The following is a 144179-nucleotide window of genomic DNA, read 5'->3' as shown; positions in this document are numbered from 1 at the left end:
TTCACTTGGTTCGCATGCAAAGGTGTCCTCACATACTGTGGGCACTGCAGCTGGATTATTAAGCATGTTTAAATTAAAGTCCCCACTGACGATAAGGTTGTTGGAATTTTCAGTTTCCAATAGTTTTGTTAATTCTTCCTTCAGTTGCTGTGCTCCCTTATTTTTCTCCTTGGGGTTTAAATAGAGGTTTGTTAGGAGTATATTTTCATTTTTTTGTTCACGGATTGTCAGAAGCAAAGTCAGTATTGCATTTGGAGGAAGTAAGTTGTATGTCAGGGGTTCTGCTGCAAAGAAGGTCTTGAGCGAGCAGTATGTTGCAAGACCTCCCTTCTTGTGGCCGAACGGTGAGCTCTGTGTGTCGGGCAGGAAGTTTAGATTATATCCCAGAATGGTCGGAGGCGAGTCTGTCCATGTTTCTTGTAATATGATGATATCGAATTTGTGCAAGTATGTTATTAGTTCTGCATCCAGGAATTTGTCACCTATGCCGTTAATGTTCCAGGAACATAGGTTGAGGTTGTCGTGTTTGTTCCCCTCTATCGCATTATTGTGTCATTGGTTTTTAACATTAAGGGATTTGGAAAGCCAGCTCCAATTTTGTAAAGTTGGGCTGTTAGGAAAGGTTTGTTTTTTATTGGGCTGGCCTTGGTAATTTGAGTTCTCGGGGGTTTTACTCCGAGCTCCTCGAAGTACTGAGATCGTCAAGGGGTATTCGTTAGTTTTGTTTTGTAAGCTGTCAAGGATCAGGGGGTCCGGATATTTTGGTTTAGGGAGTTGTCAGAGTTTTATGCCTCACGAGTTGAACTTTACTTCTTCTTTTAACAATCTTTCGGGAAATTTGGCCGTTGCTCAAACTGTTTTTGTTGCTTCTACCCCTGGAGTTTCTAATGATTCTATGAACTCAACTGACTCCAAATTGCTGGAGCGAATGTCTTTTAATCTGTTAATGGTTTTAAGTAAACGGAGAATATTTCCCCTGTTTAAGATGTCAGTTGTGCCCCTTGATTTGTACTCCGGGTAGAAGACTAACGTGGAGCTGCCTGTTGCCCCATCCACTTCAGGTGGGTTATTGTGCTGGAGGTTTGGTTCATCCGCAGAGCCGTCGATTTCTTCCTTTTCTTCAGCTGGTGTAAGAGTGGTCATTTCTGTATTTCTCTTTTTTCTCTTTGTTGCTAGTCCTGTGGGGCTAGGTGTTTTTATTATGGTTCGGGTGCTTTGGGTACCCCCTCGGTAGTTTGTTTTTGTTTCTTTCTCTGTCGGGGGGGGGGGTTCTTGAGGGGTCTCTTTCTGGAGGTTCTTTTCTATCGTGTTTTTTCCCTCCATCCATGTTGCCCCTTTCTTGGGGGTTGTGTACCTCTTCAGATTCTTCTTCCAGTTTGATCTGGATGGCTTGCAGTGTGAGAGGTGAAGATTTCGTACTGTTATTGCCCTTTCCCCAGGGTAGTGCGATTGTTTTCTTTTTTTGGTTTCTACCTTTTCTTTTCTGCTTCCTCCCATGTTTCCCGGATAGAGTGTCCTCCGTAGCGGATTCTTCTTGTGGGTTTTTTTCTGGCGGAAAAGGTGTTAGAGTTAAGAGTGGATGAGCTCCCTGGTTTTGATGGCTTCTGTTTGGCGCTTTATTTTTTCGTCCATGCATGGATCAGAGTCGTGGGGCAGTTTTTTGTTTTCGTTTGTTAGGTACTGGGGTTCCGGTAACGAAGGGATATGTACTTCTGCTCCCTTATTTGTCAAAATATCTGGACAGTTGTTTTTTACAACCAGCCTAATGTCTGAGAGAAGATGATCCATAGCCGTTGGAAGTGTTGCCAATTTGTCTACTATTGTTGCACAGGGGCAGTTCAGTTGTGTATATTGGGTCTCGGTTTGAGCCCTTTTGACAAGGTTGTTTAGTTCAGCTAACTTGCCGTCAATGTTAGATACGAATATTGACAATGAATTAAGGACAGAGAGTTGAAGGTCCATTTTGTCTGACTGATATTGAATGGCATTTACAGACAGTTGCATTGTGTGTAAAAGTGAGGACCAAATGTTTTCTTTTGTTTCGGTTATTTCCCTTCTGGGGGTTCCCATATTGGAGGGATTGACCCCTCTTGACAGGTCCTCCTGCTTAGGGGCCGAGTATGAGACTACAAGCTCTTCCCACTCCTCAGGGGTGAGGTATGAGGTTTCTGGCCCACTGTTCAGTGTTGATTTTGCCGGTGTACTAATTGAGGGACGCGGACTGGAGGGGACTGAGTTGGTGTCTGTTAGAACCGGCGGTCTCTCGTTGGCAGAGGTATACACTTCTGACAAATAGGGACCAACCAACTCTAGTCAGGGCAAGGGGATTACACACTCAGATAACCCCTGCTACCCCCTTGGTAGCTTGGCAGAGCAGACAGGCTTATCTCAGAGGCAGTGTGTTAAGCATTTATGACCACATACAGTAATAAAGTGAATACACTACAGATGGACACGACACCGAAGTTATTATAAAAATAGTATTTTTATATAAGGCTTAGCACAAGACCAAATAACGACAAAAATATACCACAGTCTTAATAAATACTCTTTGGAAGGAAAAATAATAGTTCAAGTAAGGTTTCTTCTTGGCAAATAGTTCTTTAGCAAAGTATTCTTCTGAGCACAGTTCTTTGGCAACAATGTAACCCCCACGGGAGTCACATGACGTTGAGTCTACCAGATTCTCAAGGTTCGGCGTCGACCGCGAGGAGCGCTACGTCGAGCCTGGAGTTGCAACAGACCCCACAAGTACAGTACCTTGAGAAACGAAGAAAACGATGATCCACGGCGTCGAGATGTCGGCGTCGATCGTGCCTCGGAGTCGGGTCAATCCGCAGCGGCGTCGAGGGATGTCGGGCCGGAGCAGCGCTCACGGCGTCGAGAAGGGCGTCGAGTCGATGCGATCAGCAGCGGCGTCAGGACGGGGTCGCTTGGAGGTGGAGCCGATACTCACTCCTCACTGGCGTCGATACCGGAATCGAGACGGGGTCACTTGGAGCCGGGGCCGATACCCACTGCTCACTGGCGTTGCTGCTGGCGTCGATCGGACCCGGCGGCCGGCGTCGAAGGCTCGGGACACTGGAGCCGTTACTCACGATGTCGAGCTGGATTCGGCGGCGTCGGCGGCGTCGAGACTGCAGATTTTCCCTTGTGTACTGGAAACAACACTTTCCAGCAATTCAGCAAATGGTGAAGTCCTTTGGCCCTGTGACTTCAGCAGGAGACTGGCACTCTTCCAGCCCTTGGAGATTTCCTAGCAAGTGTTCAGAGAGTACACACCAAGTTCCTCTCTCCTTGTTCCTTGGCAAAAATAAAGAAGCAGCTTTCAGGTTCCTCCACAGTAAAACAGCACTCTGGCAGAAAGGGGAGGCAATCCCTTAGATCAGCAGGCTTCTTGTCCTTGGTACAGGTTTCCTTGTCAGAAGTGATCTGAGTTCTTGGTTCAGGGGTCCTTCTCTTATACCCCATTTCTCCTTTGTTCCCTTTGTCCAACAGGGAAATTCCCACCATCTCAGGTTTGTTGTGGGTGTTGCCAGGCAGAGGCACCTGGCCTATTCACTGAGCAGGGCAGAGTCCTCAGCCACCCAGCAGGAGGCGGAGCCAGTATTGTCACTGGCAGGAGCAGGGCTATCAGTCGCCCAGCAGGAGGCGGAGCCAGTATTGTGTCAGGCAGGGCAGGCTACTCTTCCCTCACTCTATGTGTAAACGCCCCATTCACCCCACACTGACTCATTCAGACCTCTGGAGCCACCCAGCCCCTGACACACACACCAAACCAGCAGAGACCGGTAGATAGTTGGACAAGAAAATAGCCACTTTCTAAAAGTGCTATTTTCAAACATAGAATTTAAAAACCATCCATCCTAAAGGGTGTGTTATTAAATTCTGAGTTCAGGGATACTAAACTCGACTTGCTACCATGCTCCCTGAGTCAGATAGATTATAATGGAGTTAATAATCAGTCTGCCCAGTCTGGCCTATTGAAGGCAGGTAGCCCTTCAATAGTGAAAAACGAAAATGGCTGTAATTCACAATTAGGTCATGCCACACACATCAGGGCATGACCTACCTTTTACCAACAATGCACCCTGCCCTAGGGCCTACCATAGAGGTGTCTGAAATGTGGCAAAGTGAAGGTTTAGAGACTGGTAAGTGGGTTTCCTTACCAAGTCGACATGGCAGTCAGGGACTGCACGCAGGTGCTGCGGTGGCAGGCCTGAGACACATTTTACACACTGCTTCTGTGGGTGGCACAACCAGTGCTGCAAGCCCACCAGCAGCAGTTAACTTACACGCCCTTGGCACACGCAGTGCACTAGACTAGGGTCTGAACAGTAAGTAACAATTTAACATAGGGAGCACTTGCACTGTGGCACTGATCAGCAGTGGCACAGTGCCCAAAGCAATAATCCAGCAAAAACATCGTAAACAGAGGAGGCAAACAGAAAAAAAATGGAGGAGAGACTCATGCCAATGATGCCAGGTCTAACACGTGTCCCCTGCAGCTGAAATGTGGGGAGAACTACCCTTCACCCAGGGAGTCCTCATCACTAAGGCGGAAAAATCTGGACAGACCATCAGCATTGGCGTGATCTGTACCAGGGCGGTGTTCCACCGTAAAGTCCATCCCCTGTAGGGAAATGGACCACCTCAACAGTTTTGGGTTCTCACCCCTCATCTGCATTAACCATCTGAGGGGCCTGTGGTCTGTCTGAACCCGGAAGTGAGTCCCAAACAGGTAGGGTCTTAGCTTCTTCAGCGCCCAGACCACAGCAAATGCCTCACGCTCTATCGCACTCCACCTTTGTTCCCTGGGAAGTAACCTCCGGCTGATGAAGGCTACAGGTAAGTCTCGGCCCTCCTCATTCATCTGTGCTAGAACAGCCCCCACACCATGCTCTGAAGCGTCTGTCTGGACAATGAATTCTTTTGAAAAGTCGGGTGCCTGGAGGACCGGTGCTGTACACATTGCAGTTTTCAGGGTGTCAAAGGCGTTCTGACAGGCGTCAGTCCAGATCACAAGTCTCGGCTGCTTCCTGGAAGTCAGCGAGGTCAAGGGGTGCACAATGTTGCCATACCCCTTGACAAACCTCCTGTAGTAACCCGTGAGACCCAAGAAGGCTCTCACCTGAGTTTGGGTTTTGGGCGGTTCCCAAGCCAGGATGGTATCTATCTTGGGTTGCAGGGGGGCCACCTTGCCACTCCCTACTTGGTGCCCCAAGTACACCACTGAACCCTGCCCAATCTGGCACTTACTAGCCTTGATTGTGAGGCCTGCTCTGCGCAGGGCCAACAACACTTCCTGGAGGTGGCGCAAGTGTTCCTCCCAGCTGGCGCTGAACACTGCTATATCGTCCAGGTAGGCGGCGCTGAAATCTTCCAGCCCGGCCAATACCTGGTTAACCAACCTCTGGAATGTGGCAGGGGCATTCTTCATCCCAAAGGGCATCACACGGAACTGGTAGTGCCCATCTGGTGTGGAGAATGCAGACCTCTCTTTTGCCCCATCAGTCAAGGCGATCTGCCAGTACCCAGACGTTAGATCAAACGTACTAAGGTACCGGGCAGCCCCCAACCGATCGATGAGCTCATCAGCTCTGGGGATGGGGTGCGCGTCAGTCTTGGTGACAGAACTGAGTCCTCGGTAATCCACACAGAACCGAAGTTCTGGTGAAGCACCAGGCGCTGCAGCCTTTGGGACCAAGACCACTGGGCTGGCCCAAGGACTGCTAGAGGACTCAACCACCCCTAAGGCAAACATCTTGGAGACCTCCTCCTTGATATATGCTCTGACCTTTTCAGTCACCCTGTAGGCCTTGTGCCTCACAGGAGTGCTGTCCCCAGTGTCCACATCATGGACACACCACTGAGTGACACCAGGGATTAAGGAGAACAGATCAGGGAATTGTACCAACAGATGGCGACAATCTTGCTGCTGCTCAGGGGTCAGTGTGTCAGAGAGGACAACACCATCCACTGACCCATCTTTTTCTTTTGCACACAGGAGGTCAGGAAGAGGCTCACTCTCCTCCTCCATCCCAGCATCTGTGGCAAGGAGCATGCCCACTTCGGACCTTTCTAAGTGGGGCTTTAACCGGTTGACATGCAGGACCCTTAAGGGGTTCCTGGGAGACTTCAAGTCCACCAAGTAGGTGACATCGCTCTTTTTCTCCACAACCTCAAATGGTCCGGTCCACCTGTCCTTGAGCGCACAAGGTTCCACAGGGGCCATGACCCAAACTTTCTGACCAGGTTGAAGCTCAACCAGAGTGGCATTCTGATCGTACCACCGCTTCATCTCTTCCTGGCTGGCCTCCAGATTTGCCTGAGCAAGATCTCTGAAGCGCCGAGTCTGGTTCCTAAAGGCCAGCATGTAACTATATACATCCTGGGGAGGTTTCCTGGGAGATTGCTCCCAGCCTTCTTTGACCAGACTCAAAGGTCCTCTTACCGGGTGACCATACAAAAGCTCAAAGGGGCTGAACCCTAGAGACTTTTGTGGCACCTCACGGTAAGCAAACAGCAGGCATGGCAAGAGGACGTCCCATTTACGCCTCATTGGTTCTTCAAGACCCATGATCATGCTTTTTAGGGTCCGGTTGAATCTCTCAACCAGCCCATTACCTTGAGGGTGGTAAGGAGTGGTAAACTTGTAGGTTACCCCACACTCCTTCCACAGAGACTTCATATAATTCGAAATGAAGTTGGTGCCCCGGTCTGACACCACCTCTCTGGGGAACCCAATGCGGGAGAAAACACCCATCAGTGCCCGTCCCACCACGGGGGCCGTCACTGTGCGGAGAGGGATGGCTTCCGGGTACCGGGTGGCATGGTCCACCAAGACCAGGATAAACCTGTTGCCCATGGCTGTCTTGGGGTCCAGTGGCCCCACAATGTCAATTCCCACTCGCTCAAAGGGGGTACTGACGACGGGAAAAGGTTGGAGGGGAGCCTTCTGCTTCCGCCCACTTTTCCCACTTGCCTGGCAAGTTTGACAGGTCCTACAATGGATATCTGAATCCCTTCTCATCTGGGGCCAATAAAAATGGGTGACAAGCCTGTCATAGGTCTTGTCCTGCCCCAGATGTCCAGCTAACGGAACGTCATGAGCCAACCCCAGTAGGAAGGCTCGGAAGCGCTGGGGTACCACCAGCACACGGGCTGACCCAGGTTCAGCAGCCTTAGGCTCGCTATACAGGAGGTCGTTCTCCCAGTAGACCCAATGTGATCCTGACTGATCACCTGTCGTTTGGGCTGAGGCCTGCTGCCTCATACCCACAAGAGAAGGGCACACTTTCTGCTCAGCACAAAATTCCTCCCTGGAGGGACCACCATCCTGCTGCCAATGGGTCAGCTCGGGCAGGTCTCCCAGTTCGGCCACTTGTTCTCCTGTCGGTTCCAGGGCATCCCCCTCAGGGTCTGCTCCCTCCTGGACCGCGGGAACGATGGGGGACGGTTTCCCGCGCCCCCTGCCCCTTCTCTTCACGGTTGGGACCTGGGCCATACTTTCAGGCTCCAGGGCCCCATCAACACCCTTACTGACTGACATGGACCGGGTGGTCGCACACACCCACTCAGGCAGACCCAACATTTCCAGATGCGATTTTCTCTCCACCTTAGCCCAAGGGGAGTCCTCCAAATCATTGCCCAAGAGACAATCAACAGGCATGGCGGGCCTCACAGCAACCTGAAGAGTACCTGAGACCCCCCCCCACTCAAACGGAACTTGAGCTACCTCACACTGACTCTGTGAGTTGTCAGCAGCTACAACGGGGTAGAATGCATGAGGGACCACCTGCTCTCTGGACACCAAGTGACACTTGACAGCTGTCACACTCGCTCCGGTGTCTCTGAGAGCTTCCACCCTATGGCCATTAATGGTCACCCACTGCCTATATTTCTTAGTGTTACTAGGCAGAGGGGTTGGAGGGACCATTTCCACGTCTCCTAAAGAGACCAGGGACATTTCTGCGGGACCCCACCCACCGGGGGCACCCATCTCATCCCCTCCCAGGGCTACACTCGCTACCTGACGAGGGGGTGCACGCGGCGGTGCATTCGAATCCTTCATGGGACACTGGGGATCATAATAACGGTGTCCCACCTGCTTACAGGCATAGCAGGTCATGGGGCCCCTGTGAACAGGTTTACCTTTCGGGGCCTCTGGCTTCTTTACAGGGGGAGGCTGGGAACCCTTCCCTTGGTTCCCTTGGGGACTACTTTGGGGCCCTTTCTGAAACTCCCTCTGTTTACCCCTGTCCCCCCCACTCTTCTGCTGGGGACCCTGCCCACCTTTGGCTGAGTCTCCCACTGGACCCTTGTGGACCCTGGTACTGACCCAGCGGTCCGCCTCCTCAGCAAGTTTTCTAGGGTTAGATATCTTGCTATCAACAAGGTGCTGGCGTAGCTCTGGAAAACAGTTATTAGACAAGTGCTCCCAAGCAAACAAATCATAAAGAGCATCATTACTATCAACCTTGCTACCCTTTATCCAACCATCCATGGTTCTGCAGAAAAAAGACACATATTCAACCCACGTAGTACCAGGCAACTTCTCACATTCTCTAAAGGTTTGTCTGTACTTTTCTGGAGTTAAGCCATATCTCAGCATTAAAGCATCTTTCATATGAGTATAAGACATCCTATCCTCAGCAGGAAGGCTCAACAAGGTATCTCTCCCTTCATTTGTAAAGCGGCTCCACAACCCCGTTCCCCAATCTTTCTCAGGGACCCGGTGGGCCAATAACGCTAACTCATATGCTTTAAACCATTGGCTAATATCTTCATTCTTACTGTAATCTTTGATCACATCTTTAGGAAAATAAAACCTACTTTCTGCAGGCACAGATGGAGTGCTGCCACCAGAGGGATTCAACTCTAAACTCTTAGTTTTAAGCTCCATCTCCCTCACCATCTTCTCACATTCAAACGCTAATTTCTCTCTCTCAAAATCTAATCTTTTGCTCTCCATTTCAGCTTCTCTCTTGCTTCTTGCATTCTCTAATTCCAACTGCCCTCCTAATTTAAGTTTTGCCATTTCCAACTTGTACCCCCTCTCCTTCTCCCTGTCTTCTAATTCTTCGGGGGAAAGGCTCCTAGAGGACGCACTACTGCCTGGAGATGACACTGGCCCACCTGTGGGCTCTTCCTCTTCCTCTTCTTCTTCCTCTTCCGGTACCACCACCGGATCAGAGGGATTTCTGGCCTCTAACCAGGCCTTCAGCGCTTTGAGGAAGCCCGCTTTCTTTGAGACACCTGTGGTAGGAACTTTAAACTGCTTGCAAAATCCTTTTAGATCTTTTAGCGTGTAGGAATCTATCTTCTCCTTATCAAATTCCCCCACAACATTCTCCACAGGTGTAGCAGCTCCGGCATTCTCCATGGTCAAAACTGGCAGTGTTTAAGAAAATAAGCTCCAGGAAAGCGGAGAACAAAAATAGAATATCCTACCAAAAACAGATTGTGGCTGCGTTATGGTCTGCTTTCACTATGTAGCGTACACTAATCACTGCACATGAGTCATAAATGCAAAGTTCAATCCTCACCTCTGTCCACCAATGTTAGAACCGGCGGTCTCTCGTTGGCAGAGGTATACACTTCTGACAAATAGGGACCAACCAACTCTAGTCAGGGCAAGGGGATTACACACTCAGATAACCCCTGCTACCCCCTTGGTAGCTTGGCAGAGCAGACAGGCTTATCTCAGAGGCAGTGTGTTAAGCATTTATGACCACATACAGTAATAAAGTGAATACACTACAGATGGACACGACACCGAAGTTATTATAAAAATAGTATTTTTATATAAGGCTTAGCACAAGACCAAATAACGACAAAAATATACCACAGTCTTAATAAATACTCTTTGGAAGGAAAAATAATAGTTCAAGTAAGGTTTCTTCTTGGCAAATAGTTATTTAGCAAAGTATTCTTCTGAGCACAGTTCTTTGGCAACAATGTAACCCCCACGGGAGTCACACGACGTCGAGTCGACCAGATTCTCAAGGTTCGGCGTCGACCGCGAGGAGCGCTACGTCGAGCCTGGAGTTGCAACAGACCCCACAAGTACAGTACCTTGAGAAACGAAGAAAACGATGATCCACGGCGTCGAGATGTCGGCGTCGATCGTGCCTCGGAGTCGGGTCAATCTGCAGCGGCGTCGAGGGATGTCGGGCCGGAGCAGCGCTCACGGCATCGAGAAGGGCGTCGAGTCGATGCGATCAGCAGCGGCGTCGGGACGGGGTTGCTTGGAGGTGGAGCCGATACTCACTCCTCACTGGCGTCGATACCGGCGTCGAGACGGGGTCACTTGGAGCCGGGGCCGATACCCACTGCTCACTGGCGTTGCTGCTGGCGTCGATCGGGCCTGGCGGCCGGCGTCGAAGGCTCGGGACACTGGAGCCGTTACTCACGATGTCGAGCTGGATTCAGCGGCGTCGGCGGCGTCGAGACTGCAGATTTTCCCTTGTGTACTGGAAACAACACTTTCCAGCAATTCAGCAAATGGTGAAGTCCTTTGGCCCTGTGACTTCAGCAGGAGACTGGCACTCTTCCAGCCCTTGGAGATTTCCTAGCAAGTGTTCAGAGAGTACACACCAAGTTCCTCTCTCCTTGTTCCTTGGCAAAAATAAAGAAGCAGCTTTCAGGTTCCTCCACAGCAAAACAGCACTCTGGCAGAAAGGGGAGGCAAGTCCTTAGATCAGCAGGCTTCTTGTCCTTGGTACAGGTTTCCTTGTCAGAAGTGATCTGAGTTCTTGGTTCAGGGGTCCTTCTCTTATACCCCATTTCTCCTTTGTTCCCTTTGTCCAACAGGGAAATTCCCACCATCTCAGGTTTGTTGTGGGTGTTGCCAGGCAGAGGCACCTGGCCTATTCACTGAGCAGGGCAGAGTCCTCAGCCACCCAGCAGGAGGCGGAGCCAGTATTGTCACTGGCAGGAGCAGGGCTATCAGTCGCCCAGCAGGAGGCGGAGCCAGTATTGTGTCAGGCAGGGCAGGCTACTCTTCCCTCACTCTATGTGTAAACGCCCCATTCACCCCACACTGACTCATTCAGACCTCTGGAGCCACCCAGCCCCTGACACACACACCAAACCAGCAGAGACCGGTAGATAGTTGGACAAGAAAATAGCCACTTTCTAAAAGTGCTATTTTCAAACATAGAATTTAAAAACCATCCATCCTAAAGGGTGTGTTATTAAATTCTGAGTTCAGGGATACTAAACTCGACTTGCTACCATGCTCCCTGAGTCAGATAGATTATAATGGAGTTAATAATCAGTCTGCCCAGTCTGGCCTATTGGAGGCAGGTAGCCCTTCAATAGTGAAAAACGAAAATGGCTGTAATTCACTATTAGGTCATGCCACACACATCAGGGCATGACCTACCTTTTACCAACAATGCACCCTGCCCTAGGGCCTACCATAGAGGTGTCTGAAATGTGGCAAAGTGAAGGTTTAGAGACTGGTAAGTGGGTTTCCTTACCAAGTCGACATGGCAGTCAGGGACTGCACGCAGGTGCTGCGGTGGCAGGCCTGAGACACATTTTACATGCTGCTTCTGTGGGTGGCACAACCAGTGCTGCAAGCCCACCAGCAGCAGTTAACTTACACGCCCTTGGCACACGCAGTGCACTAGACTAGGGTCTGAACAGTAAGTCAACCAAGCCAATCATGGTAACACCAATCAATGTAACAATTTAACATAGGGAGCACTTGCACTGTGGCACTGATCAGCAGTGGCACTGTGCCCAAAGCAATAATCCAGCAAAAACATCGTAAACAGAGGAGGCAAACAGAAAAAAAAATGGAGGAGAGACTCATGCCAATGATGCCAGGTCTAACAGTGTCATTTTGGTTTCTTCGCACTGCTTTTTCCTCAAGCCAGTGGACATCTGTATTAGTTGTTTTCTCTCCCCACCCGTTGTCATCTTGGTTGGGTGAGAGGTTTGGGTACTTCGAGTCTACATTTTCTGTTTGTTTTTCCGGTTATTCCTGGACTCTTCAGTCTCCTTAGTTCTGGTGACCCTAGCAAAAACTCCTCTATCGTTAATGAGATTTGACAGGCGGCTGATTCTATTTGCGTTGATGGATCTTCGCAGTGCAGGTGTTCACCATTGAACATGTTACCCTTGTTCTTGCCTTTAATGTTGCCTTTGCACTTTTGAGAGTGGTGCCGAGGTGGAGTTGTCGTGTTGCCCTCCGTTCTTTCATACCTTTTTAGGACTCTGTTTACTTTTTGGCCACACTCTGCAGTTCCACAGAGATCGGAGAATTCAGCGTCGGAGGAATCTTTGTCTATATTTATATGATGTCCATTCAAGGACTTCTTCGAGATTTTTGACGTTATACTGAGATTTTGAGTTTTTGTCACTTCATGGACCACCGCTCTGTTCTCCTCTGGGTTTTTGGGGTCTCCCCCTTGTGGTTTGGTGTTCTGGCTTGCGGGTGGGTTCTTCTGACTGCAACCTTGTTCCTGGGCTGAACCCGTAGCCTGCGTGTTTTGATTCGCAAAGCCCCTCCTTCCAGGGCCCTTACTCGAGTCTTCTCTCCTAGCAGCTTTACTTTCTGCTTCGCTGTTCCGCTCTTTACTTGTGAGAGTTGCTTCTTCTCTCCTGGCAACATTACTTTCCGCCGCGCTTTTCCGCTCTTTACTTGTGAGAGTTGCGTCATCGCCTGATCCCTCTCATGAAGGTTGTAACAAGAGAACATCCATACTTGCCTTACTTGGTTGTAATGGAGCTGGTAAATCGCTCATACTGGAGCTTTTAAGGCAAAGAATGGATCCGGGATCTTTAATAAATGAGAATTTCGTATAGATTTTAGGCTGGAGGCTGGGTTTGGTCGCAGAAAGTGTGCTTGTGGCTCCTCTTCTCTTGGAGTTTGGTGAGCTTATGGGGCTTGTGATCAGGGGTGATATCAACGAGAACTACCCCTCTACTACGTTCCTCCTCCCCTCTGGTGTCACATCTCCCTCGCCGCCCACCTTCATTAGGTCACCCTTTTGATTTTTCTTCCCTTTTCTTGTTCTCCTCGGCGGTCGGCAGGTGCTGTGTAACTCCGTATATTCCCAGATCTCATTTTTGTTTTTATTTTGATGGGTTTATTTTTGACGGAGGTATGAGATAGAGAGAACAGGCAGGGTAGGGGGGGGCTTTTCCGGTAGCACCCCGAGCCCCAGTTGCTAGGGCTCCCTGGCTTTGGCTTTGTCCTGGGTAAGTACTCACAGTAGGGAATGACAGTGAGCGTGCAGATGAGGTCCGTGCTTTCCGAGTTTTTTAAGACACTCTTATGGGTCCTCCGTACGGCCGTACGGCCCAAAGCAGACCCGAACCAGGGCAGACCAATATCAAGTTCAAGCCCGGGACAAGGGCTTCCCTCCTGGACTCCTAGTTCCCGGTTCCTGGCTCCTGTGTGCGCGTGTTGCCTCTGGATGCCTTTAGATGCCAAGGGGGGTTGGGCGCAGGGGGCTCTCCCTTTTTCGTTTTGCAGGCTGGCCCAGCTGCTTGGCTGCTCGGGTGGACCACTACCTGCTGCCAGCAGCCCTTGCCGGGCTAAGCTGATCCGGCCCTCTCCGGAAAACAGCCAGGATGTTAGTGCCCTTAGGAGGGAGCAGCGAAGAGTCACGAGCAGAGGGGAGTAAGGCTAGCAAGCAGGAGGCAGCAGGAAAGCAGGACAGGAGGGCTGGACGACCAGGGCCGCAGGCGAGGGCTGAGCGCAGAGGGGGAGGCTATTTTTTGGGGAGGTGAGCGACCAAGGAAAGCGAGCGGAAAGTGGGGTTTTTCCGGTGAAAAACCTATTGTCGACCCCCTGTCACCGTCTCGCCAAGCTCTCATCTTACTCTCGCCACACCTCGCCTCGCTCGTTGTTTCCCAGCTCCTCGTCTGGCCCCCGTCTAGCCCCCGCGATCTCCGGATCTGTCACAGCCAACGTTCCGCCTTTCCTCGTTCCGCACAACACCTCACAGCTGCTCGGACTGAAGAGACTGATCAGACGGACCGCACACAGTTCCGCTTTATCCAGTGTGTGAGGGTGATGTTCCAGTGCATTCTTTTTGGCACATGCACAGTGTGCGTAGGTGGATATTAGTTGTAGTGGATGGTAGTCCTCTTCAAGTAATAATGGCACTATTCCTTACCAGGTCCAGCTAGGTCACAATATTTGAAACCAGAGCCCACACCTTGCTAACTGTAGCACAGAGCAGACAGGTTAAACTTAGGAGAAATATGCAAGGAGCCCTTCCATCCGTCGGAGGTGGAGTAATGCCTACAATGGTGGCATTATGATGTTCCTTTCCGCTGGCCCTTTCATTGTATTGAACCCTCCATGAAAAGGCAGGTGGACAGGCTTATTGGGGGCCCAGAGCGTGCCCCCCTTACCTCCCAGGGCCTCAGTTTTGGGTTTGTGCACCCTACATATCCCTGCACTATGTGGCAGTCAGAGCATGGTGCCTGCCACATAGGGCAGGGATATGTTTCCGGCATATTTTATGAACTGCAGTGGGTGCTGCAGCCCACAGCACCCACCACAATACACCAAATAGACCTTGCGACCACCATTGTGGCGGCCGTATCCTAATTCGGACAGTGGGAACACGGATTTGTAGTCAGGCGGTCCTTTTTCCGGCAAAAGTCCGACCACCATCCTAATGAGGCCCTCTGTTGGGCCATCGGAGGGATTTAATCACGTCAGAGACGGAGCACTCTCTGCCGTGATTAAACCTAAGGTCCGGCAGCATTTAAAATGGGCAGATAGACCACAGTCTTGGTGGTATGGAATTTCCGTTGCACGCAAAACTTTCAGGAGGTCAGGATGCCAGCTGGGTCTGAAGGAGGGCTTGTCATTGTCATCTGTCTGGAGTGCAGGGCCTCAATGGGAGCCTCAGTTCTGGCAGAAAGTTCTAGGCTTGTGGCAATGATGGCAGGAAAATTCAAAGCGGTGCATCCTTAAATCTGTACCTGGAAAGGTCTTGTTAGTGTTCAGTTACTCCTTGACATTGGACTCAGTGGAACCCTTCTACATTCAGGCTTAGAACTTCTTCTGGTAGTCAAAGTTCCTTCAGTGGGGCAAACTAACAAGTTGAGACCAACTAGTGATGCAGCTTTGGTAGCTGCAGCTCAACATAGCTGTTGCACCAGCCAAGGGCCAGGGCCTTTGAGCACCACTTGGGGGGTTAGGATTCAATGTCCCAGAGGCCACCAGCAGGGTCCAAAGCAAATTGGAAGTTGGAAGTTGTAACTAATCAGCTGGGCTCAGCATAGTGTTTGGCTTTCAGCAGCTTTTGTGCTCCTGGAGATTAACAAGAGGTTAGACAACAAGCCCTTGGAGCCGACTCATCTGTCATGGGAACAAGGAGCAAGTCCAGCCATTGAGGGTTTTCACCACACTTTACAATAAGTGCAGTCCTCTTTCTAAGGAGCAGGTGCAATCCGTCTTCTGTTTTTTACAGGGTGTTCAGAAGAAGGTATCCAGGGTGCATCTTTTACACCTGACACCAGCTTGCGGTGGGGATGACTGCCTGACCAATAGGGAAAAGTTCCCAGGGACAGCCCAATCCATTGTGACATCATTTCATTGGGTTTTGGTCCTGAACAATACAACAGTACCCTGCTCTACCAGACTCCAACATGGCAAAATATTTCTTCCCTTGGACAGAGCTCTTGGCACACCTCTGAGGTGTATATAGGGAAATAGGCAATACCCTCTGCAAAACCAGTTCTAGGGCAGACTTCGCACCCCCTCCCCCCACAACTGGAACTGGTGCTACTCTGGCTGCCCGAGCAATGGCATGGGCAGGTCTATCTGCCTATTAGAGGGCAGTCCATTTGAAGATTCTACAGTTGGTGGACACACCCACGAGGCTATCCTGTCTGGAGGAAGTCAAATCTACTCCCAACCAATGCCCTTGTGTTATATTTCCTGAGAGCAATTTACCCATCTCAGCAGGTTGCCAGGTGATAGCTACAGATTTGATATCAAGACAGGAGACTAGTATTATGTATAATCTTTTCTTAACTCCTGAGCAGCAACCCACAACTTAAAAGTTCCCAGAATGGAACTTTAAAACATCACAATTAAAAGAATGTTCAATCCATATAAAGGCTCTGTATTCTCCATCTTCTTCCTCTTTTGTTCCTGCTTCTGAGAAAGATAAGTACACTCTAGGTTGAATTGTTCATCATTTTGTGAGTTTGGGAGAGTGAGCCTTGTTTACACAATTTATGGGTTTATGTTTGTTTGGAATGATCAAATTTATTGTTATTTAACTCCTTCAGTGCCCATGACGAGATGGTCTCGTCATGGAGCGCGGTTGCGCTGTGCCCATGACGAGACTATCTCGTCATGAACCCCGCCCGCTAATGCAACGCCCGGCACAGGGCGGGGAAAGGGCGGGGCACTGAAGGGGTTAAAGGTTTTTGTAGTTCATTATAAGATTTATTTAGAAATCCGGTTTCAAGTTTTGTATTTAATAGGTAACCAAGATATAATAAGAAGTATGAGATGATAAATGAAATTGTAATTTGCTTGAAAAAAAAAGGTACATTGAAAAAAATGGGCTATTCAAAAGGATTTAAACTGACCTTGAACAGGTGTGAAGAGAGAGAGCAGGTTTGCACATGAACAGGCGATCGCACTGTATAAAATGGAAATGCCCTCATATGAGAATGGACAGACCACATCGTTATGTCTGTTACATTCAATTTTTAAGAAAATTAGTGATTGGTGCATAACATTCTGGCCTGTTTTTACAGGCGGGTGGAAGGGCATTAGTATCCAGGCAACAGAGCGTTCAATTACCTCAGACGCTTGTTGACGGTTAGGAAAACAATCGTTTTTACCCAGTGAGGAAGAGTTTGCTCTTTCAAGTGAGCAGAGATTTTGGGATTTATGGGCAAGAAAGCCTAAATTAATTCAAGTGAGAAGACTATTAAAAAGGTGAAATTTGGCATATTTACATTTATCAAGAAATGGAAAATATTAAGGTAAGTGAGGAAGAAATAGAGGAAAGGTTAAGAAAATGGATGAACGAGGAGGTTCAGGCAGCAGTTAAAGAAACAATAAAACAGGTTTTGTGGAAAAGAGAAAGGATGACTATAGAGAAAGAGGAACATTTTACAGTATCAGGCAATGAGTCTGAAAATAGAGGTCCTTTGGGTAAGTGTCTGAAAAAGAAAAAAGCATTTGGAGGATAAAAGAGGAGATAAAGGAGGCCCAAGCGCCTTGCATAGCTCAGGTGTCCTTGGCCACACACGAATTCAGCAAAACGCTGAATTAGAGGAAACTCATGTCGATGAGTTTAGGTTTCAAAGTGGAAGATCCAATGAAAATCTGGATGAATATATCCTGGATCTAGAATATAAGGATGAATATGAGAATGAAGAGTTGGGCACTAGATCTGGCCGTAAGGATGTTTCTACTGTTAAGAATCCCTTCGGGGAGAAACTATTTGATCCTAGTGAAATAAGGCACCCAAGAGGTAAGGACTGGTCCCCATGGAGCATGTGTTTCAATATATTAAATCAAGATTGCGGCAACCATTGCAGAGAGAGGAGCATAATCTTATGCAAGCTGAATGATCAGGACCAGTGATTGAAGTGAAGGTGACTCAGACACCTAATATGGATCCTGATCTGATCCCCTACATGTTCAAATTGGGAAAGGATCCCAGAAAGGGATTGGAAAAATCATAAAAAATTTGTCAAGACAAGTTACTTGACATATTGGGACCGTTAGCTGGGATTTTTGACTAGGGGTGGGCGGAATTTGCGTAATCGCAATACGCAAATCTCCGCGAAACAGTAAAAAATCTCCGCGAACATGCAGAAATTCCGCGAACACGCGGAATTGCTTGTTCGCGATGCTTTTTTCCTGTTCACAGTTGCTGTTTGCGTGCTCGGGGAGAAATATCTCGCAAACACGCATTTTGAGAACGCGAACAAGAAAAAATTTCGCAAAGTTGCGGAAAGCTGAATTTTGGACAATTTCGCGTTCTCCGCGGAACGCGAAATTACCGAAATTCCGCGAGCGGAACGGAATTTGCCGCCCAGGCCTATTTTTGACCCGGTTGAAAAGGCTTTTTTGAAAGGTTCAGAGGTAGATTTGTTACTATGGAGAGGTTGGTGGCAGAGGGCAATTTGTTTCATGGGTAATGCGAATGCAGGATTGTTGTCTGAGAGACGTATGATTTTAATAATGAGAATAAATCCAAAATTGAGTGATTTGGCTGTAAAGGAGTCATTGGATGATGCAAAAGATTTAGGGGCATATTTACAATAACTGGCGCATCCCTGCATATCAGCAGGGATGCGCCAGTTATTGTGCGCCACAGCTCCGCCGACATGGATGCTCCACATTTACAATGCGGCGCACCATGGGGCAAAAACGGCACAGATGCGTGACGCATCTGTGCCGTAAAAGTGACACATTGCTGGAGTAGCGTCGCAAGCGTGACGCAGCTCCAGCAATGCTCTGGGGGGCCCTATCTTGTTAATGCTGTGTCAATCCTTACGCCTGCTTCATGCAGGCGCAGGGTTTTGACGCAGCATGGGCCTAAAAGTGACTGAGTGAAATCTTGTAGATTTCACTCAGCCACATTTAGGAGGCGTTCCTGTGCCGGAACGCCACCCCCTGCACAGAAACGCCTACATGTGGCGCAGGGCTTTACAACGTGACGCATCTCCCAGATGCGTCACGTTGTAAGTACCCCACACCATGGCGCAGGATTTGCGCCGCCACTGCGTCACAAAAGTGACGCAACGGCGGCGTAAATGAGGCGCAAGGGGCTTGTAAATCTGCCCCTCATTGTTTGAGGAAGGATTGGTAAACTCTTTATCTAAATATGTGAAGACTTTTACAAGTTTTAATAAGGCACAATTCTCAATGTAAAGGGTTTTTCATAGTAATATTTTTTATAGTAGGGCTGGTAGGAGAGAACAAACTGCTGGCAGAGCAGGATTTAGGGCCCAATATCAAAATTCAACATTCCAAGGATATAGTGGTTACAGAGGACAACCAGGAAATGGTCAGTTCTATCCACACAGAGGAAGGAATCAGGGAAGGCGTGGAACACGTTCGAGAGGACAAGGCTATGGTCGGGGGCAAGGACAAGGGGAGTACAAGCAAAACTTTTGGTTTTACCCCTGCAAAGATAGGAGGAAGGTTGAAATTATTTTGACAAAAATGGGAAGAAATAACATCAGATGCTTGGGCACTACAATCTATAACAGGATATTTGATAGAGTTTGAATCAGTTCCATTTCAAAAAGAGGAACCAAAAGTTGGTATTTCAAAATGATTTGCAGGAAGTGATCCAATAGGAAGTAAATCAGATGTTGGAGAAGAATGCTATTATTCAGGTGGAAGAACAAGAGAAAATGTTTGTGAGCACCATGTTTGTGGTAGAAAAGAATGACAAGGGTTGGAGACTGGTGATAAATCTCTGGAATTTTAATTTATATGTATTGACATTTCAAAATGGAGGGAATTCACTCCTTGTGGGATTTACTGCAGGATTTAGATTGGATGGTGTAGATCTATTTGAAGGATGCTTATTTCACCATTCCTCTGGCAAAAGAGAGTCAAAGGTTTTTCCAGTTCAGAAGGAGGAATCAATTGTTTCAATTTCAGTGCCTACCATTCGGTTTATCAGCAGCGCCATGGTGTTTCACAAAGGCGATGCGTCCAGTAGTGGGTTATTTGAGAGAAAGTGGAATAAGTTTGATAATTTATCTGGACGATATATTACTGATGAACCAGGATGGGAATATACTATTGAAGGAATTGGAAGTGGTGAAGATTTTTTTAAGTGGTCTGGGTTTTGTGACGAATATGGAGAAGTCTTTGTTGTTACCTTCGCAGAGCCTGGAATTTCTTGGGTTTGTGGTGGTCACAAAGGAGAGTTGTTTACGCTTGCCAGTAAAGAAGGTAAAGAAAATCAAGCAAGAGGTTACCTCTATGTCAAAGAAGGAATCGGTAAAATTAAGAGAGATAGCAAGAGTGATTGGTCTTTTGTCGTTATCAATTCAGGCGGTATTTCTAGGACCACTACATTACAGGTCACTTCAGCAGTAGAAGGCCAGGAGGTTAGCAGAGGGTTTTTTGTACGGAGATGTTGTTCTTTTGAACGAAGAAGCAAAGGAGAAGCTGGTTTGGTGGAGAAAGAATTTAGAATCATGGAATGGGAAGGCAATTTTCGGCACTCAACCAGACTTTGTATTGGAGACCGCTGCAAGCAGTCTAGGTTGGGGGGCATCTTGCTTAACAAGGAAGACAGGTGGAGTTTGGTCCCTGATTTAGAAGGCAGTCCATTTGAAGCTTCTACAGTTGGTGGGCACACCCACCGTGCTGTCCTGTCTGGAGGAAGTCAAATCATTTCTCAACCAATGCCCTTGTGTTCCATTTCCTGAGAGCAATTCATACATCTCAGCAGGTTGCAAGGTGATAGCTATAGATTCTCTCTGGAAGGGCTACAAGAGGCTTTAACAAGGAAAATGACAACCTTTTAAAAGTGGAATTTTATAAAATAGTAATTTGAAATCTGACTTAAATTCTTTTTTTTTTTTACAGTTTTATATAGCGCAAACATGACCCAAATCGGGTATCAGAGCACTTTACATAGCACCAGTTGCATTACATGAGGTCACATTCATTTTTTTAGTAGGCACGGGGAGTTTAAATAATTTGCTCAGAACCACTGAATGTTAAGCGTCATTGCCGAGACTCGAATCCAGTTCCCCAGATTCGAGGTCGACTGCCCTAGCAGTTAGGCCAACTCCTCTACCCTTACATTAGATTGGACTTTAAATTCCTTTGAACTTGAGTATTTGAATTATGGTTCTAGCTATAATCTGAAGTGATAAATTATAAGGTGTTATGATGAAACTGTGTTTTTCCAAGGGGCAGCTAGCCTTGCAACAGTGAAAAACACTAATTTCAACATTTCCTACTTTTCAAATACCGTGTACCTTGCCCTATGGGAAATTAAGACCTACCTTAGTGTTGACTTATTGGTATTAAAAAAGATGGTTTAGCCCTGGCAAAGGGTTTATTTTGTCACATTGAATTTGCTGTTTCACAAGTACATACTCAGGCTGCAGGGACAGGCCTGAAGACATGCTTTGCATTGTCACTTTAGTGGTGGCCCAATAGGTGCTGCAGTCCAATAGTGACATTTAACTTACAGACCATGGATACACAGAGTACCCTGTACTAAGGACTAGTACTTATACATAACTATGCCAATCAGAGATTAGCCAATTCCACATGTTTTAGGGGGTCAGAGCACATACACTGGGCGCTGAAAGGTGGTACCCCAGTGTTCCAATGTCTATACACCACCAGCCTCAGTTCAAAAATTTGGGGTGGGGTAAACATGCAAAAAACAATAACCTTTCCTTACATGCAGTATACAGATTCTGCCTGGTGGCGAACCATCTGTTCTCATCATGCTCTATGTACCACACATGCACCTCATGCATGAAAGTCAATTTAATGAACAAGTGTTGTGGGTGCACACATGAAGAGGAACTTTAGCAGATTGAGAATTGGTGCATTAGTGTTAGGATCAATAGAAACTGCTCCATAACTGTTTATGTGATGACTGAGGAAGAGTTCAAGAGCAGATGTTGAGTGTCTACAAGCACTAAGAATTTCAGGAGCAGGCTGAGAATCTGTTCACCTGTATTATTTGTTTTTGGCAGTGACTCTAAACACAACTAGTTGTGTGCATGACATGAAGATCAGTGATCTGTACGTGGTATGGGGTGGGTCAAAGCGCACTGCCTGTGGTCAAAAGCAAATAGACATGGTGGATCAAACCAGTGACAGCATCTTCACACCCATCACAGACCAGCAGTCACTTCCGACTGGACTCACCCTCATACTCCTCTCAGACTAGCACTCACACACTACTGACAGCTCTCTCACACACTAACAGTCACACACCTCTCACAAGCTATCAGAAAAGCCAACAGACATTACTGATATCTGAAATTGGCTATTCATTGTTGAGTTTGTTTGTTTTTTTATTTTTTTATTTTGAGGCTGGGCAGCAGATTGAGTGCAAGACTGAGTCAATGAATGGATGAATAGATGGTTGAGTGAAAGTCTAAGAGACTAAATGCATGGATGATGAATGACTGAGTTTTGAACAGATGCATGAATAAATACTTGAATGGAAGTGTGAAAACAGTCCCAGTTCTAAAACAGACCTCTTAGCTTTGCCAGTGCTTGTTTACTTAAGATTCATTCATACTTTCAGCTCAGATCACGTGTGTAATTCAATCTTAACGTATGTTTTTAACAGGTGGTGATTATATAGTCCTGTTACCAGATTATTCACACGGAAAAATAGGGGTTTTCATTGAATGTGGATTTAAACCTCAGGCTCAATTGTCTTTCTTGTGGGTCAAATCATAACGTGCAATTATTTTACAATGTTTCCTGGGGCCCTAATTGAGGGAGGGGGTATAGGGCGAGGTGTTTTCCACTTTATCCCTGGATGAAATAGTTACTGCATGTAATTAATAGGTCCTTTCTGAGTTTTCTTTTGAAATTGAGGCATAACATGCAAAATCAATCCTTAACTCTTCAAGGGGCATATTATCAAGCACCGGGTTACAATTATCGCCGCTTTAGCGGCAGAAAACTGCCGCTAAAGCGGCGATAATGGGCTTGATCATATGACGCAGAGAATTCCCATAGAAGCCCATGTTCACACCAGAACATGGGCTTCTATGGGAATTCTCAAGGGCATATTATCAAGCCCATTATCGCCGTTTCTTGATAATATGCCCCTTAATTCTGCATGTTTTGGCTTTCTTCTAGTCTCTACACTCCCTATACATTTTGGCAGGTTTGTCCTACCAAAATCTGTAAGGGGAGGATGCACCAAACCTATGTTTCCACAGTATTCAGGATTCACTGCCAAGGGGGGGGGGGGGTATCAATATGGGCTTTTCTAGCACAGTGGAGAGCAGAGTTCCTGTTTTATGATCCTGCTGGGATTTTATTTACCTCAATATTATTCAGGATTGGTGCTTTATTTTCAGACAGCGCAGCTCACAAAGAGGCAAACCTTGCTCACTGTTTATCACCTGTGCATAAGGGACTATCTCAGAGAACTATTGGGGCATTTTATCAAGAAACGGCGTTAAAATTATCGCCGCTTTAGCGGCAGAAAACTACCGCTAAAGCGGCGATAATTGGCTTGATAATAGGCCTTTGAGAATTCCCATAGAAGCCCGTGTTCTGGTGTCAACATGGGCTTCTATTGGAACTCTCTGCGGCATATTATCAAGCCCAAAGCGGCGATAATGTTAATGCCGTGCTTGATAATATGCCCCTATTGTGTTGACTGAATGCACGTGGTGACCTGCAGGCACATAAAACAGGCGCCCAGCTCTGCACTGCCCCTGGAAAGCCCATGATCACGCGGCCCCAGGTTGTAATCAGCGTCTGAGGGCCTTATTTAGAATTCGGCGGAAGGGTAAACCTGTAACAAACGGGTCATCTGCCGTATTTCAAGTGCCATTGGACATACTGCACTTGTAATGCAGCTGTCACATTTGTGAAAGAGTAACCTGCCGCCACCTCTAAATCAGGACCTAAGTGTTTGAGTAAGAGCTCAAATAGCATTGTTATAAATGTGTCTTTTATTTCATGGTTCAGCAATTACGCATGTTTAACAGTGAATGGTAAATCATTTGTTTGATTACAGTGTCAACAAAAGAAAACATAAGACATAAGAAAATGCTTCAGATTTGCGTTCCAAGATAATTGCAGTGCCCTTGTATGCTCGTGTCCTTGGAAAAGTAATCAAGCTTTTTTTATTTTCCTTTTCAAATGTGTCTGGGAGGCTTCAAATTAATTACAGAAATTATTCATTGTTGAATCAACTGGGTTCTATCAACAGGGCATGTCCTGCGAACTTAATTTGACATTATTGTTGCAATTCTCTGTACACGTGGGTGATAAACGGCATTCTAAGGTGTTCAATAAAGAATTAGAATTAAATTCAGACGCAAAGCCTGTGTTGAGCTTTACACCTATCACATGTGGATCATCATCTGACTGAAAAATGGCAAATTCTGTTTGAACGTTATATCTATTTATTTGAAAACACTGTAACATAATCGCCCAAAATAGCGGTTACATTAATGTCGTATTATTGGTTAAGTTTGAAACATCTCCTTTGAAAATATCAAAGCATGGTAACGTGTATTTCATGAATAATTAAAATAGAAGCGTACTAGCTAATGGAGAAAATAAACATGGACAGCATAGGAGGTTTCAATGTATAATACCTGTGTATATGACATTGGCACAGGTTTTATGACTTTGAACTCCCCGAACCAGTGGTGCTCCTCTATCCACCTCTATGTTGTGTACGAAGGAATAACCTACAACCCAAAGTTATAGAACTTCCACCCCTGTGAGTAGTTACCTACAATAAGTATATTCTGTTACTGCTCAACATTAATAAGGTACAATTGGGGCCTGATGCCATTGTCTCATAGAGCCAACAGACAGGGTGAAAGTCCACTAATTACTGCTGTAGTTTAAACAATAAACACCAGAAAAAAATCCTATCAGCAGAAAGGAGATATTTATGGCAAAATGTGTATTCTTTGTACAATATGGGTCATTATAAGAAAGTCAGATTTTCTCTGTATGTTTCTTCACATTCCGAGCTACATTCTATAACATTTTTAACTTGGCTTACATTAACCTTTGACAGTCTTGTCAGCCAGTGTGCCAATCCCTCCCACTTTGATTACTTGCAGCATGCTCCTGCCCATTAGGGGAGCTTGTGATTTGGGTTCTGGAACCTGGGATTAGCACTGGGAGTGGGCAGAACTCACTGAGTTTTACTCTCTGGAATTCCACAGAGTTACATAAAACTCAGAGCAATTCCGCGGAGTTCCACGAGCGGGTGGAATTCGACACGTCGCCCTGAGTTTTAACACCCGTAACTTGTTCCATGCTATAAAATCAGAGCAAAGGGGGAGCGGCTTCTTTCTGATGCTTGAGTAGATTTTCTACTTGATTGGCAGCTTTTTCAACGCAAACAGTCGCAACTTGCTGTGACCGCTGTTGTTGAGAAATCTCACTGGGAGATGTTCTAGCCCCCAAAAATCACAATGGGAGGCGAATCCTCGCTCGCGCTCACCAACTTAATGTTGGCGGGCAGCACACAAGAAAAAACCACCATGTGGCAGTTTGCGAAGTTTTCCCGAAACACTGCGAACTCCTCCGGCGGAGCAGTATTTTCAACCACCCATAATAAGCAACTGGGAAGTGTACTTGAACTCATCCATAAAAAACAGAGCAGACAGTTATGCCTCCCCCACTCCCACCCCCACCTGGCAAGACATACATTTTGATACATTTGTAAATATGAAACAAGTACAATGCTACAAAGCACTGGGCTGCACTTGAACATGCAAGCCGCCATTTATTTACAATGATTAATGATTGTTCATAATTACTACCATCATGCATTTGATAGAAATTTGGACAGTCTTGCCAACCTGGATGCAACCCTGTCTATTTTGATTAACTGCAGAAGTCGGTTGCTCATTACTATTTGTGATTTTGTTTCCAGAGCCTGTGTTTAGCCCTTGGGAGCATTGCTGGCTCTTATTTATGAATAATACAGCAGAAAGATATGGACCCCATCAAGACTTACCCGTCTGATAAATATAAAATTATTAAAAAAAAATATCAGGGGTTACTATGTACTGGTCTACACTTCCACATGCAAGTAACCTCTTATATACAGTGGGGCTGATTTACAAGCCCCTTTCGCCACTTTTACATCACTTTTCCCATGTTAAAAATGACGCAAATGACGCACAAGGGGCTTGTAAATCTGCCTCAGTGAGTAAAAACCGTGACTACATTTACCATAATGCAATTGGTGAGAACTAGGATAGTCTTGGCAGCAAGTCTGCAATTCTGCTTACTTTGTTTAATTGTAGCAGACTCCTACTCATTGGGGGAGCTTGTGATTTGGTTTACGGAGCCTCGGGGTTTGTACCTTGGAGCTTTTCTGGTACATATCCATGAATAATACAGCAGCAAGACATGCACCCCCCACTACTTACCCATCTGATGAATATAGACATTTAAAAACGTGTGTGAAGGGTTACTAAGCACATGGCTGTGCTTGAATATTCAATCTGCCACTTACCTACAGTGAGTAAAGACTGCATTGTGACTATGTGTTCCACAATGCATTAGGCAATAACTGGGTCAGCATTGCCACTCAGTACCTCACCACTTTGAATAATTGAATTAAACTGATTCTAATATCTTTCAGTAATAAAACACTAACAGTCATTTGGTGTGTATAATTTTAAACAACAGATTCATGTCTGCAACAATATTTTCTGTGTCATATGAAAGAGCAAGGCACCAAGGATTTGAATTTCTTGTGGGAAGAGTGATGACGTGACCATATATTATAAGAAATAAAGTACCCCTTATTGTTCATTATTTCTTTAACAAGTTTATTTCATTTTTAAAATGAGTACAACATAATCATTTAAGGTAAATTTGGATAAACAAACTATTCCAGTACACAGCTAATGTCCTGTTTATGGACTAAGGGGCATATTATCAAGCCAGGCGATAAAATTATCGCCCCTTTAGCGGCAGAAAACTGCCGCTAAAACGGCGATAATGGGCTTGATAATATGCTCTATGGAATTCCAATTGAAACCCATGTTAGATGTGAAGGACATTTAACATGTGCTTCAATTGGAATTCCATAGAGCATATTATCAAGCCCATTATCGCCGATTTAGCGGCAGTTTTCTGCCGCTAAAGCGGCGATAATTTTATCGCCGTTCTTGATAATATGCCCCCATGGAGGAGAACAGCGAATAACTTAGGCTCTCTGTTTAGCTCCAGTGTATCTAGAGTCCTGGGAGAGAACCAGAAGGGAGAAGGGTGGCCAATAAGGGGCTGGGTTATTGGCTTGGGGTCACTGGTAATCTGGATAGCAATGGGGAGAGCCCTTGCAGTTGTCACTCAGCATTTATGGATAGGGTGGGTGAAAGGAGGTCCGATAGGGGGGGGGGAGTGTGACCAGGACTTCCAGACATGAGAGACTGTCCTCACAGGGCCTGGAGAGAGTCTAAGATTCTGTGGCTGTGGAGTCCAGGGAGTCCGGGGGAGCATCAATCAGTCAGGAAAAGAGTATATCTGATCCCTGAGCCATTGGATGCTGACGTAGGCCTCTGGCCTTCTCATGGTATAGGCCACTGCCTAGGTTCTCATCCATTGGTAAATGTATCCCACCGGAGTCCCAAACTGGGGTGTGCTAGAAGCTTCCAGTGTGTTGTGACTGGTTTCTTTGCTATGATGAGCGCCAGATCTAGACAACATGTGGCTGTTTTGCGTTTGCATGAGTGTACATACATTCCCGGAGCCTCTGCCTTTCACAAAGGAATGCTCATGACCCCTGTGACATGGGCAATGTGGGATAGGATCATGCTTCAGTAAGTTTCTGTGGTGGTCCCATAGCATATGTCTAAGATCTGACACAGGGGTGTTGCATCTGGTACAAGTGTCAGCGGCTGTACGGAATATGCAGGCTAATTGTTCCTGGGATATCTATGGTCTATGTAAAATATAATTTTTGATTCGCTTTAGCCTGGCATTTTAGGAGACCCTTCGTGGGTATGCCAGGGCTCTGTTCCATTCTTATCGAATTCTGTCTCCCAGGTGTCTTTCAAGTGATGCAATGATGTCAGTGTGTGTGCAATCAAAGCTTTATTAAGCTAACTGATCACCTGCGACCATCGCCCATTGCATGCAATGTTTGCAGAAGTTGGTGTGTGTTCGGTGTGGTCATTTGTGCAGCCCAAACATCCCCTAGAGCCCCCCTTCAGGCCAGCAAAGAGGAGGAGCTGGCCTCCGGGAGAGCGTATTGATCAGTGCGGGTCTGAATCAACATTAATTGTTCATTCTGAAATAAACACCCTATGCTAGACATCCAAGTCTCCTCCCATATTTGCAGGTGCTGGCTGATGAGGTGGCCCCCCCATGTCAGGAATCCGAGCAGTGGAACCGTAGGGGCCTAGGATATTTCAGGGTCAGTCAGATCAAATGCTTTCATTGGGCAAGAGATGGCCACCCACGGGAAGATAGGAGCATCTCCAAGGGTCAGGGATGGGGTGTAAGAGTCTTAAAAGAGCCTTGTAGGTCAATGGATGCCCAGCTGCACCTGTCTCCTCCAAAAATCTGCCTGGTAATCAGTATGTAAGCTATTGCATCTGGGCAGCCAAAAAACAATAATCAAAATTAGGAGCCCCAGTCCTCCCCGATACGGTGGGAGCTGAAACTGAGTAGTGCGACTCATCTCCGTGAATCATGCAAAAGAAGTTCTCCCAGGAGGATGTGTAGTGCCTGGAAAAAAGTTTTGGGGGAGAATTACCAGGAGGTTCCCCGCAATAATAAAGGAGATGGGGAAGCATCACCAATCTGGCTTTTGCTAAGCAGCGCGCCACCGACAGGTGAAGAGAGCTCCAGTGTAACCTAACTGCGATAATCCATTCCCCAAGGTTACTGTAACGGACATCCGGTAGAGTATGGAACATCTGAATCCTCAGGTATTGGACCGAGGATGGTTCCCGGGTAATAGGGCCTCCCCCCAGGTCAACTCTCCATGAGGCTACCTTGTTTAGTAATAGCAGCAGGCATGTTTTATCCCAGCTGACAATAAGTCCCAACACTGAGCCCAACTCAGTCAGGAGAGAGGCCATGGGTGTAAGGTCAGAAGGATTGCCCCTTAAGTATATGAGAACATCATTTGCATAAAATTAAATGGAATGGAGGCCGTCTGGTAGGGGAATTCCTCACCCCTCTCCCTCAACCTGTGCCTTAGTGACTCCATCATCAGGGCAAAGAGGATGGGTAAAATATGGCACCCACCAAAGCGGGTTTGTGTAGTGGGGGAGGCATTCAATAAGCGGATTCATTTGGCAATGTAGGAGCCAAAGCTGATCTTTGTCAGAACTGCAAATAGATAGCCCCAGTTAAGAGAATCAAAGGCTTTATGAATGTCGAGCACCAGTGCAGTATCATGGGGCATGTGGTCAGCACCGCCTCCATTGTTTGGTACAGGTGTCTGATGCACACTAAAGTGTTCCTCTCTGGGATGAACCCATTTCAATCTTTGTGAATTAGTTTTGGCAATATCTGTTGTATGATCTAGGCCAAGATAGTGCTTAGAATTTTGTAGACAATATTTACTATTGCAAGTGGATGATAGAAAGCAATATCTAGTTTTTTTTCTCCTGGGGTTTAGTAGGGACACCCTAGAGGACTCCCTCAGTGTGGTGGGGGGTTCCCCAATAACAGCGCAGTTTCATACAATGTGAGCAGCCTGGGAGCCAGCACCCCTTGAAAGGCTTTATAGAATTCTCCTGTCTCTAGTGATTTGCCTGTAGATAATGTGGTTATTGATGGTTTCATTACTTGGACCGTGAGGAGAACCTCAAGGTCTTCCTGGTCTATCAGGTAGATTCTGAAAAGGGGTATCAGCTCTAAGAATGTATCCAGGGCAGGGGATGAAATCTTTGTTGAGGGGCCTGTGAAGTTCTGGATAGTAGGTGGTAAAGGCCTCATGTATTTCCTGTTGCATGTCAAGAAGACCCCCACCCTAGCAGTCTGGTGTCCTTAGCAGCCAAGTAGCTAGTAGCCTGCCAGTGCGGTCCCCATCAGAGTTTATTCTAGCTGAATTGGCTGCATAGTCCAGGCTGCAGAGGTGCTCTAAGAGTTGCACCTTCTTTTCTCCGAGTGGACTCAAAGAGGGGAGCAGTTGGAGAGGTATGTAGCCGCTCGCCTTCCTATTTCTATGTACTCCCACTCGGCTACTTCTAGCTCTTGAAGGAGTGTGGTTTTAAATCTGACCAGCGTTTGTATGTACTCTCCCTTGATCACCACCTTAAAGCCCTTCCCCTTAACCTTTGGAGGGGATGCTGTGACTTCATTGCATTCCAAAAAATCCTGCCTCGTACAGGCTAGGGTGTCCCTCTGATCCTGCTCAGTAGCAAAAATATGATGGGGCAGGATGCAGGAGATGGACAGAGACATGATGGACAGATACATTAAGAAAACAATATAGCAGAACACCAAAAGTAGAGGAAAAGGAAGGTTAAGACAGAGATGAATTAGAAAGAAATGTGAGTTAGGGGGAGAAGTAATGTAAATGGAGAAAGGTGAAGCAGCCAGAAGAAAAGTTAAAGAGAGATAGAGAGAGGAAGATGTTGGTTTGAGTTTGAGTTTGAGTTTAAAAATTCTTATATAGCGCTCTTACACCAGCGGTTTCATGGCGCTGTAACTGGCAGATCTCCTCAATAGGCAAGGAAGGGAGGTCGGGTAACAGAGGATTAAATGAAAATTTTGCTGAAGAAGTAGGCTTTAAGTTTCTTTCGAAACTGGGAATATGGGGTTAGGGATCTGAGATCAAGGGGTAATGAGTTCCAAAGGGTTGGGGCAAGGGTCGCAAATTTTGAGCCCCCCCACTTTTTCCGGCGAAACCGGGGAACTATCAGGAGGGATTGGGAAGAAGATCGGAGCTCCCTAGTTGGCAAGTAGGGGATAATCTCCGAAGAAATGAATGCAGGGGCCGTACCCAATCGAGCCTGGTAAGTGATAGATGCAAGCTTGAATTGGATACGTTCCCGAACCGGAAGCCAATGTAAAAGTTTCAGAAGGGGGGTGACATGTGAGGGTTTAGGAAGGTTAAAGACCAGCCGAGCCGCCTGGTTTTGGATCATCTGCAACCGCCTGAGACTATATGCAGGTATACCTGCATATAGGGCGTTGCCATAATCCAGGCGGGAGATGACCATTGCAAGGACGATCAACTTCAAGGCCTCAAAGGTGAAAAATCGAGAGACCCTGCGGATGGTGCGAAGAGACAGAAAAGAGGAAGAAACCACAAAACTAACCTGGGAGTGAAGGGTAAGGTGAGAGTTGAGTTTAATACCAAGGGTTTTGACCGAAGTAGAGGGGACCGGAGAGGGACCAAGGGAAGGGGGCCAAAAGAGTGAAGACCAGGGACTGGAACAACCACCCGTCAACACCAACTCGGTCTTATCAGGGTTGAGTTTCAGGTGGTTGAAATCCATCCAGTCCCTGATGAAAATCATAGTGGACTGGAAATTAGAGATAGAGGCAGAAGAAGAGGACAGATTAAAGACAAGTTGGAGGTCATCCGCATAGTTGTATACGGAGACCTCCATTTGTTGTAAAGAAAAAATGAGGGGAGAAATGTAAAGATTAAACAGAAGAGGTGAAAGGGAGGAGCCTTGGGGGACCCCGCCCAGAACTTTCCGAAAGTCCGCAGTGAAGTCACCCAGGCGAACTGCCTGGGTGCGGTCCCTCAGGAAGGAGGACAACCAAACCAGGGCCGTACCCCCGATCCCCGCCGCCGCGACACGGGAAAGTAAGATGGTATGATCCACCGTGTCGAAGGCGGCAGAGAGATCGAGGAGGACCAGTGCCTGGAATTGATTGGTGTCCCTCCCCTCCCTGAGGTTGTCAAGGACCGAAAGAACTACGGACTCCGTAGAGTGTGCGGGGCGAAAACCAGCCTGGCGGGCAGCCAATACCCCATTTTCTTCCACAAAGGTGCTCAGAGACCTGGTGACATGGCGCTCGAGCACCTTAGCCAAAAATGGTAGGAGAGAAATGGGGCGAAAGTTGGCTGGGATCGAGGGGTCTGCGCCAGGTTTTTTTAAAATGGGTAAAATGATAGCTGATTTCAAGGGGTTGGGAACAACCCCCTGAGAGAGTGAACTGTTTAGTAAGTGAAGGGGAGGATCAGGGCAAGAAATGTAAATGTGACGAAGTATTTGAGCGGGACAGGTGTCAAGGGGAGAGCCAGATTTTACAAGGGGGATTAAGGATGTGAAGGATTCCTTGGTCAGAAGAGGGAGAGAGTTTAATTGTCCTTGGGAAGGAGGGCACTGAGGATCAACAAAAGACGGGGAAGGTGCAGGGATATTAGCTTTAATGGCAGCAATTTTATCAATGAAAAAGCTGTTCAGAGAGTGACAAAGGGCAAGGGAAGGAGAGGGCTTAAGAGAGGTACGATCTGAAAAGGCTAGGTTCTGAACAATCGAGAAAATTTCCCTAGATTGGTTCTCGGCTGTGAGGATCTTGGAGGAGAAATAGGCCGTTTTAGCGGCCAAGATGGCATTCTTATATTGAGCTAAAAGGGTGGTAAAATCAGCTCTTAAGATGGGACAATAGTTTCTCCTCCAGGCCCTCTCAGCACGGCGTACCGATAATTTGATGGTTTTCAATTCATCGGTAAACCACAGGTTGGCATCTTTCTCTCGCTTGGAAGTCAGACGTTTCAAGGGGGCAATGGACTCACTGGCTGAGGAGAGCCATTGTTCAATGCTATTAACCTGAGCCGAGGTGGAAAGCCCGTGTAAGACGGGATAGGAAGCACTTAAAAGAGCTGATAAGTTCGCCGGGTCAACTCTACTCCACGAGCGGACCCAGACATTATTAGGAAGGGGGGCCCTAACTGGAGAACTGATAGAAAGAACAAAAGAAATCAGGTGATGATCAGACCAAGTGCAAGGAGAGATAAGAAGGGAGTCGACAGGGCAGTTCAAGGACCAAATCTGGTCCAAGATATGCCCCTTGACGTGAGTTGGGGAAGATACGTGAGAAACAAAATTAAGAGATAAAAGTGTGTCTGAAAACTCTCTAGAAGATGAACACTCTGCTGGGTCGGAGGGCCAGAAATTAAAATCAATCAGTAATAACACTGAAGAGTTATTGACAGAGAGGGTGGCTAACACCTCCTGGAAATCAGGGAGAAATCGTAGAGGCGACTGGGGAGGTCGATAAATGAGAAGACAGGTGAGAGGGGGGGATGTGGACGTGGTTCGAATAGCAAGATACTCTGTGGTGGCAATATCGGGGAGAGAGAGCAGTTGAAATGGAAGATCAGAACGGGCAATGACCGCGACGCCACCCCCCGTTCTGCCGGATGAACGATCGGCCCGAAGTGCATAGTAGGGGGCGGGCAATGTAGCTAGCAAGGTGGGTAGGGAGTCATCACAGAACCATGTCTCGGTTAAAAGGAGAAGATCTGGTGCATGATGATCTAACAACACTGATAGTTCATGTGAATGAGCCACCGCCGATCTGGTATTCAGATAATACGCCTTAAGGGTCTTAACTGGGGCAGTATTGACGGCTTCTGTGGAAGGGGGGACCGGGATAGGAGAAGTGAATGAACAGGAACAGTGAGAAGGAGGGGATAAATCTAGCTGGGAAATCCGTGAGTGTGTGGAGGCAGATAGAACCCACGGACCCTGTAGCCTGTGAAGCTGGGAAGGAGTGTAAGAAATGATTTGGGCAGGGTATTGTGCCCCTGGCCCCGGTCGGCCGCGGTGAGGGGAAGTGATTATATAGGGACACATGTGGGGGGAGTTTTGAGTGGGGCGTGGCAGGGGGTGGAGGAGCCAGAGTAGTGCACGCCCAGCCCAGACCCGCCCAAGGTGTACTGGCCGCCCGTCCCACTCCCCACGCGAGGCAAGGAGGGGGCGATCAGCGGGGGCGGTCTGGCTGTCTGGATCGTGAAAGCAAGCGAAGGGGCAGTCAGGAAGTTGCTGGCGCTGGTTCCTGAGCGCTGAGCGAAATGCGCAGGTAGGCACAAGTCAATTAAAACAAGACGTCAGGGAAGTAAAAGAAACACCGTTGCCCCCGGCGAAGCCTCGGGAGATCTGCAATCACTGCAGGTAGCCCACTGTCAGCCTTTTGAGCCGTTAGCCAGGGGGGAGGAGCCAGAGTAGTGCACGCCCAGCCCAGACCCGCCCAAGGTGTACTGGCCGCCCGTCCCACTCCCCACGCGAGGCAAGGAGGGGGCGATCAGCGGAGGCGGTCTGGCTGTCTGGGTCGTGAAAGCAGGCGAAGGGGCAGTCAGGAAGTTGCTGGCGCTGGTTCCTGAGCGCTGAGCGAAATGCGCAGGTAGGCACAAGTCAATTAAAACAAGACGTCAGGGAAGTAAAAGAAACACCGTTGCTCCCGGCGAAGCCTCGGGAGATCTGCAATCACTGCAGGTAGCCCACTGTCAGCCTTTTGAGCCATTAGCCAGGGGGGGAGGAGCCAGAGTAGTGCACGCCCAGCCCAGACCCGCCCAAGGTGTACTGGCCGCCCGTCCCACTCCCCACGCGAGGCAAGGAGGGGGCGATCAGCGGAGGCGGTCTGGCTGTCTGGGTCGTGAAAGCAGGCGAAGGGGCAGTCAGGAAGTTGCTGGCGCTGGTTCCTGAGCGCTGAGCGAAATGCGCAGGTAGGCACAGGTTAAGAAAGAGAGGTGGAAAAATAGGTAAGGTTTTGGAGTTTGATTGATAGAGACAGATATAGGAAGAGGGAAATGCAGAGAAAGGCAGAAAAGTATGGTACTACAAGGGGAGCGGTAGAGAGAGAGATAAAAAGAGATGAATTAGAGAGATGCAAAGGTAGCAAGAGTTAGAGGTAAACAGAGAGACTTCACAGAAAATAGAGACAGTAAAATTAGAAGCGGTGTAGACATATAGAAAACATGTCAGGCAACAGGAGTACTGGGAAATAGATAAAAATACAGAGAGAGGTAAAGTTTATAAGAGAAAGGTAGTGTAGAACGAAAATAAGCTAAACACCAAATGTGGAATAGAGATAGAGAGATGAGGTTAATGCAGAGGTAGGGAGTTTTGATATGGATATAGAAAAAAATAAAGAGATGGTGAGGTAATGAGATGTATAAAGAAAGAGGTTAGAAAGCTAGTTTGGTGAAAGGGATGAGTATCAACAAGGCGTTCCAAAGACAGATGTTTTTGTGCAATGTGAGAGAGAGAGAGATAGGAAGAAGGAGAGAGAGAAAAAATGTGAGAGAGAGCGAGAGAGAGAGGAGAGACTTGTGCCTTAAGTTAACTATAACTTGTGCCCCCACCATGTACAGTTTTCCCATCAATAATTTAATTGCAGATGTTGCAGCAATATTATCAATGATGTAATAGAAGGTGTAATGAGTGACGTAGAAAAAAAGAAATGGTGAGGTGATGCGATCTTTAAAGAAAGAGGTTAGAAAGCTAGTTGAGTTAGAAGGGGTGAGTGTCAAGAAGGCGCTCTAGAGACAGATGTTTTAATGAATGTGAGAGAGATAAGAAGAGAGAGAGAGCCAGAGAGAGAGAGAGAGAGAGAGAAGAGAGAGGAATGACCTGAGCCTTAAAATAACTATAACATATGCCACCACCATGCTAAGTTTTCTCATCAATAATCTCATTACAAATGTTGCAGCAATATTATCAATGATGATTAAGCGCGGAGATACCCTCTCGGGGGTTGAGTTCCTGCGCTATACAAGAATATAAATAAATAAATAAATAACAGATAATGTTAGGAGTGATGTCATATATGGGGTAATTTGCAGTGCCTGGTGAGGGCGAGTTATAGTTACCGTAGGGCATGAATTATAGATTCTCGAGATAACTGGAAATATAACTGGCTAATTCCTGTGGTTTGTAGAGTTTAAAATGTTACATTTTTACGGAACATTTCACCTAACTATAGCGTTACTTTAACCTTAGGATTTTTAAGTACATTTCTAGTTTTTTTTTAACATAAAGTAACATTTCATTGCCATACAAAAAGCACACATCCCTGTGGGCAGGCCTTGGTGCCCCCTCCGAATATATGACGTTACTACGAATGCAATTACAGCCCATGCTTTTACAACGCAGTCTTTACATCGCAACTACCATTACATTGCAAGATTTTACTATGCATGCCATTACAACGCATTCCATTACAACGCATACCATTACAACGCATAATACTTTTAGGGCAACAGTAGGGTGAGTGTTGGATAGTGTAGGGGTAAAAATTACTATTCCCACTCCAGTGAGTGCAACAGTAGGGTAGGTGTTGGATAGTGTAGGGGTAAAAATTACTTAGTGTTGGATATTGTAGGGTTAAACATTACTATTCCTGCTCCAGTGAGTGCAACAGTAGGGAAAGTGTTGGATAGTGTAGGGGTAAAAATTACTACTCCCATGTACCCCAAAACCCATACCCATTCTAATGTTAAAAAAAAATCTCCATTAGTTACCTATTAATGCGTTGTAATGGTATGCATTGTAATGGTATGCGTTGTAATGGCATGCGATGTAAAGGCAGTTGCATTGTAACAGCTGCATTATAAAGGTAGGTTGTTGTAATGACTGCGTTGTAATAAATGTTTTCCACCCCCTCCCTTAGCCTTCTTGGTCCCCAGGGGCTCCGTCCCCCAGGGTCAAATTCTAAGGTGAAAGGATGTGCAGCCTCTCTCCCTGTGACTCATCACCCACCGGGGAAACCATCTCCTAGGGCTCCATTAAATTAAAAAGAAAAGGGGGGCCCACATGCCATGCCCTCTCCGTGCCTTATTAGGCCTCGGGGACCCCATCCCCTAGGGCCAAATGTAATAAAAAATGGGGAGGGGGTGCGGCCACCCTCTCTGAGTCTCATTGGATTTTGAAAAAGCAGGGAGCACCTAGTTTGGGCTCCTTGATGCAGCCGTAGCTACCTTCTGGGGTCCTTTGGTCTGCCAACTTGAACTTGGCTCTTATACCACGTACTAAAAGATCAAAATGGGGAGATTGCTCCTTTTGAGCAATTGCACTCATCCTATAGAATAATCTGCCTCTACAGTTAAGGAAGACCAAAAATCACTTGAGATTTAGAAATCAGCCGAAGACTTGGCAGTTTGCAGCATAGGTCACCTGTGCTGTTCTATGCTGTGCTAACCTGGTATGTTCTATGTTGTGCAGATGTGATAGTAGGCTATCTCTAAGAAGCCCCGCTGCAGTGCAGATACGGGCTTTAAAAATCCCCTGTACATGACATAACATTATGCATGCTCCCTCAGGGTGGGAGCAATATCTGTTGTGCTTCTCTGCCCGCATCAATGTGGGCATGGAAACACAACACAAGTGTGATCCCAGCCAATTGGAGCATTTTTAAATCTCCTACTGGCTGGGAGCAGACTTAGGGCCTGATTACGAGTTTGGTGGTCCCCTCACTGATGTTGCATTGGTGTTGAATTTACAGCCGCCAACTAGGCGGTCTAACCGCTCTATTACGATGCATGCAGTTTTATAGAAGAAAGACCTCTGTGTCCCCAACAGAGCCAACAGGAATACTCGACCACGGTGGAATAGGGCCAGTGACTCTGTCAGAGGGCGGACCCCCAGTGTTACCGCTGCCCCAAGTATAATGTGCCTTTCTGAAGGCGTGACTGTGGCAGTCTAAGCACCACATCTGAGCAGGCGCAAAGGGAGGGATATAAGGCTGAAACTCACCTGTACTTAGCTTCCTACCTCATGTGCCCCTATGGAGCCAATCCTACACATAGTGCTGCTGATGCTCCTAGATGATGATGTCCAAAACCGACACCGTAGTGGACACAACTCACAGTAAACTATACTCATACCTGTTTCCATAGACTGCCCAGCAAATAGATGACCCGCCATGGACCTGTCAAGGGTTTTGGTATCTCTGGGCCAAACACATTTTGTGGGTTCCAATTTAGAATTGATCACAATGCATGATCCAATTAAAGCTTAATAATGCCTTCTCTGGCCAGGTCACTGACACTGCACAGGCACACTCTACCAAAATCAACACGTGTTTACATCTCATAATCAGGATAGTGTTGTGTGCATTAAATTGTGTCACACAACAGCACCTCAATATAGCACATACTGATCTATATGACACTCTCACATTGCTCACATGCTAGATCCTGTTGTGATATGAATTATACATTTCTACGCATGTATCTTGAGACTCAAACATACCTTCTCCCATAAAACTCTATAATGAACTCTCACATATCACCCATATTAAAAGCTAATGCAAATAATTGGGATTCAAAATAACCAGAGTGAGAAGCATTCAAATTGCACAATGTAAAGACTCTCTGCAGAATAGATATGCCGTTTCTAGGGGGACTCCTGAAAGGCTGGGGCCCTGGGCCACAGTCCACTTTGCACATTCCTCAAAGCCTCTGTGTGCACAGGACCTGTGACTTAAAGTATATTATGGACAATGAAGAGCATAACCAAGTGCCATGCATATATGTGCGCTGTTTAAGTGCAAGTCAGGAAAGCAAACACAGCAGTAACAGTATTTGTCACACATTTACATGAAATAGGTGTGGTACACATATGCAATTTGACACAAGTCCATAAAATTATCCACAAATGTATGACAAGTTAACACCCACCATTTGTAAATAAACAAATATCTAACTAGCACACATCAAACACATATTAAACCTACATCACAGACAGAAGTGCAAGTTAAATGATGTTGACAGTGGCTAAGCTAATCTGAAATACTTACCATACATAATATTACACCCAATGCAATGCCCCAATTGGAATTCATCCCGCATACCCATCCATTAACCATTCCCCTTTGTCCTGTGTGACTCCAGCACTGGTTCCAAGGTCAGATCATAATAACCACTTCAAATGAATCAGCAATCCGGTTGAAACAACCACAACTTAAGCCACACAAATAGAAAAGTAATGGTAGGATGAATGTGTATGGAAACAAGCATAGTTTTTTATTTTTCATAAATTAAACAATGAAGTAAAGCGAAGTCCAATGGTCGGTCCATTTTCTCATTGGGTGGTCAGCACGCTGTTCTGCCACTAAACTTACCCTTCATGACACTTCCAGGGAACCTTCTCACAAAGGGGCATCCACTGGGCATGGCAGGCACCTCGAAGATCTTACTTGGGAGGGGTGGGTTTGGTTTTGGCAAGGGTTTTGGTTTTCTTTGGGATACAGCTGGGCTTAGTGGTGGGGGGCAAAGGTTTCTCAGTGGTGGATTGGGATGTGGAAGGGATGTGTTGGGGTATGAATATGGTTCTTTTGGCTTTTGGAGTGGGGGTCCTGTTTGACAGGGCTATGGGCAAAGGCAAATAAGAGACTTTCATAGGGAAAATGGGCAGGATGTTTGGGAGGCAGAAGGGCTTGGGAGGTAGAGGATGTGGAAGTGTCAGGTGTGGGTGGATGTGTTGTTAGTGCATGCTTCTGGTGCTTCTTGTTTGTGTTTTGTAGGTGTCTGTTGTGTGGGTGAGTGTGGGAATTTTCATTTTTTGAGTTTGTCTGATGTGGACGTGCTGGGTATGCTGGGTGTTGTGGATGGGTCCGTGGGTGTGGGTGTGGTGTCTGCGAGAATGCTGGGGTGATGGATGGGTCTGTGGGTACAGGTGTGGTGACTGTTGTAATGCTGGGTGCTGTGGATAAGTCTGTGGGTGCAGGTGTGGTGTCTGGGGTTAAGTTGGTGGAGGATGCTTGTGAGGGGGTCGAGTGCCATGTAAGTGGATGCCTACTTGTGTGTTTTTTGGTGTTTCTATTTGCATGTGCTGCTTAGGGATGTTAAAGAGTGTGCATGCATATGCATGAGCATACTTGGGACACGCAATGAGAATAGGGAATTTGGATGTGGAAGGAGGAGGGGTGGAAGTCTGAGATGTGTGGAATGCTGCCACGGGGGAGGAGGCCATAGCCTGAAAAGATCTCTCTAGGGCAGACATAGAACTGTGGATGACTTCCAGGTAGGCCACTATCTGTTACGGTTGGCTGTCTTGCCTTCAGAGGTGCCGTCTGAACCACAGAGATGTTTCTCAGGAGGACAATAGCCTTCTCACCCAGGGCAGCGGAGCAGGGGTAATAGAGGCAAGGGATGGGGTGCCTGGAGTCCAGGAGACGGCTACTCTCTTAAGGGAGCAGGCCCGGCCAACTGGGTGGGGAGCAACAGAGTGGGTGGAGATGGAACTGGAGGTGGCAGACAAGGAGAAAGGTTGAACAAATTCTATGGGTTCTGCCACTACTCCGGAGAGTGCTCTAAAGGATGAATGTTCTGATGATGAACTAGAGCTTGTGTCCTCCGTGGTATTCCCCACACCCTCTTGGTCATCGGGTCCCTCCATGTCAGTAGTCTCATGACCGGAACCACTGTGACTAGCTGCTTCCCCAATGATGTTGGCCCCTTCTCCTTCACTTGCCCTGGATGAATCTGAAATGGTATATAAAATTGGTTTATTGCAGCTGCCTTACCACACCTATTCATCAGATATCAACACAAAACATTTCTGTGCACAGATCACACCAGATACATGAGTCACTAAATAGGCTTCAGCATTAGCATAAGCACATGCATGCATGCTACATGACCTGTAAACAGTTTCTCAAAATGTATTACAATGCATACCATTACAACCCATCCCATTACAGCGCATAATACTTTTAGGGCAACAGTAGGGTAAGTGTTGGATAGTGTAGGGGTAAAAATTACTAATCCCACTCCAGTGAGTGCAACAGTAGGGAAAGTATTGGCTAGTGAAGGGGTAAAATGTAATACTCCCATGTACCCCAAAACCCATACCCACCCTAATACTAAAAGAATCTGCATTACTTACCTTATAATGTGTTGTAATGGCATGTGTTATAATGGTATGCGTTGTAATGGCATGCGTTGTAGTGACATGCGTTGTAATGGCATGCATTGCAATGGCATGCGATGTAAAGGCAGTTACGTTGTAACAGTTGCGTTGTAAAGGTAGGCCATTGTAATGACTGCATTGTAATGGATGTTTCCTTCATGGAAGCTGTACCAAAGTAGCTTCGCTATGTATCAAATGAAGCACAGTAAAGTAGACTAGAGAAAATCTTGACAAAATATCTGGGAGATTTGTTAGCAAATATCCATATCATAATGGATCAGCTAGGCCTAAGGACATCCCAAGTCCAGATTGGTAATGGTGAGAACACCATTCTTATATTGCATACCTAAAAGCCAATAGACCCTTGAAGGTTATTGAGGCTCAGGGAATCTTCATTACGTGAAGAAGTGGTTTAACCTTTGTCCTAATGAGCAGGCACATCCCATTTGTCTCACAAACACACATTCCACTGTATTACTGGGTGCATAAGCTCACATATGCTTCCTATATTTCTGCATGCCACTCCGCTATGCATGTCATCAATCAGTGAATTCACCTTGACAATTCAAAAGGCGGCGCAATTCACATAACTGAATAATCATACATCACTGGCATGAAAATTCACATTGAGAGAAATCACTGTTAGTCTCCCTGTCATGTCCTTCATTCCTTCATTAATGGGACCTGACTAATGACAATGAGTAATGGCTTAGGGTATGGGAATGCCATCAACCAATTTCTACACCCTCCTGTCTGTGGTAATGCATGAACTGTATACCTATCACAAATAACTATTTTAAAATACAGATTGGCATACACACACATTTGTGATAGAATCAGGCATCAACCCCACGTACCAAGGGAAAGTATTGCTCAGTGACTGGATCCAAAGTGCACCGTACTTCATATGTAAGAGGTCCACCAACACATGGGACACAGTAGTGAGGGAACATCGCTCCTTACACAATGAAGACAAGTGGCCTTTTAGCACAATTATCATACACAATATGAGCTGATTAATCAGTCTACTCAGCCATGTGTCTGCTCAACACAGTAAATTGGTAGTGGACTGGAGTCCACTGTGTTCCTGGCCATAAAGACTATAAGCAGAGCACATCAGCAGGCACCTACTACCAGACCTACACAAACAATAACAATGCTTGTGCTTTTCACTTGGCCCAACCCCAATAATAATGGGGAATGTTTACCCATAACACACAAAAAGTTGGCAATGTAACATGTATGACTCTGGCCAAGACTCACCCCCTGTCGCCTCTGTATGGGTCCTCAACTGCCTATCAAGCTACAGGTAGGCCACCACCAGTATGCAGGCCATTAGGGGGGCTCAAGGTCCAGCGTGCACCCCATCCAAGTTGGAAGGACAGCCACAGCTAGATCTCTGTGATGTTATTGGTGGGTCCTCCCACCTCTTACGGCAATGGCTTTCCAAGTGGATTGCTTCTGATGGGTGTGGACCTGTATGGATATAAGAGATAATGATATAGTTTATAACTGCAAGATTTAGGATATCTGTTCGATTGACACACATTTTGTATTCACGTAGCAGTAGCATTATTCAATAGTGAACACACCACATGTATCATTCTCACATGCTTAGTACTACAAATAAATGAATACACACTTTTCTAGTCATCTGCTGTCTATCCCCAACCCTGGTGAGCTACACTGACTAAGCCAGCCCACTAACATCATGTATCTCAGGGGAATCCTACATGCACTGTGATGTGAGCTACTATGAAACACAGCGCACCATTGTGACTTCCTGAAGGCTAACCTGCTTTTGCATGACTGTCCAGACAGCTTTACAGCCAGGCCCATTGACATGATGCATACGGTCCATAAATGCTGGTACCATAGTACAGACCACATCATAAGACTTAGGTCACTATGAAAGGGCAGGCATGTGTGTCACTGGAAGCTTCCTCACTGGGGACGTGTGGTCATGAGGACTACTTAATGGGATATCCTACTATGACTGACTGAGTTTGTGTGGTATGACTGAACACACTTTTTGCCATATGTGGCACTGTTACGGGGATAACATTAAACATACCATAGAATGCCTTGTTTGATTATTTGTAACAAAGCTGGTGATTCACATATCAAAATCTCTTCTAAAGTAACCAGCGATCTCCACTGTTAATGTGTCACATGTGCAATAGGCCTGTACAATGCAAGCATGACTTATGGAAAACAGACCTATGGATGTAAGGGGCCTGTCATAAGTGAATATCACACATTGACAATGTGGGTCAATGGAAAGAAGTATTAGGTCGGGGGTTCCCTCAGTCACCATTCCAAATGTAGTGTATGTAAAAGCAATCAGAGCTACTATTGGTTCAGAAAACTCATTTTAGGAACATCCAATGAACTGCAGGTCTACAGGGAGATTACTCTGTGCATCAGTTGTATTGCCACAGTAACTCTGCCCCTGGCTGGGCCACGACCCGGCCTGCGCACAACTCATTGTCAGACCTTGCTCTCTTTAGGATGAGCATTCTGATCTCCCATGAACATTACATTTTCGCCAATTCAATACACAATAATACATCTTGTGGCCATCAAATAAGTGACCTCAAGGTTGTTTTGCACTCTGAAGGGATCTGTGAGGTATAGCTAGCTCCCAGACAACAGTTTGGCTAGCCCTGACCTGGGCTAAGCTATATGTGGGACTGGACACATAACCACTCTCATCCGCAACTGCTTCTTACAATGTTTATACACAGCTTATGCTGTAAAGCCTATACATAGTTTTAACATTTACTCTGATCTGATTAGCAAATATATCATAGGTACCGTGAAATATATACCTGCATAGATATGTGCATGCAACACAAGTAGGATATAGGGCTTATCACACAACACACATCACAATAGTGATGGTAAGTACACAAAGTACACTAGATACACAATCCATTATATGATTGTCCTATGTAGGGACCACAAAACGTTACAACAGTAATCTGAATTCGCTCTGGGACTCAGAGGCACATTGTAACCTGTGGGAATGGAAAGGATGGAGTTAAACATAGTATAAAATCTATATGAGATATCTACCTACTCCACGGGTGAGCCACAGAGCTGGCCATACAGGGGAAGGACTTCTTTAACAGGTTTCTCTAGCTCCTCTGAAGAGAGGGCATGGGCCTTCACACCTGTTTGGTCTGGTATGATTGCTTCCAGAGAGCAAACGGCAGCTAACATGGGGGTCAGTATTGATAGCAGAAGTGTCAAGAGTCAAGGGTGTTCTTTTTCAAACCATGATGTACATTTATGCCGTGTAAGCGGTCTTCACCATAGTTCGACACAGCGTTCGAGCTGCGACCATCACAATCACCAACGTTAGCCTATTGCTGTGTCTAACCGTGGACGAACCCACCCACTGTGCCGTCGAATTCCTCCAGCGATGGGAGGTTCAGAATGTCCAATATGTAAGGTCAGGCATCCTCCGTTTTAACGGTTGGAATTGCAGTCTTGGTGACTTTTAAATGTCTCTCTAAAAAAGAGAGAGAGATACAACTCACCAATGGGACAGGACACCAAAATTACACAAGGTCTAAAACAAACTCCATTTGGGATACTTCAATTGCATACCATATTACAGTCACACCACATACAACATTCAAATATCACTGAATGTAGATCACAGTAGCCAAAAAATCAATATGAAATATTTATTAGGTTGGTTTAAAAGCTTTCATCCTTCTTTTTGATTTTTTGGTAATCACTAAAATATATAACATATAATATCCACAAGAATATAAAATAATAAAATCACAAATATAAAAAACTGTGCTAGTCAGTCTGAATCAAAAAGAAGGATGAAAGCTTTTAAACCAACCTAAGAAATATTTTCATCTTCATTTGAACATTTCAAAGTTGTGAAATTAGCAGGGATATGATGCTGTTTGGATGTATCAAGTGGACATGAATTGTTCCTGGGAATAGCTGTCACAGACTTTGAGTGTACAAGTCCTGTACCAAGATAGCGTGCATAGCAATATGATGGAAGTAATGAGGAATCCATTGGACTTTTTGTGGTCCTAATGCAATATGTGAGGCACCATGTGCTCCAACAAAGTGTTTTTGTGCTGCCAAATCATGCTAGTCTCCTTTCACATTGCTAAATCCTGATTTGTATAGAAACTGTATGTAGCTGTTGATGTGTCTCCTCATTGTAGGACAAAGTTTTTGTGGCACATCACTGACATTTGTTTGTGACATTCCACCAAGTGGTGTAGCACTGGATTGGAATGACTCTGTGTCCACAAACTGTTGTACTGCCATATGTCTGTTTATTGTTTCAGATAATGTGGAATTTATTTTGTGAGCTAGGCGAAATGACTCCAGCTAATGGCATAGACAAATTTTATTTTGCTTATTCTATAGGAAATTGTCTGACGTATCCACTCCTTCCATGTTGTTACGGTCAGCACCGGAAAATGTTATCACTGACACAGTATTTTTAAGTCATGTATGATTTGGTTTGTTTCTGGCATCACGGTAGCCTATGATTGGAACAATGAAATAAAGATGTTATCAGACCAGACACTTTTATGTAAGTGTTGGTGGGACATGGTTGTGATCCTGATTTAAAAATTGCATACATGCAGCATATCGGTGCTTACACAAGGAGCTCGTTCTGGCATTGTAAAGTTCAGATGGGAGTACACATATACATTGCTAGATCTGAGGGACAATACAGCAGGCAATGAGTTTGTGACTGGTGAATTTATCACAGTGAACATAGAGAAACTAAACATTGTGCAAAATCAAATAGGGAAATCCAAAAGCGAAGAAGTCAGCCATGGTGAATGAAATCATAGTTGTAGATGCCAATTTGCTTGAAGTCCAAAGTCCAAAATACTATTCCCATCAGAAAGGGAAAAGTGTTCAGAAATAGTCCACAAAGTGAATGCGTTTCACACACTAGAGGACATTAGGTGCAAGGTTTCTTACAAACAGTGATGGGTGTCTTGCCATTCGCAACTCCTGCTTCTTGTGTAAAAATCCTTGCTTGTTAGTGCTGGGGGGATCCGCTGCTGCTGAAACAGGGGTGACTGCAGATTGTCGTCCTCTGACAAGGCCTCCCTTCCTGTGTCTGCCGCAGATGTAAATGGGCTGGATGTAGTTGGACCACAGGAAGGGGTTGATGGTGGAGGCAAATCCCTGCAGACGGTGGTATTGATTACCTACAGCACCCTAATGAGATGACTCATGTTTAGGGCTCCCGGTTTTATGATATTTGCTTTTTTGACATTTCCGTCTGTATTTATCCATATTTATTATGGGTTTTGTGAAAAAAATTAAGCTGAAACTGGTATACTTCCACATTTATTTACCCATTAAATATGCAGTCATGCTTGAATTCAGTGATATGAACACCCACAGACAGGGACATTTTAAGGATTTTGGGGGACCGGGGCCAATCATAATTTGGAGCCCCCTGCTCGGAACAACTCTGAATGTATTATCCATTTTAAGCTCATTCCCACCCTCAGCAACTATGGTTTGATCATGGACAACCCTCTTTGCTGCCCCCATACCTTTAAGGGAACCCCAGTCCTTCAGGGGCTCCCATGCAATGCAAAGTCTTATTTATGAGATATTGGAGACCTGTGAGCCCATTTTTGTGTTATGCCACTTTCTGGGACTGTCCTGAAAGCTTAATGATACTGCCCCAAGGAAGATGGGGGCCCAGGGCCAGAGTCCACTTTGCCCATGCCTTAAAACGTCTCTGCCCACAGAAGATAAATCAGTGTACTTATGTGAAAATATGCTCATTTCTGTATCAGCCTTGTGCATATCTACTGGTGTTTAAGCCTCTTTACTAAAATTTGTTTTTTATTTTAACCCCTTGCCTATCAATCCACACAGTTATTGGCCTGGCAGTCATGGCAAAGTGTATTTAGAATCACTCAAAAAGCACCCAATTTCCGTTTTTATCCACGTTTACAAATAAATACAGACAAGAACATATATGATTTTCTGTCTGTATTTATCTGTAAAAATCAGTAAAAACGGACAACAGGGAGGCTTACTCATGTTGGTGTTTTGGGTGGTCATCTCTTAGTTTATATCTCTCACCTACTGCTTCATATACTGGATTTCTGTTAGTACCTGACCCATCACACCTTGGGACTCCTTAAAGGATTCCAAGACTTGGTCGATGGTGGCCTGGGTGTGAGTGGCCCCAGTGGTTTCACTCAGTGGGCCCACAGTTATTCACTAACTACCCCTACCCTCATAGACCGGTGCCCTTGGCCCAAGGTGCAGCCCCCACTGGTTCCTGTCACCTCAGGACCCAGAACTGGGGGCACAAGATGTTAATGACTATGCTAGGTACACAGTTTGGGAGAATTGTTGTAGGCATAGTAAGATTCACTGTTGACATCTGCCCAGGCTGATCAGGTGTACCAGCAAGGTCATCCATGTCCAAACCTCCAGGAGTGTTGTCATCACTGAGGGCTTCATCGTGGATGAAGTGGGAGTCTGTTCGGTGGCCAAGCTCTGCCTAAGTGCTGTGCCAGATCAACCTTTTGAGGAATAGAGAACATTATTATTGGTGGAATTATGGCATTTCCATCCAAATGTTTTGTGTCACAGTAAGTAGAGACCTAGGAAAAACCATATAGGTAGAGGTTACAATTGTGATATATTTCTGTGGTAGCTAACTTGTTAAGAAGACATTTGGAGGCATTCAAAGCATGCAATCAAATTTAGCTCCTCATTAGATATGCTCATATGTTGCATTTTGGATTTAGGAGTGAACATGACATCTCCCCCACATTTAAGGCAACACCAACACAGTGGATAAGTAGCATGTGTATTTGACCAATCAAAGGCCTAAATGTGTACAATACAGGCGATCACACAACGTGGTTGTATATTTAGCATTAGTCATCATGTGAACTGTGCAGTCACCTGCCACTTCTAATCAGATGAGTTACCTTTGCATTACAAATATTTGAGCTACACACTTGCTATGGTGTCACTCATGTCATTAATAGTTTCAGATGAGGAGACCAGGACTACACAAAGCTAAGTAGGCAGACATGTCTCTGAGTAGAGCATTGTATGTAGATTGCTCAGTCCATGAGAAGTGAACAGCAGTTGTAACATGTGAGACAAGTAAAAATGGGCACATTCACTATTGCATATAGTTTGAGTTATAGAAACAGGGTATCATGATAGTTGTAGGAATTTCAATCTCAACTTGCCAACACTTTACAAATGGTGAAGTCCATGAGAAGTGGGAATCAGTTGTAACATGTGATACAAATGAAAATGGGCAAACTCACTATTACATCTAGTTTTGAGTTAGAGAAACAGGGTCTCATGGTAGTTGCAGCCATTTCAATCTCAACTTCCAAGACTTGCAAAAGGGTTAGTGGAAGATACCTGTTGGTGAAATGAAGTTGGACTGGACCGTATGTTCACATACTGACACATATTATGGGTCCTGGGATGATAATTTCATAGTGACACACTTACAGACAGCATTCCAACATGTGGCATGTGTTGGATATTGATATGTGTGATTTTATATGCAACAATGCGCATTTAAACTAACAATCAAACATCTCTGATTCTTTGAGTTCTGCAAGTTATGAAAGTAGATAAACACAATAGCAAAAGCTACGATGAGTCCAAACAGGACATTGAACTGTTGTGACAGTCAGTGAGGTGTAACTTACCGGACTCCACTCCCCTAGTTATTCCTGTCAAGCCCTTAGAATGCAAGATGGCACAGACCTTCTCCTCCCAAGGAAAGAGTTGTAATGGGAAGGATCACCGCTGTTCTTCTGGGCCAGTCCGGTGTTGCATGGAGACCAGGTTCTGCACCTTCACCCTCAGGTCATGCCACTTCTTTCCAATTTCCTCCATTTGGTACAGGGTGGTTCCTGTTGCATTCATTTTGTTGACTATCCTGGCCACATTTCTATTTTCCTACTCAGAGGGCAATGTTGTACTTGGGTTCTAAACAATTGTGGCTCTACACATATGATTTCACCTACCATGACTGACAATTCGGCCTCTGAAAAACATGGATTTTTTGGATGTGACATACATTTTTCGACTAAGATCCCAAGGCTTTTTACTGGATTCTTTGGGGGGAGCACCCATCTTCAATGGCCAGAAGGAGGGATTCCAGCTACAACATTTGCTTTTGGTAATTATAAGCTCAGTTTTCTCTGAGTTCAGCTTCAACTGATGATAGTTCATCCAGTCATGGATGAACAGCAAAGTGCTCTGAAAAAATTCTATAGATTCCAGAGAGCGTCAACATTGAACATTAGCCAAATGTCATCAACGTAGTTGTATATTTTCACTCTTTGCTTCTGTGGTGTATGAACCAACGGGTGGATATGGACATTAAATAGCAGGCAAGGAAGAGCCCTCTAGTACTTCGCACTCAAGTCTGATCTTGGAAGAGAGATAGGGAAAAAAGCGGACTGACTGATACCGATTGGAGAGAAAGGATGTCAACCAATCTAATGCTAATCCCTGTAAACCATTGGCCTTGACACAATCAATTAAGATGTCATGATCCACCGTGTCAAAAGCAACTGATAAGTCCAAAAGGATTAACGCCTGGGTCCGTCCTTTGTCTGCCTACTCTTGCATGTCAACAACTATGGATGGTAATGCTTCTCTAGAATGGGCGGGACGAAAACCACCTGATGAGAGTCCAGAAAGGAGTAGTCTTCTAGAAAGGAGCAGAGATGTTGGGCACTATGAGCATCCAGTATCTTATCTAAATAAGGAAGTAAAGAGATGGGGTAATAATTCTTTAGAACTGAAGGATACATAGTCTGGTCTGTTGATAAAAGGCCCAGCCACTAGTATAATTTCTGTAATTTAGAAACTGTAGCTTGCACACCTGCATTGGCAGACACCAAACCCTCATGAGCAGCTTTCATTAATCTAAACTGCGGTTCCAGTTGGGTATCATTCGATCACCGAACCAAGAAACATTTTGAGGCCTCAATAGAGAGCCGTTCTTAGCTCTATAATCTTTAGGTAAGGGCTCGCCACTAGCCGAAGCTGCGACTGCAGCAATAATGTCATCCTCTATCCTCATTTGCGAACGAGAAATTGCAGCCATAAATGCTGCCTGAACAGCTGCCTTGGCAGCTTCATCAGCCAATGGATTACATGCAATGTGTGAACCAACAGGTTGATGACTCTATGTATGAATCACATGAGCCCGTGGCAAAGCATCATTTAGACCCCACCACTTTCCCCCAAAGATGCTTATGCTTAATAATATTTCTTTTAGAAAATTTGAATCCATTGAAAAGCCATTAAGGTAAATTATCAGTAAAGGCCTGGACGCAGTAATAGGAATCATACAGTATATGTGTGGGAAATTCTGAATCTGTATTCTGTAAAACCAGAAATCAAAGCTTTCAATTCAGCCAACTGAGCGGTATAGTCACCTAAAGTTTCTGCATATATTTTCTTTGTGCCTGAAAAACTCCATCTCTTATGATTCCTTTAACTGCAGAACGCACAGGCAAGAACTTGTACTTTGTACCCACCGCTGACTGGGCTGAAACATCAGTATAGATCATGAAAGCAACTTTTCTAGAAGCAAAATGTCATTAGACTTGGGATATTTCTGTTCATACTGGAAATATTCCTGTGTTCTCAAATTAGGGTGAAAATAATGTACTACATCAGTAGCTGTTAAGGATCTGGTCTTGGTCTTGGTGACAGCCTCCAGGGCCGGAAAAGGAGACACCTCAATGATATGTCTGCCTTGTGCCAATGAACGTTTCTTCAATATGGCTCTTTGAATTGCTGTCAAAAAATGTTCTGTTGATACACGTTTCCGTATTGGAATATAAGTGTGATTTATAAGCAATCGCCACTGTTTCTCCTTCATCAAATAAAATACATGCATAACCACTGGAACTCGCAATTATACGGATAACCGCATTAGTTAAGTTAATGAGAATGCAAGTGTTTAGACTCAAGCATTTCTGCCTGTAAATTTCAGAGAATATCAGCATGTTTGGCAGTCTAATGTTTACCAGAATAATCAGCCCGAATAAAATCATACAACCGTCTTAACCATTGTGCATGATCTGGTATTCTGAACAAAATTCAGAAATACTAAAAGCCATTGAAGCTTTTTTAAGGTATTTGCTGGTTGTAATAAAGCACACTCCTTGGTGAAATGTGGTGCCAGACTTTTGTCTTCATTTGATTATTCATATCCTAAAAAGAGGACACTAAGAAATTCATTTTTAGATTCCAGAGAATTAAATATAAAACCATGGTCAGAAAATCCCAGAATACTTCGAACCACTACGGGCACATGCTTGTTTAAATCATTGTCCTTGATGTAAATGTCATCAATTTAAGAGAATGCTTCTAGATCAATTTCCTGTAAAATTGACATCATTCGGGCAGCAAACAACCCCGGACTGTTATTATAGACCTGTGGGAGTCAACAGAACATTTGTTGTTCTCCCACTCCTGAGAAACTGGTCAAATTCCGTCTTTCTGAGGCCACATTTAGACAGAAAAAAACATTAGAAATGTCCAATGTAGTTTTGTATTTCTTACAAACTATATTATTTACCAAGCCTGTGCTGTTTGAATTCTGTGCAGTAAACATTTGTGTGTGACTGTTTAATGCCAATAGTCTAAGACTACATGATAAGAATCATCAGATTTAAGCACTGGAAATATGGAATTGTTTATGGCACACCTTGATTTCTAATTGTGAGAGACTCTCCCTAACTGAATGTTTATCTTCATGTTTAATAGGATATTATGCTTGCACCTGTGGGCTGGACCTTATAGATATCACATGATAAGGTGAGTCTTTATCCCAACCTGCTTGAATACGATATAAAGCTGGGGCCTGCGCAAGAGCTCATTCTACAGCATATGCTGCTTTTACCTCCTCCTGATCAAGAACAGAAAAGAAAGGTATGATTGCATCCTCCCCTTGTGAAACATTCATAACAACCTTTGGTGAACAATCAATCTCAGTCAAGAAAATGTGTCATTCAGTGGTCAAATTTAATAGTGCGCAATAAATCACACTAAATTTGAATGTCCAAATCATAAATTCTGTCTGGAGGACTGATCCGATGATTTGGAGTTTCAACTTGCACATATGCATCAGTGGGCCTCACCACTAGAAACTCTCCAAGAGCCTGGTAAATTATTGTGACCTCTGCTACACTGTCAAGAACAGTTCTCACACATTTGTGAAATTTTATGTGGAAATGACTGCCACACTGTTTCTTTTTAAACTATGCTTTTTGTTGTGGAAGTTTTTCTTCCCTTTTTATGATGACATCAGAGGAGGGCTGTAAGGCTATCTTTCATTTCACATACTCCTCCTGTATGCATTCGCCCTCAACCTCCTCTCTCTGATCTCTTTTCTGTAGAGTCCTGCAAGGAATGAGAAGGGCATGTATCAGAATACTGATACTGGTTAAAATCGGGTTTCTGGTTGACAGAGGTATGTAGCCTGCCCAAGCAGGTACCACAATCCTAGTCAGGGTAAATCAGATACATACCATAAATTAACTTGTGCTCACCCTCCTTTAGCTTGTCACAGAGCAGTGAGGCTTAACGTAAGAGGCAATGTTTAAAGTATTTGTGCAACACTTCAAACGGAGACTCAGTTATCAAAATTCCACAAAAAGACTCCACAACTGTTTACAAACCTAGTTAATATTTTTATGAACAAAAACAAGACCAAAACAACAAAAATCCAATAAGTATACCTGGAGTTATTAATTCTTAAAGATTACATGAAATTGTAGTGCTTAAACACTTAAAGCGCCAACGAGGGCTGTCTGATCGAGCTAAAACAGGGTAAATTCAAATGTTCAGGTCGAACACGATGGATTGCAGGTCAGGAGCGGGACTACCCTTGGCCCACTGCAAAGTAGCTTAGTTGGGGAATTAAGGAGGCGATGCATCATAGTCAAACCGCTGGGTTGAAGGCCAAGCCACGCAAAGTCAGAGATGCATTGGAAATTGGAGATGATGCGCCTCACAGTCAGTGATGATATGTCCGTGGTCTGTGCAGCAGTGGTGGTGCGTTAGCATCGAGGGAGATGCTCTGGTTTCGATTGGTGCAACTTCATTGATCCGTGGGTTCTACAAGTTGCAGTACTTCATACCCACTTCCAAGGGCCCAGTACTGGACTGGGGCCACTTGGCAGGACAAGACTTGCAGCAAGCAATGCCCAGGTGCTGTTGTAGGTTGATGAGAATTCTTTGATGTCCCTGAGGCTTAGAACCGGGGACAATCCAGTATGCCCTTAGAGTCACTCAAGGTTCAAGTGAGATGGGTCCGGTATTTCCTCAGTAGGGCCGAGGGTATCAGGCAGCAGTGCAGCAGAGCAGAAAAACATTTCATCCAGAGCAGCAGTCTGGCAGAGTGGCAGTCCTTGTAGCAACAAGGAAGTACTTCCTCCTGGCAGAGTTCTTCACAAGACCAGTAGTGTATTGAAGTGGTGGTGTCTGAGGTCCAGTACTTTAGGGAATGCACGAAGCATATCTGTCACCTACCACAGATGTGTAGCGGAGAGAAGCCGAAGGCACATAGGAGTTAGAGCAGAAAAAAGTAATCTTTCTAAAAGTGACATTTTTAAAAGGGTAATAATAAATTTGAGTTTACCAGTAAAGAGGATTTATCATTACCAATTCAATGATATGAATAATGACAGATCCACTTGTTCTTTATCAAGAATTACAGCGTATTCAGTGTACTAAAGAATTCCCAATGTTAATCTATAAGATGGATAAGCCTCATGGTAGATAAAAATCAATTTTGATGTTTTTCACTACCAGGACACACAATACTTAAATGTTCATGTCCAACCTTTTGATTACAAAGCACCCTGCTCTATAGGCTACTTAGGGCCTACCCTAAGGGCGACTTCAATGTAATAAAAGGGGAGTTTATGGTTTGGCAAGGGGTTTTTAAATACCAAGTCGACATGGCTGTTTAAACTGCACACAAAGACCCTCCAATGGCAGGCCTGAGGCATGTTTAAAGAGCTACTTGGGTTGGTGCACAATCTGTGCTGCAGGAGGCTCACTATTAGCATTTAATGTGCAGGCCCTGGGCACATGTAGTGCACTTTACTGTGAGCTAATGTTACCCTGTTTAGAGGAGTGAGCACATACACTTTAACAATGGTTAGCAGTGGTAAAGTCCTAAAGCCAACAAAAACAAGGTCAGAAAAAGAGGAAGAGGTAGGCAAAATGTTTGGGGTGGACCTTCATAGAGTGTCATTTTCTAACAGATACCTATAAGGTGGACTAATTTTGTCACGGTCACATAAATTATTATGGCTCCTTGAAAACTCAGATTTTGGAGATCCAGTCTGTGTTTTTGTTCTAGTCTGTTCCTTATTTTTATCGAAGCATGTTTTAGAAGACTAAGGTGTCTGCTTGTCAGTATCAGCTTTTACCGTGTCTTTAATTTGAAGCTTCTTAGCCTAGGTTCCCAAACTACATTCATGTATAGATGTATCGGTCTAAGAAATTATTTTAGGCAGCTCGCGCTCTTGATCTACAGTGGGAACAAAAGCGAGCCACTGGGATTTGCTAAAAATGCAGCCTTCCCCAAAATATTACTTAAATAATTGAGGACACTGTGGCAAAGTTGGCAATGAATTTAATTCCTAAATCTAGGGCAAAGACTGTTCCATGTTCAGTTTAAATCTGTTTAAGCACTTCGGGCAAAATAGCAATTGAAGGCATACCATGACTAATGTGTAGAGGCATGTGACAAGGGAACCAACCATGTGGAAGACACATAATGAAAATTGGGAACTTATCTTGAGGTCCCATATGAGGAAATTTGCTTTTTGTGCTATTCAAAATGTAATCTTATCACCCATAATAGCATTACTGGTAATTGGACTAAGTGTAGGCACAGATAACAGTGCCGCTCCAGGATGAGCAACCTTTGCTGGGATAGTTTTTAAGGTGCACATAATGAGTTACATCAGACGTCGATACAGTCTAACTAAATGGTTTAAGAGAGCAAGCTTCTCTTGCTGTCAGGGCCGGCTTTAGTGCTGGTGGCGCCCGATGTGACAATCATTTTTGGCGCCTTGCACATCTTGACTGCCTCCACGGATTCTCTCACTACCACCAGGCAAAAGTGCCCCTCATGTCTCCACAAAAGTTATTGATAAATACCGTGCCCCCACCAGAGGTCAGCGCCCCCTCCATAGGCCAGTGTCCAGTGTGGCTGCACTGGTCACACTGCCCTAAAGCCAGCCCTGCTTGCTGTGTTCATGCATTAACATGCAAAAAAGTGCTTAGTCTGTAAGACCAGACTGGTTGCCACTTTGTTCCTGAGACGGCCCATTCTTACATGCTGATGGGTATGTGGGAAGGTGCCTTGGAACCAATGAATATGTTCCTGGTAAGTTAATGGGGTTTTAAATACTCATAAGGTCTATATGGGGTTAAAAGACCAGACTCAATATATGCGTGAACTATTTGTGAATTTGCATTGACGGCAGGAAAATGAATCCAGGAATACAAAATTTAGCATTTATGCATTTTCTTAACCTTAACTACGAAGGTGACATCTCCACCGCCATGTTCAAGGCCATATCTATTTAAATGATGAGTTACTTCTTATCTACAATTAATAGCAATAATAACTGCTTGCGGTGCCATATTAATGAATTGAAGTCACACAAAGAAAACACTATGGGTGACTATCCTTTTAAGAGGCCAAGCCTGATCAACCTACGAAAATAATAAGTGCTTCCTATTTAACCTGAGGAGGAAAAACCCTTATCACAACGGATGTCTCCATATAAAGGCAATGGGCCTTGGGCACACTCAAGAAACTACTCAGGAGACCTAATAAATAGGTACCAAACCTAGAACGTTGGTGGTACCATGCCATACGATTCCTATGAACTGAGTAGGACTATGTATTAGATCAACAAATCTTCACGATACAGACACTGAGTCTTCCTAATTCATCAGTAAATGTTGGTTTGGCTAGCTTACAGTACTGCATCCAAACTCCAGATTAATAGACACTGCCAGCAACCTTGAACATGACCACTCTTACTCCCAAGGAATTTGTTGAAACAAATATACATCTTGCATTTGTCACTTTTGCATGCCCAAGGTTACACAAAGAGGAGGAAATAATAAATTTTCAAATGTTTATTGAAAAGACTAATCCCTGTAGGTAAAACATGAAGAATGATTATTAGATAGATGAAACACATCATTGTTATAAGCATTTTTAGATTGGTGAAAAACACAAACAATTCAACCATGTTAATTAGCCCTAATATTAGTTCTATCTATCACTATTACCCCAACACTAACGAGAGCGTAATGGGAGTACATTTCTCCCAGACCCAGTTAGAATGATCTATCTCATACCTTAGTGTAATGTCTCAGGAAGCCGGTCTTAGTGCGTTAACAAATGCAATCTGTCTCAGTGTGCAAGCCTGCGCACAGCTCTACTTGTGCAGCTATCTTCCTCGTCAGGATGAATGTAAGGTCTGAGGAGCTGAATCTTATTCACAGCTCTCTGCAGCATTAATGATAACTCCGGTTTCAGGTGCTTCCGTCTGAATTCAAAACAAACACTGTTTAAATAATGAAACACTGGTCTTTTTTCATTCTGCTATAGATGCAAAATAGCATCTTTACTTAGTCTGGGGAAAAAGCCATCTCCTACGAGCACATAATAAAACAAGGACATCACGTTCTAGTATGTCTGACCCTGGAACCAACGTGGCAGACTACAGAACAACAATGTCTACCAAAAATAAATGTTTGTGCGGCATTTTCCGCACCGAAAAACATGTTATTTTATTTTTTTAAAATATATTTTATTTGTTTTTCCATAAATACTACAGCACAGGCACGTGATAGACAACAGTTGCACAGCAACACTCATTGTTGACACATTCAAAGAACAACACAACTCCACCCCCTCCCCCACCCACCTCCCAACAGATACCCACCTTAATTTGAGAACACTGGAGCACATCGAACAACAGTTTCCCACCTTCAAAAATAATTCTAATAAATGTTTCCTGTCTCCTTTCCATGATCTTATGTCATCTTCCAGTGGAATTTACAGCGAGCAGTAGGATATCCAGTTACCCCAGATTTTCCTGACCCTCTACTAGTATATATCATCTTAACACATCTCTTCCACTCCTGTAGAGTGAGACCATTCTTCGATCCTCAATATTTTGCCACATCCCTCTTTGCCACCACCATCGCAAGGCCACAGAACAATAATTGAGTCTGGGTCACATCAACATCAGTGGGAACACCTAGAAGAAGAAATTTGGAATCTATTGGAAGAGACAGCACTAAACTCTCCAATTATAAGGCGACAATATGATTCTATGTGAGGGCAATACCTAATAGTGTGAAAAAGGAGCCCTCAGCAATGTTGCATTGCAAACAATATGGATGGGGAGCCCTCCCATGGTGTGTAGCTGACGCCTATCATAGTAAACACGATGAAGAATTGTAAATTGAACCAGTTGGAATTATGCCTTAATTGTGACTTTTCTGGGATGCATCAAGGCTGCATCCCAGTCGATGTAGTCCATGATACCCACATCAGCCATCCATTTTAAGCCTGGGCGTAGTGGGGGTACACGGAGCGCTACGGAGCTGAGAAAGAAATCCGTGGCGCTCCGCGTAGCTCTGCTAAGCCACCCGCCTCCCACCCGCCCTATTTACAATTAATACAACTTTTGAAAAACGCCTTTAAAATAAATAAAAAGAACCTTACCTTAGCTGCAGCGTCCCTGGGCACCCTTCCTCGTCTTCATCGCGTTCTCGGTGAAAACTGCGCTGAAGATGAGGAGGGCTGCCCGAGGACGCCGCAGCTTAAGGTAAGGTTCTGTTTATTTATTTTAAAGGCGTTTTTGAAAAGTTGTATTAATTGTAAATATGGCGGGTGAAAGGCAGGGGCTGGCCAGCTCCGCTCCGCCACGGAATGTGCAGAGATTTGCCTACTCCGCGTTCTCCGCGGAACGCGGAGTTGGTAAATCTCTGCACACTCCGTGGGCGGAGCAGAGCTCTCCGCCCACGGTTAATCCATTTCTCTTGTAGGCCTTTTAGGGAGTCAGGTTTGTTATTCATGAGAGATCTATAGATGAGGATATTGCACCACATCCCTGTTCTTCTGACAAAAGCCTCCCTTCCAGTGGAGCAAAATCCAGGATTCCCTCCCATGGAAGGCCCTGTGCTTCCCACGCATGTTCCACCTGCGAGTATTTAGGAAACTGGCTCCTATGCATGCCATATTCTCATTGGGGAAAGAAAAACTGAACAAAGTCTTCATGTTCCATTAGATTGCCCACCTTAGAGATCCCTATCAAGTTCCAGGCCTGAAAGCCTTTTAGTTTACTTAATTCAGGCAACCAACTCCCCTCCCACAGTGGCGTTACTCTAATGGATTTATGGTACCATCCAATAGATTTGTATGCCTTGATCCATGCTTTGATTGCCACCTGAATGGCAGGAGGGAGCTGATGGGTCCCGTGGCCCCCATATAGGTAGTGAAGACAAGACTTTGATTCCCATTTGGATGTTTCTAATCTGAAGGTAGAGTGGTCTTGAGGAGAGTATATCCAATTATTAATGTTAATAAGATGGGACACCCAACAATACATTCTTATGTCAGGCAGGGCAATACTGCCACTATATTAGTTACGCTGAAGGGTGGACAGGGCTATTCTGGGATGTTCACTCTCCCACAGCAAGGTTCTTAAGTCACCCTCTAACATGGAGAAGGTCTCTGGAGCAATGGGGTTGTATGTGTGTTGGAGGACGTAAAGTAGTTTGGGAAGTGATATCATTTTAAACATTTTAATGCAAATAACTGACTAACATATTCCCCACTCAAATTACTTTCATATTTCACTATACTAATTCACCACTAATCCTTTATGGGTTCCGAAGTAGTGTGTTACTCACCAAAAAAAGCACCTCAACACACCATCAAGGGTAGCAAGTGCTATATAAATGCAAACCTTTTTCCCTCTTCCTTCTCAATCCAAATAACTGACAAACATATCCACCACTCAAATCACTTTCATATTTCACTACACTAATTCACCACTAATCCTTTATGTGTTCCGGAGTAGCGTGCTACTCACCAAAAAAGCACTTTAATGCCTCATCATGGGTAGTAAGTGCTATATAAATACAATTATAGTACAATTACAATAGCAGCCATCCCAAGTAATGTAAGGGAGAGGTCCGTCATCTCTCAATCTCTATAAGGTAGGCACCTATGTTTCTGTTTCGGTTACGCTTGATGCATTCCTCCCACTGTAATGTCTGAAAGATCCCAAAGTATTTGAATCCCAGGGTCGTGTGTGTCATGGGATGATGGAGGGGAGGAAGGGAAGCGTTCTCTTGAGGGAGATAGAGTATAGACTTATCCCAATTAACACAATATCCCAAGTTCCCTCCATATTCCTCCAGTTTATGAAGTAACTGAGGGTTGGAACAAGTAGGGTCAGTCACATAAAGCTAAACATCATAGGCATACAGTGAAATGTTTTCCTCAAGGTGAATGTCAGCTGAAATGCGAAATCTACAAATCGCTAGATGGGCCTGGGTTTGACATGCAAGCAATTCTATGGTAAGACCAAATAGGAGGGGGTGAGGGGGCATCTCTGTCTTCTACCCCTCTCTATGGAAAATACATCACACCATTAACCCTAATGGAGGCCACCGGATCTCTATGGATCAACGGCATAGTATATTGTACGAGTCATGTGGCTAGGATTGTGGCAATATTTTGATTTCGATATTTAATAAAGAAATTGGATAATAGGAGCCACAGTGCTTCATGGATTTGCCATCCTTAGGTATTACCACAATGGTTGCCGGCATAGGATTGGAAGGGAGAGCCTCTACCCGATATGCTTCTTGAAATATGGTCAGCAGAAGGGGCCCCAGAAGATCAAGATATTCTTATGGAACTCTGCGGGATTCCATTACGATCCAGAGTTTTATTGGATTTAATTTAGTAACAGCATTGCGGAACTCTTCTAGGGAAATCTCAGCATCTAACGCTTCTCGTGCCTCATCATCCAAGACAGGAGTTATAATCTAGACAAGATATGCCTTTATCTGTGGAGGCAATTGCAACTGCCTGGCCCCATAAAAATCCTGACAATAACGGGCAAATGCACCTGCAATTTGACCATCTGATTCAATGATCTCCCTACCTGGGTCTATAATACGATGTACCCATTGGGTGTCTAGTTCCTTTCTTCCTAGTCATGCAAGTAGACTACCCGCATTGTCAGCAGCTTCGTATAACTTATGCAGGGTGACTACTACTTGGTTTTTGCCACCTTCTTGTGCCAGTGCATGGAATTCTTCCTGTGACAACCCAATCTGTCGGATAAGCAAGAGGTCGGGTTCTGGGCCCAGGTTTGTTTCCAGCGTCACTAGCTGATACTCGAGATTTCCAGGACCCCATGTGCCCTCATCTTTTTCTGTTCAATCAAATTTTGCACTCTGTCTCAAAGGACAGTTTTATAGGCTTCCCAAAGAACTATCTTGGAGGTGACCTAGTCTATATTTTCCTTAAAGTAACGTTTGGTATCTAGCAGAAGTCTGACTGCCACTTGTCGATCTCGCAGGTCCCATGCATTGAGTTTCCATCCAGACCCATTCCTACTCTTTCTACCCAACTGCACCAGTAAGGCTGAATGAGCCAAAAGACCCCGGGCTAGGTAGTCTGGTTGCATTATGGCACCCGCATCCCCCGCCGGTGCCAGGATATAATGTAGACGAGAAAAGACCTTTTGCGCTCCTGAATAATAAGAGTACCTTCAGGGGTGCACTGTTCTCCAGAAATCAGACAAATCTTAGTGACATTTGCAAGTGGGGCAGGTGTGCCATGGGGACCTGTGGAGCTTGGCCTATCCAGCTCTGGCACCATAACGCAATTTAAATCCCCTCCCAGGATATGGATGAAGGACACTGCTTCTAGGAGGATATTGGCCACCTTCTCCATGCCGATAAAGCAGCAACAGTGATGTCATAGATAATATCAATGTCATGGGGATATGTAGTGTCACCAGTGATGCCATCAATGTCATATGCATACAGGTAAATTAAAAAGAGTATTAAAAAGTATTAAAAGAGAAGTTTCTGTTTGATAATAAACATTGGTAAATGAATCTGCATTTAAATTCAGTGCAGAGGAAATTATGAGTAATAAACCACACTACACAATTGTTGAAAATAACTAATGTTGGCTCTGAGCATTAAATATGCATAATAATTTCTTAGATGGAACATTAGCTTGTTTCATAATAGATAACATTTACAGAAGATGAAAGCTCATTAGAGAGGACATTAATAAATTGTTGTACACGTTAGAGATTGTTCTGTTTGAGACTGCTGACAGGGTCTAATGAACATAGATCAAGCATGACTCAGACTATAATGCAATTAGGAAGTAATAGAGATAGATCTAAAAGTAGCTTTTCATCTTACATTATCAAGAAGAATAGTTCCGTAAATAAAAAAAAACAATTTCAGACATTACCACATATGACTTTTCTATGCATGCCTTTATCGCACAAGTATTACAACACGTTGACCTTTACAATGCATTATAATACCACACAGGACTCTACCACGCATGCCTTTATCATGCAGTGCAGTGGCAAGTGATGACTATTGTGTCTGGACAAAGTTTTATCTCTCTGCCAAGCTCTATTAAGACCAAAATACGTGTCAGGTATTGCTTTTACTTCTATGGCATTTACCCATCAAAAGATCCACAATACTGTGCCTGGAGTGATAAAAGGCTTTGGCTATTTTTCAGCTCAGCTTGATGGCACTAGCTAATTCTATGTAAAAAAGACTTTGCTGAAAAAATGGCACAAGGCTTTGTCACTTTCTAGTGTGGCATGGACATCACTGTGTTAATCTTATGCCTAAACACTCTGCTAGAAAGACAGACACTTGAAGGAAGCATTTTCAGGGTGTCTGTGGCATTGTAGGGTGCTCAATTTAAAGCTGCTTTCCACTTAAAACTTGTGAACTATCCAGAGTTCCCTGCTTCTTTTTTGCATGATTTATGCAGCTCTCGAAGTCTGAAAGGGCATTGTGTTGACTTATAATGGGTACTTACTTGTGTCTAAATAAAGCTAAACCTCTTTGACAAGTTGTAATCCACTTTCACAATATGTATGTTTAAGTAGCACACTCCACTCTAAGTCAATCCACTATACGCCACTTCACTCTATGCAAATCTACTGTATGCCACTCCATTCTACACCACTCCACTCTATGCCACTTCCCACTACACCACTATACTGTACACTATTGCATCCTATGAAACTCCCTTCTACAGCATTCAAGTCTACACAACTCCACTGAAAGCACCTCCACTCTACGTCATTCCACTCAACACCACTCCACTCCATTCTATGCTATTCCAATGTACACAACTCCACTCTAAGCGACTACACTCTATGCTATTCCAATCTATGCCACTGCACTCTATGCCACTTCAGTCTAAGATACTTCACTGTACAATATTACACAGCATACCACACCACTCCCCTCTACACCACTACACTCTACGCCACTTCTCTATACACCAGTCCACTGCTTGTTATTACACTGTATACCGCTCTACTCTATGCCACTCCAGTCTACTTCACTCCAATGTTCACCACTCTACCCCACTCTATTGCATTCTACTTCTTTCCACTGTATGCTAGTCCACTTTATGCCACTCTACTCTATGGCATTCTACTCTATGCCACTCCAATCTACTCCATTCCACTGTATGCCACTCCACTGTACTGCATTCCACTCTATGGTATTCCCTAGTACGCCACTGCAAAGTAACTCACTCCGCTATACCTCAGTCCACTCTATGCAACTCTACAGTACGCTATTCCACTCTATGCAAAATTACTGTATGCCACTCCATTCTACACCACTCAACTCTATGCCACTTCACTATACGCCACTCTACTCTATGCTATCTCTTTGTAAGATATTTCACTCTGCACCACTCTATGCCTCTTCACTCTAATTCACTGTTTCACCCTGTGCCACTCCACTGTACCAAACTCCAATCTATGCCACTCCAATCTACACCACTCAATTCTCCTCTATCCCACTCTATGCCACCCGACTCTATGCCATTCCATTGTACGCTATTCCACTGTACGCTACTCCACTTTAACCCACTCCACTCTACCCCCCTCCACTCTGCCACAATCTGCTCCACTCTATGCAACTCCACTCTACAAGACTTTACTACACTCTGTGCCACTATACCACATTATACTCAACTCTGTGCCCCTAAACAGCACTGTACAATACTCTATTCCTCTCTGTGCCCATTCACTCCACTTGACAACACTCTGCTCCACTCTACAACACTTTCCAACACTCTACGACACACCACACCACCTGACGGCACTGTACAAGATGCCAATCCAATTTATGACACGCGACTTGACTCTATGCTATGTGTCTCCATTGAGCTGCACTTCACACCACTCCACTCCACTCTACGACACTAACACTACACTTTTAAACACTCTAGTCCACTCTACTGTAATAATATCAGTCCACACGATGTCAATGTACACCATAATCTATGCACGCATAACTATGTCAATACCAGTAAAAATGATGTTGATGTTTGCTATGACAAATGTACACATAACAATGATAATGTTGGTAAATATGATATAAATGACCACCATGTTATACGTACACATAATAACAAACTTGTATCATTGCTGTAAAGTTCACTTGAGATGACCTTCCCATCAACACAAAGTCTGAGATACATGGTCAGTCAGGCCCTACACCCAAAGCTAGACCTACCGTTTGATAGTTACCAGGTGGGGTTACACTTAGCCCAAAGACAAACAAGCAAACAGGGCAAACCCTGATCAATCTCACAGATAGACAGGTACACCACAAACAGGTCTGAAGAGATTGGCCCCAATAAAACACATTTGACCAAAGGTGCACATTACCAAAATACCACAAAGTTGGATGTCACACGTAGTTAGGAACACTCAGCCAATCAGAACACAGCATGCACACCACACGCAGTGATCATGCGCTTCCCATGCTGGACATCTGGACACATGCACACTGGCCTACAATAGCTCTCCACAACGTTGAGGGCCACCTGAGTCCCATTTATCACAGAGTTGTATTTATGGTTCATGACTAGGCCGGGATCTAGATATTGTACAAGAATGTGCAATCTTTTTATCGTACCTCAAGAACAGTATATATTAATGGCCAAACCTTCTGTACACAGGGCCGGACTGGGAACCAAAACCAGCCCTGGCAAACTGCTCAGCCGGCCCCCGGGGAGGAGGGGGGTGTTGCAGCTGAGCTGTTTTCTAGGGCCAGATTCGGCCGATTTTGTAACAGGGGGCCTATGTTGCCGGCCCCCGGTAACAAAATCATCCCCCCAGGACCCGGGGAAACACCCGGTGCCGGCTACGGCCAGTCTGTACATTAAGACTGTCTTTAGACATGACTGTTGATGGATGCTTTCCTGGCCACTGTGTTTATTTGAACTAACTTGTTCCTGTTTTGCCAAATGCCTGTCGTCTTTTCATTTTTCAAGGTAAATTCATATCTGAGCAACAACTGTACGACACTCCACTTAATGACACTCCACATTCGACACAGGACTAATGGACTCTATGAACTTAAACACATTTTTATTTTTAAAAAGTATTAAAATTGAATGAAAAAAACAAAGGTTAAACCTTAGTTATAGTTGGGAAAACTTGATTTATTCTTTCTATACAAATCAAACAAACTACAAAAACTTTAGAAATTCTAAAGTTATGGTTATACCTTACATTTATAATTTACGCACCATCTTTACATTCTTATATCTTTATTTATTCCGTCTATACAAACCAAACCTAACGTACAAAAATACTAGTAATTCTAATGGTATACTTATGCCTTAAATTTATAATTTACGCACCACATTCAAATTATTATAACTCACACACCTCCATACACATTGTCTTGAACTAGATAGCCACACTGCATTAGCTATAACTCACATCTTCTCCAAGTACTGGCTATACCCTTTCATATTCTATCACTTATACCACCTAAAATCATAGCATTGGTAAGGAACACTTATGACATTGCAAATCACATCATTTGTGAGAACACAGTGCATGGTAGAGTGGTGATTGGCCCATGACAACAGCCCCATCAGGCTATAGAGAAGCCCCCCTACCTTTCAGCTCAAGTAGGTAAGTCCTAGATAAATCAATCTACCTGCCACTAAAATATGCTGGATTATACATGGGAAACTGTCAGTAACAGAGCTGTTTTCCACTGAGTGGTTCCAAATTACATCAACTAGACAACGAGTGAAGCTTGAGTTGTTTATGATGTCACTAGAAGTCCCAAGGTTCATGTTAATGTAACTGCCAACATACATTTTCCTCCTTTGATCAGCAGTGAAGGAGAAGAGAAGTCGGAACTCATATGGGAGTCATTTTCATCACAGCCTCACATACCTCAGCCCCCCCATTAAATTACAGTGCCTTCTGACAGCCTCCCTCTCTATCATCGGAAAAACCCTCCTCTTCTCTGCTAATGCATCCTGCCACCATTCTCATATGCCCTTGGCAATACCCTCCCCTTATACTCATTATCTAACTTAAGCAATTACTTCTATTCACCTTCCACCCAAAACACAAAGAGCAGTCGTGATCCAGCCTTCTTTCTACACCAATCTCTGAGTTTTCCCTGTGCCAACCTGCCTGATTCCATACTCTATTCCCACATTGAGAACAGTGAGACCACACTGTTCTTAGAGTGGCTAGGTGATAGCTGCTCCTCAACATGGCCTGCGTTTCGCTTTTTTCAGCATGGGTACACCGAGACAATTGACTGTAACAGTAGGATGGCTGTTGATGGCTTAAGAGTACCACCCACATCCCACTGCCTCGAGGAGGAGTAACTTGAGACCCAGGGGAGGTGGCATATCACTGACAGCTACAGCACATACTTTAAGCCCCGGCATATACTGTGCCAGTGCCTGCTTCAGTTTGTTACATAATGCTTAAATTTCTCTGTGCATCCTTTATTGATATGAAACTTATTTGAAGTGTTTAGCTCATATTAGCAAAAACTGTTCTATTTACATTAAGAATCTAAGGGGCATATTATCAAGACAGGTGATAAAATTATCGCCGCTTTAGCCTTTAGCGGCAGAAAACTGCCGCTAAAACGGCGATAATGGGCTTGATAATATGCTCTATGGAATTCCAATTGAAGCTCAGGTTAGATGACCTTCACATCTAACATGAGCTTCAATTGGAATTCCATAGAGCATATTATCAAACCCCTTATCGCCATTTTAGCGGCAGTTTTCTGCCGCTAAAGCGGTGATAATTTTATCGCCTGCCTTGATAATATGCCCCTAACTTTTTTATGAAGAGAAAAAAATAGCGATTAACTTGATAATGGCACATTTGAGACAACATTAATCTCTAGATCTCCTTTGTAGCCATTTCTTTAGTGTGATCATACCAGATCAAGAATATCACACCCTGAACCACATACATCCACATGTGATGAACCACAATGTTCAGAGGGATTTTTGTGGATTGAATTTTACAACAAGGAAAAAAACATCAAGTGGTATTTTTACGTTCAATATAAAACTTTTGCCTCAAGATAACTAATAAGACAACATTTGTTTCCCTTGCAAGTATATAAAAATGAATTATTATTGCTCAGACTGAAGATGTCTGCACCATAATCCATGATAATGACCATTCGTCGAAGACGGCAAAGCTAAATATTACCACATACTCTTTAAAAATAAAAATGTTTAACAACTAAGGTTTCTGGAAAGACATCAGATTTACTAACTCAAAACCCTTTAAAGAAATTCAAGGAAGACACTTTAAACAGGTGCCTTCCAGATATTCTAGAAAGATTATGATGAAGTTGAGAATTGTTTTAAAATGGATTTGGACCACTAAATGAAAACCTTACATTTAAGGTACCTGAGATCCACATTTATACCTTTAACTTATTACATGCATACTTGTTCGTCACCTTGCACCTATTCCCAGTAATTCTACAAAGCAAGGCTGCTATAGCTTTTAAAATTAAATTTTCTAACAACAGAGGAGAAGAGTGAAAGCGTGGTTTGATCAAGCCTTCAACACTGATTCCAAATATGCCCAACCTTCACTTTAATTAGAAAAATAGGTACAAAGAGGGACACAAATTACATTTTCAACAGATGAGCTACACTCCCTGAACTACGAGCACAAAACCATATGTCAGCACTCGGTTAAGGTTGATAAGGGGAAAAGTGCCTGCTAGGGGTTTTCCTTTGTGTTATTCCCCTGTCTTTCTAGGGCTTCATGTGGTCTGAAGGTTGCCCAAAATGTTCTATTGTTTTTCACAGTTTTGAAATTGCTGACCTCATAGTGGCCAGTCAAATAACGGCTCTCTTCTTGGTGGAAACTTGGCTTTATGCGCATTCCCCTCCGGACATTTTAGATGCTATTCCTACGGGCTATGCAATTACTAGGTTGGATAGACCCCAGGGGAGGGGAGGTGGGCTGGCGGTGATATATAAACAACAGCGGCACTGCAATTTATTGATGGTCAAGATTAGCGGTGCCGAAGCTGCCTTTTTCTCCCTAATTATCACAGGATGCTGTTCTCCAGAGCACCTGTTGATTTATAGGCCTTCACAGGCAGCAGTTTCCTTCACTTCGGCATTACTTGATGTTATTCCAGCCTTTGCTTTGCAACATTCTAATCTCCTAATTTTAGGGGTGAGCAACCTACATTTTGATGATCCAACCTCCCACACAATTGTAGACTTAATGGAGGGCTTAAATTCGTTCCAGCTCCAACCACATGGTACAGGAACTCACACATATTCTGGGCATATATTTGATCACATTTTTGCTAATCCTGATTTAGTGACAGTTGCTGCCCAATTCCCATTGCTTGGTCCGATCACTATATTATCCCTTTTCAGACTCCGGACACCAGTCCCCCACCGAAACCTGTACAGGCCCTAGCCATTAAAACTCAGAATTGGTCTAAGGTTAGTCAGGAGGCTTTTCATCTGCCCTAGGCAGCTGTCCTCCACTGCCCACAGATCACTAACTATCAAGTCTCGGCGTGGTTAAATGAAGCAGTAGATCTTATAGCACTACAAAAACTGCAACATTTCTCTTGTTCCAGACCCTCAGCAGGATGTTTCACTGAAGAGTTCTCACAAACTAAAAAATGATGCAAGTGTCTAGAACGAAGGTGGCGGAAGAACTACTGTTCCCTAGACAACGAGACCTACCTAATTGCGTTAAAAGAATACCATAAGAAGATTAGGGTGGCTAGGAAAGTATTTTACACACAAAAAATTGACTACCCTAAGAATTCTCCTCGTGAGATTTTTAGAATTGTTAAATCCCTCAGCTGCCTGGACACGGTATCAGCGATCAGGTCAATGAGTATTAGCAGTTGCCCACTTATTTTCTGATAAAATCTCATAAATATATGCATCTTTTCCTGAAACTATGAAGAATTATGGCCCCCTTCATTAAATAAGAAGCTCGATCCCCTCCCTGATGGCTCCTTCAAGATTGAGAACATCTCGTGGAAAATCTATGTTCCCTGGCAGCTAAAATCAAATCTGGCTCACCGCAAGATCCGGTGCCTCCGGCACTTTGGAAACTGGGGCTAACGGCACTTGCTCCCAGATTATGTTCCATGCTAAATTTATCGTTTGAAGCCAGCTCACTTCCGGCTGAGGGGAAACACGCAATGATGATCCCTCTCCTCAAAAAAACATCTCTTGACTCCTCTAAACCTGAGAATTTTTGCCCAATTTCCCTGCTCCCTTTCATGGCAAAATTGTCTGAAAGGCATGTCAATTCCCAATAGACGGAGTTTATCACAGAGAACAATCTCCTTCACGAGACTCAATCGGTCTTCAGACCAAAGTATAGCACGGAATCTGCCATGCTTTTGGCCTCAGAGATGTTACACAGGGTGGCCGATGAAGGGAAAACGGGGGAACTCATGATGCTGGATCTCAGCGCAGCGTTCGATACAGTATCACACACTGTACTACAGGAACGACTGTGGATTCAGGGCATAAAGGGTAGAGCTTTTGACTGGATTGCAGACTTTCTCTATAAACACTCTTTCCAGGTATCTCAGAAGCCATACACCTCTGATACCTATATATTTGCCTTCTGGCTGACGTTATCGAGGGCCATGGAGTGAGAGTGGTGTCCTATGCTGATAACACTCAGCTAGTTATTACACTAGCCAATAAGGACAATATGGCCGCAGCAAATGTTAGATCTTGTCGCTCTGATCTGGCGACATGGATGCAGGCTAGCTGCCTGCAGTTAAATGCAGATAAAACAGAGGCGCTGGTGGTGGGAAAACAGCCCTCAATCTGATCCTCGGCGTGGTGGCCGGCTGACCTGGGTCCCACACCTATTCCTAAACTCAAAGTGAAAAATGTAGGCATCCTCTTTGACGCTCAATTATCTTTTTAAAGTCAGATCAGGGCCACTGTCTGCACCTGTTTTGGGGTACTGAGATTGTTAAGGAAGCTTTTGAGACTAAGCACATATAACATTGACACAGGCTTTGTTGGTGTCCCGGCTTGATTACTGCAATGTGCTCTACTTGGGCATTTCTAAAGGCAGACTGGCAAAGCTACAATTAGTACAAAATTCAGCTGCCAGGCTGTTATTAAGAATTCCGAAATGGGCCACTATTAGCCCCGGTTTGGCTGAAATTCACTGGCTCACTGTAAAATACAGAATCTCCTTTAAAGCTCTGTGTTTCATGCACAGGATAATAATCAAAGGGGGCTCAGTTATCTCTTCCCCTTGATCAGTGCTCACACCCCCTCTAGAGCACTTAGATCCGGGGAAGCAGCTTTGGCTCCGATTCCCAGAGTGCGTCGAGCATGCCTGATAGGTTGCTCCTTTGATCTCCATGCAGCCAAGCTTTGGAACGCAATGCCACTCAATCTAAGACGTGAACAGTCTGAGGAAAGGTTCTCAAAAAATCCAAAGACCTGGCTCTTTAGACAGAGCTAGAAGGAGTTCAGATTCTACCTGTTTCGGACTTTTCTGACCTTGATGATGCTTAGCAGGGGACACTCCTTTGGAGTAACTAGGCGCTCTATAAATCCCAAATTCATTCATTCATTCATTCATTAATGGGAAATCTATTTTAGCTCTAACTAGGTTGCTACTCTCTCTTCTACTTTGAAACAGAGTTAACTAGCAAAGATGAGTAGCACAATGGTGCATATTTAAATCACACTTTGCTGCTCCATGGAATTGAGAGTCTAATGAATTTGGCGTGTGTGTAATATCATACAATTGTGGGTATTAAAGTAAGTTATTAAGCTAGATGCACTTTAGATTTTGATTAACTCTTCTGCACCTGAACTACCAGGGATTGGTTTCTCTCTGATGGCTGAATGCATAAATGGTAGCCAGGAAACAGCATATGGGTTTCATAGAGAAACCAGGAAAGGCAGCTAAGTTGAATCTGTAAGAAAATGTCCTTTTTGCGTAGTCCCCCCATTTTTTGATAGAATTTATTGCTGGTATGTGGACTCTGAACACTGGCGTGCAGGCTCTCATGTGTGTGCTCTGACCCCTAAACCATATGTACAATTGTCTAATCACTGATTGGCATATTTAACTTAATCGTGAGTCCCTAGTATATGGCATCTAGTGTACACAGAGCCTGTAATTAAAAAGGCAGTAGAGGACTGCAGCATTTATTGTACCACCACTAAAGTGACCATGTAAATCATAGCTTCAGGGCGGCCACAGCAGCCTAGCATTCTGGTTTCAGAACTGCCAATTTGACTTGTTCAAATCACCCTTTTCATAGGCCTAAACCTTCGTTTTTATTATTATTTATTAGTAAACCCTAAGGTAGGCCCTTAATGCCCAAAGGGCATGGTGCACTGTATTTAAAACGTTTTACAAGTCCTGGCACTTAAAAACCTGCAAAGTAATTTTTTACGGTGTCAAGGTTGGCTCTCTCATTGAAAAGCACTGGGTTACATTATAACAACTTATAATGAACAACTTCAGTTTGGGAATAAGACTGTGAGAGTTAAACGCCATCTGCAAACCTGTCAGCTGTCTGGGAGGTGTGCATGGCTCCCAGGAAAAGGAACAAAAGGGCCAATGCCGGGAAGAGGTGTGACCTGGGGTATGTGCTCACCAACTGCACAAGCTTCAACTGGGCATCTACTGACACAGGCTAACAAGCAGCTATAACTGAAACATAGGCCTAACCTGTAAAGTAGCAAAAGTGGCATTAATCTCAATGGGGTTAAAACATGTTCATGAACTGGTTTTCAGGGGCATTTCCTCATTTTACTAGTCACTCCTCAGGGTGTACCCGAGAGCTCTGACCAGTGAAATAAATGTTCTGCCATGTTGGATTTCGGCAGGGTAGTGCACTGTGACATTGTTTAGGGCCTATCACCCAGTCAGGAAGTGATGTCAAAGTGATTATGGTTGCTCCTGGGAAATGATTTTTCTGTCAGGGAGCTTCCTCCACCCACAAGCTAGTGCCAAGCTTGAAAGCGACACCTCTGGATACCTTCTTCAAAACAGTACTGGACCTGTGAAAGACAATATATGGAAGGGCGTGCTGTAGACTTCGCTTGCAAATACTAATTCGATAAGAAGTGTAAGAGTTTTAAGACCAAAATGTGCTCACAAAGGCCTGCACCTAGTCAGCCCCCTTTGGACTTCAGAAAGAGGACTACACCTAGTGGAACCTGTGGAAAAAACCCAAAAAGGGCTGGACCTACTCCCACTTGAACCTAGGAAAGTAGAGTGGACTCCAATGGCTAATTGGCCAGCCTCCTGTTAAGCTACAGGAACAAAATTGATGCAAGAAGCCCACCTTCCTGAGGAGCCCAGCTGGCCAGTTCCAACTGGATGTGCCCTGGTCCCCGCTGGTGGCTTCCTCTCAGTGCGTCCTGAGCCCCAAGTGGTGTACCTAATGCACTGGGGTCCTTGGATAAGTGTCAGTGTATTCTTCTCCTGCCTAACAATAAAAACTGGCATTTACAAACGTTTTCAAAGATTTTTGCCAAAAGAACTAGAGGCTGCCCTTTGACTGCTGTTGCTGAAGTCAAACTACCAGTTGAACTCAACTTGCTGATTTGCACTGCTGAAAGGATCCTGACTTCCAAAAATGTTTCTAAGTCTTAAGGTAGAAATCATATCCGGGTGAAGATGCCAAAAATATCTGTCCAGTGAGGGATTTTCTTTGGGCACAAATGTCAAATTTCTCCTGCTCAGAGCTTGCCCACCAAAAGTAAATGGCTTCACCAAGACTTTGTCCAAAAGCTTTAGGACCTCGTGAAATGCATCATGGCCACAGCCTGCTGCCTTGCCCCACTGACTATGTTTGACTACAATCTCAGAAACTACATCAGAAAGTAAAAGTCCCCACTGGATGGTACCTATTCTCTATATCCAACCAGCGCTCCATTGCAGGCAGACTTAACTTATGACTTTGAATTGGACTAGTGCGACCACACACCTACAGTTGGCACTTTGCCCTTTTTGTCCGTGGAAACATCTAAAACTTTGAAAACTCATATCTCCAGTTCCCAGATCTGATTTTTGTCATATTGGGGTCCATTTCCACATTAAAACTCATTGTGTTGTGTTTTCTACCTTTTCTACAGTTTTTGTTGTTGCTAAATGCCTTACACATTTCTCCTATATTAAGCCTGTCTGCGCTGTGCCATAGCTGCCCAGGGTTGAGCTCAGGTTTAAATTATTGAGACCTAACTGAACCTATTAAGGAATAGTGCCATTATTGCTTAACGAGAACTACCAGCCACTCCAACTAATAATCCACTTTCTCACAGAATCCATCCTGAGTTGTGAAAGGTAGCCTATTTTAGGATGCTTACTCCAAGAACCCAACATTGCTAGATCTCCCATTGATGCTCGAATATTACAATATCAAAGCAAAATATATCACATCACATCAATATTGACCGAAGAATATAGATTATCATTATATTGTGAAACTAAGTATATATATGTAAGTATAGATTTATTCTTCCTAACTCTGTTCACCTTCACAATATAAAACCCTCAAATTCAAAATGTAATTGACACTGTCATGAATGTATTGTAGCTAGAACCCCAGGTATTTTTTCTGGATATTCATGTATCTATACAGTGAAATGTAATACAGGGAATTTTTAATATTCACTAACATTATCGTTCTATGTCTCTACATTTACATGTAATTTCATTATTTTGCCTGAGTGTTTTGATTATTACACAGCATCTGCATATTAAATATTTAAGTGAAGATGCTTATATGCAATCCAGCTGAAATAATGTAAGAAGAATGTTTTCGTCTCTTGTAGGGAGACATTTCTGCAAGTCTATCAGCATTTCACAACAACCTATGTCCCCCTTGGACTATTAAATAAATATATATGGCTGTTCGTAACACTTTAACAGCAATGATTGCAGGGTCTTGCATTTCTTTCCATGCAAACCTGATTAAGCTGTTGCGTGGAAATTCTGTAATCAATCAATATAACATATTTGCCCCATTCTAGGCAACTTTACAAAACAATGAAAATGATAATGACACATCTTGGGTCAAAGAATCTGAAATCCAAAAATCCAAATATAGTAGAAAGAAAATGATCCGGACACAAGTTTTGCTCTCGTTTAAAAACTACTGCAACTGTGAGCTATTTATAACACACTGAATTAAAAATGATTATGAGACCTGGAAACGTATTTGTCAACGGATCTTTACTTTTACTTAACATTTTAGGATTAACAGCCCCAGAGCTCTGCTTGAACTGCCCCGGTGTGAGCCTTTGAAATGATCCGTGGTGATACCTGTAAGTGCAGTATCCCCGGCAGCCTCAATGTTGACCTTAGTAGCACCTATGTTCTACCCTTTGCAGCCTTTTGGCTAATTTTAAACATACTGGGCCCGATTCACAGAACTAACTTAAGACAAAATCCTAAACTTACTACCATTTTGGTATTCACAGAAGGCACTTACTCATTTTGGTATTCACAGAAGGCACTTACTCATTTTGGTATTCACAGAAGTTAGGAGTCCTAACTTTAGGACTCCTAAATGCCTTCTGTGAATACCGAAAGTCTTAAAATTAGGATTTTTCTCAGTTTAGTAGTAGTATAGTTAGGACTCCTAACTTTAGGACTCCTAAATGCCTGCTGTGAATACCGAAAGTCTTAAAATTAGGATTTTTCTCAATTTAGTAGTCCTAAGTTTAGGACTCCTAACTTTAGGACTCCTAAATGCCTTCTGTGAATACCGAAAGCCTTAAAATTAGGATTTTTCTCAGTTTAGTAGTAGTATAGTTAGGACTCCTAACTTTAGGACTCCTAAATGCCTTCTGTGAATACCGAAAGTCTTAAAATTGGGATTTTTCTCAATTTAGTAGTCCTAAGTTTAGATTTAGGACTACTAAATTGAGAAAAATCCTAATTTTAAGACTTTCGGTATTCACAGAAGGCATTTAGGAGTCCTAAAGTTAGGAGTCCTAACTATACTACTACTAAACTGAGAAAAATCCTAATTTTAAGACTTTCGGTATTCACAGAAGGCATTTAGGAGTCCTAAATTTAGGAGTCCTAACTTCTGTGAATACCGAAATGAGTAAGTGCCTTCTGTGAATACCAAAATAAGTAAGTGCCTTCTGTGAATACCAAAATGGTAGTAAGTTTAGGATTTTGTCTTAAGTTAGTTCTGTGAATCGGGCCCTAAGAATCGTGATCAGTTGTTGCCTAGCCTCTAGCCTAAAAGTCTGCAGGCATTCTCTAAACAACTGTACTGCTGTCACGTCACTTTGAGTAAACTTGCTTTACTACTTTTATACTCAAACAATGGGCAATATTTTCAAGCCTGTGGCGATACGGGCATCACCTTATTTACAAGGCAGCGTTAAGCCACTTAACGCTGCCTTGTAAATAAGGCATCCTTTAACTCGATACTTAGCATACAAGGGGTGGGCAATGGGTGTTACTGTGAACGTTCCACCTCAAAACCCATTGATTTTGATGCACTTCCACATTTACAAGGGTGGCGTAAATATGGAGAAACTCAAAAATTAAGACAAAAACAACCTGGGGGGCATATTATCAAGCATGGCGTTAACATTATCGCTGCTTTTGCGGCAGAAAACTGCTGCTAAAGCGGCGATAATGGGCTTGATAATATGCCGCAGAGAATTCCAATAGAAGCCCATGTTGACACCAGAACATGGGCTTCTATGGGAATTCTCAAAGGCCTATTATCAAGCCCATTATTGCCGCTAAAGCGGCGATAATGTTAACGCCGCTTCTTGATAATATGCCCCCTGGTCTTAACATGGCGCAATGAGGAGAAATGCTTTATTTCTCCTTGTTTTTGCTGTTTCTATGGGTGCTGCATTGTGCAGCACATATAAAAAGAGCTAAATGCCATGCATGATTGTTATTTGCAGGAAGGTGTCCCTTCCTGCACATAAACGATAATTTTAAAAATGACGTGTTGCAACTTCTATGTGTGCTGCACAAACCAGCATACATAGAAGTTACAAATCTCCATTTAAGATTGTTTATGTACAGGAAGGAACACCTTCCTGCACATAAACAATCATTTCCCCCAACGCCCACACCCTTGCACCATAGTGCACTGCGTTGACGCTAGACAGCACTAATTAGCGCCAGTGCAGGGGGAAACACAGGGCTGCACCAATGTTGTTGTAACTAGGGTGCAGCCATGTGTTTCAAAAGTGGCGGAGCACAGCGTTCAGCCAAAAAGGCTAACACAGCGCTCCGTGTCACTTTTCTTGTAAACATGCCCCAATATCTTTAACAGTGAGTAACAATGGTGCAAACAGTGACTTAAAGTAAGCAAATGATTAGAGAGGCAACAGAAAGGAGTGAGATGACAGGGAAGGAAAAAAGGAAGGAGAGAAAAGCTATGGGGATACTGAAATGTGCTTTAATAATCAAAGAAAATAAATATATGGAGTCATTAGTACATAGGGGGTGAGATAGTTTTTAAGAGAGAACTGGATCATGAATTCAGAAAAAGAAACTAATACGGGGTACACACAGAGGAGGAAAACAGAGAATGAAAGAGATGTTGAATGTGAGAAGTTGGCCTGATATATGCTGTCCACTAGTTATAGTGGGCACCCTGTATCAGTCCAAACAACCCCTTATAGTGAATAGGTTAAAGACAACCTTTACTAAAAGCTATCCTAGTGGTAGCTATGGAGAGCAGCCTTCAGGCTAAGTGTTGAAGGAATATAAAGCAGCTTGTTTTACCAGTCTATAATCTCTTGAATGATCAAATGAAAGGACAGCCACACTAGGTATATATTTAAAATATATGTATTTTAGATAAAACACACCCCTCTAGTCTCTTTATGAGACTGGAGTTCGAAGTACTTAGTTTACAAGTTAGCAATCAACAGTAATAGCACAAATACACGTTTGGGCCCTAGGGGCGTACCGAACCATGTACCAATAAAGTGGTATAAGAACCACGACTGAACTAGACACAAGGCCTAGAGCCTGAAGAATCGCTGGGACTCCAAGTAACCACCCAAGGCAGTGACACAGTGTGTGAACACAGCCGCGGGTTCCCGTTAGCTTCTATGGGCAATGTCGCGGTTGGAAATTTAAAGATTAGGGACACTTAGAAATGAGTCAGGACCAAACTGTTTTGGACTTAGGAAGTTCTAGGTCTAGCACCCACGGGAGCACCAGAGTACTCGTGTTACCTCAACCAGGGAAGCCGGGTGCGTAGGTGTCTTTTGGTGTCGGGTCGCGTCGTTGATTTCAATGGAAGCTGGCGAAGAAGTGCTGCTGCCGTGATGAGGAGAAGTGTCCGAAGCAATCCAAGCCTGGATCTAGGATGGAAGGACCCTGAAAGCAGAGGGGACAGAGTCTGGGTCACTTACCAGTGACCAAGGGCACGACTGACCAATGCCCACAAATGTCGGGTGCTTCAGGTGAGTTGACAGGTGTCTTGACTCTTCAGCCACGAGGTCCAGGAGGCGCTGACGACAAACAGGAGCTGAATTCCAGCTGTCCCATGAAGTCTGTCGAGTGCTGCGGTGACGGTGACCAGATTGGACCCAACAAGCCTTGGCAATGGCAAGTCACTTGGAATCAGAGAAAGGACAGCGGTGCAGACCAGCAAGGTCTGGGGGACTCACCCAGCAAGGGTAAGTTGAGGCACATCTGGAGCAACCAGGAAAGCCCAATCTGAAGAGGAGTCACCTTCGTGGGTACCTACTAGCCAACGGGCTAGCGATCATGAAGGAGCCTCAAGCGATCGCACTGGAAACTGGCCCACGGGTCACTCGTGGAGTGGGGGCCAGAAATCTTCGGTGCAGGAGGTACTCAAGGCTGGGGCTACTCGGAGCCCAAAGCACAACTTCGAGGAAGACCAGGAAGAGGATGTTGCTGCAAAAGTTCACGGTATCCAGGGGTCACGGTTCCACATCACTCACGATAGCCACGGGCCTCAGCTTTGCTGTGGACTCAGGGTAGCCTCGGGGAAGTCTGGAAATGCACGTCTGGTGATGCAAAGACTTCGGTGTCCAGCGGGAGCTTCAGCGATGCAGACCGGTCAGTTGCTTCTTTGGTGCCTGCCAAGCAGGGGAGTCACTCCTTAACCCCTTCTGTGCCACGCTCTTTCCCCCTCCTGTGCCGGGCGTTTTATTAGTGGGTGGGGTTCATGACGAGATAGTCTCGTCATGGGCACAGCGCGACCGTGCTCCATGACGAGACTATCTCGTCATGGGCACTGAAGAGGTTAACCCCAAGGGAGATTTCTTCAGTCTTCTAGTCAAAGTAGAACGTCGAAGGTCCAGGACATATGTTGCAGAGTTTCGTCCAGGGTAATCTAAAGCCGCAAGGACTGGGTTCCCATACTTATACAAAGTTTGGGGGTTGGACATTCTCTAGGGACCCACTTATGGGAGGGTTTGGAAAGAGGGGTGGTTACACCCATTTCCTTTGTCCAGTTTCACGCCAGAGCAGGGGCAGGTAGCCCCTGCAACCAGTTTGAACTGGACTATGCACAGGGACACCAAGTGTGCCACCAGTACAGGACTTCAAAGCACCAGAGAGTGCTCCTGCCCAGCCCCAATACACATCTGCCTGTCTGGGGAGGTGGTTACACCTCCCTGGGACAGGAAACCTATTGTCCAGGCCTCCCCTGCCGGAGTTTCTGTCAGCAGCAGGAGGCCTGACCCATGTCTGTGGCAGAGGCATCCATTTTGTGATGTCAGGGCTGTAGAAAGTCCTACCGGGTTAGACCAGTGTGAACATGTCTCTCCCTCTAGAAGGGTGGAATGCTACCCCCTCCGCCAGAACTGGCGGGGAGTAGTATTCCAAAGCATTTGACACCAAACACAACATGTTTCCGTGCAGCCATCCCAAAGTTAGCATTTACCGCGAGGTTATAATGCACTTAAGAGTATATGGTCAGGCTGCACCACAAATAGCATCAGAGGAGGTACTCTGAACACTGCAGAGGGGCTCTGCTCATGCAGGGGCACCCTCTCACATAAAAACCAAGCACTCTGCCTTCAGGATTGTTAAGGCCTGCCATATGAGTGACTTATAGGTTTTATATGTGTGTGTGTAATGGTAGTGATATAGGTAGCCTATACCACTGTAAGGGGTGCAAGCACCACCTTACCCAGGCTGCAGTAGCAGACCAGTGGTGTCATTTTGGAGTGCTTCCTAGGGGTGGCATAATACATGCTTCAGCCCCTGGTAGGCCTTGGAGGTACCTATACCCTAGGTATACAGTATACCATATACTAGGGGCTTATAACGTACTCCAGAATACAATTAGAAATGTACCTAATGTACATGGAAACCATTTTAGAGAAGAAGCAGCTAGGCTGGGCTCCTGATTAGCAGGGCCACCTCCAGACTAAGGTCGAAACACAGTGAAACACCAGCAAAAAGTGGGGGTACCCATGTGATGCAGATCCTACTCTCCTACATTGAACACGAAGCAGAACCAGGATAGAAGAAAGAAGTGAGATTGAATACAACTTTTGTTAACCAAAGTAGAAAAAGACTCGTGACATGCCCTTGGCATGGACGACCAGTGGGAGAATTTCAAGGAGGCGCAAGTGAGTAGTCAAAGAAAGACCGTCATGGAATAAGAATGCCAAATTAAAGTGAAGGACATAGAGAGACGTTGACTGTACAGAGAGTTTAATGGAAGAAGATTTAACAGAGCAAATGTTCAGCTGGAACAGTGACCATTGATCACAATGAACAGTTCAATGGAATGCAGTAACAAATGAATTGGCTCAGACATTAGACTCAGACTCCATCATGTCCAAAAACACATTCAAACGCAGTACTGCAAAAGGTTCGCAGTGCATAAAGCAACCGTAATATAAAGTTGGATCGAACAAGACATCCCATGAATTCACAGGGTTCGACCTCACCTTCCCACCCTAGTTATGTTGTAAAAGCCTGCTCCCAACAGCATCCATCATGATTACCCTTATTTGATTGTCATTTATTTAACAATCCATCAACTGGAAGTCTAACAGCAAAAGCCCTTGACAAAATATCCAATGCTTCAGGTCTGAGGCCACCCCAACACAGCCCTCCTGCTACATACATAAAGCGCCCACATAACTCACTGTTTATAATAGCTTATGGTCGAAGCCAGCTGATGGATAACTACTGTGCACAGGGATTGAAGAAAATACAAGTGAGGACCGTAGCCCTATATCATGACAATATTGTTCCTTTCTTCAGCCTGCACAAAAATGACTAGTACCAGAAGGCACAATGGTCAGAAAAAGACAAACAGGGGTCAATCTCTGCTTGCTCGATTAGGTCTGACTGCCAAAAAATAGCTGGATTCATTCCAAATTCTTGGCGTTGGGGAGTCAGTAACTTTTCAATGGCTTGTGACCAGATTCAGGTCTTAAAACATTGTTCCATTGCTTACTGAATTAGTATTTGAAAGCAAGGAGTATAACACGCCACTTCCAAATATTGATTCGTCATGGAGTCGCGATCCCATTTTGGTAACTGGGGGGCATATCATCAAGAAGATTATCGCCGCTTTAGCGGCCGTTTTCGGCCATAAAGCGGCGATTATCCTAACGCGGTATTAGCAAGGGCACGCTTTAGCGTGTGTCATCGCACATTTCACTAACGCCTTGCATCTCATCGCTAATGAGATGCAAGGTAGGCGTTCCTGACATTCACTACATGTTAGTACATCGATATGGCGGCTTCGCCCTATCAACAAGGATGCCCCATTCCCACGTTGCGACTATGAAAGTTGCGCAAAAACCCAATTAACACTGGTTTCTAACGCCAGGTTAATTTCTGACTTACCCATATTTCCCTATGGGGGTGGATTTTCATGCTGAAACCCCCCACGGCTTATCAACAAGGACTACCCTATCGCTGACATGTTATCGCTGGATTACCAGCGATGTTGCAGCATTTCACCGCTATCGCTGGATATTTTATCGCTTTGGAGATAGCCGTTGATGATAACGCACTATCTCAGCGTTAATATCCAGCAATAGACGGCGATAACTTCAATCGTGCTAAGTGCGATTAGCGATATTTGCCACGGGGCCTTGTGGATATGCCCCAACGTTTCCAAAATGGGATAGTACATAAAATCCGAGTGTTTGTAACCAAAAACATTCTTTGCGATGTGGCATAAAATGTACAACTTCATTTGATTTAGAAATACGATGATCTTGCAAATGTAATATTTATCACTTAGCTGTGATGTCATAAAGTATTCTATGAAAACAACACCACTTGTTATTTTATTTCTGATCCAAAATCATCGTTTTGTTATATTCAACTTTTATACCGAATGCACAGATTGTTAAACCTTTTAAATGTTACTAATGTACCAGAATTGCATTTCCATGTTTACTATTGTGAAATATTGTACAAACAAATGCAATGCTGTATGCGCAATTGGAAATGCCAAACGACCCCACCAGGCTTTAGAAAGGTCACATGGGGTTAATGCTTTCTTCACACATCACCAAGTAACTGGAAAGTTAAAAATAGCATCTTCACTTTCTAAGCAGTAATAAGAAATTATCCATTATTTCCTCAGTCAGATAAGCTCATCCAACCTAGGCAAACTTCTAATTATGAACTTCTTGCCCAGATTTTTCTAGCAGCTGGAGCTATTAGCATGCCTCTCACAAAATGGTCCATTTAGTTTAATGAAACTGATCTTCGGGGAAATACAGTGCTGAAATTGAACTGTACGAGGACATTATATAACTAATGTGAAAGAAGGGATACTATTTACGAGGTATAGATGGAAGAAGGCACTGTTTATATATTTCCAGTATTTCTGGAATATTTTGTTAGGGAGTCTCTTTGAGTAAATAGTATATTTAATCGAAATCCTTCGAGGGCATTGTTATAAATTCAGAAAATGAATTAAAATTCTAAAATATGCTTAATTTATCATGTGAACACGCTGTCAGAAAGTTATTTTTGAAGTGTATTACCTTAAGGACAAATTATTATTAATGTTATCTCAAGTTATATCATGGCATGTCACGGTTATGTTACATTAGTGTGACTATATTTCAGGATATATTGTGTGAGCAACTTGCCAGGAAGATAGCTTACGGGCACACGGTTCAACTGACAGTGAGCATACCACAGAGGAACCGGAGAGGACCTCCTATTGTTTTAAGATATTACTGATAAAATTATATTATGTCAATGATGGCATCACTGTTGATTGCTCATCTTATGATGTATTTGTGCAACTTCAGTACTTCCCTTTAACCTCTATTTTTTCTCATCAGTTTGCTAAATTCTATCTGTAGGAAATTGGGTTCTTGGTTGAGGGGGGTCAAAGCAGAACATGAAATATGCAATTATAAAGGTAAGGAAAAAATAGTGACAAGAAGCAGAAAGAGCTAGCTGTGGGTATCTGATTGCGTTAGACCGGGACAGCGTCACAAGTTCAGGCTAACTCTGATGGAGTGCAGGTAGGATACAAGAACCAGGTTAGTCCCACTGAAAAGTTACCTTCTCAAAGTTGAGGATTTTGTATCTTAATTGATGCCAGCCAAGCGTCCTGGTGAGGCACCACATGGGGCTCAGGAACTCACGCTAGAAGAGGCCAGCAGGACTCAAGCAGGTCCAGTTGCATTTAAAGACAGGCAGGTCCAGTTGCAGATCCAGGCAGGCCAGTTGCAGCAGGCCTCTGGAGCTTCTTGTTTCCCTGTAGCTCAGAACAGGAGGTCAGCCAAATGAGTCTTGGCGTCACTCAGATAACCTGGGGCAAGGAGAGGGTCCTCTCTTCTTCCAGCAGCAAGGCAGATCTCAAGCATCTGAAGAAGAAGGCAGGCTTCAAGCATCAAGGTAGTCCTCTGAGAAACAAGCCAAACCTCAAGCACCAGGGCAGTCGTCTGAGAAAAAAGGCAGACTTCAAGCAGCAGGGCAGTCATCTGGGGGACAAGGCAGGCCTGAGGCAGCAGGGCAGTCCTCTGGAATACAAGGCAGTCCTGATTTTTCCAGAAGTCCTGGAGTGTACAAAAGTGTGTCTCAGGAATTCCAATATTTATACTTGGTACCACCCTTTGAAGTGGGGTATCTTCTAGTCCACCTCCACATCTGAGTCTGGAAACTTTCTTCCTTCCCCTTTCTTTCTCTGCACAGGCTTCAATAGGCCTAGGGTGGCAAAAGTGTCATTTTCAAAACTTTAACTTTAGGACATACCACAGCGGTGACTTATATGCATTAAAACAGAAGATTTAGACCTGGCAAAAGGTTTATTTTCCCAGGTCTAATTGACAGTTTAAAACTGCACTACAGGCTGCAATGGCAGACCTGAGACATGTTGCAAATGTAGCATTTTATTTACAGGTCCTGTGTACCCATGGTGGCGTTGGGATTTACAAGCAAATTAAATGTACCAATCGTGTGTAAGCCAAAAAAGTACCATGTTGTGTGGGGCGAGCACAAGCATTATAGCACTGATTAGCAGTAGTAAAGTGCAGAGTCCTAAAAGCCAACACAAACAGGTTCAGAAAACAGGAGGGGTGAAGGCAAAAGGTTTGGGCGTGACCCTGTAGGGTCGGGCAAGTCCAACACCAATTTATCCATCTCCTGCTGATATATTTGAATCCTATTAGAAACGGGGGTCTCCAATTCGCATAGGTTTGCACATTTGTCCAAGTAGGGACCCTACTTCCTAGTCAGGGTAGCGGGATATACTTCTAAAATAATCCCTGATCACCCCCTTGGTAGCTTGGCACGAGCAGACAAGCTTATCTCAGAGGCAGTGTGTAAAGCATTTGTGCATACATACAGTAACACAGTGAAAACACTACAAATGCACACCACACCAGGTTATAAAAACAATCAATCTTTATCTAAATCAAGAAGACCAAAAAACGACAAAAAATCCAACATGCAATACTCTCGAAAATAGTTACTGTGAAAAATAACCCTTACATTGCAGGAAAAACGTGAAAATACATTTCCTCTGACTCAGTAGCTCCGTCTGGGGCTACTGCGATACTGAATATGTTAGAGTCTAATAACTGCAGCCAACTGCGTCAATAAGGGTTAGCTAAAGCGTCAACAGATTCAGAGACAGTATCTTTCTTGTTGCAGCCAACACGGCGATGTGAGTCGGTCAGGGCACCCATCGTGGTTGCGAGGAGAGATAGAAGTGTTGCAGCGTGCGGTGTCCTCACGGCTCCGAGCAGGCAGCGGCTCGTTGACGGAGTCAGTGAGACCAAGGCTTGCGTTGCAGGGTGAGATGGTGCTCGATGCAGTGCTGGTAGGTCACGGGGTGGTGAAGGAGCCGGTCAATGTTCGAGTCGGCAGCGACGGAGTTGATGACGTCAGTGCAGCGTGTAGCGAAGCTGCGCGGAGTGCGATGCTCACAGGACGCGGTGCAAGCAGCGGCTCGCTGATGGAGTCGGTGAGACCAGGCTTGCGGTGCTCCCTATGGTGCCTTTAGGACACAGAATCCTGTGACTGACTCGGTGACAGAGTCGGTTACCTTTTCTTCTGTGGCAACTGAAACAAGTGGTCCCAGAGACGGGGCCCAGAAGCTAGGTGAGGTCTTTGCTGTTCCTGAGACCTTGTGAACAGTCGGCAAGCTCCACTTCAAGCCCTTGGAGATCTTCCTCAAGCAGGGGACACAGCACACAGCAAAGTCCTTCTCCTTTCCTTGGCAGAAATAGCCACTGCAGCCCAACACCAGACAGCACACAGCAGAGGAGCAGTACTCATACTCTAATTTCTCCAGCTCGTCTCCTTTGCAAAGTTTCCTTTTGATTTCCCAGAAGTGATCTTTGAAGTCTTTTCTATCCATGAGACTTCCAAGATGAGGCAAGCTCTACTTCAGCCCATGGAGAAAACTCTAACAGCAGGATGATGAAAACACAGTCCAGTCCTTTTCCTACCCAAGACAGAAGCAACCACTTCAGACCAACCCCAACAGCACACAGCAGAGGGGCAGCACTCCTCCTCCAGCTTTACCGAGCCTTCTTCCTGGCAGGTCCCTTAGTACAGCAGTGATCTAAAGTTCTGGGGTCTGGCCCCAATATTTATACAGCAACATCCTTTGTTCCCTGAAGGCAGAGAAGCCCTGTGCCCAGTCAAAACCAATTCTGTCTTCTCTGGTGCAGCTTCCTGGCAGGACAGACCAGGCCCATTAGGGTGATAGGAAATCTCCTCCCCCTTACTCTAAATGTCGCCCAGGTCTATTCAGCCCAGCCCTGACTCAACCAGACTCTATGGAGCCACTGCTTCTCCCCAGCCCCTGTCACTCCAAAGAAAGACAGTCAATACACATCCTAGCAGAGGCACACTGGATGGATAAGCAAGAATATACCTACTTTCTAAAAGTGGTATTTTCAAACACAGAATCTAAAAATCCCCTTCACTAAAAGATGAATTTTAACTTTCTGTGTTCAGGCATACTAAGCTTTACCTTCCTACCTTGTTCCCAGGGGTAGTTATGCTAATAAGATGTTATACGCAAACTCCCCATTCTATCCTATGTTGTGAAGATCTTGTGCCTGGCTACAGCTTGACTACCCTCAACATCAAATTGTTTCTCCAACATTTTCATGGCCTGATCAAACTAATTTAGAACATCTTCCCTTTCAATAACCTCAAGAGGAGACAAGTGTTCAAGGACAGCGTGTCCCCCCAACCCTAGATTGTGTTCTAGGATGAATCTCTTGTGTTCAGTGCTGAACCTTATACCCCCCATGGCACCTAAATATTTGGTGAAGGCTCTGTACCAAACTTTACATCCATCTGGGGTGAAACTGTGACTCTTCCTCAGGCATAAACATTATTTTCAGTTGAATTCCAAACCTGTCTGACTGCAGCAATGGCTCTTCTGTGGCAGGATGCCCAAAACGTTCAGTCATTCAATAGACGTGAGCCTGAGGCTTGAACCTTGGTTTCCAGCACCAAAGTCGGCAGCTCTAGCAGTCAGATCACATCTTCTCCCCAGATGCATGACTTGAAGGTCATAAAGAATAATAATAATTCCCAAGTGGGCCCTTAGGTGGGAGCTGACACTCGTCTCATGATTTTTTGATGCAGCTGCCAGCAAGGATATAGGTCTGTAGGTGGACAACTGATGATCCCGTCTTACCTTATTTTCTGAGTGGTGACATAAAGGTCTGTTGCTCAGCCTGATATCAGTGAAAGAATGATGATTTGAGAAATATGAACACCACAAGCTGGCAAAGGTTTTTTTAAATTGTGAACATACAGTTGTCACCAGGGGAGACTAAGTACAAAGCTGGTTAATTAACTGCTGAATCTAAAAGTGGTTCAAAGTGTCATCTTGATCCTCATTTAGAAAACTGTCTTGAGACTTTTTATTATTTGGGATGGTGTTCATAATTTCACAAATTATATTAGTAAAGACATTGGAAAGCTCATTGCATTGCAAGTACAGTTGAGAAGGAGACATCCTTAATGCCTGCTAATTCACAGATAATTTTAAATTACTCCTTTTGAATATTTGAAGCTGTAGTGGAGATCCCCTGCTTTCTTGTGCAAATGGCTGACTTATAAATAAGGAATGCGTTTATTATTTCATGCTGAAGGCATCCTCAGGCTTAGATATCTAGGAGTGTTATCCCTCTTTCACTTTTAGTATGAAGATAGTCAAACACTGAGAAAACTAGGGGGTGGGTTGTTTTAGAAGTTCTCGCTGGAACAGTAAGGTCAAGGTCTGTCATCAAGAAAGTGTGCAGTTCATTTTGTGTTTCAAGCCAGTGGTAGCTAAAATCTATACCAAATGTCCCACAATTTATCAGTCATATTAATGCATTATTTATACCAGGCTGCAATTGGTGGAGCATTTGTCTGACCAATATGTCTATGAGTACCTTACAGATCGCAATCTTGGTTTGAATAGCAACTTCACAGCTTGTTCCTGCTGTTTTATTAACACATTGTTGCTTGACCTGACATCATTTGCAAAGTTTCCCCCCTACCTTTTTGACGCCAGACCTCCTAGTTTGCTGCCTTCTTTTTTGCTGCCCTAAGGACTCTGCACACTTTTCCACTGCCAACCAGTGCAAATGTGCTTGTGCTATCTCCTTAAAACATGGTAGAATGGTCTCACACCAGTTTGGTATATTTAATTTACTTGTATGTCCCTAGTAAAGTGGTACTACCTGTGCCCAGGGCTTACAGGTTAAATGCTCCTTGGGGGCATGCAGCACTGATTGTGTCACCTACTTAACCCCTTCAGTGCCCCGCCCTTTCCCCCTCCTGTGCCGGGCGTTACATTAGCGGGCGGGGTTCATGACGAGATAGTCTCGTCATGGGCACAGCGCAACCGTGCTCCATGACGAGACTATCTCGTCATGGGCACAGAAGAGGTTAAGAAGCACATTACACATGGCTCAGGTCTGCCATTGCATCCTGTGTGTGCAGTTTTTAGACTGCCATGTCGACTTGGCCAAACGCACTTTTTGCTAGGGTTAAATCTTCCTTTTAATAAATACATATGTAACATCTAGGGCAGGCTCTGGTCAGCCCAGAGGGCAGTGTGCAATGCAATGTAATTAAAAAGTAGGACTAATACTTTGACGTTTTACATGTCCTGGTAGTCAACAACTCTTACATTTGTTTTTCACTACCGCAAGGCCCACCTCTCCCATAGGATAACATTAGAGTTACCTTATGACATGTTACAAGTGTAATTTCCAAATGGCTTAGGTAGGCAGTTCATGTTTGGGGTCTCTAGAATTGTAATGAAAAATCCTGATTTGAGGTGAAGTCAGGTTTTAAATTGCAATTTAAAAGATTTGACTTTTAGAAAGTTGACATTTTCTTGCCTTAATCATTTGGTGACTGCAACCCGCCTCGGGGTCACATGACTGGGTGTAGTTGACAATTGGGCTTTGTGCATTCCTTTTTCACAGCTACACACAATGGGGAGCTTAAGTGTGAATGGAAAGGCCATCACTGGCAGGATGAGAGGGAGAAGTTGGACACAGCCCCACTGCACTTGAAAAGAATGTGTCCTGTCTCCACTCAAAGAGCTGTATATCCCCTGTGGTTAGTCTGGACCCAGGGCCAGGAAGGCAGGGTACCTGTCTACTTCAAGGCAGACATTGGTATACATACTGGACCACAGACACCAACTCTTCAGTGCACTTTTGTACCTGTGCATACTCTGCTAGGGAGACAAACTGATGTGCTGCTGAAAGGAGTCTGATGGACTCTGCTGAACTACTGCTGTGGAGGTCTACTGCCCTGCTGTGCTGCACTCTTGCCTCAGTGAGAAGGACTAGAACTGTATCTCTTAAATCCAGAATCCAGAGTTACTCCAAGGGCTAGTTGACTAGAATGATCTGAGGCCTCAGAGACACAACAGGCTTTCAACAACTTTGCACCTGCACCCGGACCATATGTGAGCTTCAATCAATCAATCAATCAATCAATCAATCAATCAATCAATCAATCAATCAATCAATCAATCAATCAATCAATCAAATCATTTGTAAAGCGCACTACATACCCGCAAGGGTTTCAAGGCGCTGAGGGTGGGGGGGTGCTGTTGCTACTGGTTGAACAGCCAGGTCTTGAGTTGTCTCCTGAAGGATAGAAGGTCTTTGGTTTGTCGTAGGATGAGGGGGAGGGTGTTCCAGGTCTTGGCGGCACGGTGGAAGAAGGATTTGCCTCCGGCTGTGGTTCTACGGATGCGTGAGACGGTAGCCAGGGAGAGGTCTGCAGAGCGGAGTTTCATGTTGGGTACGTAGAAGGAGAGTCGACTGTTGAAATACGTTGGGCCGATCTTGTGGAGTGGCTTGTGTGCGTGGATCAGGAGCTTGAAGGAGATTCTTTTGTCAACAGGGAGCCAGTGCAGGTTCCTCAGGTGGGGGGTGATGTGGTCGCGGCACGGGACGTCGAGGATCAGGCATGCAGAGGCATTCTGGATTCTTTGCAGTCTGTTGATGAGCTTGGTCGGGGCTCCGGCATAGAGGGCATTTCCGTAGTCGAGTCTGCTGCTGACTAGGGCCTGGGTGACTGTTTTCCTTGTGTCTGTCGGGATTCATCTGTAGATCTTGCGAAGGGTGTTGAAGCAGGTGGAGGAGACAGCGTTGACTTGTTTGGTCATGGTGAGTTTCGAGTCGAGGATGACTCCCAGGTTGCGTGCGTGGTTGGTGAGTGCGGGGGGAGTCCCCAGCGATGCGGGCCACCAGGAGTCATCCCATGCAGAGGGGTTGGGCCCGAGGATGAGGATCTCTGTCTTGTCTGTGTTCAGCTTAAGGTGGCTACCCTCCATCAAGTCGGCGACAGCCTTCATTCCCTGGTGGAGGTTGGATTTGGCGGTGAGGGGGTCCTTGGTGAGGGAGAGGATCAGTTGCATGTCGTCGGCGTAGGAGATTATGTTGAGGTCGTGCTGTCAGGCGATGCCTGTGAGAGGCGCCATGTAGACGTTGAACAGCGTCGGGCTGAGGGAGCATCCCTGCGGTACGCCGCAGATGATCTCGGAGGCTTCGGATCGGAACGGGGGAGGCGGACTCTCTGGGTTCTGCCGGAGAGGAAGGTGGAGGTCCAATCCAGGGCCTTGTCTCGGATCCCTGCCTCTTGGAATTGTGTGCATAGTGTGCGGTGGCAGACGGTGTCGAAGGCAGCGGAGAGGTCCAGGAGGATGAGGGCCGCCGTCTCGCTGTTGTCCAGTAGGATCCTGATGTCATCTGTGGCGGTGATGTGGCCGGTCTCGGTGCTGTGGTTGCTGCGCAATCCTGACTGGGAGAGGTCCAGGATGCTGTTGTCTTCGAGGTAGCGGGTGAGCTGGATGTTGACTATCTTCTCGATGACGTTAGCTGGGAACAGAAGCAGGGAGATGGGCCAGAAGTTTTTCAGTTCGCTGGGGTCCGCCTTGGGTTTCTTCAGTAGGGCGTTGATCTCGGCGTGTTTCCAGCTCTCAGGGAAGGTCGCGGTCTCGAAGGAGAGGTTATCCTGCCAAATGGTGCCACCCCAGTCCTGGACACTTGGAAGTGGACTTAAGGTGCTCTGCCACCCTCTGTAGATCCAGCTGCACTGCTGCACAGCGCAAACCCGAGCAGAACAAATACATCACCACTGCTGCGTGGATTGGACCCTTCACAAAAACCCAAATTGCCTTTGGAGCCCCATCGGAACCACTGCATAACACATCCTCGGGACAGGGTCTCGCATCCCTCATCGATGGCATCCTCAACGACGATGCCAGACTCCCAACCTTGCAGTTCGTCGGAGCCAAAACTTCACCCCGACTGCCCAATGTATCCTCAACGCCGGACTTCACATTGCAAGCCCTGTCGACGGGATCCTCATCAACGATGCAGGCCCTCACACTTCAGCCTTACCACATTGAGGAACTGACGCATCACTTCACCTGCGTGATGCATCTTCGATGCAGCTCCTTGAACGCTCCACATTGCTTGAACCTGAAATACATTGGAAAAAAGAGACAAGAGGCATCTAGCATAACAGGAACAGTTTGTTTAATTGAACACTGTGGCCGGAGCACAGGCATAGAGTCTGAGGACTGACTCAATTTAATCGGTCTAACATAGACTAATGTACAGTTCATTGAATGCAATGAAATCATTCCGGTCATTCTATTTTGTTAAGGAATGTGAACCTCTGTCATTGGAGCTATACATAAATGTATCAGATGAGGAATCCAGGGGGGCCTTGACATTGCATGGACACAATGCAGCCAGTGAGTGATGTGCCCAGATGTCTGGCATGGGAAGCGTGTGATCACTGAGTGTCCTGAATGTGCTATGTCCTGATTGACTATGTGTTCCTACATTCATGTGGCATCTGACATTATGGTGCTTTGGGAATGCGCGCACCTCCCCGGCCATATGTGCTTTACGGGGACCAATCTCCCTGGACCACTGTGGTGTCACTGCACCTATCCGTGGGATTTGATCTGGGATTTCCTGTTCGCCCATTTGTCTGCCGGCTATGTTCCACTCCACCTGTGATCTGTCAATCAGTGACCTCGGGATTGGGTCTCAGAGCCTGCCTAACTACGCATTTCTGAGTTGGGTTGAAGTGGAGCTCACAACGGGCAAATTTGTCAATAAAGATATTATTTTGTTTTATACATCAATGTATCATTATTCAAATTGACATCGACTTTTTGAATATTAACATTCCCCCTTCTAGTTTAATTTTCAACTACACTATCTAACCCATACTTCATGATAGTTGCTATATTGGGCAGCTGTTGTTCTTCAGATTTGACAATTACTATTTTCTCAGTTACTTGCATTCTACCCAATTTGAGGACTGCAATTTTACAGAAAGAAATCCCCAATTCCACATAAGCACAAAAAAACAGGAACAAAATTATAACCGGCAGCAACAATGAGCACATGCTGGAAAGCGACCGGGGGAGCCATGAGAACCAGTTCGAGAACCACTCCTGCTCAGGGGCAAATCCCTCTTCATGCATGTCTCTTTTTAAACAGTGATGTGCTTGGATGGCAAGACTCAATGTCCCAATATCCATGTCTTTTCCTGGGATAAACGAGCAGCAGGACACCCCAATCTTGGCACACACAGCTCCCTCCGTCACTGTCATTAGGTCTAGCATATACTGGTGCTTTACACCACTAAGAGGATTGCTCTCAGTTCTTCCTTGATTAAATTAAGGTCAAGCTCAGTGCTGTTCATCATTTAAAGCATTTCCCATCTGGTGATTGGGTACCAGTGGGCATTCAATCAATCAATCAGGATTTATAAAGCGTGGCTAATCACCCGATAGGGTATCTAGGCGCTTGCAGTTTCTGGAGGTTTATTCGAATAGCCTGGTCTAGAGGGCTAGTGGGAATTCCAAAGTGAGGTGATGGTCCGGAGGTGCGTGGGGAGGTTGTTCCAGGTCTTTGATGCAATGTGGGAGAAGGAGCGTCCTTTGCATCTTCTTCTGTAGAGTAAGGGCAAGTGAAAGAGAGACAGAGCATAGTCTTTTCGATAATTGGTTGAAGTTTAGGCAGTGGTTAATGTAGGTGGATCCCTAGTTGTATAGAGCCTTGTATGCGTAGGTCAGCTGCTTGAATTGGCATCTCTGCTGTACGGGGAGCCGGTGGAGTTTTCTGAGGTAGGTTGTGATGTGGGTTCATCAGGGAAGGCCAAGGATGAGTTTGGCTGCAACTTTCTGTATGGTCCGAAGTTTCTGTAGGAGGTGTGTGGCGATTCCTACGTAGAGGGAATTGTTGTAATCCAGTCGGCTGGTGATGAGGGTTTATATCATGGTGTGCCTTGTGTGTAGTGGTAGCCACTTGAAGATCTTACGTAGCGTGCGCAGAGTGAGGAAGCAGGCGGAGGAGACAGCATTGATCTGTGATTTCATGGTGAGCTTGTTGTCAATGATGATTCTGATGTTTCTGCCGTGGTTGAAGGGAGTGGGTACAGCCCGAGGTCTGATGTCCACCAGGAGTCCTTCCATGTGTTTTTGCTGTTGCCAAAGAGCAGTACGTCCGTCTTTTCTGTGTTCAGCTGCAGGCAGCTGTTCTTTATCCAGTCAGAAACATTTGTCATGCATCTGTGGAAGTTGGTTCTGGTGGTGGTGGGGTCATCAATGAGTGAGAGGATGAGTTGGATGTCTTCAGCATAGGAAATTATGTTGAGACTAGGCCTGGGATAAAATTCCGTTCTGCTCGCGGAAATTGCGATAATTTGACATTTTCACGTTCCGCAGAGAGTGCGAAAATGTCAAAATTTCCGCAATCCGCATCTTACCGGAATTGTTTTTCTTGCTTGCGCTGTAAAAAAATACATTCTCGCGTGCGCGCGATCGCCTTACCTGAATCCCCGCATTCGCCGACAAGTTTTTCCGATCCGGTCGCGTTCTCCACGAGATGTTGGATTGTTGGTAGCCATTTGCGACAGTTCGCGCCCGCATTAACGTCATTTGTCACGCGATCACGTCATTCGTTGCGCGATCACGTCTTTCTTCTCTCGATCATGCACCACAAGAGTATGAGATGATTGAGATCTCGCGCCTGTGAGCAGCCGCATGGGTAAGTTGGCGAGCCGCGATCACGCAGAAAATACCGCGAACCGGCGGGAAAAAAACGGCCGCGTCTTCGCGATATTTCCGCGTGTTTGCGGAGATTTTTAACATTTTCGCGATAGTTTGCGAAAGTGAATTTCGCAAATTCCGCCCACCCCTAGTTGAGACCATGGCATCTGAAGATGTTGACCTATATGCATTGAAGAGCGTGGGGCTAAAGAATGAGCCCTGGGGACACCACAGTGGATGTCCTTGGGTTCAGAGGTGAAAGGTGAGAGCTTGATCCTCTGGCTTCTTCTTTTGAGGAAGGAGGTGATCCGCCTGAGTGCGTCCCCTTGGATGCCGATGTGGTGGAATCTTTCAATCAATGTGTTGTGGGCTACGATGTAGAAGGCTGCCGAGAGGTCGAGAAGGATCAAAGCTGCAGTATCTTCTTGGTGAAGGAGGGTTCAGATGTCGTCAGTAGCAGCAATCGGGGTGGTTTCAGTGCTGTGATTGCTGCAGAAGCCAGATTGGGAGGTGTCAAGTACCTGGTTCTGCTTCAGGTGTGTCATGAGTTGATTGGTGATGATCTTTTCCAGTACCTTTGCTGCGAATGGGAGTACGGAGATTGGTCGGTATTTTTTTAGCTTGCTGGGGTCAGCAGAGGGTTTTTTGAGTAGTGGTCTGACTTTGGCCTGCTTCCAGGCATCAGTAAATGTTGCAGTGGTGATAGAGGTGTTGAGAGGGTTAGCAAGGTCCTTGCTGATCCTTTGGTTTTCGAGGTTAGGTTGAAGATTTGGTGAGGGCAAGGGTCTGTAGAAGCTACTGAGAAAATGTATTTCATGTTGGAGGTGGTGTCCTGTGTAGAGAGGGTGTTCCAGGTGGTCAGTGTGTGGTGTGTGTCAGTCAGTTAAGGTGGTGGTGTGTCCAGGAAGTCTGTAGGTGTGGGTTGGGGTTCGAAGTTTGTGTATATGGTTGTGATCTTGTCGTGGAAGAAGTGGGCAAGGTTGTCACACAGCTCCTGGGAGAGTGCGATGTTGTTTTCACTCGCAGCCGGGTTGGAGAAGTCCTTAACGATGTTGAAAATTTCCTTAGTGTTCTTGGTACTGGTTTCGAATCATGTGGCAATGGCTGTCTTCTTTGTTGCCCTCATACGGTGATGGTAGAGGTTGAGGGAGGTCTTAAAGGCTGCCCTTTTGGAGGTGTCCTTGCTGGTGAGCCATCTTCTCTACAGCTATTTGCTGTCTGAGCTATTGCGTGTACCAGCTGGCCTTTTCAGAGGATTTTCTCTGGATGTTGCTCTTAATGGTGGCGATTCTGTCTGTGGAATTGGTGATCCAGGTGTTGAAGTTTTTCATTACCTATTTAACTTTGGTGGGGGTTGCAGGGTTGGAGGTGTTGAGGATATTTACCCAGCTGGTCTCTGAGATTTTGTTCTACCCCCAGTGGAGGATGTTAGTCCTCTTGGGGGTGGCTGTGTGGGGGCTGGAGATGTTGAATTGGACGATGGAGTGATCGGTCCATGTGAGTTCTATGACATGGCTGTACTTGATGCGGTTGCTGAAGATGAAAATTGTGTCCATCTTGTGTTTTGCAGTGTGTGTAGGGTCATGGACAATCTGGGTCAATCTGAGGTTGCTCAGTCCGTCGAGGAGGTGTGCATTGTTTTTGTAATTGAGGTCATCGATGTGGAAATTTAGGTCGCCAAGGAAGATATAGTCCTTGAAGTCTAAGACTAGGGACGCAATGAAGTCTTCAATGATGTTGCAGAAGCTGGAGCATGGGCCTGGGAGTTGGTATGAAAGGATGCCTTTGATGGTTGTCTTCTTGTCCGTGTGGACCTTGAAGTTGAGATGTTTGATGGGGTGGTGGTGTTGTCGGTGGTTGTGGTACACTGCATGGTGTCTTTGTGGGTGATGGCTGTTCCTCCTTCTGGCTTGCTGGTGCAGTCCTGGAGAATAATTTCATGTCTGTTGAGGATCTCTGTGGCAATATCTGGGGTGGATGTGAAGTTGAGCCAGGTCTCAGTGAGGAAAACTATGTCCGGTGCAAGGGTGGCGATGAAGTCCCATATTCAGTGGAATATTTGCATAGTGGACGGGTGTTGAGATGGGCATATGTGATTTGGTGTTTTTGTTCAGGTGGTTTTTGTGGTGTGTTTAGGGCAGGGCTGGTCGGTGGGCTGGTGTGTGTGCAGTGGCAGGTGAAGAGGCAGTGAGGGCAGGTGAAAGGTCATACTGTGGAGTGTGGGTCAGCGCAATCACAGATTTTGTTGCAGCGTTCGGGATCAAGGGTGTAGAGATCAGTGATGGTGTATGTTCGGGGGCCGGAGGGCCAGGGGTCGTGGCACTGGGGGCAGTCCAGGTGCAGACAGGGGCAGATGGGCTTGTCTTTGACACACCTTCAGTGCGTCAAAGGTTTCCACTGCGTGCATCTAGTGTGCAGTCATCTAGTGGCCCGCATTAAGGAGGTCCTGGGGTGGGTGAGGCTTCTGATGAATGGAAGAACGGTAAGTGGGAAAACCTGGTTGGGAAAACTCCAGCAGAAAAACTCAGGCAGCAGCTGTGTCACTGGATCATGTAGAAAAAAATGCAGGAACTGGATGCTACAGGCAAGTGGCAAGCTAGGATATCCAGATGCCAACTCCTCTGTGCATTGGCTTTTGTCTGTATGGTGAAGATGGGTATGGACCCTCACTTTGATACTTTTGAGTACGAGAACAGTCTACATTTTTCTGAAATGTTCTTGTACTGAGTACAGCCCAAATATTAGGCAGTTCTTTTTTCACTAGTCTGAAGCAGCAAGGTTGTCTTCTTCCTTAGCGGGTGCTTGTACCAGTCCGATTGTTCTTCTCTGAGAATGAGCAGGGTAGGGGAGTGTATGGTTACCAAAGAACAGAGTCCGCGCCATCCATGGAAAAGCTGAGTGTGGGCAAACTCATAGCACTACCAGTATATATCCATCAGTATCAAGGTTCCCCATTGCACATCCGGAATGTGAAGGATCATTCCTCAGTTTTCATTTGTGTCCAGTGGAAGCATTCCTTTACCTCTGGAACATATGGAATACAGTGTAAGTTTCCATACAACTAGGGGTTGCTTCTTCCCTTCTAGGCAAATGTATCCACATACCTCGGTATCCTAGAACTCTATGTTGGGGGTCCACTTGTTGTTAAAGAAGACTGTCCCAGTTACACTAAGGGCCACCCTTGGATCACAAATGGTGGCAACAGGTGGTGCATTTGTGCATTGAGTTGGGGGTTTTGCTACCTCCAAGAATCTCTTCTCTGGGGAGTCTTGGGGCTAAACCGTATCCTCTCCTATGGTGCCTTTACTGCACACCCTGTCTAGCTCAGTTTGGATATCACTAGGCTAGGTGAAAAGGTATAAAACTGTAGGGTTGGTCTCGTAATGGATAAGATTCACTACTAGTCTTTGGGGTTCTGTCTTGTTGGTTTGGATTTTTTGCCCTGATTCTGCATAGGTATAAGTAGGCCTAGGTGTAAAATTCCACTCCACTCACAAAGTTTGTGAAATTTGGCATCTCTGCATTCCACGGAGAATGCAGTTACCAATAAAATCTGCACTCTGCAACGGAGCTGAACTTTTTTCCGGTGGCGCACTTGCTATGTCATTTTGCACGCATGGGGGTGCGACTAGACTTGACGGGCGCTTGCAATTACCCATGAGATTTGCTAGCCACCCACGAGTGCTTCTTTTTTGATATTGGTGAGTGCGCTCGAACGCAAGTGACCGAGGCTGCAACCTGTAGTGCACCAGGAGGCCCCTTTGCCGAGTGATTGCAGCAATCCCACTGTGGGGCACTAACTTTTCACAACTATAGGGCTTTTTGCCGCCCAACGACCCTCAGCAGCCAAGGAGACTTCATCCCCAACCAGCAGTATGCCTGGAGGCCCCTTTGAGGAGTGGTTGAGAAGAGGGGCTGGGCCTCCAACGATGTCTCAGTAATCCCGCAGTGGGCGACTTACTTGTGGCAGCATTAGGGGTTCGTGGCTCCCAATGACCCTCAGCAGCCCAGGGAACTTTGCTGCAGGTGGCCGAGTAATACTCCGCCCGCTCACGGAACTCTGCAGGATTCCAAGGAGTGAAACTCCAAGAGCTCTGCTCAGGCCTAGAGGTAAGTGGAGAAGGCATTTTGCTTTTTTCATGGGCTACCTCTTGGGACAAGTAAATTCTGTCCGCACCTCCCGCATACGGTATCAGCAAACAGTCGTAACAGGACCTGGCTGATGTCTTAGATCCCACGGCGGGCATGTACTGATACCACATGTTGTGTAAAAGAGCACTGTGTAGTGCTAATGCTATTGCTTGGGTTGGTGTAAATAAAAGTGATATGGGAGGAATCTCTATGCAAGCTCTGTGATAGCTTCTGAACAGACTCCTTTTGTCCAGGTGGTTCTTTAGAAGCAAATAGGTGCAGTAGCACTCAAACTATACTGAGGGTACATAGAAGTTCAAAAATACTTAGCTTGTAATTGAACATTGCAGACCTTTGATATGGATCCAGTGCTGATGTTTGTAGCCCTCTGGTTATTGGATGTTTTCTTTCAACGGATGTATGACGTTACAACGCATACATTTACATCGCGGTACATTACATCGCGGTTTTGACAACGCAAGTCCTTACAACGGCTTGCGTTGGAGGGCGCTGGACTTAGGAGTGGTATAATTTACTATTCCAACTCCAGTCTACATACAGTAGGGAAGGTGTTGGATAGTAAATTATACTATTCCTTGTCCTAGAGCGCCATCTAGCGCAAGTCGTTGTAACGACTTGCGTTGTAAAAACCGCAATGTAATGGCATCGCGATGTAATCCCCGCGTTGTAAACGATGTTTCCCGATTATGTGGCAGCTGAAAAAGTGGTGCACTTGAAGATTCAATTGCAGACCTGTTGGATAAGACTGTGGTCCATTTGTTAATTCAGAAAAACATTGCATGTGAGCCATTGTTATTGAACTTTTCTACCGGGTTCCTGGATTTCTGTCATGGGTGGGTTCTCCACACTTAATTTACGCACTTTTTAGTGCGGCACCGGAAGGAGGCCTTGATCGTGATATCTTTTTTAGTTAAAACATAATGGTGGCTTTTGGATAATCATCCAAATGTATCTAATTTATGAGCCTTTTTACCAAACTGGGCGCTTGAATTAGTGCAAGATGTTTATGGAATGGTATTGGGTTCATAAGGATGGATCTTATCAGTTTATATCAAGGGTTTTATGGGCGCAACCAGTTTTCCAAGATCCTGTCTCTGCTGGTGTGTGCATGGTGTCATCATCAGTGTGGGTTGCTTTCAACCTACACTTGTGCAGGACTGTATGAGGAGGGGGCGTGTCGATGTTAAGCATTGTTGATGGTTGCAAGGTGCCTCGAGATCACATGTGTCTCAGCATGTGGCGTGCAACATGCTCCTCCTTTGTGGAACCAGATCTCTCGGCTCCACTCTTTTGCTAGAGACTTGTTTTTGTGCTAACTTTATGCTACTTTTGTTGGTTTTTGGGTGCTTCCCTATATCTGCCGCAATCTGCTATTTCACTTATCATGAGGCTGAAGGTGTCGGAAAATAGTTCCATGGCCCCCATGTACCCCTGATCGTGCTGTCTTGAGGTGTCTGAGGTCAGGGCTCACTGCTTTTTCCAGATAGTGTATGTGAGGCCTGGTGCATTTGGTATTTGCTAGGCCTGGTACTGGGCTGAGTGCATTCTGCATTCTACTCCCACCTGGAGCTGTGATGGACTTTGCAGCCTCACCTCTCCTAGCACCCCCTCTCCCTCAGACCATGTCTTCTCAGAGTGGTTGGGTCTGCGGTTCCTGGCTTGTGACTAGGGACTTCCAACTAGCAGGCATGCTCCTGTCACTATCTTTGAGGGGTATGGCACTGTGAACAGACTTCAGAGATTTAAAAAACACGAAGGAAAGAAAAGAAAACATAGTTGTGATCATAAGAACGTGGGGAGCCTGAGGCCAAGACCAAAAACCTTAGCAAAACTTTGCCTAGGGATGATGACTGGACTGTGACTGCCTCACAAATCTGGGATGTCTTTCTAACCTGATGAACCTCTTGACTATCTCTGCACCATGCAGGTGCCACACAACTTATTGACTCTTGTTCAAGTGGAGGTTAGGGAATCTTCAGTATCCTAGGCATACGGCAATCCTGTTTCCTGTCACTTGAGGACAGTTTTGTTTTGGCACTGAAAGGGGGCCTCCATTTGTCTGGAGGCTTCTAGTTCTTGGGGGCACTGTTGGAACTTCATGCAATGAAGGAAAAACTGGACCCGGGCCAAATGCCCGAGAAGTGGGTCCTTTAGACCTGATTATTGGAACACATCCATATTGACTTTGGACACCAGGACCTAGGTGCTGATTTTTAAGTACTTGGTCTGGGATCTGCCTGCCCCTTTATATGACTGTCCTCCTCCTGGGATCTGGCAAGCCAACCCCACCCTGGGGGATCAGCAGCAAAGTAGGGCCTTGGCTTACGCAGGTGCCCTTAATGGTGAACTTTAGTGAGGATACCTGATTAACAGAGCAAATACAGCAGCCCTGAATCCCAGATACAAGTACAAGTTGGTATTGCTAACGTTGTCTCATTGGTCCTTCTTTTGGTACAGTTAATTCTTGGGATGTGGGTGAATGGGTGGTATTTTACTCTGGGGTTTTATCTTACTGCACATTTGGACTCTTTGTTTGTGTGAAGGCATTGCTTCCGCAGATAGTTACTCTTTCCTGCCGAAGCTGTAGCCGCAGTCCTTGTTGGGCTAGATTCTCTGTGGTTGATGTTGCCATGTGTTCATTAAACTACCTGATATCTGTTAAAGGGGTGTGGCAGCTCACTGGTCTCCCTGCGGCTAAATCTAAGGTGTATTCAGGCTTCCCTGGGCTTGGTTCTGTGGATGAGGACTTTGTGGTGGTTGGCCCTAGCCCAACGATTTCTGCTCGTGTATGCTTTTAACAAGCACCTGTCTGCCAGGTGGCCCATCCTGTAGCAATAGTAACATTCCCTGGAGTCTGGTTTCTGTCAACCTTACTGGCCATTGCTGCCATATCTAGGTTGACACCCTCTGGTGTCCTGTGGTGGAGTTCCCTTTAAGACTGGTTCCATTTACATGTCTGCAGTCAACGCGACCTCCTCAAGGGCGGTCTGTTTCAATTTGTGTTGCACCAATTTAGCAGTGTCTCTCTGGGCTTGCTCCTGTTGTAGTAATCTAAATAGTAATCCAAAGGGCCACACTTACCAGTGGCCCGCAATATCAAGTGAATAATAAGCAGTTGGCAACGTAGAAGGTTCAAGCGTTTATTGGCCACAACAGAACTCTACATAGAGGAGCCTCATCGATCCTCACCCATCAGGTGCGCCGAGGAAGACTGCTGGCCCCTTGACAGAATCACACTTATATACATAACAGATTCAGCATTGCAAGTGGAAAAACACCAGTTAGCCCTAGAGCTCCTAAATGAGCTCATACCGTCTGCACACATAAGGTTACTATCTCTGCAGAGAAGGTCGGCGGGGTGACTCCCTTTCGTCTCGGGCCCAGAGGAATTTCTCTTGATAATCCCTACTGCAGATATGACCTTGGGCTTTAGTCGTAAATACAATTCACCCTGTCTCTAGGCTGGTACGAGCTAAATCACACAGACGGGGTTCAGAGAGAACCACGTGATCTGAGGCACAACTGGTCATAATCCAAGATGGCCGTAGTATGGCTTTTCGGCCCTTTCTATCATGCAAGACACGGAGAATGAGTGGGCCATCTTATGAAACAGTTCTCATTGTTTATGGAGTAGGGATACAGACCAAGATACGTTATGCTAACTTCATATACTGACTTGAATCCCACAGAACGGCCCTTTTTAGCATAATGTAGCTATTATTCTTCGAAAATACCCTAGTCTATCTGCATTATATCATGTATCTCTTTCTGCACTAGTTGAGCGTTCACCCTAGCAAGGTTAGCCTCAGGACTAGGTAAAGCAAGGCGAACTTGGGTAGCAAAGTAGGAACAACAGGCGGGCCCACATTGGATGCACACACAACAGGTAAAAAGGAAACCCCCTATTCCCAGGAGGACCATGAATATTTTCCAGCCCCATGTGGTAAGGAGACCCCAAAACCACCCCGACATAGACCAGGTACCGGTCTCCGTATGTATCTCAGATGCTAATCGATGCTACTTCTGAATGGCCAGATGAACCGAAGGGGCGGAGTCGGGTATATATACATAGCAGGAGCTGCCGATCACTCTACACGCTCCTCCGCGATCAGAGAGTATAACGTCTAAAACAAGCCGATTTTGGAGGGTCACAAGTCTGGTCACTTGAAGCTCAACTGTTATATTAGTCAATATCCCAGCGGTGGTGTTTACCACACCCTCTACTACCCTGGACAATCCTCTAATTTCTTTGCTGGTTAAAATAGGTCCCCATATAGGCAGGACTCCTTTTATAATATCGACAAAATGTTGGGCAGGGGTATCGGTCTGATCTGTAGCATCTCTATCAGCGTTTCCTGATTCTAAACTCCGTCGGTTCAGTGAGTGGGATCTATGATAGTCGGAAGGGGCTATATAAACTGGAGGGTATAGGAAGGATAAGTAACATTTACGTGACCACCCTCTAGGGAGCCAGGTGTAAGCGTTTTCTCCGCACACAAAATATACATTTGGAGGAGTAAGTAGAGGTGGGCTGCTAAAGGTTTGTAATCTATAGGTATAGTTACATCTACTAAATCCAACAGATAGATAGCCAGTGCCATGTATGCAAAAGGAGGACGAGGTGTTCAACACAGGGACCGGAATGATCCTATCATTTGACACATTTCGTTCCTGGAAATATCTGAAATACTCAGTAAAATTGAAGGACACAACATCTAACACTTCATCTCTCAACCAGGTGTCATTTTCATGTTTCGTATATATATTCATGCAGGTGGTAGGATCCAGAGTACCGTCCGTACCTTTGACATTTGGGGTGAATCCCTGATGCCTTTCTATATAGGCCAGAATAAATTCGTAATCTTTCTCTGAAAATCGGTGCTCATCAACAGTATAATGTTCATACATCATTGACAATAATCTGAACCAAGCTTCACAACTGTCTAAATATGACAAAGGTACTGAAATTAATAGGTCATGCTTGTGCATTTCGGAAGGAAGAAGGCCACATACCCAGCAATTCATGGTATTCGTTGAACTATGGGTTTGGTGTAACATTTCGATAAAAGCATTATTCACATAAGTCTGATGATGCCTCTCTTTATGTGGGGAAAGGTCTGAAAACGGTGCTCCTCAGGAGCGGGAGTGGTAGCTATCAGGGTGTGTACAGGATGGGGGAATTCTAGATAGATGAACATTCCCAACATAACATTAATGAAACAGCTATTATGACAATGAAAACAATCTTGGCACGCAAGCTCCAAGTAGAAAACATTGGCAGATGAGAATACAAAGGACGGGGTACTATTGGACGCTCCTCTTCAGGGACAAAATGAGCAAAAGGGTACATTCTCACTAAAAGTCCAGGTATAATCTCGGGAAAAGGGAATCTACAAGCAGTCCAGCCTGCCGGAGGGTGCTTCTTTCCTGTGTCCCTATTAGAGCCTCACAGGCAGACTCCTATTGTGCCATGCAACACAAGAAGGAAAAAAGGGCACAAAAACTTCTCGCGTCGGAGTTACACTTGACACAACTATTGCTGAAAGGAAACTCTACCTGGGACCCCCACCAACTGATCAATGTCTCTATCTTCTTTCTGAACAGAGCGTTATCAAAAGTTCCAAGCTCTCAACGAGTTCAGTCCAGTGTTTTTACCTTTCCCAGGGTTTTACTCAGACCTTCATTCTCATTCTCTAGGCTGAACCTGGGATCTTTGCTTTCTGTCGGGGCCGCAGGTTATAGCGAACATGACCTGGTATTTCGGGATTAATGAAAAGAACAGGCACAGTGGGGTCAGGTGAAGGACTGGGTGTGTGACTTTCCTTATCACGTATTGCACCCCCAGGTGTCAGATTACCTGCTGCAGATGTCGCCGAACTCACGACACCCTCCACTCGCCCATCCGTTTCTCCTTGGGCTTCTGGGGAAGGTGGCTTTTCGGTAGGTTTATCACTTTCGTGCCTTAATACCTCACTCTGGTCCTGTTGATCATCCGGCAAAGGAAGTGGAACCTTTTTCAGATGTGATACGTGGATCCAATGCCGTTTCCCTTCAACCTTTACAGCCGTCCTCGTAGCCAGAAGTACTTGAAAGGGCTTGGTCCAACGTGGGTCTAGACTCGATTTCCGTTTGTAGTTCCGAACCAGGACCCACTGTCCAGGCTCCAGGCTGTGTCCAGGACCCTCCGGCAGAGGCTGCAGTACTGCTGCTATCTGTAGGTGAATGGAACGAAGATCTTAGGTTAGTGCATAAAGGTAGTCCGCCAACATAGGGTACTCAATGTCTCTAAGCGATTTTGGTCGTGGCACACCCCATACGTTAGCGGGCCTACCAAATATCACCTCATACGGCGATATCCCACTGCGGGAGTGGGGAGTGGTTCTTACAGACAGTAAAGCCAGGGGTAAGAGATCAGGCCATTTTAGTCCTGTAGTATCCTGTAGCTTTGCTAACTTCAATTTTAAGATCCCATTAGATTTTTCCACCAGCCCTGCTGATTGGGGGTGACGGGCCGCATGGAACTTCTGCTGTATTGACAGGCCCTTGCAAACATGTTCAACAAGGTCAGCATTGAAATGTTTCCCATTGTCACTCCAGATCACCCGGGGTAACCCATAACGGGGAAAGAACTCTTTTACTAGGGCCTTTGCGGTGGCTAGGGCAGTATTTTCCTTGGTAGGGTACGCCTCCACCCACTTGCTGAACGTACAAACCACCACCAAGACATATTTGAGATTGTTAACCCGCTCAAACTGAATGAAATCCATTTGTAATAACTCAAAAGGTAGGGTGGGGGGCGCGAAGCTACCAGTCAGGAAAGGGATGCTACCTCCTGGATTATGCTGTAGACAAACCATGCAATTCTGGACTAGTTGCTTTGCAGTCCTATGGATGTTGGTTTTATACCATACGGGATCTAGTATTGCGCAAATACCTTGAATCCCCACATGTGCGGGACCGTGTGCCATGGACACTACCGCATTCACAAATGCATTCGGCAGAAGCCATCTACATCTTTCTGATAGGTCAATCCAACATCCATTGTCATCCAGCTTCCCTATCTGTTCTTGCCAGTACTTTAGCTCTTCAGGTGTTGCTTCTGTTTGTAATTCTTTCACACTATTTATAGTGTTATTGAATGTCTCCGTTTCTACCATCCCTCTATGTAGACTCGTTACAAACATGGAGGTGGTATTGGATTGGGCAGTTTCTTTAGCGATTCTGTCCGCAAAGGAATTTCCCTTACCTACATCATCAACTACTGCTTTATGAGCACTACATTTAACAACAGCTATGGCTTGGGGCAAGGTCAGGGCGGCCAACAATCTCAAAACCAACTGACCATTCTTTATTTTCTGACCATGGGATGTAAGGAAACCCCTCTCTGCCCACAACCTCCCAAAGCTATGAGCTACGCCAAAAGCATACTGGCTATCGGTGTAGACATCTATCCTTAACCCTTCACCTAATTCACAAGCCCTTAGTAGTGCTACTAACTCGGCAGCCTGGGCCAATCGATAAGGGACCTTGGCCGTCTCAACTACTGTTTGCAATGTGGTGATCGCATAAGCAGCGGTCGTGGTGCTGTTAGGTAACCTAAAACATGAGCCATCGACATACAATTCCCCTTGAGGGTCAGATAAAGGAATGTCTGTCAAATCTATCCGTCCCTTTGTTTCTTCTTCTGTCTGAAATATGCAATCATGTATATCTTGACTGTGATCTTCCAGAGAGAGAGGTAGTAACGTAGCAGGGTTCAGGGTGACATATCGTTTGATAGTGATGTGTGGTGCAAACAGGGTCAATTCAAACCCTGTAAGACGCGCACTAGTTAAGTGCTGAGTCTACGTCCTGGTCAATAATACGTCCACAGCGTGGGGCACCATCACTGTCAGGTCCATATTCAGGACGAGCCCTTCCGATTGTCGGACCGTCACCGCAACCGCAGCCGTGGCTCTCAGACAACTGGGAAGTGCCCTGGCGACATTATCCAATACCGCCGAAAAGTACGCACAAGGTCTTTCCTTACCACCAAAGCCTTGTGTTAACACTGAAAGCAAGCAACCGTCCACCTCATGCACGTAGAGTACAAAAGGCTTCCGGTAATCAGGGGTGCCAAGCACGGGAGCAGAACAAAGAGCAGATTTCAAAGAAACAAAAGCTTTCTGACATTCAGCTGTCCAAGGTAAAGGTTCATGCACATCTTTAGTCGTTAGATGCAAGAAAGGTTTAGTCAGTAGAGAATAGTTAGGGATCCATTGGCGACAGTAAGAAGTTATGCCAAGCAAAGCGCGGACATCACGTTGCGTGCAAGGAACAGGCATGTTAGATATAGTTATGATACGGTCAGGAGTCAGTCGTCTTCCCTCCTTCGACAGGAGATGACCTAGATATGTCACCTCCGGTCGCTAATATTGAAATTTAGACAACGAGACTTTATTACCATGGTCTGCCAAGTGCTGTAACAACGCAGTCGTCGCCGCTCGGCAACCGTGCTCGGTATCAGAGGCCACGAGGAGATCGTCCACATACTGCACCAGAACGTTACCGGTTGGCAATGTTAATGTATCCAATAATGTTTTAAGCGCTTGGCTGTAAATACTCAGGCTTTCGGTATAGCCCTGTGGGGCGCGACAAAATCTGAAGCTGCGGCCTCCTAATGAGAAGCCGAAAAGATAATGGCTATCTTGATGAATGGGAATACTAAAGAAAGCATTTTTTAAATCAATGACAGAGAAAAATCTAGCAGTCGGAGGAATCATCGTCAAAATGGTAGTGATGTCAGGCACCACGGGATATTGGGGTACTACAATCTTGTTTATTTCACGCAGGTCAATCACAAGACGATATGTGTCAGCATAATCAGGGCTTTGATCTATCGGGGCTCGTTTAAGAATAGGAAGAATAGGGCTATTGCACGTATTTGAAACTGTCTCCTTCACTACACCGGTGCGAATCAAATCATGAAAAATAGACAATAATGCCCACTCACCCGCGGGGGCAATCTTATACTGCGGGACTCTAGGTAACCGGGCATTTTGTTTCAGGGTGATCGAAATGTGCGGTATGCGCAACAAACCCACATCAGTATCTCCGGTAGCCCACAGACTCTGTGGAATCTTTGCAAGCTCAGGGGGCAGAGTGTCCGTTTTGGAAAAACATTGCGCTGAAGGAGGAAAGGGTCTCCTAATAATCAAATAAACACCGTCTGGAGAGCAATAGATGCGGGCATATAGCCTCTTCAGGATATCCATCCCCAAGAGATTCTCACCACACTGTGAAGTTAGAAGGAAAGGTGAATCTATTGAAATCGGTCCCAAAGTAAGAGAGAGAGGTTGTGAAATGGGGCTTACCACCGGAGTTCCAGAGAAACCTACAGACACATTATTCTGGCCAGACAGAGCAGCCCCAGGGACAAGGGCATGTGAAACAGAACTATTCATAGCCCCTGTGTCAACTAGAAACTTACCTGATGTATCCATTAAACGGGCATGCACATAAGGTCCGTTTTGATCTACTGGAATTGACACACGTCCCCCACTCTGTCCTCGGCTCTCCTATGCCTCAGAATAACCTGCTGAGTCATTACTCACACATCCTTCATTGTAATATTGCTTCCCCTGACCATGGTCAAAATAATTCTGACTATTCTCACCTTGCCCAACACCTTCCTGTCTCGTATGCCCACCTCGATGACCACCAGCACGGCCTCTCCCTTGGCCCCTCGGAACGCTGTTTTGCGCCTGCAGCAATGGACACTGAGCTTGCCAATGCCCCTCCTGCTTACAGAATGCGCACTGGTTTATTCCCAAATCTGTTCGTCCTACACCCTGTCCGGGACCCTCCCCTCGTGGGGCGAAGTTCTTTGTTCCCCGACCCCTCTCTCGGCCTCTTTCAACTTGCTGTAACAAGACCCTGATCTTCAAATCCTTTGATCTCTTTTCAGTTTTCTCCTTACTTTCATTCTCTCGATGCTTGTAGTATTGAGCCATACTTAAGATAGTTGAAGGGGTAGATGTAGTCCAGGTACTCTCCGCAGCCTGAAGTCGGGCTGATATCTCGGGTAATAGGTTAGTTACAAACCTATTAACAAACAAGCGAATGCCACCCTCCTTGGACAGATCTTGCCCGCTAAAGTCAATAAAGACCCCTTCGAACCTCGTAAAGAAATCGGACACACTCTCATCCTTCTTTTGTTTACACGCGGTCAATTTATCCCAATCTACTTTCCTGGGAGGAATTAGTGAATGCATGTAAGTTATTATTTTCTCCGGCAAAGTCAATATTTGAGTTCTAGGCTTATCTCCTGGTTTACGATCCCTATCCCAGTCCCTCAATTGCTCCCAGGTTCCCCCAAATTCCGACACATGGTCTTGATCATGCACCTGCCGCCATATGTCCACCGGTACCAATAGAGCAAAAAATAGCTCGATATCAGCCGGTGTCATTACCGCCGAGGAGGCGGCTTCCGTGAGTTCCTTATAGTATGCGGTGGGATTCTTTCTGGGGTCAGGCAACTGGGTTTTCAATGAAAGTACCTCACTACGTTTCCACGGGGTGTATACCCATTGCTCCTGAAAACGGGCATCTGCTCTCGGGCGGGTAATCGTCCCATGTGCGTCTACTATCTCCGTTACTTCTAGGTGATAAATGGGGTGCACCTCACGCATGGGGAACTGCTGTACCCCAGCAGGACTAGCTGCTTGTAGGCGCGTCCTGTAACTGATCAAAGTATTCACATTCCCATATACCGCTTCTGGACTTAACTGAGACTTATGTGCCTGGGTATGAATGTCATATAGTATAGTCGGAGCTCTCTCCCTGTTATAGGCTTGCTCCCACAATGAGATGAGGCGTCCAGCCATGTGTGCTAACGCATGCTGCTGCATCACCGGCTCATAATCTTTCATGGTGCTCCATATGTCAGACAGGGTATAAATGGGTTGCCGCATCCATTGGGATGCCTGTACTGCAATGGTCTCCTTTTCCTCGTTTCCTAGAGCTGATGGAGTGAACAGCTTCTTACCATCTAATGAACCGGCCGGATGTACTGGGGTTGAAACAGCTGCAAAAGGAGTTGCACTCGCGGAAGAGGAGGTCAAGGCAGAGGGAGACTGTATGGCCCCTGGTGACAACTGGGGAGCTTCAGCTGCTGCGGCTGACAACAAATTGGGCAATAAAGCCATAACTTCCAAGACAGAAGAAGACAGCCGAGAGAGATCGGTGACAGGCGCGAGGGAGGGAGGCTGAGGCGCCGATGCAACCGGCGTTGCTGTGGAGGCAACTAGAGCCGGCGTAGGGGCGACTGTCCCTGCCCCAGCCGATACAATAGCTGCTGATACCTCCAGATATAACCGTTGCGAGACATAAGGGGGCGGTGGCCGCATGTCAAACAAGTCTTCTATTTCATCCTCAGCATTCGGTTGTGCCACATAACTTTTATCGACCTTCAATCTAAACTCCCAATTCATACAATCGATTCCTTTCTCTACCCTCGCTCTGTCATAGGCTACAGCTTTCTGAGTTATGGTCTGCCCAGCCTTAGCTCTCGCTAGTTTCTCACCCCTCATCCATCTCTGTTTGGCTTCTTTCTGCCAGGCGTTTTAAGGCATCAAACATAGATTGCCTACTGTGCCTAGAAAATAGTTGTTCCTGTAAAAAGGCAATTTTCTTTTCATCAAATGAACCAGTCTTTGGCCACTGCAACTCCTCATTACCTTTAGTATACTTATGCCATAAGGTGTTGAACAATATGGGGGCAATTCCATGCTTCACATACATGAAATGGCTAGGGCTGCCCTCTGGAGGGGCGGGCTGACTCTCAGCCAAACGAGAGTCGCTGGTCCGGCAACAACAACCAAAACAATTCAATTTGCTGAAACACGACATATTGGTTAGTAGACGGACACAAATAACATACAACAGACTTTATATCACAGATAACATGTATGTCGACATTATTCTCTGCAGTTCAACCTATTCAAACTTGATGCATCCAAACAAACGAACCGAGCCCGTCGACTCCCGTTCGTGGAGAATTATTCAAAAGGGACCAACAGAATCACAACAAGCAGTCTCCCAACAGACTGGCAAGAGGCTGTCAGACAAGGGTAACCACGAACTGAACTACGGACCTCTCTGGTTCACCACTGAGACTGTTCCGATGTAGTCCAAGCCGTACTTCAGATATGTCTCATGGCTACCCAGTTACAGCCACAGGCTTTTCCGAGTGCAATCCGGCCGTGCATTACTCACAAGTAACAACTAGGCATCTGATCAGTATCTCAAAATCACAAAAAGGTCCGCGGAGTCTCTACAGTCAGTCCCTACCGGACCACCCTGCAAGACCTCCGTAATTCTCCTAGGGTACCCACGACCCCTCAAATCAAATACAGTTAGCTGTTCCAAATGCACCGCTTTAATAGCGCGTGCTTCAAACAAATGCACCGCTCAACAGCGCATGCTTCAAACATGCTTCATTTCAGGTCTGCTCACCAAGCGGCTCCTCCTCTATCCGTGTATCTGCTTATGGGGTTCCCCAGGGGTCCACGTTGAGCCCTATGCTTTTTAACATCTACGTGCGACCCCTGGCCTCGATTGTGGAGGATGCGGGACTATCTCTCTATTCTTATGCGGACGACACGCAGATTATTTTTTCTCTATCTTCAAACAAGGAGTGCTCCTTGTCAACACTACAGGTGGGACTTGGTCGTGTGGCAGAATGAATGCAGGTGAATCTATTAAAACTCAACGGCGATAAAACCGAGGTAGTTATACTGGGCAAGGATAAACATTTATGGGGCCCGAATCACTGGCCTCTGGTCATGGGCCCGCTACCCCAACCGGCTACGCATGTACGCAATCTGGGCTTCTTGCTGGACGACTCTCTATCTATGCGTCAGCAAGCGGTCAGTATATCAGCCACCTGTTTTACCATCTTAAGGTGGCTTCGAAAAATTCTCTGGCTGCTTCCTGTTTCAACCAGACGTACTGTGGTCCAAGCACTTGTTACCTCCCGACTTGACTATGGTAATGTACTCTATCTGGGCTGTAGTCAGGAGGTACGAAAAAAGCTCCAGTTGGTACAAAATTCCGCCGCCCGGCTCCTTTGTAAGGTCCCTAGAAGATCTTCCATCTCTCCCTGTCTGCGGGACTTACATTGGCTGCGTATAGAGAGCCGTATTAAATTCAAGGCTCTCTGCTTCATGTTCAAAATCAAACAAGGCCTGGCTCCTCTGTACCTGCGTTCACTTGTTTATCCCTATGCCCTTTCCCGGTCCCTTAGATCAGCTTCCCAGGGCAATTACGTGATCCCTAGATTTAGACTGGTTAGAATGGGCGGTCGCTCCTTCTCTCACCTTGCTCCTAAGCTTTGGAACTCTCTCCCTGTTTCTTTAAAATTGCAACCTAATTTTACACAATTCCGTATGGACCTGAAAACTTGGCTCTTCTCTCAATAACCAGCTATCTCAGGCTGACCTTTTACATCTTTGGCGTCGGGAGACCCCATTGTGGGTAGCTGTGCGCCCTATACATTTATTTACAATACAATACAATACAAACAAATTACTCACCGGGTGCACCCAGGTACGAATGTTCGTTCTCCGCTGCCAACTTCTTATGACCAACACGGTCAGTTCCTGGGTTTCAGCCCGTAGGACCCCGGTGAAGGGCGACTAGCAGCGGAGGGCACCCCGATCGGGCGCACGGAGTGGACGTGAACTCCCCTCCGCCCACCCGGCCAAGTCACCCTCGATCCTGCCACCCGAATACGGGGAGGAAAGACCCTATCGCGGGGTCCCTTCGTGGTCGCCAACTGTAGTAATCTAAATAGTAATCCAAAGGGCCACACTTACCAGTGGCCCGCAATATCAAGTGAATATTAAGCAGTTGGCAACGTAGAAGGTTCAAGCATTTATTGGCCACACCGAACTCTACATAGAGGAGCCTCATCGATCCTCACCCATCAGGTGCACCGAGGAAGACTGCTGGCCCCTTGACAGAATCACACTTATATACATAACAGATTCAGCATACAAAGCATTGCAAGTGGAAAAACACCAGTTAGCCCTAGAGCTCCTAAATGAGCTCATACCGTCTGCACACATAAGGTTACTATCTCTGCAGAGAAGGTCGGCGGGGTGACTCCCTTTCGTTTCGGGCCCAGAGGAATTTCTCTTGATACTCCCTACTGCAGATGTGACCTTGGGCCTTAGTCGCAAATACAATTCACCCTGTCTCTAGGCTGGTACGAGCTAAATCACACAGACGGGGTTCAGAGAGAACCACGTGATCTGAGGCACAACTGGTCATAATCCAAGATGGCCGTAGTATGGCTTTTCGGCCCTTTCTATCATGCAAGACACGGAGAATGAGTGGGCCATCTTATGAAACAGTTCTCGTTGTTTATGGAGTAGGGATACAGACCAAGCTACGTTATGCTAACTTCATATACTGACTTGAATCCCACACTGTTTTTCTCTATCCTTCTCTTGCTTCTTTTTTTGGTAATGCAATATATGGGCTTGTATCCACCACCACAGCTTGGTGTCTAAGCCATCCACGCTGTCCAATCCACTTTATATCTCGTGGTCAGCACCTTTTTGAGAATATTGTAAAAGAATGCGACCTATGGGACTGTATCAGTCCATGGCTGTCCCGTCTCTTGTCCCCATCATTCCTTCACCCTATGCAGAAAATCGGTTATTGTCTCCCATGGCTTTATAGTCTCTGTCATTAGTCCTCCTACTTCAGGGAGGTCAGGCAACATATTCCTCAGGACCATATATTCGGTGCCTGTATATATTGAATGCAGCCCCGTCATGCTCTGTGTTCATCAGCGTAATTGCTGGGACGCGAGCTCGGGCGAACACCATGTTAGTCTAATCACCAATGAGACTACTTACCAGACTTTTGATATCACCTATAGCTAGGATTTGTCCCATGGTGTTCTTCTCAAAGCATGAGATCCATTTCCACGCTCCATCCAGCAATGGTGGTAACTTTCTATTTATGCCTTCCTTCTCCATTTGAGCCAACGGCACATAGATGGTCCCTGACGTGCCCTTCTGTAGCAGTTGGTCGATTTGTACTTTGGCTAACTGTACTGGTTTCTCCTCAATGTAGGGGAAGTTCCACAATGGATCTTCTCCTCCATGCTGTATGCGATCGTCTGATATGTCCATGTCCTCTGGTTAAAAAGATCCCTCCTTCAGGCAAGGTCTTTCATGCTGGTCTTTTCCCGTGGTTCAGTGGGCTAGTAGGTGGCAGAAAGGCCTCGCATAGGTCTCGCCTTCCTCTCTGGCCAGTATCTCCCTTGTGGTCAATCTATCTATCCTGTGCGTTCAGGTGGAGCAGCGTAAGCTTCATCGCTACTCTCTGCATGCGTTCATAGATGTGTCATCCTGTTTTTCCTGTGTCTTGGTTGGGTCAGCACCAAACTAACTTGGTCTCCTTTTTCTCTGTCAGCCCCTCTCCTATGTGGGAAAATTTGATGAGGCTTGGATCCCTGCCAGAAGCGTCTCATCTAATTCTACCTCTGAGTCTTTCCCAATCTGTGCCCTGTACCTACCCCCACTCTCCTGGGGGGGGGGGGGGAGCGCTGCTCTGTTTTCTCGCTGAACTTCCTGGGTGTGACCTCTTTCTTTTTCCCTCCATAGCTCATGCCTTTCTTCCACATCCTGTCCAGGTTGCCTCTTTAACTCTGAGCTACGCGCTGTTCTTTTTGATTGGGCTTTGCCCTCATATTTGCTCTCTATTGTTTCCTCAGCTATCTGAGCAAGTCCTGAAGCTCCACCCTCATCATCAGATCTTGGGGGACTGGCGCCCCCTTCCTCAATCCTGCTAGCTGTATCACTTTCTAAAACTGCCACAAATCTCCCTGTCACTCATGTGTATTCACCTTAAACAGTGACAGTGTGTGTTCTCTGTACTGGGTTTCTATATGTCCAGCATGACGGACAAGGGGGTTGAACTTCTGGGAGCCCTTGCACCAGACTGGGGTTGTTCTGTGACTGCCTGGACCTGCTGGCCTATTAGTCTCCCATGCCTGTGCCTGACTGCTCTTTGTTCGGAGGGGGGCCTGCCGACTTCTTCAATGGGTGGATTGGAGTATCGTAGTGTGGGGAAGGTGGGGGAGAGCACCTCCATACCTGCATATGGTGGGTGCTGACACCTTGTGTGCTATCAGCAGTGCAGGACTGTCAATCTGGGCTTTCTTGAAGATGGCCAATAGTTCTAATAATGCCTCTCTCTTATCTTTCTTTTGACCTGTGCATTTGGTTTGTATGTATGTTTTCATGTGTTCAAGTATGTTAGTGTTCAAAGTTCCCTTCTTTGGCCAGGAAATTGTGTGTGCCTTCATATGTGCATGTCATACTTGGCAAAACATATTATGTTTTTTAGTCTGTGTGGGGATCCTGGTTTCCGTGTGCTTTAATGATCATTTTGGGGGTTTTGCTGGACAAGATACCCTATCTTCTTTTTTTAGGGAATGTTTGGTTTTGATTTAATCATGGGGAAAATATACACGGAGGTTACTGCTTCTTATTATGTAACTACGAGCTCAGTGCTATGAACAGATGCATCAACAATTCAACATGAACATTTCAGTAACACACATATGAAGGAGTGCGACTTAGCAAAAGTGCAATTTGTCAAAAAAATTGTATCTGCACTATATTGACTCCTGGCATCAAATAACATTTGTGAAATTTCCGCATCCTCATATGAAACATTGAGTCATTGACAAGAACACAATACTTAAGACAAAACACAGTTTGCATTAATTAACACCACCACAACATCACACATATACCCTACATTAATCTCAACAATAATAAACCTGACAAAGAAAAATGATGACTTTAACCCAAAAAATCCCTTAGCGTGCTTCTAGTTTGTGCTATCCTGTGACCAGGGAAGCTCTGCACAGTGCACAGGACTAAGTGAGCCTTATAGTCTGTCAATATCAGTTCCAGGACAAAGAAAATTACAATAGTTTGTGAAAAAAAGGGAATAACTCACGAACCACATGCCCCTCTTGGCCAAACACAAGTTACACCTAATCTCCACAGGTCTAAGCAGACCGGGTGTGTCACGCCAAATGGAAATGCGAACGGCCTAAGTTACACCCATCAGTCCAAGCGACCAACAACTCTCACTCAGATACCAACGGTGTTGAGAAACCGATAGCACTGAGAAAACCTCTTAATTAAATAATTAAATTAAGGTGTCAACTCTGACAATAAATACAATAAATGTTCACTTTTCCTAGCGTGCGGACTATCAGAAAAAAGTGATATGTGCTGGATCTCCTTTGAGGCCTCCTTCGACTACTCAGCTGGTACATATAAAATGGGTATGCTAAACCTGGCATCTTTGGTTTGTTTTGCTGTCTTTTTTCTTCTAACCTCCTGTTTTTGACTGTCTGCTGCATTTCGTTTTTGCTAATTGTAGAACTCTGCTCACCTTTCCACCTCTGATCAGTGATAAAGTGCAAGTACTCCTTATGTAAATTGTGATCATTACTGGTTATCCATGATTGGTATATTTGGTTTACTAGCAAGTCCCTAGAAAAGTGCACTGTGTGTGCCCAGGGCCTGTAAATCAAATGCTACTAGTGGGCCTGCTTGGTTGAGAGGAACAGTGGTCTCAGTAAGGCCTCACAGTTCCTCCTGTAGCCTGGGCTACTATTACTAGGTGCTGTATTAATCAACAGAAACACTTTCAAAGGGAGTCCAGGCGGGACTCATTAAGCAATGTATGCAGGGACACAAGGTACGAAATGACATCACATTTATTAGTGGCATAAATAGAGTGTCATTCAAAATGCAACAGTAACAGTTCTGGTGCTCACACTAAAAAGTGCAAGTGCGTGAAGTGAAAAAGTGCTTGGTGACATTAAAAGCTTTACATCGCATTGAAAACAAACTACAGAACTCCAATCTATTTAATTATAATGGAGGAGTTCTGGTTGTGAGGTCGACGGCGTTTTGATCTTGTTAAATAAAGATCATCATCAGGACTGTAATGTGAGCAGTAGAATTTGTGGCCCGGTGTCAATCCGGAGTCGACCTGAGTAGAGCGTAAGGGAACGTAGTGCAGCCGAAGTCAATCCGGTGGACTAGTGGGCCTGCAGCACTGATTGTGCCCTGCAACCATGTATCAGACCTGCCGCTGCAGTTTTAAACTTCTGTATCGACCTGGCAAGTGCACCCACTTGCCAGCCCCTAACCTTCCCTTTTACTACAGGTAAAGGACCCCTGAGGTAGACTGCAGATACCCCCATGGGCAGGGTGCAGTGTATTTGAAAAGTAGGACACTGGCATGTTTTACAAGTCCTAATAGTGAAATACTTCCAATTTTGTTTTTCACTATTGCCATGAATAGCTCTCCCATAGGCTATAGTTGGAGCTGCCCATGTTTCCATTGGGAACACCTAGACATTTGGAGTTTGAACTCCTTGAGCTCAGGATTTAAAAATACATCTTTTAGTGAAGATGATTTTTAAATTGTGTCTTTGAAAATGCCACTTTTAGAAAGTGGACATGTTCTTGTCTAACCATCCTGTGACTCTGGCTGCCTGTGAAATCAATATCTGGTTTAGACTGGTAGGGGTCTTTTTGTGCATTCACTCTAGACAGTCACACAAATGGAGTTGAGGTTTACCTGCATACCCATCACCATCACCAGGCTAATGGGCCTTCCTGCGCTAGAGTGGTGGGAGGAGTTGTCACATACACCTGAATAGGCCTGTGCCTGGCCTCTCACAATACTGTCTTCACTGTCATGGAGAGTGTCTGGAGCCAAGACCAGGCAGGAGAAGAACCTGTGCACTACAAAGCCAATCCCTTGAAGAATGCCTACTTCAAAGGCTAAACAGGGTATTAGTATTGGACCCAAAACCCCACACTTTTAGAACACTTCTGTATCAAGAGTAAACTCTGCCAAGAGGAAGAGATGGAGAGCTGTCAGGACGAGTACTGCCCCTTTGCTGGATTAGCCTGCAGTTGTTGCTTCTGTCTTGGGGTGGCTAAGGACTGGACTTTTGCTTTGGTATCCTGCTTGAGAAGATTCTCCAAGGGCCTGTCTGCACTTGCCTCCTGTTAAGAAGTCTCAGGGCATTCAATGGCTTCACCCGCAGCCCCAAAACTCCTCTGCTGGGAGATCTAACTAAGGGTGTGCGTCAAATTCCGTTCCGCTCGCGGAATTGCGATATTTTGACATGTTTGCGTTCCGCTGAGAGCGCGAAAATGCCAAAATTTCCTCTATTTGGCGCGGTGTGAAGATTTTTTTTCATGTTCGTGCTTTGAAAATGCGTTCTCGCGCGCTATTGCCTTACCGGGATCCCTGCATTCGCTGACGAGTTTTCCAATCCGTTCGTGTGCGCCACGAGATGTTGATAGCCGGTCACGCTATCCCGTGAGAGTTCGCGATCGTGATCACGTCATTCTCCTCGGCATCAGACACCGCGAGAGTCTGCGATCGCAAACACGTAATTTTCCACAGCGAGAGAGAGCGTGAGGTCGCAAACACGGCAATCTCTACAGCGACAAAGACCATGAGATCGCGAACACGTCATTTTGGACGCGCCATCGTCATCCGGCAGAAGTGTGGTGAAGGTCGCGATCGCGAACACGCCAAATTTTTGATTTGGAGAAGGATATTAACTATAGCTGCATCAAACCTTCTCTAAATGATGATTTGGATGGAAAAAACTCTTTTTTGTGCAAGGAGTATTTTTTTTTAAAAAAAACTTTTGGGGGGGAGAGGGAGGAAGTGCCACAGAGTCTCCAACTTCCTGTTCCTGCCCATCAGGCTCCTCCCAGTGCTTTGTCCATCTCCTGTTCATTCTGCCTTTGGATTTCAGCTGGAAGGATCACTCTTTGTGTCTGCTGCATCATTATCGTTGGATTTGAGGACTTTTGAATTTGACATTTTACAAGTAAGTTGGTGTTGTGTCTGTTTGATTGGGGGCATTGCAGTTGCTGCAATTACAATTTTGGTACTTATCATTCTTTTTTTTAAATTGTTGGGGTAGCCAGTAGGCCCAGAGCTAGTCATGGGTGGGTGCATGATGAAGCAACTGTTCCTTTTGTGTGTGTTGAATGTTTTTCAAACATCATTTAGGGCATGGATGGCATTGGATTGAGTTGGAAAATGTGTTTTTGGGGAGTATTTCTGTTTTTGGAGGTGTGTTAAAGAAATGCCTTTTTTGTGTGTGCGTGGCGTGTTGGTGTGCACCCTGCAGACCTTGTTTTGCCCTGTGGATTTTCGTTTTTGCATTTTATTGCATTAAAAAGGCTGAGCAGTGTGGTTTAGCATGCATCTTTTGCCTGGCTTCTTTTATAGGCCTTTTAGCAGTTCTTTGTTTCCCAGGCCTCCTGCTGGTTGCTTGTGAGTGTCCATGTGGCTTGTGGCCTTTTCTGGTGGGAGTTAATATGGGCCTGCATGGTTTTCCTATTGGCTTACTTCTTCCATCCATCCCCTTTGCCAGCAGCTGCTCCCTTCCATTACATTTGTATTTTTGTGGTTGTTCTTATTCTTTCCTATCCTTTCTGAGAGTGTAGTGTGTGTATACTGTACACAGTAAGTAGTATACCATAGCCCTTGTTGCCAAAGTCTCACAAATAGCTACACTATACAATATCTTGTGGAGAACGCGACCGGATCGGGAAATCTTGTCGGCGAACGCGGGGATTCAGGTAAGGCGATCGCGCGCACGCGAGTATGTATTATTTTACAGCGCGAGCAAGCAAAAAAATTCCGGTAAAATGCGGATTGCGCAAATTTTGACATTTTCACGCTCTCCGCGGAACGCGAAAATGTCAAATTATCGCAATTTCCACGAGCGGAACGGATTTTTGGCCCAGGCCTAATGCACACCACAAGACAAGGCTAGTGAAAAGGAAGGTTCCAGAAAGCCTTAGAGTTATGGAGGTGTATGTACAAGAGGGGGATGATGATGATGACGAGCCAATCATCACAGACATCACTCCCGGCCCAAAGGATATGGAGACCAACATTATTACCCTATCCAAAATGGCTGCAAGGGATGTAGCACGGATACCACCAACACAGGTAACACCACCACGACCTCCAGCTTCCATATTTTCATTTGTAAAGGAAAGCAGGGACCTACATCCAGCTCAACCACCACCTCAGTAGGTAGTGGTAGAAGTCACAGTGTAGCTGCTCTGAGTCAACATTCCAAGCACACCATCCAGTTCATCTTCTATTGAAAGTGGCACATCCAGCAGCACCAGAAAGTTCTCCTCCCCAGTTTGGGACTTCTTTTCGGTTAGCAGTAAGGAAGAGAACATTGCTATATGCTCAATTTGTCGACATGCTGTTAGGCGGGTTAAGCTTGGTGCAAACTATGGTACCGGAGGCCAAACAAGTCATCTCAAAATACACTACACTATCGTGTGGGAGGCTCACCTACTTCGCTTAGAACAAAGTAAAACTCAACCCATTGTTGTTGGGCATGAAGAATCAGGGGACGAAATTATCGCGGTGGAAGGTGAACAAGAGGGAGACAATTCTAGCCCTGTCCCCAGTAGTGTAGTAGTACCGCCCACATCCTCCTTAGCAACATCTCAGTGGCACCGCAGTAAGACTCTGAGTCAGGCTGAGACACCAAGGCGACCAAGTAGTACTGCAATGATTATGAAACAAAGTGCCTCGTTGAGCCTAACTGGGTTATAGAAAACTGCACCACAAAGGAAAATAATCCAGAACACCATTGACAGCATGCTTAGGTTGGAGGGGCAGTACCAACGCAACCATCCAACGGCACGGTTGTACAATGCGAAGCTGGCTAAAATGTTAGCGCTGGACCTTCTCCCTTTTTCATTTGTGGAAGGGGTGGGTTTCCTTGAATTTGTGTCAACCATCTGCCCTAAATGGAAGGTTCCCAGCCGGTCCTATTTCGCAAGAGTTTCTGTTCCAGCACTACATCATGATGTGCTGAAATTGGTTGGACAAGCTTTGCAGCAGAGTGCTGTTCACAATATCCACCTAACAACAGACATGTGGACCTGTTGCCAAGCCACTGATTACATGTGCATCACGGCACACTGGGTCTCATTTGTGGGGGTTAGAGCATAGAGATAAGCTATCTGAAGGTGCTGTTGACGCAGCTGAGATTTTTAAAGCTACTCGAAAATATGCAACTGTATCCATGTTTGCCATGGAGAAATCTCATATTGCTGTAAACATATTGGAAGAGTTTCAGAGCAAGGTTTTTGAATGGCTACGCCCAGGAGGGCTTAAGATTGGTTTTGTTTCCACGGATAATGGCAGTAATGTACTTAAGGCCATGGAGCCTGGTTCCTATTTCAGGGTTCCGTGTTTGGCGCACTGCATTAACATTATTGTTCAAGACTTTCTGAAAAAAGAAGCCATAGTCAGCAACTTATTGACCATCTGCAGAAGAATATGCACTCATTTCAGCCATTCTTTTAAAGCTCGGAAGCAGCTGAGGATCATTCAACGTGACTATAGAATGCCAGTCAAAGCACTCGTCCAGGAGGTGGCAACACGTTGGAACTCAACTTATTACATGCTTGACCGTCTGTTTGAGCAGTACAGGCCAATCAGTGAATATGTCATGCGAAGAGGGGATGCTACTGTGAAAGGCATAAGACTTCAGATGGACCAATGGTGCCTAGTTAAATGCCTGACTGAGATGCTTCTTCCTTTCGAGGTCTTCACACGTGAAGTCAGCAAGGAGGACTGTACTATGGGCCAAGCTATCCCATTGTTGCAAATGCTAGAGCATCAGCTGAAGGAGGTGTCTGAAGCATACAAAGATGTAGAGGAAAAAAAAGAAGCATATGAGTTGGTGGAGAGCTTAGCTCGTCGCTTAGCTGACAATACAAGGGTGCAAAATAAGATTTTGTCACAAAAACATTACATTTGTGCCACAATTCTGGATCCACGGACAAAATGGGCACTGAAGACATTAATTCCTTTTTCAGAAATGGATGTTGCCCGGTACAAAACGTGGATAGCTGAGTCAGCAAGTAAGTTGGAAAATTAACGGCTGCCAATTAAAAGCCCGCTAGATAAACCCACAACAAGTACTGCAGCACGGCATCCGGCATCCAGTTCAACGTGGGAGCCTGAGGGCAGTGCGTTTTCCTCAGAACACTCATCAACACTATCTACAACAGCAAGAACTGTATCTTCAGGCCCAGTAAAATCGTTACAGGACTGGTATTTACAGCAAGGCATTGGTAAGTCCAGTGCTGATGCAACAAGAAAAGAGCCCGAAAAACGTTTTGCACCCCTGAACATTGAGCGGATGTTCCGGGCCTATCTGGATGACCCAACAGAGGTGTACATTGATCAAAACCCATTGAGGTATTGGTATGGGAAAAGGGCCCAATGGCCAGTGCTCAGCAGGCTGGTGCTAAACTATCTGGCTTGCCCTGTCGCAAGTGTCTCTTCGGAACGTGTTTTCAGTGCTGCTGGTTCCATTGTAACAGTGAGAAGGACCAGTCTCTCACCCAAAAACGTGGAGAGGTTAACAATGATCAAAATGAATCAGCACTTTATACCACCGAATTACAAAATACATGAATCAAGGGAGGAAGATGAAGACAGCGGCTCAGGTGACGGAACTGGTGTGTTAGATGATGATTACCTACTTCTGGTTGAATCCCCAGAGTTTGAGGATGAGCTATACTTCCCTGACAATTAGGCTTGCACTTCCATTTCTTAAGGTCTTCCTCACTTATTTTCTTTTATTGGTGTATCTGTCTTTCTGGTTAGAAACTTTGAATCACAACAAATACATCACCACCGTCTTCTAATTGTTTTATTGCCATATACAAGTTTTGGCTGGCTGCATATCACAATACACTCCTCAAAATCCTGCTCCTCCATCCTCCTGAATCTCCCTAAATCCATTGCCAGATGTCAGATGATGATTGGATGATGCAAAATAGAAAAAAAAAGAATAAATATTTCCAAGTCCTTCCAAAATAAGTGGAACATGATTGATGATGACTACTATAGCTATCCTCCTTTGTGATCCGAGAGAGACTGCCCATTAACTGAAGATGAGAAGGAACAGGTACTGAATGATGCCATGCATTGGACGCTGACTGAGTGATTTTGTTGTCGTTTGTTGTGCATGAAGTTACTTCATTGTGTACTTCATGTAATAATCTACAAACTAAAAGTAACTCAAGTCCCTTTTCCCTTCGTGTATTTGTAATACCAAATTTGTACTTCTACTGCAGGCCGATACATTGCATTTTAAATATAGGAAGGGGACTCACTCGGTATACCCAGACTGATTTGAACAACACCATCATGATGACCACAGTGATATAGTATCTTCACAGTCACTCAGTATACGAATCGGAGGGGATTGATGGAATAAGTCAGGCTGTTTCATGAGTGGCACATAAGGTAAACAAGCAAACAACAACCACAGCAGATCTAAATGTCTGTGTAGCGGTGGAGTCAAGTGTAGCAGTCGTATGACTGCGGTAAATTGTGAAATGCTATGTTGCTGGATATGTGCTTTGTCCAACTCTTTCAAAAAATGTACGCTAAATGGAGGATGTGCAAAGGGTGCCATCACCGTGGGCCTGCTCTGTCTTGTTGGTGTGGAAGGTTAATGCTGGAAACAGACTAGAGTAGAGATGATGCATCCATGCCGCCCCGGAAAGTGTTCTTGTTGCACTACACCATTTTTTTCAACTTGGTTTCAATCTCAACATCCCTTTTGTTTTTGCATCTACAATTACAGGCCGGGCCTTACCCTGTGCTATACTTGGGAAAACAATGCACACTTACCTTACCAATGAATCTACATCTGCCAGGCAGGCAGTGGCGTCACCCAAGATTGATGGATGGAGCATCCATGGAATGGAGGACCAAGAGGAATGCCGAGATTCAACTCACCATTTGACCAGGATAACACAGTAACAGTATCAACTTTATACATCTTTTAAATAATTTGATTCATTTTTTTGTACACAATCATTACAACAGTGTGTTCTTGTTGTTATTACTATTATTATCATTAGGTTTGCTCTCTGTCTATAATTCAACCCTACAGATATTTTAAAATTTTCTTTGCTGTCTGTAAAAGTAAGCCCGGTAACACTGAACACAAACTGTATGTAATCCAGGTCTCTCCTTATCATCAATCATCATGCATGCATTTCCTTTTTCTCCCTTAACATATTGATATGGATATGGTAGTCTACAAAGATTCTGTCGTTTGATGTTTGTCCATGCATACTGTTTTTCTTTCTCAAACCTTTCCTCAAAACCCCCTTCCCAACCATTCAACAAACCCTAACCCTCTTCCCCCGGGCTGTGTGACTTATTGAGGTATGACTACATTAAATATACACCAATAATTTATCACACGCTTGCTGGGGCCGATGTGGCAAAAGCAACATTACTTCAATTTCAAGGCAGGGCGGGGATCTTCTTCTGCTTGCCCACCCATGAGCAGTATATTTGTGAGGTAATTTGTTTACCAAAGGAACCGGCTAATACATCAGCATTAATTCCCGGCATTGATTGGATTAAAGGATTTAATTCGTTGTCATCCTCCTACACAGCACTAACAGTTACGCTTGTGTCCAGTGTACTGTAGGCCTAGTCAAGTGACTCAACACAACAAGAGTTTATGTGTACTACTAGGCTATTTCCACCACCATTATGTTTTGTTGTATTTGGGAATATTGATGTTTGGGAGTAAGTTATGTACTGTACTTCATTCTACTACTCCTCGAACCATGGCATGTTAGGAAAGAAAACCATCATCACCTTGCAGCCATTGCTGTGCCTAAGATAAACATCAAGCAAACATAAGAGAAGTTTGGGGGAGGCATAATTAATAATGGACATGTTTTTATTAATTCAATTTCACACACCCCTTTGAGTCCAGCTGCAGAGTGCCTAGAGTAGAAGAGACTGACAGTACTAGTAGGACAAGTCACTCACTGAGGGGTGCCGCATCTATCTGTTTCTGTCTTACAAAGTCATCCAATTATTAAAATCAAACACTGGCTGTGGGCGGCCCTGCACCAGCAAGGAAAGAAGGATACAGTGTGATGTAAAACAGTAACCCCACCCAGAAAACATTAACAACATCGTATGTAAACTTAAGTAGAAATATATTATTTAACACCCTAACAAAAAGAAACTATGTAAAAAAAATCCCACACCTGACCCACCCCTCTCCCTAACCCCTACCAATGTCCGTAAAGAAAATGTCCAATTGTCCAAAAGAGAAAACCCAATGCCCGGATCCCACCCACCCCAAGAATAATTAAAAAAGGGGCAATAATAACAGGGTCTAAGTTCAGTGGGCTTTTTTCAGAAGGACATGAACTTGCTCCTCCAGGCCGGCAGCACAGCGCTTCAATGTGCGGCAGTTGCATCCACGGGGGGGCAGCACTGATGGAGGGGCAGCGGTGGGCGGCTGCCTGACGGTGGCGCCATACCACTGGAGGGCGGTGGCTGCGAACTGGGGCATTGGAGGAGGCTGCAGCTGCTGACGCATCCTCCTCTTCCAGGACCACCAGCCAACGATATTCGGTCTGTATGGCCTCCAGTTTCCGGCACCGGGCCTTGCCTGCCAACTCCTTCCGGTCAGGTTTCCCCTTGGACTCAGTGGTATTTGGTGTGGATGGACTTACACGAGTGAGTGAGCGAAAGGAAGGGTGTGCAAACTGTGCATGCGCATTGCTTCCACGACTGAGAGGTCGGGAGTGTTATGTTCTAGGTTGTCTACTCATTGGGTATCTTGGTGGTATCGGAGAGCTAATAGTAATAAAACACTATTATAACTAGTCGGGCAGGGGATTGTGGTGGGTTCTGTTCTGATTGAGGTGTGAGTTTGAGGAAGGTCCAACCTCCCATCACCAACATCCTATTTTCTTGTGCAATGTTCTGTATGTGGAAAATCCCTACAACAGTAGTAGTATGTCCTATCCTATCAAAATAGTAAAATCTGGTTGGGCATTTTGTTGGTGGAAATTGTCGAAAAACATCAAATCAAGATTAATAAAGCCTCAAAGATTAAGAAGAATAGAAGGAGTAAAAGAGGACAACCCAAAGGACTGGACTCATCAAAGGCTTGAGCTACTGGTGAATATGAGTTTTATTTAAAACCTTTTAAATAAAGAGTGGCCAACTGGGCATGCTTAGCTACAGACAGACTAATAGTAGTAGTACAGAGAGTCATAGCAGAGGCAGTGAAAGGCAGGGATAACAAGAATCTAGAAACAGATAATCTAGATCGAAGGGTAATTGTTGGTAAAAAATAGCATTAGGAAACGGAACCAATAGTTCGGGAAAAAAATACGGTGCAGTAAAAGTTAGTGAATAAGAATTAATATTAAAAACAGGAAGACTTACTGGGGCCAGCAGAAGAGCCCTCGTTCTGGTCCTCCTGTCTGACTGGAACTGCTCCCGCCGACTCTTCCACCGTCTTCTTTCCCCTGGGTGCTGATCTTTAAAGATATAAGAAAGGAAGAGACAAACATTGATGATTGGTGTGAAACAAATGCAATATTTTTATAAGACTGTCAAAAAAACATTTGTGTAAACAACAATTGCAATAAAATTGACCTATCTGATCTGGTCGACAAGTAGTATCTCGGGATTCGCGGGCCGACTAGTTATTATTTATCTACACTAATCCAGTGTTCCATTCTGATTCCAGAATACTAAGTAAGCCTAAGTAGTACGTACCTCCTGACCGAGCCCAGCTATTCCAGGCATGCCAATTGTACATTAAGTAAGCATTTCCACTTCTTTTAGTCCTCAAAAATGCATACATGGAGGACATATGCCTGTATTTTTGCATACACTAAATTGTTGAACAAACTACAAAAAGTTCTACTAAGGACTGGGGTAAGCACTAGCAGCACTCAGCAGCACGTGACGTAATAGAGGGGGCGTCGCAGACCACTAAAAAATTACAAATTTATAATAAGTAGCTAAACCTAAGTATCAATCCACCCCTATCTCTTAGTGACAGGACAAAGGAAGGACTAGGGTCACTCTAGCATTACCTAACTTAAGTTTTCTAAAATAAACTCTTGCATAATCACGCAAAACGAGCGCAAACGCAAAGTTGCAAATAACAAGATTAGTAGCGCAGAGCACCAGTGTCATAACAATCACAGAAGACTTTTAAACGTAAATTACCTGTAATGTATGTGAGCAGCGGCATTCCAGCTGGTCAGAAAAAAAGTATATTCACAATATATAACACAGAGCAGAAGAACAGACACAAAGTAGTAATAATTAAATAGCTACTCACCAAGACCCGGGACCTCCACTCCTAGCAGGTCCAGCAGGTCCTTCTCCCGGTCCAGGATATCGGACCACCAGTACGTCAGCTGGTTCTGGCTGCGCCGGACACCCGAGCAGCGAAACACTGCCCGGCGCACCTTTCCCCACCGCTGCCGACGCTCCCGGAGCTCGTACCCGGACCCAGGCCTGCCGCCTGCTGCCAGGGTTAAGGGGAAAAAACACAAAAAAACAGTGCAGCCAACTCCACCTCCCCAAATAAGGCCCATGCCTGCACCCCTTGTGGGCGCCGCCTTCCGCAAGGAAGGCGGTCGTGGCTCAGGCTGCGATGCCCCCTGTGGCCCTTTGCCATGGTTCTGGCGTAGGCGGGGATTTGAGGTTCTGGACTTTTAAGAGTCCAGAGGTGTCAGGGAAACAACACCCAAAGACCCCTGAGTTCCTCCTGTCTCGGTGCACAAATAAACAGAGACACGGGCTTCTCGATGGTGGCGTCAAAGACCAAGGTTTATTTACTGCAGGGACACAGAAGTCATAGGAACCACACAGAGGCAGAATCTACGAGACTGTTCGAATTGTATTAAGTGGGTTGTTCCTTAAATACACGAAAAATGTCTTTAGGCAACATTACACAAATATTTCTCATGCCCAACCCGGTATCCCAAACGAACAGTAAATAGACATCAAACAATAATTAGTCGTAGGTTTTCGGTATTCGATCAGGTCCCCTTGTCAGTTTTCCATTCTTTGCCCGATCCTCCCCATCATAAAAATCGTAACCTCCCCATTGTAAAAGCCCAGAAGGAGAGGAGCAGAGCCAGGTGCAAAGGATTGAAAAGTAGGATAAGAGGTGTTTATGGATCATAAACGGGCATGGCTACCGTCTTCGGCCTTTCAGTCAGGACAACGGACACGAGAACCAGTATAGCAGGACTGTCCTCAGGCAAGGGAGGCAGCTTGATTCTGCCTAGTCATGCAGCGTCAGCCTTTCTCGGGGCTCGAGCTTACGTGTCCTTAACAAGGTGACTCTGCCGGGGTCATCGCCCGTTCATTGACTATGTGAGGGCAAGAAACAAAATGGATGCCGTAACTAAAATGGATGGCATGACTTTACAACAGAATGCCCTATTTCTCAGTGAATTCATGATAGTTGCGTAGCGAAAACACTGTCATGCATGTAATGGATCATTTGCGGTTCATTGGTACCGAAATCGTGTCAGTACTACGATACCGATTTCACGGGTTCGGATCGCTACAGAACCTCAGACCGTCCTTTTGCCCTTACATAGGCAATAACTTACTCTATGTCAGAGTCCATTTCTATGTTCATCAGGTCACTGATATGTTGTTGAAGCATTACTCTATCCCGTGGCGTATCTCTAAAAACAGGTGGTCTTCTTACGCATGTTGAAATGCAGAGATTACATAAGGCAGGACCACACTGAACAATGAGACAGCACGAAAATAAAAATACCAACGCAACACCAGTGACTATCAGAACCTTCCATCCCCACGCAGACAACAGGCTCCAGAACCATCCCATTAATGACCAGTCACCTTCCTCTACATGAATAGAGTCAGAGATTTTGTGTAACTTAGAGATGGCCTTGTATACCGTTGGCGCATTATCTGGGATAAAAACACAGCAACTCGATTGGATCATCTTACATACTCCACCTCGATCTGCAAGTAACACATCAAGAACCATACGGTTCTGTAACGTCATGAGGCAATCCGCTTGAAGCTCAGCTGTCAGGTTACTAAGGGCACCCGCAGTTTCGGTGATAGTGGATTCAACTACCCGTGTTAGTTGACGTAAGTTTCTACTGTTGGCCATAGGCCCCCAGAACGGAAGGAAACCTTTGAAGAAGTCTCCTGCTTCTTGGCCAGCAGTATCTTCTTTACTGAAAACACCTCTCACAACTCTAGTTTTGTGATAGTCCGGTGCAGCAGTGTATGTCGGAGGTAACAGTTGAGCGATATAACATGAGCCTGAGAAGTCAGCAGGCAGCCATGTGTATGCTCTGTCTTGGCAAACAAAATAGGTACCCTTAGCAGCTAAGAATGCAGGGGAAGACTGTGACGGGAAAACATATATTTCGATACAGTCACTCTTCCCTAGTCGAGCTTTCGGATTCCTCCCATTTCCTTGCAAACAGACCTGACCTTGGTGGGGTACGACCCAGATCGGAGTCGAGCTTTTACGTTTGTTCTCACCCAGAGTAATGCCATATTCCGTAACATTCCAACCCATGTAAACTCGCAATTCATCCTTGGGAATGAACGGAGTGTTATTGACATCTCTAACCATGTCAGTGATTCCTTTTACCAAGGCTCTATTAGCAGAGTTATACCTAGTAGAACGCGGAGGTCGTGGAGGATAGGTCTCTAGGGCATAAGCGAACATGGTCTGAAATGCCCAGAATGATCCATTATAACTAAAAGGCAGAACCAGATAAGGGATGCCCTTGTCCATGGTATGTGGTATCAAGCCACACACCCAGCAGTTTGTTGTGTTAACCACTAGTTGATGTTGGTGCAAGAGCTGAATGAAAGTGTTATTTATAAACTCAGAGCGTCGAGCTTGCTCGTGGGCAGGAAAAGGATGGAAAGAATGAAGAGAAACAACAGTCGGAGAAACAGGAACATGGGGAGATACTGTAGATGTAACAGGTGTAAAGATCAACTGAATACCAAAAATAATTCCGCCTACCAAAGTTATTAAAACAATTAGAAGTGTCAGAGTACATTGCATTAGAAAACATTTGCTATATAATATGTCATATAGTTTTGTCTTGTGCACATTTATGACGTTAACCCGTCGCAGTTCAGGAAGCTCCATCTTCTACAACCGTTCGCAACGGATGGTTTGTACCTGTTAAAAACTTGCCTCTGTTTACCCTGGGAGTTCCCAAGATAGACAGAAGAAACCGACCTTGTGTCTGATTCCCTGCAAATTAAAACAAGGCACACGTTACGACCCTACGGTAACCCAGACGGCAAGGTGAGAGAAACAACAAAAACAAAAAGATAAAAATTTGAGCAAACTTCCTGACTGAATGGAATGCAATAAGATCAAAACAGTTTTCAAACAGAAAGGTAATTATGCAATGTCATTAGTTCATAACATGAGAACGTAGATTATATCTGTACTTTCCGGGTCTTGTCTGATCTTGAAATAGCTGGTCTGCAGGTGCGGAAATGTTCGACTCCACAGGTGACAAATGTTCACTTTGTACAACACTTGGTCCAAGATTCAAAGGAGCGGTTCCTGCTGAGGTGTCAAAGTTCTGTGTTTCAGTTCGTGGGTGGTCCGTTATGTACTCTGCATCACTGAAAGGGATGTGCCTAGGAACCGGTTCTGTCTCGGATATGCCAAATCCCTGTCTAACCCAGTTATCATAGGGGAGTGGGAGAGGGACACGCTTCGTATGGCTAGCGTGCACCCAATTCTTCCTTCCAGCTAGGTGTACAGCAGTTCTTGTTGTGAGGAGTACCTGGAACGGACCCACGAATCTTGGCTGGAGGTTCCGAGTTCGTTCAAAATTCCGTACTACAACTTGGTCGCCTGGTTTCAGCGTGTGGCCTGGACTCTCTGGCAGTTTAGGCAAGGATTCGAATACCTGTTGATGAATAAGGCTTAATTTAGCAGTCAGATCATAAAGATAATCAATCAACATTGGGTATTCAATCTGTTTGAATTCCTTTGGCCTAGGGACTCCCCAAACATTAGCAGGACGACCGAACACAATCTCATATGGGCTAAGCCCTACTCGAGAGTGTACAGTCGCTCTGGTGGACAATAGAGCTAAAGGCAGTGCATCTGGCCAAGATAGACCAGTGGAAGCTTGAATTTTAGCAAGTTTCAGCTTTAGGGTGCCATTGTACCCTTCAACCAAACCCGCTGACTGTGGGTGATTCGCACTGTGGAATTTTTGGTTAATACCCAGATCCGTACACACACTCTTCATAACTTTCCCTACAAACTCACTTCCATTGTCCGACCAAACAATCCGTGGCATACCATACCTGGGGAAGTACTCTTTGAGGAGGATTTTGGCAGTAGACATAGCAGTGTTATCCTTTAACGGATATGCCTCAATCCATCTTGAAAAGGCACAGACTACCACTAGGACGTATTTAAGATTGTTACACCTGTCCATGTGGATAAAATCCAACTGAATCACTTCAAAGGGACAAGAAGGGGGAGCAAAATGACCAGTTGGGGTTGGGGTTCCCTTGCCAGGATTATGCATCAGGCATATCATGCAGTTTTTCACCACTCTTTCCGCACACTTAGTAATTCCATCGTTCTTCCATACTGGAGCTAACATTTTACAGATCCCTTTCGAACTGATGTGCGCCGCTCCATGCGCCATCGTGACTACTGCGAGCACATACGCATCAGGTAACATCCAACGTTGCTGTTCAGACAAATCAACCCAACATCCACTTGAATCCATTTTACCCGTTTTCTCCTTCCATTCATTCTTCTCGTTTTCAGTTGCTTCATTCTGGATTGCCTTCACACTTTCAATCGTGTTCTCACACATCCCTGACTCAGCAATCCATCTTGCAGACGTTGCAACGTACATTCGGCTCGTCATGTTCTTGGCCGTTTCTTTAGCGACCTCATCAGCAAACGCATTCCCACAGCCAACATCATCCGTAAGCTTTCGATGTGCACTGCACTTCACAATCGCAACTTCATTCGGTAGGGTCAGAGATTCCAATAGATCGCTGACTAACTGTCCATGTTGGATCTTAGTCCCATGGGACGTGAGAAAACCTCTTTCTCTCCAGAGACGTCCGAAACTATGTGCTACTCCGAAGGCGTATTGGCTATCAGTAAACACATTCACTCTCTTTCCCTCAGCTAAAACACACGCTCTTGTTAATGCAATTAATTCTGCAGCTTGGCCAGAATTCTGACTTAATCTTGCAGTCTCAACAATCGTACTCAAAGTCGTAACTGCATACGCGGCCGTCACATCACCATTCTGTAGTTTAAAACACGACCCATCGACATATAAAGTGCCGTCTGGATCTAGTAACGGAGTATCTTTCAAATCAATCCGACCTTTTGTCTCTTCCTCAGTTCTAAAACAACAATCATGGGGCTCTGAATCACTCGACTCTAGAGTAGTCGGCAACAGCGTTGCTGGATTCAATATGTTGCATCGCTTAATCTGAATGTGACTTGCCAAAAGCGTCAGCTCATAGCCTGATAGTCTAGCACTGGTGAGGTGCTGAGTTTTCGTTCGATTCATGAGTGTATCCACAGCATGTGGAACCATGACTACTAACATGTTGTTCATGACTAGTCCAGCAGACTGTCGGATAGACACTGCAGCTGCTGCTGTAGCTCTCAAACAACTTGGCAATGCTCTGGCTACCGGATCTAATGTAGATGAGAAATATGCACAAGGCCGCTGTTTGTCACCAAATTGTTGCGTTAATACACTCAACGCACAACCTTCTCTTTCATGGACATATAAAGTAAACAGCTTACTGTAGTCAGGAGTACCCAACACAGGAGCTGAGCACAGTGCATCGCGTAAGTCGGAAAAACTCTGTTGACATTCATCAGACCATGGCAAAGGGCTCGGAACACCTTTTCCAGTCAGGGCTACCAATGGTTTTGCCATGAGAGAAACATTTGGGATCCATTGCCTGCAGTATGACGTAATACCCAAAAACGCACGTACTTCTCTCTCTGTACTTGGTACAGTCATCTGCGAAATTGCTTTGATTCTCTCTGGGGTCAACCTTCTTCCCTCCTTTGACAAAAGATGACCTAAGTAGGTCACTTCTTGGCAACAATATTGCAGTTTAGAAGGTGACACCTTGTGATGCAAGTCAGACAAATGACGTAATAAAGAAATTGTAGCTGTTTTGCAAGTTTCCTTGTCATCAGCAGCCAGTAAAAGATCGTCTACGTATTGGATCAGAGCAACACCAGGAGGAAGTACAAGAGCATCTAACTGACTCTTCAATGCTTGGCTGTAAATTGAAGGGCTCTCACAATAACCTTGTGGAGCGCGTTTGAATCTGAAACTGCGACCTCCTAAGGAGAAACCAAAAATGTCTCTACTTTCCTCGGCTATCGGAATGCTGAAAAAGGCATTTTTCAAGTCGATAACTGTAAACCATGAGGCTGAGGCAGAAATCAACGTCAATAATGCAGTGATATCTGGGACCACAGGAAACTGCGGAATCACTATTTTGTTAACTTCTCTGAGGTCAATCACAAATCTGTAGATTGGAGGTTTGGACGGGTCAGTACGTTTCAAAATCGGTAGAACAGGACTATTGCAGACATTTCCTCTAGTTTCCTCAATCACATCTTTCTGTATTAAGTCTTTCACAATCAGCAAGAGTGCACGTTCACCTTCATTCGAAATCCGATACTGTGGGATTCGTGGGAATTTAACATTCGCTTTCAGACTTACCACATAAGGGGGAATTTCCAAGAGGCCTACATCGTTAGGACCAGTTGCCCAAAGAGTATCAGGGAGAGAACGCAGCTCCGGTGGGAGCTTATCCATCGACATATACATTGGAGAGATGACTCTTTTGCCTAATGTGAGCTGTACTCCCGAAGGAGAACAGTACAGTGTCGCATGCAGGAGTTTCAACAGATCTAAACCAAGCAGATTCTCATTACAACCGGTTGTTAGGATAAGGGGTGCTTCTAGTTCGCATGGCCCAACAGATATTGATAAAGGACTAGAAACAGGATTGTGAACAGGGGCGCCTGAGAAACCTACTGAAGTGTTCATTAAGCCAGACAAAGGTGCGCCAGGGAGTTTTGCATGCATAATTGAACTTTTTGCCGCACCGGTATCCAACAGAAACGGTTCGACCACGCCTGAGGTAACTACTGCGACATAAGGTCCACTCTGATCAACTGGAACTGATACTACTCCCTCTCTTTTTTTCCTGCGGCTGTCCTAGTACTCGCTTCTCTGAATCTCTTCATTATGTTCATAATAATCTTCAACATGGTACTGTGGAGATCTACCTGGTTGCGCAGATTGTGCATTTCGCTGATCGAAATAATTTGATTGGCGATCAGCCTGTGGTGTCGTTGTACCACATCCTCTACCTCTAGGAGTTTGCATAAACCCAACAGTACCTCTCTGAGCTGGGACACCACTAGTCTGTGCGTGCAGTACCGGACACTCATTCTTATAATGACCCTCCTTTTAACAATAGGCACACTGATTCCATGCTAACTGTTGTCGGGAAAAACCATAATTAAATCTTTGGGACGTCCCTTGCTGGAATTGTGGCTGTTGCTGAAACTGGGGTCGCTGCTGTGAATCTGACTGATTCGAACGAGGCGGATACGCCTGTTGCAAAAGAACTTTAGTCTTTAAATCTTTTGTTTTCTTTTCTGACTTTTCCTTCTCTTCTTTCTCTCTATTCTCGTAATACTGAGCAGTTGCAAGTATCTGTGCTGTCGTCGACACTGCCCATGCACTTTCAGAATCCTTTAACTTGTTACTAAGCTCAGGTAATAAATTAAACACGAACTTGTCGACAAACAATCTCTGGCCTCCCTCAGTACTCATATCTTGCCCACTGTGGTCTACGAAGGTCTCTTCAAATCTAGTGAAAAAGTCAGAGACGCTTTCGTCCTTCTTTTGCTTGCATGCCGATAGTTTATCCCAATTAACTCGTAACGCTGGCATCAGCGTTTTCATCAAATTAATTATTCTGCCAGGTAAGGCAGCAATCAGAGGTTCAGGTTTAGCACCGCCAACTTGTTGCGCATCTGCTGCTACAATAGCTGGCCAATCACCTCCTAAGGCGACTGGGTGGTTCTCTTGTTGAATCTTGGCCCATATAGGCTGTGGCACTACATTACCAAATAACATTTCAATGTCTGCCAAATTCATGACGCACGCTTGAACTGTCTGCGTTAACTCTTTGTAATAACCAGCAGGATTTTTACGTGGGTCTGGCAACGCTTGTTTTACTGCTAATACTTCGGCCCGTTTCCAAGGGATGTGTATCCACACTCTCTGGAATTGTGCTGGAGCAGCTAAAATACCCAAGTTCGCATCAGCTTGAACTGTATCACGCCATATCGGTGGAACTTCCCTCATCGGATATTGACCTCGTCTTTTCCTAGTAGTCGGTGAACCATCAGGGTCCCTTGGCGTTCGAAGAGGGGAATTATCTCTATAAGCTAAGATCAGTTCTATCGCTCCTCTTACTTCTGAACCTATCACCATTCCGGCAGCGAATTTCTGTTGAATATTTATCATATCAGAGGGGACGGAATCTAAGTCATCATCTTCCCATTCTTCACGCACAAGAGAACACATCACGTCAAAAACATAACGTTGAGTTGGTTCATTCCATTGCATAAAAGTATCTAACACTCTTCGTGCATCATACTTCACAGCTTTCGACATCCACCTAAGAGCTGTCGAATCTAACATGTCTCGTTCCTGAGGACCAGGAAGCTGGCTACGTCTCTGTATAGAGTCAGAAACGGGGGTCCCAATTAAAGACCTATAGAGAGGAGTTAAGATATTAGTTACAGAGTCGGTTATTTTCCGACGAACGGAAAGGGGAGTCAGAATGTTCACAGGGTTCGGGGACAGGGCAGCTGAAGCAGATGAAATAGTAAGGGTGGGAGTAGCAGGTAAAGCAGTTTGCGAAACGACAGGCAAAGGCGGAACAGGCGACCCAGGAAGAGGGGGTGCCGAAGGAACATTAACCACGGGAAGGACAGGAGCTGGAATCAAAGGAAGTGGAGCAACTATTCCAGGCTGACCAGCAGCTGGCTGTACAACAGGTAGTAACTGTGGTACTGTAATACCCTGTGCATACGGTGGAGGTGAATTCAACAGGTAAGACAACAGAGGATCCTTTTCATGATCCTCCATCGGCTTAGTAGGACAAGATGGCAATACAGGGTAACATTTATCAATTGCCAAATTATATTTTCTATTCGCCATCTCCATTGCTTTCTCAGTCTCGTTGACATGCAGCTGCCTAGCAGACTCCATTAAAGTCAACCCTTTCTCTTTCTGTTCTTTCTTCGTCTTCCTAATTTCTCTCTGTTTGGCTTCTTTGCGCCATACGCGAAAAGAATCAAACATTGCCGGCCGGGCTTTTCTCTTAAACAACTTCATTTCTAGATTGTCTAGTATTTCCGTTTCGAAGCTACCATGCGGTGGCCAACTAAGGACACCATCTTTTCTGGTGTAACGGACCCCCCATACTTCATTATACGTAATAAGACCCACACCATGTTTACAATAGAGCTCATATGTAGGAGTTCCAATCGGAGGAACCGAACACGAATCCTCCAACCGGGAATCCCCGTTGCAACGTAACCAGGACAAGAAACAATTACTACTGGTAGTCATGACAAACAAAGACAAATTCCAACCAAAATGCGCAAAGAACTTAGGCCTACCAAAATGAACTAATACCAAAACAAAGATTATCTAAACAAGAGCAACCAATGATAATCTACGAATTAAACCAGAGCAACAAAGAACAACCAAACTGAGCGTAACCCACTTAATACTTAACTGAAATGTGGAAGACGTCACCAAGGAGAACCCGTCTACGTCTCGCCGTACTAAGGTCTGCACCTCGGGTCCAAGACAGGGCGACAGTCAGGGCAGCGGTCCTCTGTAGCCGTCTGGAAACGGGAACCCTCGTGGAAGAGATCGTCGGGCCACTTTTACGACATGCAGGGATCGATGAAGTGGGGTACCTCCCTCCGGAATCTTCACACGAAACTTCTCGAAGTTTTCAGGCTTTGGACCGGTACCGGATGACGTCGCCCCACGTTGGGCGCCAATTTGAGGTTCTGGACTTTTAAGAGTCCAGAGGTGTCAGGGAAACAACACCCAAAGACCCCTGAGTTCCTCCTGTCTCGGTGCACAAATAAACAGAGACACGGGCTTCTCGATGGTGGCGTCAAAGACCAAGGTTTATTTACTGCAGGGACACAGAAGTCATAGGAACCACACAGAGGCAGAATCTACGAGACTGTTCGAATTGTATTAAGTGGGTTGTTCCTTAAATACACGAAAAATGTCTTTAGGCAACATTACACGAATATTTCTCATGCCCAACCCGGTATCCCAAACAAACAGTAAATAGACATCAAACAATAATTAGTCGTAGGTTTTCGGTATTCGATCAGGTCCCCTTGTCAGTTTTCCATTCTTTGCCCGATCCTCCCCATCATAAAAATCGTAACCTCCCCATTGTAAAAGCCCAGAAGGAGAGGAGCAGAGCCAGGTGCAAAGGATTGAAAAGTAGGATAAGAGGTGTTTATGGATCATAAACGGGCATGGCTACCGTCTTCGGCCTTTCAGTCAGGACAACGGACACGAGAACCAGTATAGCAGGACTGGCCTCAGGCAAGGGAGGCAGCTTGATTCTGCCTAGTCATGCAGCGTCAGCCTTTCTCGGGGCTCGAGCTTACGTGTCCTTAACAAGGTGACTCTGCCGGGGTCATCGCCCGTTCATTGACTATGTGAGGGCAAGAAACAAAATGGATGCCGTAACTAAAATGGATGCCATGACTTTACAACAGAATGCCCTATTTCTCAGTGAATTCATGATAGTTGCGTAGCGAAAACACTGTCATGCATGTAATGGATCATTTGCGGTTCATTGGTACCGAAATCGTGTCAGTACTACGATACCGATTTCATGGGTTCGGATCGCTACAGAACCTCAGGTGGAAAAGAAAAGGTAAAAATTAAAAAAGTAAGTAAAAGAAATGAAAAAAGCAGGTAATAAAAAGAGAGTGAAAAAGTAGTTAAAAGACACACAAAAAGTATACAAAAACAAAAAATAGAGAGTCAGGAAAATAGAGAGAGAGATAATAAATAAAAAAGATCAAAAAAATGTTTTCAGAATCAAAGGATTGAAAAGAAAGAGGGAGGATTGAAAAGCAGGCCCCAGAACCAATTGCATAGAGTGAAAAACAAGATGGCCGCGCCCATTGCGACCGCATGGGCAAGTTCGCGAGCTATTTTCCCCCCGAGCACGCAAAAAGCATCGCGAACACGCAATACGCATTCCCGAACAGGAAATACCTAATGCGAACAAGCGCGAGCATGCATTGCACGACCCGGAACAGGAAATAGCATCGCGAGCGGGCGGGACAAGTGAAAACAAAATGGCTGAGCCCATTAGCGACCGAATGGGCAAGTTGGCGACACATTTCCAATGTGATCACGCAAAAAACATCGCGAACGGGCGGGACAAAAACTTCTGCGTCTTCTCGATATTTCCACGTTTTCGCGAAGATTTGCGTAACGCGATTACGCAATTTCTGCCCACCCTTAGTTCTAACCTCCCTAGTGATGCCAATTTCCGTTTTGGGCCCTGGGAGTTGGCTTTGCTGCTTCAAGAACTGAAAATCCATGCATCGCCCCTTCAGTGCTGTTTTCTTGCTGCAAGCTTGCCATGCAGTTGAATAACCAATGCATTGCTGCAGTGCAGCTGAAAAGAAAAGCACCTGTTCACGGCTGAAAGAAACACTGTAGCCCAAGTTCCAAGCATCATGTGTCCGAGACCCCGCTATGACTCCAACGCAGGCCTTGCTGTTCGGCTGAAGGATTCAATGCATCACCTGCTCGAACAATCAACACAGCGCCGGTTTCACTGTTGCCACATTGACTCCAACGCTTTCAGATTTTCCATGTGTTGGACTTGGCCCTTTTTGCAGGGCCATCCCAGAACTTTTTGCCTTCCTCCTGTATTTTTTTCTGACCTGTTGTTGGTGGTTTTATGACTCTAGGCACTTTATCACTGCTGTTCAGTGCTAAAGTGCATGTGCTCTCTATGGTACCCTTGGTAAGAATGGTCTACACCTGTTTGGCATATTTAATTTACCCATCAGTCCCTTTGTACAGTGGTATTCCATATACCCAGGTCCAGTAAATTAAATTCTACTGGAGGGCTTGTAGCTCTGCTTGCGCCACCCACCAAATTAGCCTTTCAAACCTGTCTCAGGCCTCTGCCACTGCAGGGCCTGCATGCGCAGTTTACTTAAAGTGGTTGCCACGTCTGTAACTCCCCTTTTACTACATATTAGTCGCCCCTAAGCTAGGCCCTAGCAAGCACTAAGGCAGGGGGAGGTGTAGGTAAAAGGTAGGACATGTGCCTTAATTGTGTGGCTACCCTCTCATAGGGATGCATTGGGGATTCCCTGATATGTGCTTCAGTGGTAATTCCTGATCTGAGAGGGGTAGTGTGATCAGGTTTGGTATGTTTGGAATAGTAGTGATAAATCCTGCTTATTGGTGAAAGCAGATTTATTAATGCTATTTTAGAAATGCCACTTTTAGAAGTGAGCATTTCTGTGTGCTATGTGTCTTCGGCCTCTGCTGGTTTGTGAATTGACTGTCTCGTTTTGGAGTGACAGAGACAGGGGATGTGAATTATTTTCAGACAGCCATTGGGGGGTTGAGATGTGACCTGCCTTTCCTGGGATGAGTCAGGACTGGGCTGAATAGAATATATACCACTACATTCCATGCGATTACAAAGCGTTTTTTACAACAACCGCATTGTTACATCGCAGTACCTTTACAACGCAATTCGTTACAACGGCTTGCTGTAGGGGGCGCTGGATGTTGGAATAGCATAATTTACTATTCCAACTCCAATGTTTGCAACAGTAGTAAAGGTGTTGGAATAGTAAATTATACTATTCCTTAGCTTAGACCGCCCCCTACAGCAAGCCGTTGTAACGACTTGTGATGTAATGGTACTGCGATGTAACAACGCGGTCATTGTTATGACCGCATTGTAATCGCATGCGTTGTTATGCATGAGATGTAATGGCTGTTTCCCGGCTCTGTATGGTGTTATTCTAGGCGGTTGGGCCCTGCAGGAGGGAGCAGAGAGACTCAAAAACACGTCTTAACCGTCTGCCATCCTGGCCACGCCCCTTATGGGTATTTTTAGTGATTAGTTTTCCTCCCTACTCCTTCGCTCTGCGACTTTTCTTAGAAATATCCAGAGTTTCATTTCTTTGCTCTGAAAGTGATGTGATGGGAATGTCTCCCATTTGTCACACTTTCATCAGGGTCACTACGTTAGCCTCTCGCCATCCTCTACCCTGTTTTTCTGAACTAACAAGGCCTGTCTTCACCACATTACCCCTGAACAGTGTGTCACCCATTTTGACAGAGTATATAACTTTGGTCACCTCGAAGGGACCTTGAACGAGATTGCCCCTAGTTTGGGTGACACAATAGTTACGTTCTGGCTGGAGGAAGCCAACAGGGGCAGTGAGGCACTGTCCCGGAACAAGGCACCAGGACCTGATGAGATCCCACCAGATCTCCTCCAGGACAAAACTAAACTTTGAGCTCCGGTCTTGACTTTAGTATTAAATGCTGCATCGAGGAAAGGGATGCTCCCCTCTTGTTCAATGGCCACCACTATACCGATCTATAAAAAGGGGGACAAGGACAACCTGCAATGCTATTGCCCCATTTCCCTCAATGATTCTATATTCAAGGTTCTGGGTTGTGTTCTAATAAATAGAATCCTAACATGGGCTGACACTAATCAAATAATATCGGAGGTCCAGTTTAGCTTATGCCCAAGCAGTTCAACCATTGAGCAATGCCTTAACCTTTACTTATTAGTAAGCAAATATATGGTTGCTCAACCGGGAACCCTGTTTTTTAGCCTTTATGCAACTGACGTCCGCATTTAACTGGGTTAACAGGAAGAAACAGTGGGACTTATTGATCTCCCTGGTCGCCGAGCCTGCCACTGTATCCCTATTAACACATCTTCATGTCCACACTACAGCAGCAGTTAGATATTCTCAGGGAGTGGGCCATCCTGAACATTTCAACTGCTCCAGGGGGGTCGGCCAAGTCTGCATATTAGCCCCTTTTTTATTCACTATTTATATTAATGGATTACAAGCTGCCCTATTGACACTACAGTATGATTGCCCCAGAGTCGGCAGGAAATATTTGCCAGTCTTATTCTATGCCGATGACGCTGTACTTATGATTTATGGCTCACACAGCACTGGGCCTGCATCTCTTAATTGATGGATCCGTTGACTTCATGGATAGACTGGACCTGACAGTCAACTTTAGAAAGTCCTACATTTTGGAAGTTGGCCCTTGGGCGCTTAGGTCTAAAACTTTTAAAGAGGGAACCCATACTCTTGCAAAGGTCCTGGCCTTCCCCTACCTGGGAATCCTATTTGATGAAAAATTAAACTGGAAAACATTGATAGGGGGAAAGCTAAGCAACTTGAATAAATCTATAGGGCCTATCGCAAGTTATGCCCATAGACCGGGATTGTGGTCACCAGATGTGATTTTTAAGTTGTACCAGTCCATATGCACCTCCAAGGCCTTATATGGTAGTGAAGTTTGGGGGTATTCTTCAGTACATAAACTACAGGTGTCCCAAAATAACTTTTTGCGATAGATTCTGAAGGTTCCTCAAAGCACTCTCTCCTTCTCCGTACACGAAGAACGTGGCGTTCACTATTTAGCTGACCAGGTGACAGTTAAGCCTTTGCCGTGTTGGGTAAAGATATGGTCCAGGGAGTATAAGGATATAAACCACCTGATCACTAGAGCATGCTCTTAAAATCCCCTGGTTCTGGTATGTTAAGGAGTCTCTTTTTGAGCTTGCTTAGGCAAGATTTATTTATTTACTATTAGTAGTAGGAAACTAGGAAACAAGTCTTTATTTCTGACCAGCAATTATTAACAGAATACACCGAGGAGAGAGTCAGAAAATTGGCAAGGAGATGCAATGTAAATTTAAAAAGCTCTGGCAATAATCCAAGATGTGCCTTCTGGAACATAGTGTACTCAAGGTTCACCATCACTGCCACAGTAGTTACTTATGGATGTTCACACAGATTTAGGAATGCGCTTGCTACACACTGCTGACCAGCAAAGTCATGTACACATACACCTGTGACAACAATGTTCTAATAAAATATTCGTAAGATATGTTCTGAATTGAGTTAGAAGTTTTAAAAAAGGTCTTCTAGGAAAATGCAGGACGTGAAATTCATGCCTAATAGGTAACTTCACTAATAATTTGTATGATATACTTGATTACCATACAATCGTAGGATTAATCAAATATTAGGGCAAATCAATTTTGTGCATTATTTTCATTCATTTACACTCATAATTTGCACACATACTATTCATGGGTAGCAATATAATGGATATAAATTCGCTGATTATAATTTACACTCTTACATGTACATTATTTGCCCTTTGTGTATCCAACTCTTTTGTTTCCCAAATACCTTATACCATAGAAGTCTACATTTCCTTTCAAAGATATTCGCATACATGAAACTGCTTTTCCTATGTCTAAAGACATCTAATGTGCGCGATCTTTCCATAGTTTTAAATACTAAACCCTAGTATATTTAAGTGCAATAAAAATTGTAAAAATGAATACAGACAAGCACTCAATTAAATGTTGGAACACGACACCCATTTCTTTAGACGCTCTTATCTTGTAATTGTTCCATTGTTTAATTATAGTTACACGAAATACTTAACTCCACTGACAGCACTCGAGAGCTATGAAACAGGTACATGAAACTTTAAATGAACCATTAGCTTCAGAAAAATGTGTTTTCCTTTCACAGCTTGCCTCCAGCTTTTTCTATATATCCACGTCGTATAAAGTAATCTGACCATGTTAGATTTACAGCCGTTAGGAAGGATTATTAGCAAAGCTAATTGATTCCTGATTTTACTTCCAGCATGCAAACGATGTCTGCCCGTCTATTTTAATGGGAAACCTGTCTGAGTCCGGTGCTAGCATTTTACTGCACTCCTGAAAACGAATAATGTAGCGTTTATTGCATTTTGAAAAGAGGGCCTTGGCACTGGACAAACGATTTTAATACGGAAGTACTTATTCTTTTTGTTACCCTCCCTTATACGATGAGAGTGCAATGTCATCAGTCCACGTCTTGTGCAGTTATTCCTCTGACATTTATTAAGTTGGCTGAAATGTTATTGTCCAATTTCCTATGCAGAGATTTTCACAAATCTAGCTAATGCTCACCAGAGCAGCTTCCCAGTTGCGAGCTACTGAAGCCAAGTGCGCACGCCGGATCTGAGTTTATTGATTTCCACTTTCCTGTTGGAACCAGACAACCAGTGTTAGAAGTGGGGGGGAACGGAAGGGCACGGCGTGCCCCTACTTTTAAAAATTATGCTAGTCCGTTCCCCTACTTCTTGATTTAAAAAAAAGCGTCCCGGGACTGCCCTAATTCAGGCCCGGTTCTAGTAAGGCTTGAAGGCAGGCGCCAAACGCCATGGGGCTCAAAGTGCTTCAAAGCCCGGGCGCGCATACACAGACAGTTTCAGAGATTATCGCAGCCGTACCTGAGTACTTCACAGGTCTTTGAAAGACCATTTACATGTTAATGAGACTTAGTTTATTTTTTCACCTCTTCATCTCCAACAGGGGCATGGCAACAAATCCTTTCTTTGGCCGCGGTAACCTTTGCCTACTGTCCAGCTGCGTGGATATTCTTTTTCTATGCAGCGCAGGAGAAAAGAAGTTTGTTTATTTTGATTCACCTTTCCCAACCCCTGCAGCTGCTTATCACTTCAGGCTGCGACACTAAGATTGACTAATGGAGTAGGTAGGAGAATGTGTCACTATTTGTTTTTCTTTTTAAATTCTGCACAGGCGCAGCACGACATGTACTTTGTGTGTGCTTCATTTAATCCGTTTTTATCATTATCATGGCTGATGCAGGACAACAATAGGACAATAAAAAAATGCCCAGATAACGCTGGGTATTAATGATCCTGCCGGAGAGCAATCATTTCTCTGTTAGTAGTTAAGTGCAGATGAACTGTATTTTATGTGGGTAGCTCAGTGGGTTACTGCCTTTGTCACAGAGATCCTTGTGTTACTTGCAGTTCAGAAGTTACAATCCTAACATAGGACAGTGACCAATGAACTGTCATCAAAGAGCTGCATGCAAACCTGAATGATATAGTTAGAACTTCGCGTTTTTAGTTTTGTGATATAGTTAGAACTTCCCCAGTCTTTCATTATTCTAATGTTGCTAAAATGAGTATCTTTGGGCAGATATACATTTTTATCAGTAAAGCCAACCCTAACCACTGGAGTACTCTTTAAATCCTGAGTTTGTGCTTCTCCAGACCAAACCCTCTTAAAATAACTGCCCACCAGTATGGATGACATGTGATTCATACACCTTGTAATCCTCATTGGCTTATGTGACATTCCCTGTAGGCTGATTTACATACTTGTATGATTCGTTGTCTCTGTATAATGTGTGCGTGGTGTAAAGTACTGACACACACTACACTGATATGAGTAGCGCTACACAACAAATGAAATGCATATGAGAGAGGGGCTACATAAAGATGAGGGGCACTGTTGGAGGGTGGCAGTGAGGGAATCCGAGGAGGAGGTAGTGGGTGTGGCTATGGAGCGATGAGGGGCACTGTTGGAGGGTGGCAGTGAGGGAATCCGAGGAAGGGGTCATGGGGGGGAGGGGGGAGCTAGGGAGAGATGAGGGGCACTGCTGGAGGATGGTAGTGAGGGATTCTGAGGAGAAGGTCATGAGGGGGAGGGGCTACAGCGAAATGAGGGGCACTGGTGGAGGGTGGCAGTGAGGGAATCTGAGGAAGAGGTCATGAGGGGGAGGGGCTATGGGGAGATGAGGAGCACTTGTGGCGTATGGCAGTGATTATTGGTGTGGCGCCAAAAAAGACTTTCGCATCAGCGCTAAAGCCGGCCTTGTCATGGCCTTTCTGTTTTTGTTTATTTAATTAGCAGTCGGGTCATAAGGGCTACTGTGGAACATACTTTAAAGTGTGTGCTAATTATATTTACTGCTATATTCAATGTTTTAAGTTTGAAGGTGATTTTACTAATGTTTTTACGGGGAAAAATGAAAGTGGAGCCCGATGGTGCCTGATATGGGGCTGGGGCCCAAGGTCAGCTGTGAGATAAGGTGCACTGGAGAGGAGTAGTGGATAATCAAGCCTGTAAGGGAGTGCGTTGCGGAGTCTGGGGTCAGGTGGAGGTAGCAATGAAGAGGGATCCTCCATGAAGGCTCGAACAGAGGGAGCCCAAGTAGTGTCACTTGCCTGATACTACCACCTCAGAAACCTCCTCTTCCCATCAAAGGAAAATTACATAGAAAAAACAGTTTTTGAGAGTGATAATATTTAGAAAGAGATTTGGAAAAGAGTGTGATTTACTGGGCCTTGTAAGACTAAGAAGAGATAAAGGAGGGCCCGGAGGATTTGCAGTCTGGGTGTTGCTACTCCCAAGATAATTTTGAAAAAAAAACTATAGGGTCAAATACTGCATTTTATTTTCAACACCCCATTTTTACACAGATTCTCTCCAAAGCCATTACTGTGCCAAGACAACATCCCCAGGAGTGGACCACATTTTTTTTCAAGATGCACAATATGTTCCTCCCATAAGTAAATATTTACCTCCACTTTGCCAAGGCCTGTGTTTTGTCCTGCTTGCTCACGTTATCTCACTCAGGCTCACTACCCCCATTATTCATTCTCATTCACTTTCCCTTTTACTCAAAATTGCTCACTTGCACTCACTCTTCAACATTCGGTATCACATTCTCACTCACTCAGTCTCACCACTTTTTCCTACTCTGATTACCTCATTCTAACTTACAGTTTCACTTACTCTACGTGACTCCTTCTCACTCACTTTCTCTCACTTTCATCGACATACACTCTTTCACTCATGCTCAGTTACATTCAGGCACTCAATCATTCACACCCACATTTACTTACTCGCACTCATTCTTCTTTGCAGGACACTTTAATACATATGTGCTATACTATGTTTGAGCAGCTAGCTGGCTGACATGAATAAGAATTATTTATTTATTTATCTCACTTGTAAAGCGCACTGTCACCTAACAGGCATCCTGGCGCTGACAATCAAGAGTGCACAATTTGTGGATAAGAAGGAGCCCTTGTGAGTTTCCGTGAGTCAGATCAGATTCTCTTGAAGAGTTCCTTTGTCTCTGAGCCCTGCTTAACACATGTGTACAGGAGGAGCCCTATATTCATGTCCTCAATGTTCGAGACAAAAAATACTCATTGATTTCTGAACGAGAGTAAAAGCGTTAAGGTAACATGTCGTTCCTGCTTATATTTTGCATGCTTTACATAATCCTGCATTCCCTATGAGTATCTGCTTTTCCCAGAATGTTGTTACTTTTTTTCAGGCACTGCATAATTTGAAATGAGTCACATCCAGGTGCTTTAATGGGGTAGAATTGGGTTGTAGGTGAAGACAGTGCGAGTTTCACTCAGTGGGGCAGAAGGGTGTTCGGTGGGGATAGGATGTGGCATTATGGCCAGAGCTACCAAATTTGGAGCTGGGGAACCTGGTTCAGCCCTCATGCCTTGTCCATCAGACTACTCCTGAGGGAGCACCCATGATAGACTTTAGAAGGCCCCACTAGA

This window comes from Triturus cristatus, chromosome 2_1 (genome assembly GCF_964204655.1).
Source record: "Triturus cristatus chromosome 2_1, aTriCri1.1, whole genome shotgun sequence".
Taxonomy (NCBI): domain Eukaryota; kingdom Metazoa; phylum Chordata; class Amphibia; order Caudata; family Salamandridae; genus Triturus; species Triturus cristatus.
This window is presented reverse-complemented; position numbering follows the sequence as displayed.